This window comes from Nicotiana tabacum, chromosome 20 (assembly GCF_000715075.1).
Source record: "Nicotiana tabacum cultivar K326 chromosome 20, ASM71507v2, whole genome shotgun sequence".
Lineage (NCBI taxonomy): Eukaryota > Viridiplantae > Streptophyta > Magnoliopsida > Solanales > Solanaceae > Nicotiana > Nicotiana tabacum.
In genome coordinates, this window is record NC_134099.1 from 117,166,868 (window position 1) to 117,311,046 (window position 144,179).

The 144,179-nt window shown below is 39.3% G+C and overlaps 1 long non-coding RNA gene across 1 annotated transcript; it reads left to right on the forward strand.

Annotated features, from left to right (window-relative positions):
- Positions 1 to 37,408: 37,408 nt before the first annotated feature.
- LOC107770630 (uncharacterized) lies at positions 37,409 to 101,263 on the forward strand. The gene is made up of 3 exons (XR_012703599.1): positions 37,409 to 38,075; positions 61,436 to 94,107; positions 100,911 to 101,263. It is a non-coding gene; the product is annotated as an uncharacterized LOC107770630 (long non-coding RNA).
- The last annotated feature ends 42,916 nt before the right edge of the window (positions 101,264 to 144,179 follow it).

The following is a 144,179-nucleotide window of genomic DNA, read 5'->3' on the forward strand; positions in this document are numbered from 1 at the left end:
AAGTCGACCTCTCGTCTCTACTTCTTCGAGATTAGACGGGATACTCATTGGGTACACGTTGTTTTCATACTCATACTACACTTGTTGTGCATTTTTGTTGCACATGCACATGCATCTCTAGTGGCCTAGTGGGCGTAGCAGCATGGTTAATATGGAGACTTAGGTGAGTTGCATTTATCGAGACGTCCGTAGCCAGTAGAGTCTCCTTCAAAGTATTGTACTGTATTTTCATTTCTGTCCACTTGTATTCCGGACAATTACTGTATTTTATTTCATTCCCTAGAAATTGCTCATGTACTTGTGACACCGGGTTTTGGGATGATCACGGAATTTTTCAGTAGTTAAATTTTGTTAAGACACCCTCTTTTATCCAGCATAGTTTATTATTTATTATTTATTTGTTTAAAGGAAATGATTTCAAAATAATTTTAAATGAGAGATTACTAGTAAATTGTAGTTAGCTTGCCTGACAGAGGTGTCCGATACCATCACAACCCTTAGAGGAATTTGAGTCGTGACAACATGGTATCATAGCACTAGGTTCCCTTATATCTCACAAGTCATGAGCAAGTCTAGTAGAGTCTCGCGGATCGGTACAGAGACGTCTGTATTTATCTTCGGGAGGTTATGGGGTTGTTAGGAGTACTTCCCTTCTTGATTCCTCATCATGCGATTTGATTCCTCAAGGCTTATGCCCTTGCTCCTTCCTACTCAATCTTACGCGACACGAACCGATGGTTATAAATTGAGAATTGAAGAGTTGTAATGGCACTACGAATGTGGTGCGGGGTGTTTCTCTCTACGGGATTGCCTGAGCTATTATCATCGCCTTGTGGAAGGATATTCTGTCGTTTCAGCTTAGAAGTGGTACTTCTGAGAAATTTAAGGCTAGGCACAAGTTGGCATGATGCTATGAACGATTTTTCCGCAGTATTGATATGATGGTAGGATGTTTGCCTACATGTCAGGGGCAGTGAATGACTTGAAGGGAGGTTTACTCAATGCATGATTTATTGATTCGGTATTTTTTTCCCGGCAGGGGAAAGGCAATCAGAATAAGAATGTTTAGATTTGGGTGGATGAAGTAATGAGACTTGGTATTTGTGAGCATAAAGAATTTTTATCTACAATGTAATGTCATCGTCCTCGATTGTATGTGTTAAGTTCGCCGGTGTTATGGTCTTCTGTAATTCGCCCTTAGGGTAGGATATTGTGGAATAATATTCGAGAAATGACTGTTGGATATCGCGGGGTACAATTGTTTAGGATTGAGTCACTGTTTCTAATGCTGACGGCTCGAAAAAAAAAATTCGGAAAAGTTTAAGGTTAGTAGTGATTTGAGGGTTCAAGTGCTGTGAAGATAGATTTTATTTAAGGAAACAATTGAGCAGCGGAGGATGAGAAAAGTACATGTGGGGAGTGTCAGGCGGTGGTTAAAATTTCTAGAAAGCTAGTTATAAGAAGCGAAGGTCGAGTAGTCAACTAAAGGGGTGAGTTTCACCAAAGTGGGAGAGTAACGGAGTTGTATATGGGTCTGGTGGTAGGATAACTACAAACATTAAGGAGAGTTTGGAGTGATTTGGAAATTTTAGTGATTGTTGATTAGGGCCTACGGATTAATTTGAAGTGTGGACTATTATGCGGCATGAGATTTGATATAACAGAAAGGAGCTATTTGAAATGAAGAAGGATACACCATAACTTTGAATTGGAAGGATGTTGTCATTCATCTAATTGATGTCCACGAGGGGTGAATGGACTTGTGCAGCTAGAGAGTGAGCTCGTACTCACGATGGGTTATTGATGTCGTAAGTGATTGTAACCCATGCAGCAGCATTGGAAGATGTCGGAAAGTGATTTCCACATGTGGGTTATTCCCTGTGGGCAGGTTAGCGGTCGCATGGTTGACGATGCTTCTACAAAGAATTCTATGGGTTATACAGCAAAGAGATCGCTCGTGCGGATGTGGTTGATGATTCAGAGTATAAAAAGGGGTTTTACAGAAATATTCCGAGAATTTTGACGGTTGATTGCACAAGGCTATATCAATAAGAGATAAAGAATCCTGGTTAATTCCAGAGTTGTGCAATAGTGGCTTCAAGCTAAGTGGGAGAGTCCCACCGCCTATGATTGGGTTGCATGGTTAACTACTTGCGAGGTTTCTGGTTATCAGCATATTGATGGGCTATTTCGGCTATGGGAAAAGAACATAAGTGGTAAATTGAGCAAAGGAATTGTTAAAGGTGTGCTATGGTTGGCCTTATTGGCTCATGTTCAGACTTGGGGAAGGAGTCAGGATTTATGCCTTGTATAGATACGGCTTTCAAGGGAAGTGATTCTGCCAGGTGCTTTGTCGAGAGGGTATTTATGTTCTAGAATATTCATGGAGTTAATTATATTCGGGGCCAAGTCAGAGTGGGTGGCTCTCAACAACGGTCCTAGTAGATTCAAAGGGGTAAATTGTGGTGCCTAATGATTTCTAGCCTATAGTTATGGTTAAGAATCAAGCTTTTGTAGCAAGCTTATGAGAAGAGGCCCAAAATGTTCTATGATGTTTTGACTTGCAGGGTAACATTTGGGAGGTATGAAATAGTTCGTGGAATTGGAGACAACGTGGTTTCGTGATTCAAGGTCACTCGGGATGAGTGTGGATGGGGTGTTTTATGTGTTGAATGGAGTTATTATTATTTCTAAGGCAATCAAGGATAAATTGGAAGAAGACAGATTGATTAGCCATAGTTGAATTGGCATATTGGTGGTAGTAATCAGTTCCTTCAGCATGATCAAGTTATGCAAGTGATTTGTGGCGGTACATATGAGGCTTGTCGACCACCGTAATTGATATTATTCAGAAGTATTCCACCGTTATGGCATGTTATGTGTAGGCGGATCCCGGAAGGTCTAGGGTGGCTTAGACCACTACTTGAAGATTTGCATATTCCACGTTTATGGGAATTCACCTATGTGTTGCTATGGTTCTCCTAAAATGAGTTAAGTGAAAAGTTTTATATGATGAAGTGTTAACCAATTAGTGGTTATGGAGTTATGATGAAAATCGTGTTCTATCGCATATTGGCATGATGGGTGCAGTAAGTGGTATGAAAATTTAAGTAGGGATCAAGGCTGTAGTTCGGTGTTGATAAGGATGTCATGGGCTCGGATGAGCAGGAAGGGAGTTTTGATGTCTAAAGTAAGTTGGTATTGTCCTCAACGTCACATGAGATTGATGCTTTATGAAACAGGCTTTACATCCTGGTTAAGGATTCTTGATCGCTTTTCAGCGTTAGTGCGGCCGGTGGTTTGGATGTACAGACTTGTTATCTAATACGGAAGGGTTGTGGTAGCGTGCCCCACAGGAATGTTGTATAAGTGTGGCATGTAGTCACTTGATTGATTGAAGAGTTAAACCAAGTATGAAGATTGTGGTGATGACGTTAAATTGAGAATTGATGCCTGGAGGGCACTCGGTCTATTGGGTTGTGGACTGTGGAGGATTACTCATGTTAAGATGGTTGTTCTTGTGTGTTATGAGAAATAAGGGAGTTATTATGGACCTTTGAAAGGTTATTAGCCTAGTTCAGTGCGAGCAGAATCAGCTTGAGGTCTGTGGATGGTATTTAAATGTGAATATGGGCCTTATATCAGGTCGAATGTGTTCATTTCAGCATAGCGCTCCTTATGGAGGAGTATTCAGACGTGGGGTATTATTTCGTCGTCGGCTATTTCATGTAATGATATATTGTGCCGTGTGAGTTGTGAATGGATTGATAATTTTCTTATGTATTGAGGTACCGCGTAGCGATGGTGATATGTGAGCATGATGGCTCTTTAGCTTCAAAACATATATCGCACCTTAGTTGTGCTTGAGTTTGTTAGCTTATGGCGCTCTATGTCCCCTCAAGGATGGTATTATGCACTTAGCGTGCTTGGGACCTATATTCGATATTTTGTTGTAATGAGCAATTTAGCTCGGTGTGTATCTCCTTATGTGAAATTTATGTATGGATCGGGTGGCACGCCACTATGGATATGTTGTTTGGATCGAGTTGCACGCCGCAACAGTATGATGTTGCGTACAGTTTTCTGTATTCTAATTTTTGTGTGTCTTGTTTTCTATTTTCTAAGGAAAGTCCATATTAGCAGCGTGAGTTGAGTAGTCCCTTCCAGAGTTTGGTTTCCTTGTGTATCACGTTCGAGTTGGTAGCTTATTGGCACATTGTGCCATCATACGAGACTTTTGGTCATGTCTGGGGTGGCTTGTTCCTGAGCAGTTTGTACTGGGTGAGGCAAGGTTATTGGATCTAGGATCAGTGCAATCGGATTGTATGAAGTATATTAAAGAGCAAAGGGCATTATTTGGTTCAGAATGAAGTAATGTTCTTGTCAGGAGTGTAGCCTCAATGATTTGTTGACTTGGCAGTTGGTTATGAATTTCTACACATCTCTTCTGTTATGGCGGAATTGCGAGAGTTGGAACAAGACTTATATATATATATCTTGAGGTGTGTTGTGAGCATCAGATTCGGGGAATGCTGATTATTATGATTAGAGAATGCTATTATGGTCCTGTGAATAATGTGATACATAGTGAGAATTCAGCAAAGGCATGCAGTCATGTTCTTGTACCTCGTGTAGTGATTGATACGGTGGTCATTTATTGGAAGTAGGCCTGGCAGAGAATTTCGGATGTTGGAAATGGGCTCTAAGCTTATTTGCTTGAACAAAAGGGAATATCTTCAGAATTGATCGAGCTAATGTGCTCAACTGAGTTATGGTAGCATGTATAGGTGCACAAGGTGTTAAACAGTGATTTTGGGAAACTCCAGTGCAGTTCTTAGCATGTTCGAGGACGAACGTATGTTTAAGTGGGAGAGAATGTAACGACCCGACCGGTCGTTTTGAGCTCTAGCATGTCGTTCAGCAGTTTAAGGCCATGAGCAGCTTCACTTCAGGTATTATGACTTATACGCATGGTCGGAATTGAATTTCGGGAAGTTCGGAGTTGATTTGGAAAGAGAATTCTCATTTCAGAAGCTTTAAGTTGAAAGAATTAGCTAAGATTGGATTTTCGAGTAAACGACCTCGGAATCGGGATTCAAAGGTTCTAGCAGGTTTGTATGATGATTTCAGATTGGGCATATGTCCGGATCGAGTTTTGGAAGATTCGTGAACGTTTTGGCGCCTATTGTGGAAGTTAGCATTTTGAAGGAATTTCATAAGTTTGGTTTGAAGTGCATTTCAGTGTTATCAATGTCCGTTTGGGATTTCGAGTCTGGGAATAGCTCCTTATGGTGATTATGGTGTTGGGAGAGCGATCGGAAGTGAATTCGGAGGTCCGTGGGCCATTTTGGAGTCATTTGGCTAAAGATAGAAACTTGAAGGTTTTTGAGAAGTTTGACCGAAAGTGGACTTTTTGATATTGGGTTCGGATTCCAATTCCAGAAGTTGGACCAGGTCCGTAATGGAAAATATGACTTGTGCGCAAAATTTGAGGTCAATCGAATGTGATTTGATAGGTTTAAATATCGAAACTAGAAGTTTGAAATTCTAAAGTTCATAAAGCTTGGATTGGAGGCCGATTCGTGGTTTTGGCGTTGTTTGATATGATTTGAGGCCTCGAGCAAGTTTGTAATGTGTTTTGGGACCAGTTGATATGATTGGTTGGGGTCGCGGGGGCCTCGGGTGGATTCCGGGTGGTTAACGGATCGAAAATAGAATTTTGGAAAATGCTGAAGTTGCTGGTTGCTGGTGTAACCGCACCTGCGAGACTAGGGCCGCAGAAGCGGCCCTATGGTCGCAGATGCGAAATTGGTGGGGGAGATCTGGGACCGCAGATGCGATCATTTCGCCGCAGATGCGAGACCGCATCTACAGAGGAGAGGACACAGAAGAGGAATAGGCTGGGAGCCCTGGACCGCAGAAGCAGCGTTTGGTCCGCACCTGCGGAACCGCAGAAACTGTCAAGAGACCGTAGGTGCGGAAAGGGCTGGAGGCAGTGAGTGTTTTAAAAATCGGGATTTGGCCATTTTCTCTCATAATTTCTTAGCTTGGGCAATTCTTGGACGGTTTCAAGAGGGGATTTTCATCATCAAACGATAAGGTAAGCTACCCCACCTATCTTGAGTTAAATACATTGATTATGTACGGAGTTGAGCATGAAATTTGTAGAAACTTGGGACTAGAGGGAAAACCTAGAAAATTGATATTCTTGGACTTTGACCATGATTTTGGGCATGAAATTGAGAATAAATTATACATTTGGGTTCGTGAGGTTATGGGTAAACTTTATCTTCAAAAAATTTCGGAATCCGGGCACGTGGGCCCGAGGGCAATTTTGTCAACTTTTCGATCGGGGTTAGGAATTGCTATAAATTGGACTGTAATGAGTAATTGATCATATATTAATAGATTTGCATAATTATTGGCTAGCTTTGGAGCATTTAGCATCGATTCGGGTCTTCAGAAGGGCGTGGAAATGCCGGTTATGGATCTTCGGAGCGAGTTGAGTCTCCTTTATAACCTTGTAAGAGGGAATTGTCCCCATAGGTGAGTTAATTAGTTATGTGCTCCTATTTATGGGGGCTACGTACGCACAAGGTGACGAGAGTCCGTGCGTAGCTACTATTATGTATTGTCCGGGTAGTCTAAGACCCTAAAACATGTTGTACTTGGTAATATTTGTAATCCTATCGTTGGTTTGAATTGCTTAAATCACATCGGATTAGTAAGTGAATTTCTAAAAGATTGAGCTTCATTTTCTTGAATTCTAAAAAGAGAAATGGATTTTCCTTAGATAGTCGTTCCCTAATGAAGTCTTGATTAACTGTTTGAATATGTGATTCTATGTATACTTGCGTCGCATGTATGATTCACGAGCAGGGTATTTGTTTATTTTATGTTGACCGCGTCGCATGGATGATTCACGAGCGGGGTAATACATGCATCTATTGTTCGCGTCGTTCGACCCTCGGCAATGCACATTTTATATTTATGTTGGATCGGGGCGTACGACCTCGGCATGATATGCACATGATTGTATTGTTGCTTGGGATTTAAAAATGTTCTCATTTCTCCTTTCCTGGCCGGAGATAAATTGATAAAGATAATGAAAAGTAAATTCTTTGGAAATTCATTATTATTTGGGAAGTTATTTACCTGTTATCTGGCTTTATGAATTATAATTGTTGTTTTAATAAAATTTCATGATCTCCTCACATTTTACTCTATTATCGTTGGACCACTAGTAAGTATCAAAGTCGACCTCTCATCTCTACTTCTTCAAGATTAGACGGGATACTCATTAGGTACACGTTGTTTTCGTACTCATACTACACTTGCTGTGCATTTTTGTTGCACAGGTTCATATGTGCTAGTGGCTTAGTGGCATAGCGGCATGGTTAATACGGAGACTTATGTGAGTTGCATTTATCGAGACGTTCGTAGCCAGCAGAGTCTCCTTCAGAGTATTGTACTGTATTTTCATTTCTGTCCACTTGTATTCCGGACAGTTATTGTATTTTATTTCATTCCCTAGTAAATGCTCATGCACTTGTGACACCAGGTTCTGAGATGATCACGGGATTTTTTAGTAGTTAAATTTTGTAAAGATACCCTCTTTTAGACAGCGGAGTTTATTATTTATTATTTATTTGTTTAAAGGAAATAATTTCAAAATAATTTAAAATGAGAGATTGCTAGTAAATTGTAGTTGGCTTGCCTGACAGAGGTGTCCAGCGCCATCACGACCCTTAGTGGAATTTGAGTCGTGACAGTACCGTAGTGTGTCCCTAAGGACAAGCAAATAAGGGTCATCATATTGCTTCTCCCTAATGCGCTCAAAAAATGAAGACTGAGCAACGGTACAAGCTAGAACACGACTGGGCTCAGAAACATCCAACCTTACAAACTAATTGGCAAAAACCTAAACATCTAATGCAAGCGGTCTCTCACTAACTAGAATGAACGCAAGGCTGCCCATACTCACTGACTTTCTACTCAAAGAATCGGCCACCATATTGGCCTTCCCAGGATGATACAAGATGATGATATCATAGTCTTTCAATAGCTCTAACCACCTTCTCTGCCTCAAATTGAGCTCCTTTAGCTTGAACAAATATTGTAAACTCTGATGATCTGTGAATACCTCACATGACATGCCATAAAGATAGTTCCTCCAAATCTTTAGCACATGAACAATGGCTGCCAACTCTAAGTCATGAACATGGTAATAGTTCTCGTAAACCTTCAGCTGTCGTGAAGCATATGCAATTACCTTGCCATTATGCATCAATAACGCACCAAGTCCAATACGAGATGCATCACAATATATCGTATAAGATCTAGAAGCTGTGGCCAACACCAACACTGGCACCGTAGTGAAAGCAGTCTTGAGCTTCTGAAAGCTCTTCTCACACTCGTCTGACCATCTGAAGAGGGCACCCTTCTGGGTCAACCTAGTCAATGGGGCTACTATAGATTAAAACCCCTCCACTAAAAAACGGTAATAACCCGCCAATCTAAACAAACTCCGGATCTCTATAACTGATGTGGGTCTAGGCCAGTTCTGAACTGCCTCAATCTTCTTAGGATCCACCTGAATACCCTCTGTTGATACAACGTGCCCCAAGAAGGCAACTGATCTCAACCAAAACTCGCATTTGAAAACTTAGCATATAACTGGCTATCTCTCAGAGTCTGAAAAGCGATCCTAAGATATTGCTCGTGCTCCTCTCAACTGCAGGTGTAGATCAAAATATCATATATAAATATAATCACAAAGGAATCCAATTAGGAATTGAACACCTGATTCATCAAATCCATGAACGTTGTTGGGGCATTTGTCATCACTAGAAACTCATAATGCCTATACCGAGTCTGAAAAGCTATCTTAGTGATATCAAATGCCTTAATCTTCAACTGATGGCAGCCAGACCTCAAATTGATCTTTGGAAACATCTTAGCACCCTGAAGCTGATCAAATAAGTCACCAATCCTTGGCTATGGATACTTGTTCTTGATGGTAACTTTGTTCAACTGCCGATAATCTATGCACATCCTCATCGATCCATCCTTATTCTTCACAAACAACACGGGAGAACCCCATGGAGAGACACTAGGTCTAATGAAGCCCTTATTAAGCAAATCTTGCAATTGTTTCTTCAATTCTTTCAACTCTAGGGGGGCCATACGGTAAGGCAAAATAGAAATGGGTTGAGTGCCCGGGGCCAAATCAATGCAGAAATTAATATCTCTATCGGGTGGCATCCCTGGCAGATCTGTGGGAAACACCTCTGGAATCTCACGAACAACTGGTACCGAATCGATGGAAGGAACCTCCGCAGAAGAATCACGGATATAAGCCAAATAATCTAGACACCCCTTCTCGACTATATGTCGAGCCTTCACATAAGAGATAACCCTGCTGGTAGAATGGCCAGGAGTCTCTCTCCACTCTAATCGAGGCAACCTCGGCAAGGATAAGGTCACCGTATTGGCATGACATTCCAATATAGCATGATAAGTTGATAGTCAATCCATAACCAAAATGACATCAAAATCAACCATATCGAGAAGTAGAAGATCTACGATAGTCTCAAGACTCCCAATGGTAACCACACACGAATGATAAACACGATATACCACAATAGCATCTCCCACAAGTGTGGACACATACATAGAAGCACCCAAAGAATCACGAGGCATAACCAAATTTGAAGCAAAATAGGACGACGCGCATGAATAAGTATAACCCGGATCAAATAAAATTGAGGCATCTCTATTGCAATCTAAAACCATACTTGTGATAACCGTGTCAGATGACTCAGCCTCAGGCCTGGCTGGAGGCATAGCATCAGAGCTTGGCCCCACCACTCTATACTACATCTCTAAGACGGCCTCCTGTTGGATGGCCTCCACCTCTAGCGGCTTGACCTCTACCTCCAACAGCCTGGCCTCTACCTCTAGTAGTGTGACCTCTATCTCTAGCTCTCTAACCACTACCTCTAGCTGGCTGAGCGAGCGGTGATGCAACCGGTGCCGGAATAATGGCACGTGAACTTTGTTGTGACGTGCCGCCCAACAATCTCATACAAGTCCTCCTGATATGCCCAAAACCACCACACTCATAACATCTATCCTGATGTTGTGGCTGCTGAAACTGAGACTGGACCGAACGGGCTGAATAACCACGATAGTAACTCAGAATAGAAGATGAACTGATAGGAGCTGGCGGTACACTATAGGCTGCCTGCCCAGAATGAGGCACATAAGGACCACGAATCCCTGAAGCACTATGGGATGTCTGAAGTAATGACTGATATGGCCTGGGAGAATGGCCCCTACCAAAAGTACCCTTGCCTCCAAATGAGGCACCACTAAAACCGCCAGAATGACGAGGCCTCTTATCTGCCCCCTGCCCTCTCTCTTGTGAAAGAACATCCTCGATCCGCCTGGCGACATTGGCAACCATCTGAAAAGAAATCTCACTCCTGGTCTCTTTGGCCATCTGCACATTGATAGGATGAGCGAGTCCCTCAATAAACCTCCTCAACTCCCTTTCTCAGTAGGAAGCAGAAGAATATCATGACGAGCTAAATCCACAACGATGGTCTCATACTTGTTGACGGTTATACTGCCCCACTGTAGGCGCTCGAACTGCCTGCGGTAGCTCTCTTTGAGTAATAGGAATGAACTTCTCAATAAATAGCTAAGAGAGCTGGACCCAAGTAAGAGCAAGCGACCCAACAGGTCTGGTTAACATATAATCCCTCCACCATTTTTTGGTGGGACCTGACAACTGAAATGCAGTAAAATCGACCCATTAGTCTCCACTATTCCCATGTTCCATAGCATCTCATGACAGCTGTCAATATAGTCCTTGGGGACCCCTAAAGATGCACCACTGAAGTGAACTGGAAATAGCTTAGTAAACCTATCCAATCTCCATAAAGCCTCGGAAGACATAGCTAATCCATCACCGGCCTGTGCCGCAACACCCGACTGAACTACCCTAATTGGCTGGGCTGTCGGAGTCTGAAACTGGGGAGTCACCTCACATATACATCGCTCACATGGAATTCACATAACACATAGTCCGAGGGTTCCTAATTCTCTCAAGTCAAGGTTAGACACAACACTTACCTTACTCTAGAGGCAATTCAAAGTTCTACCGGGGCATTTCCCTTAGAATCCTCCTCCAAACAACTCGTATCTAGTCAGAATTAACTCAATAACATCAAATATTGCTAAAAGAATCAACTACAATGCATAAATTTAGATTTCCCAAACTTTTCCCCAAAAATTAAAAAATCGACCCCAGGTTCGCTAGGTTAAAATCCAAGGTTTGGACCAAAATCTATTTACCCATTCACCCCCGAGCCCGATTATATAATTTATTTTGAAATCTGACCTCAATTCGAGGTCTATATTCCAATTTTACAAAAATCCCTAATTCTATCTAAACCCCCAATTTTCACCATAAAAATTCAAGATTTTAGGTTCAAAAACTCAGGAAATATAATGGGTAATTGAAAGAAAGTAGGTTAGAATCACTTACCAATAAATTGGGAAAGAAAATATCTTGCAAAAATCCCGTAATGGGACTGTTTTATCACTGTCCACAGTGTTCATCGTGTTCGCGTAAACACTGCCGCATTCGCAAAGAGCAGTAACCCGAGTGGCTTACATAATCGCGAGTTGTCCTACGCGTTCGCGTAGGCTTATCCCCCAGCCTCCGCGTTCACGATACATGAATCGTGTTCGCACAGAACAACGATTGCGAAGGGTAGTCCATCCATTACTCCGCGTTCGCGTAAGGTATTTCTTCCCCAGTCCCAATTTACATTTCGCGATCACGGTTGGACATACGCGATCGCATAGAAGTTTACAACAAACACCAGCTGAAGCCAAAACACCAGATTTTTCTAAGTTCAAATTATCCCGTAGCCTATCTGAAACTCACCCGAGCCCTCGGGGCTCCAAACCGAACATTCACACAAGTCCTAAAACATCAAACGAACTTGCTCGCGCGATTAAATCGCCAAAATAACACCTAGAACAACGAATTAAACACCAAATCAAATGAAATTTTCACGAAAGCTTTAAAACCCCTATTTTCACAACCGGACGTCCAAATCACGTCAAACTAACTCCATTTCTCATAAAATTTCACAGACAAGTCATAAATATAATAATGAACCTATACCGGGCACCAAAATCAAAATACGGACCTGGTATCAACAAGTCCAAACATCAGTAAATTCTTAAAATCATAAAACTTTCAAACATTCAATTTTCAACAAAAAATCATATCTCGAGCTAGGGACCTTGGTATTCGATTCCGAGCATACGCTCAGGTCCCAAATTTACCATACGGATCCACCGGGACCGATGAAACACGAATCCGGGTCCGTTTATTCAAAATGTTGACCAAAGTTTACTCAATTTAACTTTTAAGGTAAAAATTCTTATTTTTATCAGTTTTTAACATATAAGCCTTTCGGATAAACACCATGTCACACCTCCTTTTTCGCCCGCGCCGCAAGGGCACAGAGGGAGTTTTTCCAATTAAAGGACAATCGAAATGGGATTTGTTTATTTAGTTCAGAGTCGCCACTTGGGAGATTTATGGTGTCCCAAGTCACCGATTTAATCCCGAATCGAGGAAAAGAATGACTCTGTTAACAGTCCGCGAACCAGAAATCCGGATAAGGAATTCTGTTAACCTAGGAGAAAGTGTTAGGCATTCCCAAGTTCCGTGGTTCTAGCACGGTCGCTCCACTGTCATATTTGGCTTAAATATCTGGTTTTTATACTATTATGAACTTATGTGCAAATTTTAACTTTTAGCCGCTTTTATTATTATTTTTTTTTAAGAATGTGAACATCGTTTAAAACATGTCTTTGGATTGCGTCACATGAAATGCACCCGCAATCCGGAACACATTTTATTCAATGTTTTGGGATTTGGATTTGGGTCGCATGAAATGCACACCCGAGTTTAAGAAGGTAAGATTATTAAAATGTGTGCCTAAAACGACTAGCGCATGGTTATTTTGGAAAAAGCCGTGAATTTCGCTAAGCGGCCGATCCCGAGTTCTAAGTAATTAATACATACATTTGTGAGGGCCCCGCAATCTATACGTTTTACTAGGCGAGGCTCATCTCATTTATTTTTTAAATGGACAATCCTAAAATGACTACATTTTTCTATTAAAATTAGTCTCTAAAATAAAGAAAGAAAATCCTAATTAATTAGGAGCTTTCAAAAAATTAAGAAAACGTAACATACTAATTGCTAGATTAAGACAAATATTAATGGAAAGGAATTTTACTAAAAAAAAAATTCGAAAATTATAAATAAAATAAGAAATTCGACAACTAATATTCAAAAGAAATCAAATATAGCTAGATTGAAGCTCGCATTGTTATATAAAAAAAACTATTGGAATTAATTATTCACAACCATTTGAAACTAGATTTAACCATAATTACTAAAGCTTATTAGAAAGTTTATTAAACTTAGACATTATCTAGTCTTGTTTGAACTCAAATCACGCCTTAAATAAATTTAGCTACCCGTTCACGATTAACCTACTGTTGACAATATTAAAACCTTCATAGCTAGTGAATTAACCCGTTTTGCCAAGCCGATTCACTAAAGACCAACTTATGTTATTTTCTTCTTATTCCAATTATTAAACAGTTTGACGGTAAGGAGCACGCTTAAACATATACTACCTAATAACCGAACCTAAAACAGAGTACTATTTAGTACATCACTATAAGATGCCTAGTTATGCAAAGCGATAGAAATTTATAAAATGATAATACCTGAAATAGCCTAAATACAATCAATAAAAGAAACAAGGAAAAAGCTAAACTAAAACTTCAAAGTTCCTTTCTTCATATGTATTCATGCTTTCACATTTTCAGCTTGCAATAGCTAGTATTACAGTCGTGTACCTGGTATTGGAAACAAGAGAAGATGAAGATGAGAATCAGCAGCAGTAGTAATAGCAACACAACCCAACAGCAGCAATTCAAACTAAATTCGAAACCCAGAAAGACTTGAGGAAAAACCAAACTCAAACAAACATGTATTAAACCCAGAAATGAACTCGTAGACCACTGAACCAATAAAGCAATCAAAAAGGAATCAGGTCCACTACCAAGACTCGAGTTACTCCTACAGATGCCATGAAACAGTATTTTTTCTTTTATTTTCTCTTTTTGAACTCTCTAACACTCTCTTAAGATTTTTAGAAAAAAAATGTTTTTACCCTTTTCCTTTTCAGAAATGTTCGCCCCCAAAAAAAAACCTCTATTAAAAATGTGTCCAATGACTCTATTTATAACAAGACTCTTGTCTTGAACCACTAACCCGAAATATTCCCATGATTGCATGCTTTGTTCCCCACTACCTTAAACAAATAAATTATTCCCCGCTATTTTGTGTCCTATCCCCCACTATATTAAACTAAAGAATTATTCCCCACTATCTTGTGTCTTGTCCCCCATTATATTAAACAAATATATCACCTCCCCACTAACTTATGTCTTGTCCCCCACCATGTACTATTTTAATATTGTTAATGCCTAGTGGATAGAGCACTCAAGATTAAGACTCGTTTCCCATATTGCCCCTGACACTATCGAAATTACCGTTCTACCCTCATCGGCTATAACCAATTCGGTATCAACACCATATCAGTTATATCCAAATCCTCCTAATTAATTATCTAATTACAGCAGCTATAACCAAATTCCTAATCAAATTCAACTAATAAATTTAAGCTAGAAACTCAGATTATGTCAAGTATCATCAAAACAAAGACTAAGGATTCAGGGAACCAAACCAAATGATGAACAATAAAGAAACAACTGAAATCATTTTGACTGAACAACATTTTTAACAAAACATACTTTCAGATTCAATAACAGTAACAAATTGAACATAACGAGCAAGTAGATTCAAATCACTAAACTCAATAATTAATTGAACTCAAACTAAATCAAACAACATTATAATGAAGATGAATGATTCAAACTAAAATAAACACTCGACATTTTAAACACACTTGAAAAACTCGAAAAGTAACAAACTTCAAACAGAAATGAACACAAATCTTCTCTAATACAAACAAAGAACCTGGGATCGAATGGTAACCTCGACGCACTGTAACTCGACAAAATCGACACTGATTCTCGCTCGAACTTTGCTGGTTTCGTACAATAGAAACGGGACGAAGAAGAACTGAAATCATTTTGACTGAACAACATTTTTAACAAAACATACTTTTGATTCAATAACAGTAACAAATTGAACATAACGAGCAAGTAGATTCAAATCACTAAACTCAATAATTAATTGAACTCAAACTAAATCAAACAACATTATAATGAAGATGAATGATTCAAACTAAAATAAACACTCGACATTATAAACACACTTGAAAAACTCGAAAAGTAACAAACTTCAAACAGAAATGAACACAAATCTTCTCTAATACAAACAAAGAACCTGGGATCGAATGGTAACCTCGACGCACTGTAACTCGACAAAATCGACACTGATTCTCGCTCGAACTTTGCTGGTTTCGTACAATAGAAACGGGACGAAGAAGAACTGAAATCATTTTGACTGAACAACATTTTTAACAAAACATACTTTTGATTCAATAACAGTAACAAATTGAACATAACGAGCAAGTAGATTCAAATCACTAAACTCAATAATTAATTGAACTCAAACTAAATCAAACAACATTATAATGAAGATGAATGATTCAAACTAAAATAAACACTCGACATTATAAACACACTTGAAAAACTCGAAAAGTAACAAACTTCAAACAGAAATGAACACAAATCTTCTCTAATACAAACAAAGAACCTGGGTTTGAATGGTAACCACGACGCACTGTAACTCGTCGACACTGATTCTCGCTCGAACTTTGATGGTTTTGTACAGCAAAAATGGGATGAAGAAGAAACTGGAAAATGGCTGCTTAGTAATGAAGAAAAAGGTCGTTCCTGGGCAACACGCCATGGAGGTGAAGGTGGAATGCTTCACGTCACTGCTGGAGCTGCTCGCTGATGGCGTCGTTGATGGCTGGAGCTTGCGACATGAGGTCGCTCATGGTGAAGCTCGTGACTGGCGTGAGGAGGAAGATGGCGGTGGCTGGAGCTGTTCGTGGTTGACGAAGCAGAAGCAGCAGCAACAAACGACTGGTGAAGGGTGGTCGTTTGGTGGTCGCCGCTGGTCGTCGAGAAAGAAAGCCTCCATGGGAGCTCGAGCTTGACGACGAAGACGAAGCTCGATGAAGGGGTGGTACTGGGGCCGTTTGAGGCGATATGGCTGGATTGGTGAAGGGTGTTCGATTGAAGGGGTCGTTTGGTCGTTTGGTGTCGCTGGTTGTTTGGATGGTTTCGACGATGGTGTTGGAGGTGCTGCGACTGGAGCTCGATGGATGAGGGCAGCTATGGAGCTGCTGGTGCATGTGTGTGTGTTTGAAGAAGGCGACAGAGGTGGTCGTTGGTTCGAAGGCAGCCATGGACGAGCTGCCATGGATGTGTGTGTTTTGGAGTTTTGGAGAAGAAGAGAGGGGGCGGATGTCTTTAGGTTTAGGGTTTTGAGGGGGATAAAAAATGAAAATGAAACAATGGGGTTGGGTCTTTGGGGTTATGGACTGGGTCAACCCGGTTTGAAATGGACCGGGTCGTAGGGGAAAACTTAAAATTTGAAGAAAAGGCCCAATCCGATTTCTTCTATTTTTGTTCTTTTCTATTTATTCAATTTCCTAATTAATAAAGTTAAAAATGCTAAGATTAAATTATAAAACCCAAAATTAAATCAAAATACTAATTAACTCCTAATAACAATTATCGCACATTTAAATAGCAATTAACTATAAAATCACATAATTTGGACGTTAAATGCTAAAAAGGCAACGTACATTATTTTTTATGATTTTTCATTTTGTAAAACAAACGTAATTAAATATTAAATGCAAATGCGACATATTTTTATATTTTTTATTAATTTAACACATCAACATGCACATGCAAAAATACAAATAATTATCCAAAAATGCCACGAAAATTCAAAAATTGCACACAAAGGAAAATTGTTTTATTTTGGATTTTATTTGGGAGTAATTCTCATATAGGGCAAAAATCACGTGCTCACAGCTGCCCCTCTTTGTCCGGAAACACGCAGGGTTTTCGTGCAAAGATAAAGTGAGCGGATACGAGCGATTTTTGCCCGTTGGAATACTCCGTGTGAAGCATGTTTTCAAAAGATTTGACCGAACCTTTGCTTCAGAGGTTTCCTACATATCCTTGGCTAAACAGGAATCAGGTCAATGTAATTCGGGAAGTTGTGGTAACTGGGACTAACATGACGCTGCGACTTTACTGTTACTGATGTTGCTGCTGCTGCTACTGCTCACTGATCTCCTTATTTCATTAAAAGAAAAATCAAAGCCAAGCTAGCTATGCCTATCAACTACTAGTTACAAGATTCCTATCTATAATTCTTTCGCAACTTGATCTTGAATCTTAGCTGATTCTGCTTGTAGACTTCAATCTAAATCTTGATGTTCGCAAGTTGTAGGCGCTTGTTTATTTCTGCGGCATTGAGTGAAGCGGGATTGGTGGAGCTCGTGACTTCAATCAGATTTTGAGCGATCAGCACTTTGTTTGCTCCAATATTTGGGAACATCTTCTTTTTGTTCTTTTCTTCCTTTCTTTATTCTGGATTGAGACACAACCCGTAGGTCATCTCCATCCCTGTGCCTCGAGGTCAAACTTGCTCAGACAACAAAACAAACAAACGAACGAAATTTTTCTGCCCCAGTTTCACTAGGAAAATTTCGTGAATTAATTGCCATAAAAATCTTCAGAATTGATGAGGGGATTGGAAACCTCAAGTCTAAAATCGCTCAATTCAGGGATTGGAGCCCTAATATTAGCTAAAGAAAACTTGCTCAACTCAGGTATTGGAGCCCTAATGTCGGCTAAAAGAGAATCGCTCAACTCAGGGATTGGAGCCCTAATGTCGGCTAAAAGAAAATTCGCTCAACTCAGGGATTGGAGCCCTAATGTCGGCTGAAGGAAAATTTGCTCAACTCAGGGATTGGAGCCCTAATGTTGGCTAAAGTAAACTTGCTCAATTCAGGGATTGGAGCCCTAATGTCGGCTAAAGGAAAATCGCTCAACTCAGGGATTGGAGCCCTAATGTCGGCTAAAGGAAACTTGCTCAACTCAGGGATTGGAGCCCTAATGTCGGCTAAAGGAAAATCGCTCAACTCAGGGATTGGAGCCCTAATGTCGGCTAAAAGAAAATTCGCTCAACTCAGGGATTGGAGCCCTAATGTCGGCTGAAGGAAAATCGCTCAATTCAGGGATTGGAGCCCTAATGTCGGCTAAAAGAAAATTGCTCAACTCAGGGATTGGAGCCCTAATGTTGGCTAAAGGAAAATCGCTCAACTCAGGGATTGGAGCCCTAATGTCGGCTAAAAGAGAATTGTTCAACTCAGGAATTGGAGCCCTAATGTCGGCTAAAGGAAAATTGCTCAACTCAGGGATTGGAGTCCTAATGTCGGCTAAAAGAAAAATCGCTCAACTCAGGGATTGGAGCTCTAATGTCGGCTAAAGGAAAATCGCTCAACTCAGGGATTGGAGCCCTAATGTCGGCTAAAGGAAAATCGCTCAACTCAGGGATTGGAGCCCTAATGTCGGCTAAAGAAAAATCGCTCAACTCAGGGATTGGAGCCCTAATGTCGGCTAAAGGAAAATTGCTCAACTCAGGGATTGGAGCCCTAATGTTGGCTAAAGGAAAATCGCTCAACTCAGGGATTGGGGCCCTAATGTCGGCTAAAAGAAAATTGCTTAACTCAGGGATTGGAGCCCTAATATTGGTAAAAGCGACTAGGGAATGGAGGCCCTATGTCTAAAATCTCAACTTAGGGATTGGAGCCCTAATATTGGCAAAGGTGACTAGGGAATGAAGGCCCTATGTCTAAAATCTCAACTTAGGGATTGGAGTCTTAATATTGGCAAAGGTGACTACGGAATGGAGGCCCTATGTCTAAAATCTCAACTCAGGGATTGGAGCCCTAATGTTGGCGAAAAATAGGTTGATATTGGTGATTCTAAACTAACCCCTTTTTTTAGAATTTTCTTCTTATTTCTCTTTTCGTTTTTTTTAAATTATTTTTGTTCAGTAAAATGCAGGAAAGAATTTGGAGGAAACTTCCCTTTTGGGTTGATTCCTTGCTGCAAAGCTGTTTCTTGCACTTGTGCATTTCTTTTCCCTTTTGGTTGCACATGCTTCTTGCACGGTTGCTTTGGATTGCACCTGTTTCAATTTTCCAAACAAAGAACAATTGTCAGTTTGGAAATGGTGGTTGGTTCGGTGGCCTTGATCATTCCAATTGCTTAGTCCCGGCCTCATTTCTGTTAAGAAGCTTCGCCATTGATTGGCTTCAAAGGCGACCCCCTTTCAAACTGATAAGACTCAGATTTTAGGATTTCATGATGACTCGCCCGTGTAAGTCTTTGGTTCTTATTCCGCTTTCCAGACCTTTGCCTTTGACTTTCTTCTCTTCCTTTTTTTTTCAATGCCTTTACTTTGGAGGTAATCAAACATCATGATCAGTCGGGATTGGACTGACGCACCATTGAGGCTGGATATTTTCTTCAACTTTTGCCAGACGAAGCTCTGTGAAACCGGTCCTGCTACCTTTTCCTTCTAACACATTTTGGAATTTAGGGTTAAGCCGAAAGGGATTCAAGGAAAGGTAAACAATGAGTGGAAAAACGAATTTAAAAGAGAAACGTCCCTTTCGGGGGAAAAGAAGGACTTATCTGAGATGCATGATGGCTTTAAACTGACATGACATGCTTTTTGGACTGGATGCCCGAATCCTCACGAACTTGCATTTCCTCATGAACCAAAACGGATCTATGTTTCCCAACCAGGGAACCTTGCCAGAACCTTCTGTGGTGAAATCATCTTTTCGGCCGACAGCGCCCTTTGCGGGTTTTCGCTAGTCGACCTCTCTCATTTCTTTTCTCACCATCGCCCGATAGTACGTTTTGCGGGTTTTCACTAAACGGACTCTCTCATTCTTGGTTTCTCTACTCTCGTCGCCTCATGGTGCCCGAAGGTTTTCACCGACAAGAATCTCTCATTTTATTTCTCTCAATTTAGAATGCATCAGCTTCCAACCACGATATTTCTTGGTTTCCCCCACCTTTGGCAATTGATCCGAAGGGCTTGTACTTGGTTTTTGGTAAAAAGAATTGTGGATGAAATTACAATTTCGGAACCATTTGGTGTGCCCGTGGTTGAACCATTATAACATCTGCCCCAGTTTCAACTTCAGGGAAAATTGGATTTTTGTTTTGGTGTGACTGAACCCCAGAGAGAGGCTGCCTACGTATCCTTTTAGAATCAAGTCGAACGTAGTTCAGACTAATCATTTTTTTTCAACGGTGCTTTTGGATTCTAAAGAGGGTAGCCAAAGAAATGTAACCGGCTCAAAGGGTTTGTAGAAAGAGTTGATAGTGTTTGGGTAGCGGGAATAAAAGCCTTCATCATCTTAAATGTGCCAGCACATCACCGAAGTAGACTCAGACATAGTACCTTTTGATTGCATCCGCGTTCACAGCTGTTTCAGGATCATTTCCTTCAATATCGCCCAGATACAACGCTCCTCTTGGCAATATCTTCCTGATGATGTACGGACCTTTCCAATTAGGAGAAAATTTTCCTTTCGCTTCCTGGTGATGTGGAAGAATGTGCCATAACACTAGTTGACCTACTTCAAAATTCTTAGGTCGCACTTTCTTGTTGTAAGCACGGGCCATTCTTTGTTGGTACAACAGCCCGTGACAGACCACAGCCATTGGTTTTTCGTCAATTAAGGTCAAATGCTCCAATCGAGTCTTAACCCACTCGCTATCTTCAATCTCTGCTTCGACAATGGTCCGGAGCGAAGGAATTTCTACCTCTGCCGGTATCACAGCCTCGGTCCCATAAACCAACAAGTATAGGGTTGCGCCTACTGATGTGTGCACTGTAGTGCGATATCCCAGCAAGGCAAAAGGTAACTGTTCATGCCATTGTCTGGAACTCTGGATTGTCTTCCTCAAAATCTTCTTGATGTTTTTGTTTCCTGCTTCAACAGCGCCATTGGCCTTGGGCCGATAAGGAGTGGAGTTCCTATGCATTATTTTGAACTGTTCGCATACATCTTCCATCAAGTGACTATTCAGGTTTGTCGCGTTATCTGTGATGATAGTTGCAGGAATACCGAAATGACAGATAAGATTTGAATGTACAAAATCCACCACGGATTTCTTAGTGACCGATTTGAGAGTGACAGCTTCGACCCATTTTGTGAAGTAATCAATAGCGACCAATATGAATCTGTGTCCATTTGAGGCTTTTGGCTCGATTGGCCCAATGACATCCATGCCCCAAGCAACAAATGGCCAAGGTGCAGACATGGGATGCAGTTCTGTGGGAGGTGCATGAATCAAATCACCGAGCACCTGACACTGATATCACTTTCGAACGAAACTAAAACAGTCTTTTTCCATGGTCATCCAGTAATAACCCGCTCGAAGGATTTTCTTTGCTAAAACATACCCATTCATATGAGGTACACACACTTCTGCATGTACTTCATGCATGATTCTTCCTGCTTCTTTGGCGTCAACACATCTTAACAAGTTGAGATCCGGGGTTATTTTATACAATACCTTGCCGCTCAAAAAGAATCCACTCGCATGCCGCCTAATAGTTCTCTTTTGATCTCCAGTAGCATGTTCGAGGTATTCTTGTGTTTTCAAGAACCTCTTAACATCATGGTACCATGGCTGGGTACTTGGTCCCGCCTCGATTACATTACAGTAACCGTGTCTTTGCCTGATTTGGATTTCCAAGGGATTAATGTGGGTATTGCCTGGATAAGGTAACATTGAAGCTAAGGTGGCAAGTGCATCGGCTAGTTCATTGTGACACCGCGGGATATACCTGAACTCTATTGATTTGAATCGCTTGTTGAGATCCTCCACGTGCTACCGGTAAGGAATAAGCTTGACATCTCGAGTTTCCCATTCACCCTGGGCTTGTCGGATAATCAGATCAGAATCCCCATAATCAACAAATCTTCAACATCTTGATCGATCGCCATATTCATGTCCATGATGCAGGCTTCATATTCAGCTATATTGTACGTGAAAAAGAAACGAAGCCTAGCTGTAGCCAGATAGTGTTAACGAGTGGGTGAGATCAAGATTGCCCCAATTCCTACACCTTTGGCATTTACAGCCCCATCAAAGAACATCTTCCAAGCATGAGCGTCTTCCGAGACTACTCCTATGGTGTTTATCTCTTCATCTTGAAAATAAGTACTCAATGGTTGGTACTCATCATCAATCGGGTTCTCAGCCAAATGATCTGCTAACGCCTGGGCTTTCATTGTCGTGCGAGTGACATAGACTATGTCGAATTTAGTAAGCAAGATTTGCCACTTTGCTAATCTCCCAATAGGCATCGGTTTCTGGAATATGTACTTCAAAGGATCCAACCTGGTTATGAGGTAAGTAGTATGGGCTTGGAGATAATGTCTCAATTTTTGAGCGACCCACGTCAAAGCACAACACGTTCTTTCCAACAAAGTGTACTTGACCTCATAACCGGTGAACTTCTTGCTTAAGTAATAGATCGCCTGCTCTTTCTTTCCAGTTATGTCATGTTGTCCGAGGACACAACCGAAAGAATTTTCCAAGACCGTCAGATACAAGAACAGGGGTCTCTCTGGCTCTAGCGGGACCAAAACTAGAGGATTTGAAATATATTCTTTGATCTTGTCAAAAGCCTCTTGACACTCAGCCGTCCATTTGATTGCTGCATCCTTCCTCAATAGCTTGAATATGGGCCCACATGTGCTAGTCAGTTGGACAATGAATCGACTGATATAGTTTAACCAGCCCAATAGACTCATCACGTCTTTCTTCATTCTCGGAGGAGGTAGATCTCGGATAGACTTTATCTTTGTTGGATCTAACTCGATACCTCTCCGGATTACTATGAAACCTAGAAGCTTGCCCGATGGGACTCCGAAGGCGCACTTAGCCGGATTCAGCTTCAGGTCGTACTTTCTCAGCCTCTCAAAAAATTTCCTCAAGTCTCGAACATGATCGTCCTGAGTCCTGGACTTGACTATCACGTCGTCTACATACACTTCTATCTCTTGATGCATCATATCATGAAAAATGGCAGTCATGGCTCTCATGTAAGTTGCCCCGGCATTCTTTAAACCGAACGGCATAACCCGATAATAGTAAGTACCCTAAGGTGTAGTGAAGTCGGTTTTCTCTGCATCTTCTTCATCTATCAACACCTGATGATATCCAGCGTAACAATCTACGAAAGACTGTATCTCATGTTTGACACAGTTATCAATAAGGATGTGGATGTTGGGCAATGGGAAATTGTCTTTGGGGCTTGTCCTATTCAAATCTCGATAATCCACACACACCCGAGTTTTCCCATCTTTCTTTGGTACAGGAACTACATTAGCCAACCACGTAGTATACTGGACTACTCGAATTACTCTTATTTTCAACTGCTTTGTGATTTCTTCTTTGATCTTATCACTGATATTAGTCTTGAACTTCCTCTGCTTCTGTTGAACTGGAGGACAATCAGGGTAAATTGGCAATTTATGCACCACTAGATCAACACCTAATCCTGGCATGTCATCGTATGACCAAGCAAACACATCTTTAAATTCAAAGAGGAGTTGAATTATTACATCTCGCATTTTCTCATCTGTGTGAATGCTTATTTTGGTTTCTCAGATTTCTTCAGGAGTTCCCAAATTAACCGGTTCGGTGTCATTCACATTCGGCTTAGGTTTATTCTCAAAGTGTTCCAATTCTTGATTTATTTCCCTAAAAGCCTCTTCTTCGTCATATTCCGGTTCTTGGTTCATTATTTCACAATTAGACAACTCGTTTGGATCTGGGCGTGAAGTCCGCAAGCATGTCATATTATTTAAAGCCGCATTATTATAACTAAAAGGAAAAGATAAAAGAAAAAATATCAAAAATCAGAAAGAATAAAGAAAACAAATGATGAAATACTGATTTTATTCCTTGGAATTGGGAAGATAACAGGGTTTATATTTCAGGAAATTAAAACAGGAAACTAAAGAAAAATATTTGAGTTACACCCTGGGATAACTCGTGATGCAGGAAAGGTGGCAGGACAAGTCTACCCGGACTCCTGCCTGACTGGGAACGGTGTAGCCTCCCAATTTTGAAGCTTAGCATTTGGCCCCATGTATAGCACCTCAGCGGTGCTTGTGCCTTCTCCCAGCTGAACCATGTGGGTTTTGTAAAGCATTTCTCTCATCACCCTATATATTTCCTCAATCTTTTCGGCCGTAAAGGCCTCATCATCTTCTTCTTCAGTGTACTTTGGTCTGACGAAAGTTTCGTACAAATGTGGCAATGGTTGAGGAAACTTCCATCCCTCATTTTTTCTCTTCTTTGCCCAATCTTCATCTTTTGGAGTAGGGTGGAAGCCTATCCCAAAGAGTTTCTTAGTGGAAGGCAAGGTGATAGGTTCAGTTATTCCTTGCAACGATTTTCCAAGTCCTTCTCCCGGTTTGAATCCCCGTCGGATCATTTCTTTAGCAACCATGATTGAAGCGTTGGACAAGAAAGGTTGGGGGCAAGGGCTCCCTTCTTCATACTGCTCCGCCAACACAGCTTCAAAAACCTGATAAACTGTGTGCTCGCTCCCTTCTCTTGCTTCAAGATATGGGATGGATGGGTCCCGATAAATAGACTGTTCGTCTTCTCCGTGGACCACAATTTCCCGATCTTCATATTCAAACTTCACCATTTGGTGGAGAGTGGAGGGTACAGCCCCTGCAACATGAATCCAAGGTCTTCCGAGGAGAAAGTTGTAAGATGTGTCCATATCCAGTACCTGGAAAGTTACTTCGAACTCCACCGACCCGATAGTCAATATCAGGTCTATTTCTCCGAGGGTGTCCCTCTTGATGCCATCAAAAGCTCTTACACAGACATTATTGGGGCGAATCCTTCCGGTCCCAATTTCCATTCTTTGCAGCGTGGAGAGCAGACAAATGTCAACACCCGAACCCCCATCCAACATTACTCGCTTGACGTAGTAGTCTTCACACTTGACTGTCAGATGTAAAGCCTTGTTGTGAGATGCTCCCTCCGGAGGCAAATCGTTCTTGCTAAAAGAAACTTGATTAACCGCAAAGAACCTTTCCGTCATTCTTTCAAGTTGTTCAACTGAAGTCTCAGCCGGCACATACGCTTCATTCAAGGTTTTGAGCAGGATCTTCTGATGTTCAGCGGACCTCATTAGAAAAGATAGCATAGACACTTGTTCAGGGTATTTGCGCAACTGATCCACCACTTCATAGTTAGGCATATTCATCTTCTGGAAGAAAGCCTCTACTTCTTCAGCACTTACAGGCTTCTTGGGTGGGAAGCGCTTTTGTGTGGCATTGTTCAACTCTTGAATGTCTGAATATTTTCCAATAGAAGTATTTTCTGGAAGTTCCCCCGTGATTTCTTTTCCTTTGTATGTAACCAATATTTGTTGATAATTCCACGGTACCGTAGACGGGTCTGTCATTGGCTTCTGTGGCATGCGTCCGATAACCGCTGGCTCATTCAGACGAGGCGGTTTAATCGTCCCCCGGATCACGTAGGCCCCCTTCAACACGTACATTGGTATTCCCCTTTTCATTTAGAATCTCTATGGCTTCTCTGATCGACCTTGTGGAACATAGAGAACCTCATTCTTCAAAGGCACCATCGTCTCTGTCTTTGTCTCAGCCTTCTTTTCGAGCTCAACCTTGACAGTATTAGTCTTCTTTTCCCCTTTCTCTTGCTTCGGGTCTGCTTTAAGCTTTTTCTCTGCATCGACAATGGCGATTATAGCTTTCAGGGCAGGATCAAACTCCTTGTCCTCACAGATCATCCCAATCAACGGCCCAATAGTGTGAGCGGGCAACGGATTGTTGGTCACATTTGGGACCTCCTCGTCCCTTAATACTATCTTTCCCTGTTCTATTAAGTTCTCTACCGCCCTTTTTAAAGTCCAACAATCATTGGTATCATGCCCTTCTGCTCCCGAATGATAAGCACACCTGACACCGGCTCTGTAAGCAGGTGATGCTGGATTTTGCCTTGTCTGAGGGACTGGTTGCAGGAAATCCATCTGGACCAATTTCGGGAATAAGGTAGAATACGGTTCACCAATGGGTGTGAAAGTTTGTCTTCTAGGTGGTTCTTGAGGACGGAAGTTATTTTGGGGTAGTTGTGGATTATAGTGGTTTCGGTGAGGAGGCTGATTTCTGGGAGGTGGAGCTTGATTTCTGTTGGCTTGTTGTTGTGGCCAGACATAAGGCTGAGTATTCATGACCGAGTATGGCTGAGGAGTATAGGCCAAATCTTGGTGAGGGTAATAGTGTTGCAGGGTCCTCTCTGAGAAAAGGGATCTGGGAGTATAGTTTCTCCTTGTACCCGATGCTGCCATGAATGCTTCTTCCCTTTTCTTTCCCTTTGCTATTCCTCCAGACCCACCCTGAATGGCTTGGGAGGTAGCTCTGATAGCAGATTGGCTTAGAATTCGACCCGTTTTTAGCCCATTTTCAACCATTTCTCCAATCTTGATAGCTTCAGCGAACGGTTTACCCATTGCGGACATCATATTCTGGAAGTAATCTGATTCTTGAGCCTGGAGGAAAGTAGTGACCATTTCTATTTCATCCATGGGAGGTTTTACCCTTGATGCTTGCTCGCGCCATTTAATAGCGTATTCTCTGAAGCTTTCTGAGGGTTTCTTCTTCAAGTTTGACAAAGAATTCCTGTCTGGTGTGATGTCAATATTATACTGAAACTGCCTTACAAAATCTCTGGCAATATCGTCCCAAATGTGCCATCGAGATATGTCCTGATCCATATACCACTCTGAGGCTATGCCCACCAAGATTTCTCCGAAGTATGCCATCAACAATTCTTCTTTGCCGCCAGCCCCACGCAATTGGTTGCAATATTTTTTGAGGTGAGCAATGGGATCGCCATGCCCATCATATTTCTCAAACTTCGGTGTCTTGAACCCTACGAGCAGGTGCACGTGAGGGAACATGCACAGATCAGTATAGGAGATACTTTTCTGCCCGCTTAAGTCTTGCATATTTTTTAAGCTCTGCTCGAGGCTCCTCATTCTTCTCACCATTTATCTTGTTCAGGAGCTTTGGGATTTCGGTCTTGCCCAGGTGTAAGCTCGTATTGAGGCTGCTGAGGGTGAGCGCTGGTGGTAAACCGAGTTGGTTCCAGCGAGAAGGATGGTGCTTGAAATTTCAATGAGGAAGAGTCAAAATTTGGCCTATGTATAGCGGGTTGTGCCGCAATTGGGAAGGGTGGTGCAGTGAATATATTTGTAGCCACATCTGTCGTTGATATCCGGGGGTAAGAATCGGAGGGTGATCCAGCGGAGTGGGCTGAAATGGTAGGATACCCGAATGGGGTAGTTGGATAACTTATGGGGACGTTGGAAGTCCAACTTGTCCTAGAGAACAGCTCGGGGAATCCAGGGATTACACTCAGCGGCTCTTTTCCATTGTTCCAGTCATCCAACATTTCCAACATGTGAAGCCGCAAGATTCTGTTTTATTCAGCAGTTGCTGATTCGGAAGTCGGGATGGCCGAGATTGAACTCTCTTCGGAAATAGGAATCGTTGGCAAAGGAATTTCTGAAGATATCTCTACACTTCCCTTTGATCTCGTGAAGTAAGTGTGAATACTTCCTCTCGACTTAGTGACGGGCAACTGAACACTTCCTTTCGACCTCGTAAAGTACGAATGAGAGGCCAGACCTCCACAAAACCAAACCACCTTTCTAAAAACCTGGACTTAGCAGCAAACAAACGGTTAGTTTGAAACAAATAACAGACAGGCAATCTCACGTTAGGGTGTGATGCACCTATACAGTTAAGTGAATTTCTACATGTTTGCATCGATGGCATGCGTCATTCCGGCTTCTCTTTATGCTCCCCTTTATATATATATTATTTTGGTTTTACAACCTTTCATCTTATTTAAGGTTCCGGTCAAATCTTACGAAGATTGCCTACGTATCACGACCCCGCGTGAATCAGACCAAGCGTAGTTCGGGACAGAATGAAAGGTAACGACAATAAAACATTTTTTTTGGAATTTTCAATTTTCATAATAAAACAAACTGGGTTTCAAAGGTTTAAAGATGACCTACAAACTCGAAAATCAAACAACCCACATATTCTAATCAAAAGATTTACAAACTCAAAAACAAACGACCAGTTCCTTTCCCCGTTTGACAAATGCAACCAAACGGTTATTTTTGCAAACGTGGCCCCTTCCAAATTTCACATGAATTTTGAGGCCGGGGAGGATAATTTTATGACACTTTATAAACTTGTCTGTTCTTTTACGAAAATAGCCTTTCGACAACTGAAAGATACTCTAAGGCTATCTCAGCAAGAACGGTTTAAGACACTGCCGAAGCTGGCTCGGCTTATTTTGACCAAAAATCCAAACGGTATTCACCTGATCGCTAACTCTTTGTTTTTTTAAAATTAAAATAAAAGACCTGGTGTTGCAAACACGGCCTTTCAGCATCTCGGGGACAAAGATTTTAAGGTTGCGTTAGCTAACCGGCCAAAATCCTAAAAAATGACCCAAGGTGGCTGTTTATACAAAGTCAGCCTTTCGGCGTCCCTTTCGAGAACATTCGGCTATTTTTGACAAAACAACATCACCCGACTTATTTATGACTCTCTTTTTTTCAAATTAGAATAAAAGACCCGGTATTGCAAACACGGCCTTTCTGCGCCTTAGGGACGAAAATTTTAAGGCTGTGAGGGTCAGAAATCAAAACATAACCAAAGGTGGTTGTTTATGCAAAATCAGCCTTCCGGCGTCCCGTTTGGGAACATTTGGCTAATTTTGACATGAGCGGCATTATCCGACTTATTTATGACAAAGATTCGACACATTTGTTTTGGCTATTTTTTGCAAAGGAGAGGTTGGACATCACCCGACTTATTTATGACAAAAATTAAAATTTTGACATGTTTTTTTTTAGCAAAAGGGGAGGTTGGACCTGATTAGGGCTGCCTACGTATCTCACATCCGGTGAGAATCAAACCAGCGTAGTTCGCCAGATAAACTAACTAATTTTTGAAAACAAACATATTTTTTCCTTTTTCTTTTATAGCAAAAGAAACTATTTTTCCTTTCCGTTTTTTTTTGTTTTTTTTGTTTAACACAAAGCAAACTAAAATAAAGGACTCTTTCCTACACACTTTCTGCTTTTTGGGTAAACAAACAATTTTTCAAAGTAAAATATTTTTTTTTTCAAAATTTCGGCAGAGTTCTGACAGTACTTGGACACTGGTTTTTTCTAAATTAATCATCTAACTCTCCACTTGCTATTTTTCTCTTTTTCTCAATTTTTCCAAAATTTTCTAACATTCCCTTAGATTCAGAAGTCGGTCAACATGCGGGTTCGAAACAAATAAATGCACAGAGCGTAAGTAGGATGCATCAAGATGGTCTTTTCTGTGTCAGGTTGCTATTCCTAGACGGACCCAACCCCTGTGTTGAGTCCCCTAAGTCAAAATGCACGTGATGCAGATAACCGTTCCTACTAGGGATCCGGCATGAAGTTGAGTTATTTTAGGTTCAGAACCTGGGTGTTTGTTTTAGACCTGGCTTACCCGAGAGGACAGCTCGAGCCGAGGGAGGGCAGCGTACCAGGGATACAGAAGCTCAACCCGACTTTGCAACTTATCCGAACCTCGTTCTAAAAATGGGATTGACTCTAAACAGAAAAGAAGTCACACGAAGTGCACCCTTCTTCATGATTTAGAAGGCTCATAGAAGAGATGGGTTTCGGCACAGCTTATATACAGTTCACGAAATATCAAAGCGGTAAAAGAAGTCAACTAGCATATTAAGCACCGATCACGTAACAAAACAGATAAAGCTCAACATAACAATTTATTCTAAGCTCGATTTCTAACCCTGAACTAGAGGTTCTGGTTTCTTCCCCAGCAGAGTCGCCAGAGCTGTCACACCTCCTTTTTCGCCCGCGCCGCAAGGGCGCAGAGGGAGTTTTTCCAATTAAAGGACAATCGAAATGGGATTTGTTTATTTAGTTCAGAGTCGCCACTTGGGAGATTTATGGTGTCCAAACTCACCCCCTGTTTCGGAAAAGAATGACTCTGTTAACAGTCAGCGAACCAGAAATTCGGATAAGGAATTCTATTAACCTGAGAGAATGTGTTAGGCATTCCCAAGTTCCGTGGTTCTAGCACGGTCGCTCCACTGTCATATTTGGCTTAAATATCTGGTTTTTATACGATTATGAACTTATGTGCAAATTTTAACTTTTAGCCGCTTTTATTATTATTATTATTTGTATTTTTTATTAAGAATGTGAACATCGTTTAAAACATGTCTTTGGATTGCTTGACTGTTTCATGTTGTTTCTTTCCCCATGGTGGAGCATTTTTTTTGAGCATCTATGTGAGTGGAGAAATGTATGTAGAGATATTTGGGATGAAATCTCTCACATAATTTACTATGCCCAAGAATTGTTGGATCTACTTTGTTGTCAGGTTGGTATCCGGAAATTTGAGTAATTCTTGACATATATGTGGTCCTGGACTGTATTCACCTTGGACAAAATGCATTCCAAGAAAATCAATCTCGTTTTGAGCAAGAACCATCTTTTTTGCTGAAAGCATGATTCCGTACTGTTTTACCAATGCCTCAAATTGTCGAAGCAAATTGATATGTTCCTCCAATGTATCACTAAATAACAGGATGTCATCTATATAAACTAAATAGGTATGGAGGATGGGTTGGAATATTTTTATCATGGCTTTTTGGAACAAGGAGGGTGCAGTTTTCAACCCGAAGGGCATGACTCTCTATTGGAAGTGATGATCGGGGATGCAAAATCCCGTTTTGGGTCTTTCTTCATTGTGGATTCCCAATTGCCAAAATCCGGATTTTAAATCAAACTTGGAAAAATATTTAGCCTTGGCTAAGTAGGAGAAAATGGTGAGTTTATTTGGGATAGAAAACTTATCATCTTGGAGGAAATGGTTAAGGGGCTGGTAGTTGATGACTAACCTGAGTTTTCCTCTTGTCTGTTCAGTTCTTTTGTTGACATAAAATGCTTCGCATGCCCATTGTGAATCTGATGGCTCTATCAGATCAAATTCCCAAAGTTCTTCACATTTTTTCTTTGCAAGCTGAAGATGGTCTGGATTTATCCCTGAATGGCTGGCTTTTGTTGGATTGATATTTTCATTCTTCTTCAAAGGGAGCTTAATAAAAAACTCTTCGTTTTTCCATAACGGGTATTTCCCTTTCTTCATGAAATCCTTGTTGGATTCAGCACATGAATGTTCCATGAGATTTTGCTCAATATCTTTGATTTGTTCGTCGTCTGTGATTTGGAATAGCCTTGGAATCTCAGAATAAGGTCTGAACTACTTTTTAAAAGCTATCCCATTAGCCTTGATCTGGAGTTGATCTCTAAGTTGTATGTAAATGTCGAATCCAATAATAAGATCCCTTTTTGGTACATCAGATCCTAGCAGCTTGGTTCTATACTTCAATCCTGGAAAGAACTCAATTGTGACCGAATGCTTTGTAACAACAGTTGTGGTCAAGATTGCATTTGATGTAGTGTTGAAATCTTTAAAATGCGGCACCCAATGATCTTCACGGAGAACAGCAGGATATATGAGTAAAGAAGCAGCTCCGGTGTCGATGAAAGCAATAACTCGAGTTGGTTTATCCCATTTGGATGAATTGACTTTGAGTTCTACTTGAGGAATGACTGCGAGAGCGTTGATCTCCTCTCGGGCTTCGATCATTGGTTCTGAAATTTGGTAGTGATCATTGCCTTGATCTTCATAGATATCAAGAGAGAATAAAGTTTCTTCATTGGGTTCATCATCCACAAAGAATATGGATTCAAGGTCCTCCTCTTTTCAAAGATGTAAGCCAGTGTAATCTTCAATCTCTTCAAGGAGTTTGACAGATCTTCTTGATTGGGGATATTTTTTTGCGAAATGTCCAATCTTATGGCAAACAAAGCATCTATTCTTCTTGTGAAAATTTCCTGTCCTTCTGTGTCTGAAATATTTTGTGCGTCTCTTGGACCTTGATTTCCCGTCTAGAATTCTTGGCCATCTGAACCTCCTGAATTCTCTCCTTCGCCTGGATGTGTGGCAGGAACATCCTGATCCGATGATTAGATTAGATTTACGGCATGCTTTGTCAAGCGCTGGATTGTGATGGATAATTTGTCTTAGGGCAAAGCGCTTCATACAAATGTCATCCAATGCGACAAAAATAGCTTGCCTGATGTAACCAATTTGTGAGATTGTTATAGACTGAAACTTTTCTTCAATGATGGTCATTGTTCGGCTTGCCAACAACTTTTGAAGGGAAGAGACAAAGGCTTGCTTTAGATTGATGGCTCCGCCTATTTCAAAGTATATCTTTGCCATTTTTTGAAAATGCCTGTCAATGTCATTTCTGTCGAATGACACACACTTCATCTCAAAGAGTTGTCTTCACATTTTCTCTTGTCTCTGGCTAGTATCTCCGCAGAAAACTTCATGTAGTATTCTGATGTTGAAGGCAAATCTTGGGAAGTAAGAAAAGTATTTTTGTCTTGAATTCCAAGTTAGTTCCACCAATCTATGAGGATTCTTGAGAACCATGAAGTGAGTTCTGACAGGATGATATACTTTCTTGTTCCACCAAATTTTAGGTCACCATCCAAGTATAGAAGTCTTGGATCCTTTGAGGCCATTTTGAAACCTTGACGTCATCTAAGGTGGAAGTGTGGAAGCCAGTTCCAACTGGTTTTGATGCCATGGGCTCATATTTTTTTTCTAGGATAGGCTCATCTGTCATGCCTTCTTGTTCCTCATCTACTTCAGATTCTTCTGGGTCTCTTAGCTGGTTTACAAATATTGAGGGATTGTCGTCTTCGGAAGAGTTTGTTGTGGATTCATTGCTTGATTGAGAGTTATCTTCCATTGTTTCATTGTCTGATGAATTTTTAGGTTCCGACCATGGAGTATCTTCTTCTGATATATATCTTGGCTTGAAGACATAGGGATTTGTAGCCTTCTAGTAAGAAATCAACAAATTTTCGGGGTTGGACCCTCTTGAACTTTCTCCTTGGTCTCGCCTTTTCTTGGTTTGTTTCTGTGCTGCAAGGGCATCTTTCTATTCCCAAATCATTTTTTTGATATCAAAATCTTATTCTTCTTTTAAGGGTTGGGTGAAAGAGATTAGATTTTGTGAGGTAGATGGAAAAGTAGAAAAGGTGTAGTCTAATTTAGGTGGGGAATATGCTTGTGGAGACATAGGGAAGAAGGTAGGTATTGAGGGGAAAACTGGGGTTTTTTGTGGCTCAAAGTGGTCATTTCTCAGAAGTTGAATTTGTTCTTTGATGGAAATCGTCTCCTTTTGTTGTTGTTGGAAGAATTGGAAAAGTGAAGTTCTTGGTGGACAAATCTCATATTGTAAATCTGCCAATCTTAGTTCCAAGGCTTTGATTAGTCCGGCATGGTGAGACGATGTCTGCTCTATCTTTTTCTCAATTGTTTCCACTTTGCTCATCATTTTGTTTTGTATATGGGCCACGTTCTTTATGGTGTTGCCAATGTTGTTCAGCACCTCGTTTTGGCAGATGGAGTTTTCTGATTGCCAGTTCATTGTTGCTTCGATGTCAGTTGTTGGGAGGTATTTCTCCAGTAGGTAGCACTATATTTTTCTAGGGAATTTTCGGAGCATGGCTTATACCCTCTTTTTCAAAAGGTTAAAGTGAAGAAAAATCTTGGGTATGACTGGAGCTTGAAGGACTTAGCATGAATATCTGTGGTTGTGTGGGATTTATGGTTTTTTGAGTCGATGAAGTTTCAGGTTCAGGTGGCTTTTTGGATTCTGGGGTATGAGCTGATGGTGATTTGGGTTTGGGTGTGATTTCACTATCCTCCCAACATAGAGTGAATTTTGCTGGTAATTTTGGCCATTCCCGGGGTTTGTAACTGACAAGAAATTTATATTTACTTGGACGGCTTAATGAGCCAATTGAAGGATCTTTATTCTCATATTTGGCTCGAAATTGTTTTTCAGTGGTTTTCCTCTTTTTCTTGAATTTTGGTTTGGTTTTGTTGAGACCGAACCTTTCCCAATGACGCTAGTGGTGTTCATCATATTCTCCAATTGGATCTTCCAAACAGTCTTGACAGTTGCAATCAAGATCCCAAGGGCAGTGTCCCGTAAAGGGGCATTTGAATGACCAAGCTCTTTTTCCTTCTTTGTTAAAATTTTGACACCAGTCGTGTTCATCCATGATGCTTTGTATATTCCAAAAGAATTCTCCATCAGGTTCAGGGTATATATCTGTTGTATCTTTGGTTTGAATCATTTGACAAGAGAAGATGGTTTTATTGGGTTTTTTGAGATGGGAATGGTCAAAGCTTATGCAAACAGTTTTGTCATTTCTTTTGGTAAAAGTTGGTTCACTAGATTGTAGAGATTAATCTAGTTCTCTTAACTTTTCATAATTTGTGATCCAGGAATCAGGAAGAATTTTGATAAGTTTATCTCTTGAAATTTGTCTGGGTATTTGGGTGCACATGGTGTTTCCTTTGGTAGCATCAATATTTAGGAGTAAAGCATTTTCTCCTCTGGGAAAGCAAAGATCCATGACATGATTTTGGACTCGCCATGTCATTTGGTGATGAAGAGTGGCTTGGATGGAACCTTTGGCTTGAGGGGCTCCTTGGATTTAGACTTAGATTTTATCGAATCTATCCAAACTCAGAATCACGGCGTCAAAATATGCTAAGGGAATGAAGCCCAAGCAAAAATAATCAATTTAAAACATAAATCCCGAAATTACCAAAACCCGACCCACGGGCCCACATCTTGGAATTAGATGAAATTTACATTAATAGATTTCTTTTCTCCCCACGAGTCCAAACATATCAAAAGTACCAAAATCCGACCACAATAGGTCCCTCAAATCCTCAAGTCTAGGTCTCCAATAACAAGCCCTAGTTTCTCCAATTTTAATCCTTAAATTCCATTTGTTATAGATCTAATCCGTGAAATAATACCATAGGAACGAGTTTGAGGTCCAAAATCCTTATCTTAATGAAGTTCCCTTGAAATCCTTCTTCAAAATCGTCCAAAAAGCTCCAAAGCCGACTTAAAAATGGTGAAAATAGCTCAAAAATCGTGATGGAAACAATTTATACCTTCTGGCCCAGGGATTTCGCATATGAGGCAAATTTTCCATTTCTACGGTACCACATTTGCGCTCAACGAACCGCTTCTGCATTTTCACTTAAACTACCCAACTCCGCATCTGCGATGCAATATCCGCACCTGCGCCATTGCAGGTGTGGATCCTTAACCGCTTCTGCGGTTTCTGATTTTCTAGCCCCTTTTCGCTTCTGCGACCAATCGTCCGCATATGCGGCGTCGCACCTACGGTCCCTAATCCGCAGGTGTGGAAACAACAAAAGCAGCAAAAATCTGCAGCTCACCAAAATTTCAAACTTCTCCATCAACCATCCGAAATCACCCCGAGGCCTCCGGGACCTCAACCAAAAGCACAAACATATCCCATAACATTAATTAAGCTTATACCAATCTTCAAAACACCTCAAACAACATCTAATAAACCAAAACACATCGGATTCAAGCCCAAGTTTCCAAAATCTTTCGAATTCCGCTTTTGATAAAAAAATCCAACCAAACCACGTCTGAATGACCTGAAATTTTGCACACACATCACAAATGACACAACAGAACTACTGAAACTCTCAAAATTCCATTCCAACCTCTATATCAAAATCTCACCCATCAATCGGAAATCGCTAAAATACTAACTTCGCCAATTCAAGCCTAAATCTACTCCGAACCTCCAAAATACATTCTGATCACGCTCCTAAGTCCCAAATCACCTCCCGAAGCTATCCAAACCATCGAAACTCACATCTGAGCCCTCTAACACATAAGTCAACATCTGGTTGACTTTTCCAACTTAAGCTTCCTCAAAAGAGACTAAGTGCCTCAAACCTCACCAAATCCTCTCCGAACCCAAGACAACCAGTCTGATCACATATAGAACTGATAGACAAAGTAATAAGAAGCAAAAATGGGGGAAATGTAGCAGTAACTCATGAGACGACTGACCGGGTTGTCACAATTTCGTCTCTCTAACACTTGAAAATCCAAACATCATATTCTCTCAAGTGCTAGCCACCATCTCTCTCAAGAACAAAAGTTGGTGCAACCTCAAGGACCAAATCCAAAGATTGAAGATATCTTAAGTCCTTATGTTTGTTGAGTATTTGTTATTTTGTTCTTTGTTTGTAATCCTATATTACATTCAAGAAGTGTCTTTGTAGGACAGATTTAAACTACTGCTTGGTTTAGTTTCTTGACTAAAGTTAGTCAAGGTTTGTTGCTTTGTAATAGAGTTATTGCAAAGGGCTTACAATAGAGTTATTATAAGGGGTGAGGGATTAAGAGTTTAATTCCTAGATTGCAATAGGTTGTAATCTAAAGTTTGCTTGGTTTAGTGGAGTTGAAATCCTACTAGGGTAGGCCGTAGTTTTTAATCCCTTAAGCAAGGAGTTTTCACATAAATATCGCGTGTTCTTTATTTACTGTGGGAATAGATAGAGAACCTAGTTCCTTATACTATTTGATTTTACAATCTGTTGCTTACTATGAGAACTGGTGTAGACATGTAATTTTTGACTCTCCCCAAGATTTTACACATTTTAGCGTAAAATAATTAGTTTAGAGCTAATATCGTTATTTCAACTATTTTATTTTATAACAAAAACAAAAATTACAAAAATATTTTATCTAGTTACTTTTAGTTTATGTACCTTTCATAAAATTAAAAAAAAATACAAAAATAGTACCTTATTTTTATCTTTATATAATCTTGAAAATATAAAAAAAATAGTTTCATGATTTAATATAGTTTAGTTTAATTAATTAGAATTAATTTTTACATTGTGTAGTATTTTTATCTTAGATTAAAGGGAGTTAACTAAGGTGTTGGACCACAATTTCAAGACCCTTAGAGCCCAAATTTAGCACCCAATTCAGACTTAGCCCATAAATTCAAGCCCAATACCCAATACCTATCAAGCTAGCTCTAGGGACCCTTCTAGACTCTTCTTCTTAAAAACCAAAACAAAAAAAACCCCAAAAGACCTAAAAAAGAGGCTTCAACCATTTTTGATAAAACACACAACACAAAAGGAAAACAGCGAACCAAAACTCCAAAAAAGAGACTGAAGAACGATCTTCCACACCTTCACGGCAACCACCCCTTCTTCAAAATCGGCAACCGCAGTAGGCACCACCCCCCTCGCCGATATTCCAGAATTCTGGCATTCACCTCATCTCCCTCATCCCTTTTCCTCGCCATCGTTGCTATATGATGAAGTCTCTAGAGGTGACTGACTTCCATTGAATCCGGCGACTCTCCATTAGATCTGGCGAATGCTACTGCAATCATGTCGCTCTCATCTCTCGCCCTTTCTCTCTCATTTTTCATTGCTATGTTGCCGGAAGTGGCGAGATCTGGCAACCTCGATTGTCTCTACAAATTTTCTATTTGTGTGTTCATTTGGTTGGGTCAACCGGATTTCGTCACCGGAGAGCCTTCATTATTTCCTAAAAATAGTCCGTTCCTGCCTTTGTTAAACCCATTTGAAGTTCAATTTTTTTCTATGAAATCCGAGGTTGTCGTTCGTTGATCCCGATCGAAGTGTCGTCCATAGTTTCCGGTCAAGTTCGAGTTGCCAAATCTCTGTGGTTGTTTGAATCCAAGCATTCATTTTCTTGTATACACATTCTAAACAGAGACATAATATTGAAAGCTTATCAAGGTCCAATTCTAACTCTTGTTCATTCTTTAATTTTCAACTTATATTGTCGTCCATGTTTAACCGAAATATTTGTTTGCACTTTGTGTTTTCTCTTGTCTTCTTAAGAATTTGATGTTGCTTAGATTAAGGAAGTCAGCTGACCATATTATTTAATTACTCTTCTTATTAAAAATTAATTATCCTAAAATACCAAGTTGTTGTGATCTATTGGTGTAGTTAAAAGCAGTAATTGAGTCGTGGGGAGGTTAATCGAGGTTAATTGAGGTTTGGGTCCTGATGGGTTATGATATTTGGCTTTAAAAGCATACTTGGAGTGTTTAACATATTTTTATGATACTGTATCTTAGAAAACACTTCATGCTCTCATTTTGTTTGTATAACACATGAACCCTCGTAGTTTGCTTTAGGCGCGCTATAATAAAATAATCATAGCTATGGGTACGGTTCCCGTGACGTAGTTGTGATGCATAAATTTCAAATTCGGGGATATATTTATGTGACCCGGCTACAACTTCTAATTTTTTAATAAATTAAACATGTTGTAGATCATGGGTACGGTTTCCGTGACACGATTCGCAACGTGTACCAAACAAATAGGTGTATGACAATTCGTGATTTGTTAAAAGCAGTTAAAAGGAATAAAATCCAAATAGGTTTCAAAAAAATGTTTTTTAAATTAGATAATTAGGCCAATAGTAATAGTTGAGCGACCGTGCTAAAACCACAGAACTCGGAATGCCTAATAACTTCTCCCGGGTTAACAAAATTTCTTACCCGGATTTCTATGTTTCGCAGACTACAAATAGAGTCAAACTTCCTCGACTCAAAATTTTTGTCACGGTCCTAAAATCGACCCGGTCGTGATGGCACCAATCATGAAACTAGGCCAGCTGACACAATTCCTGAATTAACCATTTTTCAATAAAAGTCATTTGTAAGCCTTTAATTAATCAATATCGCATAATGTAAGTCTAAATGAATAGTGCGGAATAAATACACAAGCCCGACATCGGGGTGTCACAAGTCACAAGAATCTATGTCACGACCCCAAACCCGGACCAGGTCATGATGGCGCCTCTCGAGAAGACAAGTCCAGCCGACACATTCCTGATTCAGTTTTAAGCAATTAACCAGTAAGAATTTAGTCTTAAACATGATATAAATCCAAAAGTAAGCAGTGACCATACAAAACAATATGCGGAATACAACCCAACACAGCCCGATGTCGGGGTGTCACTAGTCATGAGCATCTATCAATACACTACAAGTCTGAAATTCCTACTAAACTATTACAGAGTAACTGATAAAGAGATAGAAATGAGATAAAGGGGGAGAAACACGGGACTGCAGATGCCAAGAAGCTACCTCGCGGACTCCAAAGTCTGCCGGAAGCTCTCAACTCGCGCTAGCAGGATAAGCAATGCCTGAATCTGCCCACGAGGTGCAGAGAGTAAAGTGAGTTCTCCAACTCAGTGAGTAATAATCATAAATAAACGACTGAGAGATATGAAAACACGTAAGGCACATTATAGGCTATAATGAAGCAGTAAAGCCAGTAGAAATAGTGAAGATATGAAAAATCACTTAAGTTCAGGTAAAACTTCATGAAATACCTTTTCAACAATTAAACAGGTAAATGACAGACAATAAGAAAGATAAACACATAAAGGTTTGCCCCTCGGGCATAATGTCAACCAATCCGCCCCTCGGGCAATATCTTAGAACAATACCAGCCCCTCGGGCTCTATCTCACATCACAATGGGTACCCGCAGTCACTAGGGCTGTGCAGACTCCTGAAAGGGCCCCTTACGTCCCAAGAGTAATATCAAGCGATCTTGTGGCATCATCACTAGGCTCTCAGCCTCATATCAACAAGCCACCTCATAGCGTACATATCTCAGGCCCTCGGCCTCATAATCATAGTCAATGTTTCCTCACAATATAGTCCCTCGGCCTTACTCAGTCAAAATCCACACAAGCCATTCGGGCAATAGTAAAATATGATTCTCAGCCCAAAATATCATTTACGTATTAAAACAGAGTAAACATGGTTGAGTTATGAAAACAGTGGAATATAACATGACTGAGTTCAAGTATAAATTCAAAACAGTGAGGAAATATCAATAAAAATCCCCTAAGGGTTAAAATAGTTGACACGAGGCCCAAATATGGCGTTCATACCAAAACATGATGTTAACAAATAGATTTCAGTCAAATACGTGGTAAAATAGTCATTTGGGATTGACTAGGTCACAATCCCCAACAATGCACGACCTCACGCTCGTCATCAAGCGTGTGTGTCACTTTAATATAGCACAACGATGTGAAATCCGGGGTTTCATACCCTCAGGACATCATTTACAATCATTACACACCTCAATCCGGTCAAATCTCTAGTCTGTGACGCCTTTTCCCCTCAAATCGGCCTCCACTCGCGTCGAATCTATCCAAAATTAGAATCACGGCATCAAAATATTCTAAAGGAACGAAGCCCAAGGGAAAATAATCAATTTACAACACAAATCCCAAATTACCAAAACCCGACCCCTGATCCCATGTCTCAAATTTCGGTAAAAAGGACATCAATGGATTCATTATCACTCCCCGAGTTCATACATACCAAAAGCATCAAAATTCAACCACAAATGACCCCTCGAATCCCAATTTCCAGGTCTCTAATTTCAAGCCGTTGTTCTTCTATTTAAGGCTTAATTTCCATGATTAATTAGGTAGATTTCATATTAGAATCGAGTTTTAAGTCCATGAATCTTACCTCGAAGTGATTCCCTTAAATCCCTTTTCAATCCTCTTCAAAAAGCTCCAAAAAACGCTCAATAATGGTGAAAATAAACCCCAAAATCGCGGACAAGACGACTATTTAAAAATTCTGCCCAAGTCTGAAATCCTTCTTCACGAACACGGTCAAAACCTCGCGTTCGCGAAGCACAAAATAATTTTGACCAGAATTTTCTCTTCACGATCGCGACCTGCCTATCGCGAACGTGATGCTTCCTCAGACTAACCCTTCTCGATAGTGTTGCCTCTCTCGGGAACGCGATGAATGAAATCCCCTGAAGCTCAGCTGCCCCTTTTCTTCTATGCGAATGCGACAACACCTTGTGAACGTGATGCACAACAACTCAGCCCTTCACGAATGTGGAGCTTTCCTTGCAAACGCAAAGGCTTTAATCCCAACCTTCACCAACTGACTCTTCGCGAACGCGAAGGCCATTTTCTCTGCAACACTGATCAGCAATTTCTGCAATTCCAAACATCATGAAATGGTCCGATTGACCACCCGAAACTCACCCGAGTCCCCCGAGACCTCAACCAAACATGTCAACATATCCCATAACCTCATTCAAACTTGTTCCAACCTTTGGAATGCTCAAAACAACATCAAAATACCAAATTTGCATCGGATTCAAGCCTAAGAATTCTAAAATCATCTAAATTACGCTTTTGATAATAAAACCAACAAAATCACGTCCGAATGACCAGAAATATTGCACGCACATCTCAAATGACAACGGAACTACTGCAACTCTCGGAATTCCATTCCGACCCCTATATCAAAATCTCATCTATCAACCAGAAAACGCCAAAAGTCCAATTTCGTCAATTCAAGGCTAAATCTACTCCGGACCTCCAAAACACATTATGATCACGCTCCTAAGTCCCAAATCACCTCCCGAAGCTATCCGAACGATTGAAACTCATATCCGAGCCCTCTAACACATAAGTCAATAGCTGGTTGACTTTTCCAACTTAAGCTTCCCCAAAAGAGACTAAGTGTATCAAACTTTACCAAATCCTCTTCGAACCCAAGCCAACCAACCCGATCACATGTAGAACCAATAGACAAAGCAATAAGAAGCATAAATGGGGGAAAATAGAGCGGTAACTCATGAGACGACTGGCCGAGTCGTTACATCCTCCCCAACTTAAACAAATGTTCGTCCTCGAACGAGTCAAGAAACATACCTGAAGCCTCAAACAGGTGAAGATATCTGCTTCGCATCTCTCGTTCGGTCTCCCAAGTAGCTTCCTCTACGGGCCGACCTCTCCACTTCACTTTCACTGAAGCTATATCCTTTGGCCTCAACATGCAAACCTGATGCTCCAAAATAGCTACTGGCTCCATATCATAAGTCAAATCACTATCCAACTGAACCGTGATGAAATCCAAAACATGAGACAGATCCGCAATATACTTACAGAGCATGGAAACATGAAATACCGGATGCACACTCGACAACCTGGGTGGCAAAGCAAGCTCATAAGCCAGCTCCCCAATCCTCCAAAGTACCTCAAAAAGGCCCAATAAATCGAGGACTCAATTTACCTTTATTCCCAAATCTCATAACACCCTTCATGGGCGAAACCTTCAATAGAACCTTCTCGCCAACCATGTAGGACACATCCCGAACCTTCCTGTCAGCATAACTCTTTTTCCTCGACTGCGCTGTACGAAGCCTCTCCTGAATTACCTTCACCTTTTTTAAAGCATCCTGCACCAAGTTTGTCACAAATAGCCTAGCCTCACCGGGCTCGAACCAACCAATTGGAGACCTACACCGCCTCCTATACAAAGCCTCATATGAGCCATCTGAATACTCGACTGGTAGTTGTTGTTATAAGAAAACTCCATAAGCAGTAGAAACTGATCCTATGATCATCCAAAATCAATGACACAAGCACGCAACATATTTTCCAATATTTAAATAGTGTGCTCGGACTGCCCGTCCGTCTGAGGGTGAAAAGATGTGCTCAACTCAACCTGAGTACCAAACTCTCGCTGCACAAACCTCCAAAACTGCAAAGTAAACCGAGTGCCCCTATCTGAAATGATGGAAACTGGGACACCATGCAAACGAACAATCTCCCGGATATAGGTCTCTACCAACCTCTCTCAAGGATAGATAGTACACACAGGAATGAAGTGCGGGAACTTGGTCAACCGATCCACAATCATCCAAATAACATCGAACTTCTTCAAAGTCCGTGGAAGACCAACTACAAAGTCCATAGTTATCTGCTCCCACTTCCACTTAGAAATATCCATTTGCTAAAGCAAGTCACCCGGTCTCTAATGCTCATATTTCACATGGTAACAATTGATACACCCAGCTACAAATTCCACAATATATTTCTTCATTCTCCACTATCAATAGTGCTGCCTCAAATCTTGATACATCTTCGCAGCACCCGAATGAATGGAATATCGTGAGCTATGGGCCTCCTCCAGAATAAACTCTCGAAGCCCATCCACATTGGGTACACATATATCTGGCCCTGCATCCTCAACACCCCATCATCACTAATGGTCACATCTCTAGCATCATCATTCTGAACTCTATCCTTAAGGACAAGCAAATGCGGATCATCATCCTAGCGCTCTCTGATTCGATCATATAATGAAGACCGAGAAACAACACAAGCCAATACCCGACTGGGCTCAAAAATATCCAACCTCATGAACCAATTGGCCAAGGCCTGAACATCAACTGCAAGAGGTCTCTCCCAACCTGGAATATATACCAAACTCCCCATACTCATTACCCTTCGGCTCAAAGCATCGACCACCACATTGGCCTTTTCCGGATGGTAAAATACAATGATATCGTAATTCTTTAGCAACTCCAACCAACTTCGCTGCCTCAAATTAAGATCCTTCTGCTTGAACAAGTACTGGAGGCTACAATGATCAGTAAACACCTCACAAGACACACCATATAAGTAATGCCTCCAAATCTTCAACGCATGAACTATGGCAACTAACTCCAAATCATGAATGGGGTAGTTCTTCTCATGGGGGTTCAACTGACGAGAGACATAAGCAATAACTCTACCCTCCTGCATCAAAACATAACCAATACCAACTCTCGAAGCATCACAATACATGGTATATGAAACCAAAGCTAATGGCAAAACTAACACTGGAGCTGTGGTCAAGGCTGTCTTTAGCTTATGAAAGCTCTCTTCACACTCATCCGACTACACAAATGGAGCACTTTTCTGAGTCAACTTGGTCAAGGGCAATGCGATAGATTAGAACTCCGGAACAAATCGGCAATAATAGCCTGCCAAACTAAGAAAGCTGCAAATCTCTATGGCTGAGGACGGTCTGGGCCAACTCTGAATCGCCTCTATCTTCTTCGGATCAACCTTAATACCCTCGTTGGACACCACGTTCCCCAAGAAAGCCACTAAATTGAGCCAAAACTCACATTTGGAGAATTTTGCATAAAGCTTCTCCTCCCTCAATCTCTGCAACATAACTTTCAAATGCTCCACGTGCTCCTCCTAACTATGCAAATACACCAGAATATCATCAATAAAGACTATGAAAAACGTTGTTCATCAAATGCATAAACGTTGTTGGGACATTGGTCACCCCAAAAGACATCACCAAGAACTCATAATGACCATATCGGGTCCTAACATTCGTCTTAAGAATATCTGAGTCCCTGATCTTCAACTAGTGATAACCTGAACGGAGATCAATCTTGGAGAACACTCTCGCTCCCTGAAACTGGTCGAATTAATTATCAATGTGAGGCAAGGGATACTTGTTCTTAACTGTTACTTTGTTCAATTGCATATAATCAAAGCACATCCTCATAGTGCCATCCCTCTTCTTTACAAATAGAACCGCTGAATCCAAGGTGACACACTAGGCCGAGTGAATCCCTTATCAAGGAGTTCCTGATGCTGCTCCTTTAACTCCTTCAACTTCGCTGGTGCCATACGAAACGGTGGAACGGAAATGGGCTGAGTGACCGACACTAGGTCAATACCAAAATCAATATCCCTGTCTGGTGGCATGCCCGATAGGTCTGTAGGAAACACATTGGAAAAATCCCTTACAACTGGAACAGAATCAATACTAGGAGTCTCTACACTGACATCCCTCACAAAGGCTAGATACGAAAGGCAACCTTTCCCAACCATACGCTGGGCCTTCAAGAATGAGATCACTCTACTGGGAACATAATCAGTCACACCTCGCCACTCAATTTGTGGCACACCCGGTATAGCCAATGTGAATGTCTTGGCATGACAGTCCAGAATAGCACAACACGGTGATAGCCAATCCATGCCCAAAATGACATCAAAATCCACTAAACACAATAATAGAAGATCCACACGAGTATCCAGACCCCCAATAGTCACCACATACGACCGGTACAAATGGTCTACAACAATAGTATCACCCACCGGGGAAGATACATGAATAGGTGAAACAAGAGACTCACGGGGCGTACCCAAATAATGCGCAAAGTATAATGACACATAAGAAAAGGTGGAACATGGATCAAATAATACAGAGAATTCTCTGTGGCAGACTAAAACAATACCTGTAATAACAGCATTGAAAGCAATAACATCGGGTCTGCCTGAAGTGCATAGAAATCGGCCTGACCACCACCTGATCGACCTCCCCCTCTAGGGCGACCTCTAGCTGACTGACCTCCACTGCTAGCTGGCTGGGTGGGTGATGATAAAGTAATTAGCATTGAAGCCGATAACTGACCCCTCTACTAAGATTAACCCGCGAGGCGACGGGGATACTGCCTCCATATATGGCCCATATCTCCACACTCATAAAAACTCCCAGGTGCTGGAGAAGGGGACTAAAGCAAACCCCTAGCACCGGAATGACTAGCAAATGCACTCAGCATAAAAGAGCCCTGAACTGATGGAGCACGGGATGAACTCTGAGCTGGAAGGGCACTAAGTGATGACTGGCCCTGATGAGAACTGTGAGAACCATGACCCGGAGACGCCCCACGATAACCTAGGCGAGCTAGCTGAGCATGTCTGAATGGATGGCCTCTGCCATGCTGAAACTGACCTCTCGAAGGAGCACCACTATAACTACCAGATCCTCGAGGCCTTTTGGCCTCCCTCTCCTTTCGCTCCTGGCGACGAACAGACTCAATCTCACGGGCAATGTCCACAACCTCCTCGAAAGTAGCACCAAACACCCTCTCCCTGGTCATAAGAATACGAAGCTGAATGAGGCCATCAATAAACCTCCTAATCCTCTCTCTCTCTATTTGTCGGATCCAACCAAATAGCATGACGAGCTAACTCAGAGAACCTCGTCTCATACTACATCACAGTCATCTCTCCTTGATGAAACCACTCAAACTGCCTGCACATCTTCTCTCTGCGAGACTGCAGCACATACTTCTCCAGAAAGAGAACGAAGAACTGGTGCCAGGTAAGGGGTGCTGCACCAACAGGTCTACACCTCTCAAAAGCCTCCCACCAAGTGAAGGCAGCTCCAGAAAACTGATAAGTAGTGAAAGCGACCCCGCTGGTCTCCAGAATACCCGCTGTACGAAGCATCCTCTGACACTTATCCAAGAAACCCTGGGCATCCTCGCCCTCTGCACCACTGAAGGACGGAGGCTGAAGTCTACCAAACCTCTCTAACCTACGCTGCTCATCCTTTGGCATGGCAGGAACTACATAGTCCTGAGCAACTGCAACCAGGTGGGCTGGATGTGCCCCCGATGTCTGAAGTCCCTGCACGACCTGCTTAGGTGTGCAAGTGGCGGGAGTCTTATTGCCTCCCCCAGCCTGAGAAGTAGCTACGGCTGTAGTAGCTGAGATCGCGTGAGCTAGGCCAGTGCAAACTGATAGAATCTGAGCCAAGGCCTCTTGAAGACCTAGAATCATAATGGGCATAGTTGGTGCCTGAGCTGGTGCTATTGGAGTGTCCATAACTGGGACCTAATCCTGAACTAGGGCGGTTGGTGGATCTTCAAGTGCTGCCCTAGCTGCTAGGCAGGCCACACCTCTGCCCTTACTGCAACCACGACTACGTCCTCGGCCTCTAGTGGCCATAGCTGGTGGTACTGATTGTCATCCATCCTGAACGGTAGCGCGTGTCCTCACCATCTATGAGAGAATAGAATCACAGAAGTTTAGTACTCGGATCCACAAATTCGCACGACAAGCACTTCAAGAATATAAGGTTTTTCCTAAAGGTTCTGCAACCTCTCGAGGATAAATACAAACATCTCTGTACCGATCCGCGAGACTCTACTAAACCTGCTCATGACTCGTGAGACCTATGTTACCTAGGCTCTGATACCAACTTGTCATGACCCCAAACTCGGACCCGGTCGTGATGGCGCCTCTCGTAAAAACAAGGCCAGCCAACACATTCCCGATTCAGATTTAAGCAATTAAACAATAAGCATTTAGTCCTAAACATGATATAAATCCAAAAGTAAGTAGTGACCATACAAAACAATGTGCAGAAAACAACCCAACACAGCCCGATGCCTGGGTATCACTAGTCATGAGCATCTATCAATACACTACAAGTTTGAAATGCCTACTAAACTATTACAGAGTAACTGATGAAGAGATAGAAATGAGATAAAGGGGGAGAAACACGGGATTGTGCACGCCAAGCAGCTACCTCGTGGACTTCGAAGTCTGTCGGGAGCTCTCAACTCGCGCTGGCAGGATCAGCAATGCCTGAATCTGCACAAGGTATGTACGGAGTAAAGTGAGTACTTTAACTCAGTGAGTAAAAATCATAAGTAAACGACTGAGAGATATGAAAACATGTAAGGCACATTATAGGCTATAAATGAAGCAGTAAAACCAGTAGAAATAGTGAATCAGTGAAGATACGAAAAATCATTTAAGCACAGTTTAAACTTCATGAAATGCCTTTTCAACAATTAAACAGGTAAATGACAGATAATAAGAAAGATAAACACATAAAAGATTCGCCCCTCGGGCACAATTTCAACCAATCCGCCCCTCGGGCAATATCTCAGAACAATACCAGCCCCTCGGGCTATATCTCATATCACAATGGGTACCTGCGCTCACTAGGGGTTTGCAGTCTCCTGGAGGGTCCCCTTACGGCCCAAGAGCAATATCAAGCCGTCTCGTGGCATCATCACTAGGCTCTCGGTCTCATATCAACAAGCCACCTCGTGGCGTATATATCTCAGGCCCTCGGCCTCATAATCATAGTCAATGTTTCCTCACAACATAGGCCCTCGGCCTTACTCAGTCAAAATCCTTACAAGCCACTCGGACAATAGTAAAACATGATTTTCAGCCCAAAATATCATTAAAAAGATCATTTAAGTGTTAAAATAGAATAAACATGGATGAGTTATGAAAATAGTGGAATATAGCATGACTGAGTTCAAGTATAAAGTCAAAACAATGAGAAAAATATCAATAAAAATCCCCTAAGGGTTCAAATAGTTGGCACGAGGCCCAAATATGGCATTCAACCCAAAACATGATGTTAACAAATAGATTTCAGCCAAATACGCGGTAAAATGGTCATTCGGGACGGACTAGGTCACAATCCCAATAGTGCACGACCCCACGCTTGTCATCAAGTGTGTGTGTCACTTCAATATAGCACAACGATATGCAATCCGGGGTTTCATACCCTCAGGACATCATTTACGATCATTACTCACCTCAATCCGGTCAAATCTCTAGCCCGCGATGCCTTTGCCCCTCGAATCAGCCTCCACTCACGTCGAATCTATCTAAAATCAGAATCACGACGTCAAAATATGCTAAGGGAACGAAGCCCAAGCAAAAATAATCAATTTACAACACAAATCTCGAAAATACCAAAACTCAACCCCCGGGCCCACATCTCGAATTCTGATAAAAATCACATCAATGGATTCCTGATCACTCCCTGAATTCATACGTACCAAAAACATCAAAATCCAACCACAAATGACCCCTCGAATCGCAATTTCTAGCCCTAGTTCTTCCATTTTAGGCTTAATTTCCTTGATTGATTAGGTAGATTTCACATTAGAATCGCGTTTTAAGTCCATAAATCTTACCTCCAAGTGATTCCCCTAGAATCCCTCATCAATTCTCTTCAAAAAGCTCCAAAACCGCTCAACAATGCTGAAAATAAACCCAAAATCATGGACAAGATGACTATTTAAACATTCTGCCTAGGTCTGAAATCCTTATTCGCGAATGCGGTCAAAGCCTTGCGTTCGCGAAGCACAAAATAACTTTGACCAGAATTTCCTCTTCGCGATCACGATCTGCTCATCGTGAACGCGATGCTTCCTCAGACTAATCGCGTTGCCTCTCTCGCGAATGCGATGAATAAAATTCCCTGAAGCTCAGCTGCCCGTTCTCTTCTATGCGAATGTGACAGCACCCCGCGAATGCGATGCACAACCACTCAGCCCTTCGCCAACGCAGAGCTTTCCTCGCGAATGCGAAGGCTTAAATCCTAGCCTTCACTAACTGACCCTTCGCGAATGCGAAGGCCATTTTCTCTGCAACACTTATCAGCAATTTCTACAATTCCAAACATCATGAAATGGTTCGATTGACCACGGGAAACTCACCCGAGGCCCTCGAGACCTCAACTAAACATGGCAACATATCCCATAACCTCATTCAAACTTGTTCCAACCTTCGGAACGCTCAAAACAACATCAAAACACCAAATTTGCATCGGATTCAAGCCTAAGAATTCTAAAATCTTCTAAATTATGTTTTGATCAAAAACCCAACCAAACCACGTCCGAATGACCTAAAAGTTTGCACACACATCCCAAATGACAAAACGGAACTACTGAAACTCTCAGAATTCCATTCCAACCCCTATATGAAAATCCCACCTATCAACCGGAAAATAACAAAAGTTCAATCTTGCCAATTCAAGCCTAAATCCAGTTGACTTTTCCAACATAAGCTTCCTCAAAAGAGACTAAGTATCTCAAACCTTACATAATCCTCTCCGAACCCGGGCCAACCAACCTGATCACATATAGAACCGATAGACAAACTAATAAGAAGCAGAAATGGGGGAAAACAGAGCGGTAACTCATGAGACGATTGCTAGGTTGTCACAATCTACTAAGGTCTAAAATCAACAAAAGTCTAAGAATGTACTAAATATAGTCTAAGGAAGACAAGAGGGAGAAAAGTAGTGTTGCGAACATCAGGCAGCTACCTTGCTAACTCCAATGACTCTGCCACTGAGCAATCAACACCCGCTACCAGGTTCAGAACTATCTGAATCTGCACACAAGATGTAGGGAGTAATGTGAGTACGCCAACTCAGTAAGTAATAAAAGTAAATGAAAGTTGCGTAGTAAGAAAACACCTAAGCCACGTCATAACACTACAACAAATGTAGATCATTTTCAAAGTTGTACATAAAATCATTTACCTCGTAAATCAAACTAAGTTTCAGTAAAAATCTGTTTAAAAAAACTTTCAGCGTTTTCAAACGAGTGATAAAATAGTTAGTATCAATGATTGAAATGTAAATAGCCCCTCGGGCAAAACATGTACGATAAACCGCCCCTCGAGCATAATCTCAGCAGAACCAGCCCCTCGGGCTACCTTACAATCACTCGTAATCAGTCCCTCGGGCATAACATGAATTAAGAAATGCCCCTCAGGTAAAATATAAATCAAGAATAGACCCTTGGGCAACAATACAAAATGACAACAGCCCCTCGGGCTACATCATATCAATCACACTGGGTACCCGCGCTCACTGGGGGTGTGCAGACTTAGGGAGGCACCCCTTACGGTCCAAGCGCAATAATAAGTCATCGTGTGGAATAATCAATATATCACTCACTCATGGTACCGGGGCTCAATAGGGGTGTACATACTTCGGGAGGGGCCCCTTACAGCCCAAGCACAATAACAAGCCATCTCGTGGCATAATCAAATGGGCTCTCAGCCTCATATCTAGCCACTCATGGCGTAGCAAATCAGGCCCTTGGCCTCATAATCATAAATCAGTACCACACTACTGCGGCGTGCAGCCCGATCCCATTCTATCCTCATAACACAGGCCCTCGACCTCACTCAGTCAGAAATCTCTCATGCCACTCGGGCAGCAGTAAAACATGATGCTCAACCCAAAAATATCGCTTAAAATATCAAAAATGGAATAAATATGACTGAGTTATGAAAATTGTAGAAAACAGTATGACTGAGTACAAATATGAAGCATTGAAGAATAGTAGTAAAAATCCCCTAAGGGTCATAAATAGTTGGCATGAGACCCAAATGTGGCATTCAACCCAAAACATGATAACACTTTCCAAAACACAATGATAGCAAAGAATTTTCAATCAAATATGCAGTTTAACAGTCATAAGGGACGGACTAAGTCATAATCCCCAATGGTGCATGACCCCACGCTCATCATCTAGCGTGTGCGTCACCTCAAAATAGCACAACGATGTGAAATCTGAAGTTTCATACACTAAGGACAAATATTTACAATCATTACTTACCTCAAATCGGTCTAAACTCTATCCCGCGATGCCTTTGCCTCTCAAATCGGCCTTCAAATGATCCAAATCTAACCAAAATCAATATATTATCATCAATATACGCTAAAGGAACAAAGCCCAAGCGAAAATAATCAAATTAACTCCAAAATCCCGAAATTGGCTCAAATCGGCCTAGGGCCCACGTCTCGGAATCCGATAAAAATCATAAAACTGGAAAACCTATTCGCTCATAAATCTACCCATATCAAATTCACCAAAATTCGACATCGAATGGCCATCCAAATCCCTAAAATTAACTCTCCAAACCTTCCTCCATTTTTCCCAATTTTCACCCTAAATTCCCAAATTAAATGATAAGAATCAAGACATAATCATGAGATTTAACCAAATTTTACTGAAGAACACTTACCCCAATCAATCCTCTAAACATCCCTTCAAAAATAGCCTAAATTCGAGCTTCATAGCTCCAAAAATGCAAAAATGGCTGAAATCCTCGAAATAGAGTACTTTATAATTTGTCCAGGCATTTACCCTATGCTATTGCGGACAAACTAATGTGATAGCGAAGTACAAAATTTTCCAGCCCTTATTATACCCTATGCGATCGCGGCCATTCCTCTGCGATCGCGTAGAACAATTTTTTTCAACAGCTTTCTCCAACTCTTTCGGATAGCCTCTAGTATAATGGTTATAACTTTTTTTATTAAACTCCAAATTACAATTGATTCTGAAAACTAGACATTAAGGGCTACAACTTTTTTTTTTGAATCATCTTCAAATTCCTTATAGATTGTGAGATATAAGCTTCCAAAGTCGGGCCAGTGCAATAGAGATTTTACTCTATGCGATCGTGGGATGACTTACGCGATCGCATAGCACAACTCTATTTTTCCAAATTTTCTCTACGCTAAAGTGGTCAGATCTATGCTAACGCACTGTATACCCTTGTAGCCAAAAACCAGCAACTAAAAAGGGCCTAGAAATGACCCGAAACCACCCCGAAACTCACGCGAGGCCCTCGGAACCTCAACCAAACATGTCAACACATCCCATGACATCATTCAAACTTGTTCTAACCTTCGGAACGCTCAAAATAACATCAAAACATCAAACCACCCTTGGATTCAAGCCTAAGAATTCCAAAACTTCTGAATTCCAAATTCGATCAAAAAGTCTATCAAACCTCATCCGAATGACCTGAAATTTTGCACACACGTCACAAATAACACAAAGGACCTACTCCAACTTCTGGGATTCCATTCTGACCCCTATATCAAAATCTCACCTATCAACCGGAAAACGCCAAAATTCCAATTTCGCCAATTCAAGTCTAAACCTTCCACGGACCTCTAAAATACATTCCGATTATGCTCCTAAGTCCCAAATTACCTGACAGAGCTAACCAAATAAAACAATTCCAATCCGAGATCATATACTAACAAGTCAAAACTTGGTCAACCCTTTCAAATTTTAAGCTTCAAACTGAGAACTGTTCTTCCAAATTCATTCCGATTACCCGAAAAACCAATACCGGTGATATACATAAGTCATAACACATCATACGGGGCTAGTCATGACCGAGAGCTGGCGAGCGAAGTGCAAAAGCTCAAAATGATCGGTCGGGTCGTTACATCCTCCCCTACTTAAACATACGCTCGTCCTTGAACGTGTCTAGAGTTGTTCCAAAAACTATCAATAGCTGTGTAATCTTACCATGCTCATACCTGGGGGTGATATCACATCACCCTATCTCATATAGGTCCGATAACATAATGCAACTAAAATTTCACAACTCAACCTAGCTCATAAACCTTAGAACCATAGTTCCACTTCTGAATTCATCCACAAGATCAGAATCTCACATCTATACTCTGAATAAGCCTGAACAAGCTGTAACAAACCATACCCGCAGACTCAAATGCCATTACATGATATACCACATAACTCCAACACTCGTAGCGATAGCTTCTAGTCACAGCAGTTGCCCAAAATAGCCAAATACCGATAATACTTCTTATCAAATAAAGCCTCATTAAACACTTCTGTATACTGTCAATGATAAACGAAACAAGTAGTAAGTCATAACCATTCCTCAGATCAACTATTCATGAAGCCACTTCTCCCCTGGCAAGGACCATAGCAAATTTCTGAGCCGAACCTCGATATTATCCTTCCCACATGCTGAAATCAAATCCATTTGTATTCATTATAGATCCCAACGGTCTCATCTAATCCAACACAACTACTCTGGTGACATGACACATCAATACAAACTAAATCCACAACTCGTGCAATCCGCGCACCAATAAGAAACAATCCGAACATACTTGAATCATGAAAATGACTCAAATAAAAGATCTTTCCCGCAAGCTCACCAGTACCTCCACACACAATAATGAGAACCCGTCACGCATCGTGGAACTAGAACACATGAATCTAACCCGAAGGATCATACCTCCACATAGCTTCGCTCCAACGCGCGACCTCATCCAAACACTGGTCCAACATGAAACACCTCAAGTCATTATGCTCAAATCGACAACCACGTGCAATTAGATGTCTAGAACCAAAGCAATCATCATAACCATTCTGAAGCAATTGACATAAGATTACACAAACCTGAAAGGACACAACCGATACGCCAACCACCGAGCAATACCCAATACTCCTTACGCTCGAATTCCACTGAAAGACCCCAATAAAACCGCACCACATGTGCCTATAACCAACAAATCCCAATGCCTCGCAACATGGAAAGGTAACTCATAGATCTCCCCAGATCACTAATAAGCTCAATAACAATTGAATCAACAGATCCCTCAACAATACAACTCGGAGTCAACCAAGCCGACTCGATGCAGAACCACATCCATATTGGCCTACCAATGAACCCCTTATCAAGGAGTTCCTGAAGCTTCTCCTTCAATCCCTTTAACTACGCCAGTGCCATACGATACGGTGCCTGTTGACACCCAATTTTGTCCCTCCTCCTATTGAATTTATTCCTTTGATTCTATTTTTTTTTTTTACATATTTTATCACAATACAAAGTTTATATTGCTATCATTTATTATTACTGATTACTATAATTATTATGTTTTTTAGTTAAAATAGTAGCCCAAATACTCCCCTATTTATCTAGCCCAACATGTGCTCTCTGTCCAAATGGAGCCCACTTCACCCAGCAATATCCTAAGCTCAACCACTTTAAACCAAATCTCAACGAGACTATCCCCAAACCAATTCTCCGATCTTATACCTTTCTCGCCAGCAACAAACATCCATTTTTCCCTTCTTTAGTCCATTATCATATTTATTCTCTTACTTTCCTTCCTTTTTCTATTTAGTTATTCCTTAATTATTTTACTACTTTATTACCAAATATCATAGCATAGTTTCTTCACAAATCACGCAAAATCAGAAATTATATCTCTTCTTGTAAAGAAAAAATTTTGGTGGAAGATTTGGGTACGAATTTCATTGAATAATCTGTCCAAGTTCATAGGAGTCCCCAAATAGGTAAAGATTTTGAATTTATCGCGGGTTCCGCTTTCTCTGATTTGATATAATAATTTTTAGAGAAACTCAATCCCGTAAGCTTCTTTCCTTCTTGACATAATTTATTATTGCTCTAATTATATTGTAGTTGAATTTCATAAATATTCATATACTTTTTATATATAGAAAGAATCAATTTTTTTCCAAAGTTGTGGCCTCTGATTTCTGCTAATTGATTCTGTCAAGTACTAATTGTTAGCCTTAATTTATATCCTTTTTACTTAGAGCATTAGTAATTTTTAGCTATAAATACTACTACTGTTAAGGCAAAAAAAGGAGGGGAGGAGGACTTTTGATCATTGCTCCTCATCACTTCCATAACTTTTTTTTACTGTGATATACTCTTCATTCACTGCTCTTCGGCTACTTCTTTGCTTATTGCAAGCCAAAGCAAAATTTGTTTTATTTTATTTCACTCGATACGAGTGTTGCTCGAAATTCTTAGATGTTTTTGTGATCTCGGAGCGTCGAGATTTGAGTATTGGTTTCGAGTCGCTATTATTCGAGTTTTCTCATTGCAATCACTACGTATTTCTGGAGTTTGTTTGGCATATTTACTGCTGTTGAAGCTCTGTCCGTGAATCATTATTTGGATTTCTAGTTTTCTTATGAATTTGATACACCATAAACCAGTTAGTTTCCTGAACGACGCATTATGATTCCTTTACATGTTAGTTGTTGTTAGAATAGAGTAGTCCTTCTCTTTAGTTTTGTATTCGGTACACTCTTGGCCATGCTGAGATATCGAGTGCCATACGGCACTCTATTGAAATTATGCCAATATAATAACCAGGTACATCTCTTAAATTCAGGTGTGTTTTTGATCTTTTGATTTTATGTGTGAGTTTTTGAATATGAGACGACCTGGCCATAAATGTCTTTAGGATTTGTTTTGGGACCCTAGTAACTACGCAATCATTTCTTTTATTTAGGACTAAAGATTGCATAAACAAGAGTAGCACCAACTTATTTGCTATGTTCAATGATTTAGTTTAGAAATACTACCTAAAAGATTTCGAATGATATTTGTAAGTTCCATGATCTTCATTCTTTGAATATAACTGAATTCATGTTGCATAGGTATAATTTCAGCGAGTATTTCTTAGTTAATAAAAAGTGGCAGTGGATTGTTCAAACTTCATTCCTTAAACCTTAAGGTTATTTGGCGGTCTTATGTGGTTAAAACTACCTTGCCTAAATCAGTGCACTTGTTTTGTCACTTAGACACCATGTTTAGGATTAACTGGCCTAATATACTGCTTGTCCAGTTGTGGATAGTATGTCGGAAGCTAAGAGTTATATTTGTTTGATTTGTTGGCTATAACATTACTGCCATGATGTTCTCAAATACGAATACCATGTCCTTAGGATTTTAATTCATCTAGATATTCAGTCTATGGATAAAGCATCTAGATAACTTGCTATCCCATAATGCTTGTACTTTATTTTGTTTGAGTAATTATTTATTTGATTTGAACACTAGGTGCTCTATTTAGGAACTAATAGTAAGAGAAGTCAACAACTTCGTTGGTGTTAAAGGCTAGCGAGTTGTATTTCTCAGCATGTTCTTTATCTTTACATGACTAAATTGCAAATAGTTTGAACCAAATACTTGAAGTCATATTATTTGGAAGTAACGAGTTAAATCTATTTTTGTGATAATTCGATCTCCATGTGCGCTGCATATGTGTTCTGGTTGGGCTATGATGTTATAGGATGATCTAATTCGAGCATTGAGGAATGAATTGGAGTCGCCTGGGAAGGGGAAGGTTTAAGAATTATTGTGTTGGAATTTACTTTGCGCCTGAAGCTCATTAGTTTAGCTTGTGTTGTAATGTTGGCCTTATAATGCTACAAATAATCTGTACTTGTGTAAAAGGGATGATTGGGGCTGAAACTTGTTTGTCACTTGTTGCTGCTATGTGCTATTTGCTATTGTGGTTTGTTTCTATTTTTACTAATCATTGAAGTCATGCTTTCATTTTCAATATTATTACCATGCTTATAGAATTTACGTAACAGGGAGACGTGCTTTTCTGTTTCTGTTATTCTGCTAATAATAATAATAATTTTTAATGCACTCAATTTCCTTTTAACAGTGGAGATTGCTAATTGTTTTAAACCTGACGTCATACTAGTTTTACAAAAAGTACCTTTGATTTATTTCAGGGAAACAAGACCTGTTAAGTAAGTATAGTCTTCCTATAATATTTTTATTTAATTATTTATTTATTAAAGGCTTGGGGGCTAGTAACAATCTTTGTATACAAATAAGTTTTCTGGCATACGAATTTCAAATCAGGTATCTTATTTCAATTTCTCTTTCTTATCTACCTTTACACAAAAGAGTACGTAGCTTTATACTTTAATCAAAACTACTTTGTCTTCTACTCGATATTTTTACTAATTTTATAATTATGTTTATTCTAGTATGCTTATACTTGAATTCCATAGTACCAATTCAAGAAATTTATTATATTATAAGAGTTCATTTCACTACTTCAATTATCATCTCTCAATTTAATTAATTTGGAGGCTAACATGAGCCCTTACATGCCTTCTGTGTTATTTGTTTAAGTCCCGATGTGCTCCCTTTTATGTGACGCTAATAGGAATGTAAATAGAAACTTGAGATTTTCTTTATGTCTAGAACCATCATTTTAGAATAGTGTCCAAAGTTTTCTGGACTATAAGAAGGGACGGGTAGTTTTAAATTAAGACGCGCTTTAGAATTAACTAGTACGTTCTTAGGTTAATAACTCGAAGATAGTAATGAGGGTAGTTGGACATGATACAAAAATTGTCCGAATAGCCGTTGCACTTTTGGCTATAAAAGTCTTAGCAGGCTTTGCACGGGAGTTGATCCATTAGGCTTAAAAATTTAGGTCCCCCTTTACATAATTAGTTCCTTTAGGCTATCAATTCTTTCCTTATGCACTTGATTGTTTAAGTAATTATTTTTTTTACATCTCTAATTGTTTGCATATTTCATCGCCTAGTAATAACAAACTAGTCTAACTTTAGATTAGTAATCCAATAATCCCACATAGCATAAATTTCGACCAGGACCCACAGTTGTGGACTTCGAAGAGTGCCTAACACCTTCTCTTTAAGGTAATTTGAGCCATTACTCGATCTTTGGTGACGTTGACTAGTCAAACAGAGTTATTTGTAAATAGGTACCATAACGCACCTTACAATCGTTAGGTGACGACTCTTCTCTTTTTATACCATTTTAAAAGAGTTGTCACATGTCTAAACCCGTCTTCGTGAGAAAAATGGGGCGTGACAGCATGGCAACTCTGTTGAGGATACTTAGGTTCTTACCATAACGGATTCAGCTTATGTGGGATTTCTAATTCATTAAGTTGCTTTACATGACCGCTTCCAGGTACCTCCCCTTCCCGTTCCTTTATTTGCTCAAAGTTGTTATATCATGAACCTCCCTTCCCTGTCTCCTTTATTCGTTTCATTTAATTATGTTTTGAATTTTTTGTGAACAATGCTAACCTATTTCCTTTGTATTTTTTCCCCTTTCTCTTTTGCTTATTTTATCGTATTATTTAATACTGCCTTTATATGTCTTCACCATGTGAATTACTTGACTATATGTTATCACTTTTGCATAAGCATGTTTTCAACTCATGTTCCACTCGTGCCAAATATCAACATAGCAGCACTTGTGAGTGTCTGCGCTCTTTCCAAAATCACCCTTTGAATTTGGAAAGGCTTATTTGCAGTAAAATGAGTCGATCAGCGGTGCATTCGATGGTTCCGCGCCTTTCTCTCCCAAGTTGTCCGCTTGAGGGTACCAGTCTAGACTCTTCTAGAAACCCCATTCTAAAATCGACATTGCATGCATCATGTCTAAACCTAGTATGACTTAGAACGCTACCCATGCAATAACTCGCTAAGACAAGCCTTGTCCAAAGTCCGGCGGAATTTCCATAAACCCAATGGACACAATCACCTTATGTGCATTACTTGGAGAAAGATGTGTTAATATGTTGACTGTTGTCTTAAATTTTTAAATTTAGGAGTGGTAGGGCTAAATCAACCTTATCTCTTTTGCCATCCCCATAAAGGCTTATTTGCACATTATTATGTGTATCTATATTCCCTCTTGCATGTCTCTATTTATTTGTTTGCTATTTATTTCAAAGTACTCATGACATATTCTTTCAAAATTACTCCATGCCTAAAACAATCAATTTTTGGGCATTTTTTAGACTTCTATCCTTAGACTCAAATCATTTGAATCTTGGGTATGAACAAACTATCTTTCCGTCCCAGGGGCATAATCTCTGATTTTGCCTAACGGAAGTATTTCATCCATTGATTACATAACATGACTGACCATCATTATCATCAGTTTAATGACACAATTTCATTTTCAAATGATGTTGCATCTCAATTTTGCTCATATGGGTATAACTTTTTCAAAATGAGATGTTTTACCCTTCAATTGCTGCTATCCTCTATTCAACTCAGTCCAGATCATACTTAGGGCTATTGTCCGAGTAATATTATTTTTGGGTTTTTATTTTGTATCCCAACTTATACAATACTAGAGTCTTCTAGTAACTTACGCCAAACTTGCATAATATTCTATTTATAAAAGATAGGACATTTTCCACGTTAGTACAATCAATCTTTCCTCTATCTGATTAGTTCCATTCTATCTTAGCGGCCCAATGTTACCTAATCTTGTTCCGACATTATGGTCTTGTATCTTGCTCATCTTGCACCTTTTACATCCAAGCCATAAGACTTGAAATCCAAGTATGTTAGACACTTATGTTTGCTTCTGGTACTTTATTTGCTCAATTCTAAAATACTCTCACAAGTGTTGGTAATAATCTCCACGTACATGTTGAATCATAAAGACCTTCTCAAGAACTGCAGTCTCAATGGTCAATACGACCGAAGCGATACGTGTTACTCTACCAATCTCCACCCACCCACCCGTGATACTCTTCTAAAAGTATTTATTTCTAAGCTCGTTCTTCCAGTCACACTCTATTCTTTTGAGCATCCACCTGAACTTTCAACAGGGGGCTACTCGATTACATAAATCTTGCATTCTCTAGCTATTCTATAAGCTTCAAATACGATCTATGTTTTTATCTGATTTCTGTTTAAAAGAGATACGTATGTAACCCATTATTTGGTTTAGTCTTATTATTATAAAAATTCTATTTCCCTCCAAAAATGAAACTGGGGCAAAATTTTGAGATTGTATCATCAAAGTCTTCGAAAAGGGATGATAGGTAGAACATTGTCAACAATATTCTCACCAGGCATACGCTGCAAAGCACGAAGACCACCACCTGCATAGAGATATACACAACACAGCACAAAGTATTCATATTCATAAGGCTAAGAATTGCTTTCTCTCATTTACATAACTATCTTCCTCTACCTGTATAACGCTAAACAATGCATTTATCCTTGCATGAGGTTAAGCTCTACCTCCATATTTGCATGAGGCTAATCCCTGCCTCCATATCTGTATGAGGCTAATACTTGCCTCCATATCTACATGAGACTAATCCCTACATCCATAATTGCATGAGACTAATCCCTGCCTCTATATCTGCAGGAGGCTAATCCCTCCCTCCCTACTTGCACGAGGCTAATCCCTACCTCCATATTTGCATGAGGATAATCACTGCCTCCATATCTAAATGAGGCTAATCCTTGCCTCCATAACTACATGAGGCTAATACCTACCTTCCTATTTGCATGAGACTAATCCTTGCCTCCCTGTTTGCATGAGGCTAATACCTGCCTCCTATCTTCATGAGGTTAATCCCTGCCTCCCTATCTGCATGAGGCTAATCCCTGCCTCCCTAATTGCACGAGACTAATCCCTGCCTCCATATTTGCATGAGGCTAATCCGTGCCTCCGTACGTGCATGAGGCTAATCTCTGCCTCCATACTCGCATGAGGCTAATACTTGCCTCTATATCTGCATGAAGCTAATCTCTGCCTCCATATTCGCATGGGACTAAGCATTGTCCCTCCTTGCACATATATTGCTCTATTCCGGTACTATCTATTTGATTTTCGATTGGGCTAAGCTCTGCCCTTCATTTCACAAGACTAAGACTTGTCTTGTTAACATCATATTATTGCATCTCATGGGCTAAAACATCGCCAACTTGTCCAAAGGCGTTATTGTCTAAAGACATCATCATCATAGCCAAAAGACACCATGTCATGGCCTGAGGATCTCTCGAAACTGCACATCATTATTCAAAGGCATCATAGTCTAGAGGCACCATCCTCATGGCCCGAGGACATCATTTCATGGCCTGCGAATACATTATCATACGCTTCATAGCCCAGGACGTCATGGTCTAAGGACATCATCCTCATCGTCCTAGGACAACTTTCATGATCTAAAGGGAATTTGCATCATATTTAAACATTTTTAGTAGATTACATTCATCATATTAATGCTTACATGTGCTTACATACTAATTATCTTTTGTAGAAATACTTGAAGTTTGCAAGTACAAGATGCAAAATATCACAACAAGTTCTTATTATCAAACTGGGGCAATTTTCGCATCCAATATCTCTCTATTTTTGATTTCTACTCAATTCCAACGTCATCGCCACTTGAGACCGGAATAATTTCTAGAATTAACATCTCCTTGAAGTAGTAAGTGTGCCTTTATTCTCTTTATAATATTAGTTTTCACTACCTACTTTTCTCTCCTCAATTTTCGCAACAATCTCTACCTTACTCAGAATCACATTACTTCCCAATCCTATTTTTCCTCATACACCCTTCTATTTTTTTCGATCACAATATCCAATATGATCATAATTCAATACTGGTAAAATTTTTTAGGGATTCATGTCCTTCCCTAATCTAGAACTACACACGACCTGATTCTCGTAAAGCCCAGGATATGTAGGCAACTCAGAAACTGGAGTTCGGCCACAATATTTTTCAGGACTCTTATTCCCATTTATTCTTACACAACTATATCACCAGTCGGACAAAATTGGCTACTACATCAATTTCTTTGCCCAAAAAACTCTTTCATCGTTCTCGGGCAAAGAGGGGCAACTGTTGAAACCCAATTTTGTCCCTCCTCTTATTGAATTTATTCCTTTGAGCTTCTATTTTTTGTAAATGTTAAAGATTCTAAAATTTTACTTATTTTATCACAATACAATGTTTATATTGCTATCATTTATTATTAATATTATTGTTGTTATTATTATTATTATTATTGATTACTATAATTATTATGTTTTTTAGTTAAAATAGTAGCCCAAATACTCCCCTATTTATCTAGCCCAACATGTGCTCTCTGTCCAAATGGAGCCCACTTCACCCAGCAATATCCTAAGCCCAACCACTTTAAACCAAATCTCAACGAGACTAACCCCAAACCAATTCTCCGATCTTATACCTTCCTCGCCAGCAACAAACATCCATTTTTCCCTTCTTTAGCCCATTATCATATTTATTCTCTTACTTTCCTTCCTTTTTCTATTTAGTTATTTCCTTAATTATTTTACTACTTTATTACCAAATGTCATAGCATAGTTTCTTCACAAATCACTCAAAATCAGAAATTATAGCTCTTCCTATAAAGAACGAATTTTGGTGGAAGATTTGGGTACGAATTTAATTGAAGAATTTGTCCAAGTTCATAGGAGTCCCCAAAAAGGTAAATTTTTTTTATTTATTGCGGGTTCTGCTTTCTTTGATTTGATATAATAATTTTGAGAAAAACTCAATCCCGTAAGTTTTTTTCATTCTTGACGTGATTTCTTGTTGCTCTAATTATATTGTAGTTGAATTTGATAAATATTCATATATTTTTTATATATAGAAAGAATCATTTTTTTTCTCAAAGTTGTGGACTCCGATTTCTGCTAATTGATTCTGTCAAGTACTAACTGTTAGCCTTAATTTATTTCCTTTTTATTTAGAGCATTAATAATTTTTAGCTATAAATACTACTACTACTGTTAAGGCAAAAAAGGGAGGGGAGAAGGACTTTTGATCATTGCTCTTCATCACTTCCATAACTTTTCTTTTACTGTGATATACTCTTCATTCAGTACTCTTCGGCTACTTCTTTGCTTATTGCAAGCCAAAGCAAAATTTGTTTTCTTTTATTTCACTCGACACGAGTGTTGCTCAAAATTCTTAGAAGTTTTAGTGATCTCGAAGCGTCGAAATTTGAGTATTGCTTTCTTGTCGCTATCATTCGAGTTTTCTTATTGCAATCATTGCGTATTTCTGGAGTTTGTTTGTCATATTTACTGTTGTTGAAGATCTGTCCGTGAATCATTATGTGGATTTCTGGTTTTCTTATGAATTCGGTACTCCACAAACTGGTTAGTTTCCTGAATGACGCATTACGATTCCTTTATATGTTGGTTGTTGTTAGAATAGACTAGTCCTTCTCTTTAGTTTTGTATTATGTACACTCTTGTCCATGCTGAGATATCGAGTGCCATGCAACACTATTGAAATTATGCCAATATAATAACACGGTACGTCTCTTAAATTCATTTGTGTTTTTAATCTTTTGATTTTACGTGTGAGTTTTTAAATATGAGACGACCTGACCAGAAATGTCTTTAGGATTTGTTCTGGCACCCTAGTAATTAGGAAATCATTTCCTTTATTTAGGACTAAAGATTGCATAAATAAGAGTAGCACCAACTTATTTGCTATGTTCAACGATTTAGTTTAGGAATTCTGCCTAAAAGATTTCGAATGATATTTGTAAGTTCCATGATCTTCATTCTTTGTATAGCTGAATTCATGTTGCATTGGTATCATTTCAGCGAGTATTTCTAAGTTAATAAAAGGCGGCATTGGATTGTTAAAACTTCATCCCTTAAACCTTAAGGATGTTTGCCGGTCTTATGTGGTTAAAACTACCTTGCCTAAATCGGTGTACTTGTTTTGTCACTTAGATATCATGTTTAGGATTAACTGGCCTAATATACTGCATGTCCAGTTGTGGATAGTATGTCAGAAGCTAAGAGTATTTATTTGCTTTGTTGGCTATTTTTTTCCGAATAACCTAAAAGTTTGCACACACATCCCAAATGACAAAACGGGACTACTGAAACTCTCAGAATTCCATTCCAACCCCTATATCAAAATCTCACCTATCAACCGGAAAATAACAAAAGTTCAATCTTGCCAATTCAAGCCTAAATTCGGTTGAATTTTCCAACATAAGCTTCCTCAAAAGAGACTAAGTATCTCAAACCTTACACAATCTTCTCCGAACCCGGGCTAACCAACCCGATCACATATAGAACCGATAGGCAAACTAATAAGAAGCAGAACTGGGGAAAAACAGAGCGGTAACTCATGAGACGACTATTGGGTTGTCACAATCTACAAAGGTCTAAAATCAACAAAAGTCTAAGAATGTACTAAATACAGTCTAAGGAAGACAAGAGGGAGAAAAGTAGTGCTGCGAACATCAGGAAGCTACCTTGCTAACTCCAATGACTCTGCCACTGAGCAATCAACACCCTCTACCGGGTTCAGAACTATCTGAATCTGCACACAAGATATAGGGAGTAATGTGAGTATGCCAACTCAGTAAGTAATAAAAGTAAATGAAAGTTGCGTAGTAAGAAAACACGTAAGCCACATTATAACACTACAAAAAATGTAGATCATTTTCAAAGCTGTACATAAAATCATTTACCTCGTAAATCAAGCTCAGTTTCAGTAAAAATCTTTTTAAAAAAACTTTCAACGTTTTGAAACGAGTGATAAAATAGTGAGTATCAATGATTGAAACTGAAATAGCCCCTCGGGCAAAACATGTACGATAAACCGCCCCTCGAGCATAATCTCAGCAGAACCGGCCCCTCGGGCTACCTTATAATCACTCGTAAACAGTCCCTCGGGCATAACATGAATCAAGAACCGCCCCTCGGATAAAATATAGATCAAGAATAGACCCTCGGGCAACAATACAAAATGACAACAGCCCCTCGGGCTACATCATATCAATCACACTGGGTACCCGCGCTCACTGGGAGTGTGCAGACTCAGGGAGGCACCCCTTATGGTCCAAGCGCAATAATAAGCCATCGTGTGGAATAATCAATATATCACTCACTCATGGTACCCGGGCTCACTAGGGGTGTACAGACTTCGGGAGGGGCCCCTTACAGCCCAAGCACAATAACAAGCCATCTCGTGGCATAATCAAATGGACTCTCAGCCTCATATCAAGCCACCTCATGGTGTAGCAAATCAGGCCCTCGGCCTCATAATCATAAATCAGTACCACACTGCTGCGGCGCGCAGCCCGATCCCATAATATCCACACAACACAGGCCCTCGGCCTCACTCAGTCAGAAATCTCTCATGCCACTCGGGCAGCAGTAAAACATGATGCTCAGCCCAAAAATATCGCTTAAAATATCAAAAATGGAATAAATATGACTGAGTTATGAAAATTGTAGAAAACAGTATGACTGAGTACAAATATGAAGCATTGAAGAATAGTAGTAAAAATCCCTTAAGGGTCATAAATAGTTGGCATACGACCCAAATGTGGCATTCAACCCAAAACATGATAACACTTTCCAAAACACAATGATAGCAAACAATTTTCAATCAAATATGCGGTTTAACAGTCATACGGGACGGACTAAGTCATAATCCCCAATGGTGCATGACCCCACGTTCATCATCTAGCATGTGCGTCACCTCAAAATAGCACAACGATGTGAAATCTGAAGTTTCATACACTAAGGACAAATATTTACAATCATTACTTACCTCAAATCGGTCTAAACTCTATCCCGCGATGCCTTTGCCTCTCAAATCGGCCTCCAAATGCTCCAAATCTTACCAAAATCAGTATATTATCATCAATATACGCTAAAGGAACAAAGCCCAAGCGAAAATAATCAAATTAACTCAAAAATCCCGAAATTGGCTCAAATCGGCCTAGGGCCCACGTCTCGGAATCCGATAAAAATCATAAAACTGGAAAACCTATTTGCTCATAAATCTACCCATATCAAATTCACCAAAATTCGACATCGAATGGCCATCCAAATTCCTAAAATTAACTATCCAAACCTTCCTCCATTTTTCCCAATTTTCACCCTAAATTCCCAAATTAAATGATAAGAATCAAGACATAATCATGAGATTTAACCAAATTTTAGTGAAAAACACTTACCCCAATCAATCCTCTAAACATCCCTTCAAAATAGCCTAAATTCGAGCTCCATAGCTCCAAAAATGCAAAAATGGCTGAAATCTTCGAAATAGAGTACTTTATAATCTGCCCAGGTATTTATCCTATGCTATCGCGGACAAACTAATGTGATAGCGAAGTACAAAATTTTCCAGTCCTTATTATACCCTATACGATCGCGGCCATTCCCCTGCGATCGCGTAGAATAAATTTTTTCAACAGCTTTCTCCAACTCTTTCGGATAGCCTCTAGTATAATGGTTATAACTTTTATTTTATAAAACTCCAAATTACAATTGATTCTGAAAACTAGACATTAAGGGCTACAACTTTTGTTTTTGAATCATCTTCAAATTCCTTATAGATTGTGAGATATAAGCTTCCAAAGTCGGGCCAGTGCAATAGAGATTTTACTCTATGCGATCGTGGGATGACTTACGCGATAGCATAGCACAACTCTATTTTTCCAAATTTTCTCTACGCTAACGAGGTCAGATCTATGCTAACGCACTGTATACCCCTGTAGCCAAAAACCAGCAACTAAAAAGAGCTTAGAAATGACCCGAAACCACCCCGAAACTCACTCGAGGCCCTCGGAACCTCAACCAAACATGTCAACACATCCCATGACATCATTCAAACTTGTTCTAACCTTCGAAACGCTCAAAACAACATCAAAACATCAAACCACCCTCGGATTCAAGCCTAAGAATTCCAAAACTTCCGAATTCCAAATTCGATAAAAAAGTCTATCAAACCTCATCCGAATGACCTGAAATTTTGCACACACGTCACAAATAACACAAAGGACCTACTCCAACTTCTGGGATTCCATTCCGACCCCTATATCAAAATCTCACCTATCAACCGGAAAACGCCAAAATCCCAATTTCACCAATTCAAGTCTAAACCTTCCACGGACCTCCAAAGTACATTCCGATTATTCTCCTAAGTCCCAAATTACCTAATAGCGCTAACCAAATAAAAAAAATTCCAATCCGAGATCATATACTAATAAGTCAAAACTTGGTCAACCCTTTCAAATTTTAAGCTTCAAACTGAGAACTGTTCTTCCAAATTCATTCCGATTACATAAGTCATAACACATCACACGGGGCTAGTCATGACCGAGAGCTGGCGAGCGAAGTGCAAAAGCTCAAAATGATCGGTCGGGTCGTTACATCCTCCCCTACTTAAACATACGTTCGTCCTTGAACGTGCGTAGAGTTGTTCCGAAAACCATCAATAGTTGTGTAATCTTACCATGCTCATACCTGGGGGTGATATCATATCACCCTATCTCATATAGGTCCGATAACACAATGCAACTGAAATTTCACAACTCAACCTAGCCCATAAACCTTAGAACCATAGTTCCACTTCTGAATTCATCCACAAGATCAGAATCTCACATCTATACTCTGAATAAGCCTGAACAAGCTGTAACAAACCATACCCACAGACTCAAATGCCATTACATGATATACCACATAACTCTAACACTCGTAGCGATAGCTTCTAGTCACAGCAGTTGCCCAAAATAGCCAAATACCGATAATACTTCTTATCAAATAAAGCCTCATTAAAACACTTCCGTATACTGTCAATGATAAACGAAACAAGTAGTAAGTCATAACCATTCCTCAGATCAACTATTCATGAAGCCACTTCTCCCCTGGCAAGGACCATAGCAAATTTCTGAGCCGAACCTCGATATTATCCTTCCCACATGCTGAAATCAAATCCATTTGTATTCATTATAGATCCCAACGGTCTCATCTAATCCAACACAACTACTCTGGTGACATGACCATCAATACAAACTAAAGTCATAACTCGTGCAATCCGCGCACCAATAAGAAACAATCTGAACATACTCGAATCATGAAAATGACTCAAATAAAAGAGCTTTCCCGCAAGCTCACCAGTACCACCACACACAATAATGAGAACCCGTCACACATCGTGGAACTAGAACACACGAATCTAACCCGAAAGATCATACCTCCACATAGCTTCGCTCCAACGCGCGACCTCATCCAAACACTGGTCCAACATGAAACACCTAAAGTCACTATGCTCAAATCGACAACCATGTGCAATTAGATGTCTAGAACCAAAGCAATCATCATAACCATTGTGAAGCAATTGACATAACATTACACAAACCTGAAAGGACACAACGGATACGCCAACCGCCGAGCAATACCCAATACTCCTCCCGCTCGAATTCCACTGAAAGACCCCAATAAAACCGCACCACATGTGCCTATAACCAACAAATCCCAATGCCTCGCAACATGTAAAGGTAACTCATAGATCTCCCCAGATCACTAATAAGCTCAATAACAATTGAATCAACAGATCCCTCAACAATACAACTCGGAGTCAACCAAGCCGACTCGATGCAGAACCACATCCATATTGGCCTAACAATGAACCCCTTATCAAGGAGTTCCTGAAGCTTCTCCTTCAATCCCTTTAACTACGCCAGTGCCATACGATATGGTGCCTGTTAACACCCAATTTTGTCCCTCCTCCTATTGAATTTATTCCTTTGATTCTATTTTTTTTTACATATTTTATCACAATACAAAGTTTATATTGCTATCATTTATTATTATTGATTATTGATTACTATAATTATTATGTTTTTTAGTTAAAATAGTAGCCCAAATACTCCCCTATTTATCTAGCCCAACATGTGCTCTCTGTCCAAATGGAGCCCATTTCACCCAGCAATATCCTAAGCTCAACCACTTTAAACCAAATCTCAACGAGACTAACCCCAAACCAATTCTCCGATCTTATACCTTCCTCGCCAGCAACAAACATCCAGTTTTCCCTTCTTTAGTCCATTATCATATTTATTCTCTTACTTTCCTTCCTTTTTCTATTTAGTTATTCCTTAATTATTTTACTACTTTATTACCAAATATCATAGCATAGTTTCTTCACAAATCACGCAAAATCAGAAATTATATCTCTTCTTGTAAAGAAAAAATTTTGGTGGAAGATTTGGGTATGAATTTCATTGAATAATCTGTCCAAGTTCATAGGAGTCCCCAAATAGGTAAAGATTTTGAATTTATCGCGGGTTCCGCTTTCTCTGATTTGATATAATAATTTTTAGAGAAACTCAATCCCGTAAGCTTCTTTCCTTCTTGATATAATTTATTATTGCTCTAATTATATTGTAGTTGAATTTGATAAATATTCGTATACTTTTTATATATAGAAAGAATCAATTTTTTTCCAAAGTTGTGGCCTCCGATTTCTGCTAATTGATTCTGTCAAGTACTAATTGTAAGCCTTAATTTATATCCTTTTTACTTAGAGAATTAGTAATTTTTAGCTATAAATACTACTACTGTTAAGGCAAAAAAAGGAGGGGAGGAGGACTTTTGATCATTGCTCCTCATCAATTCCATAATTTTTTTTTTACTGTGATATACTCTTCATTCACTGCTCTTCGGCTACTTCTTTGCTTATTGCAAGCCAAAGCAAAATTTGTTTTATTTTATTTCACTCGATACGAGTGTTTCTCGAAATTCTTAGATGTTTTTGTTATCTCGGAGCGTCGAGATTTGAGTATTGGTTTCTTGTCGCTATTATTCGAGTTTTCTCATTGCAATCACTGTGTATTTCTGGAGTTTGTTTGGCATATTTACTGCTGTTGAAGCTCTGTCCGTGAATCATTATTTGGATTTCTAGTTTTCTTATGAATTTGATACACCATAAACCAGTTAGTTTCCTGAACGACGCATTATGATTCCTTTACATGTTAGTTGTTGTTAGAATAGAGTAGTCCTTCTCTTTAGCTTTTTATTCGGTACACTCTTGGCCATGCTGAGATATCGAGTGTCATGCGGCACTCTATTGAAATTATGCCAATATAATAACCAGGTACATCTCTTAAATTCAGGTGTGTTTTTGATCTTTTGATTTTATGTGTGAGTTTTTGAATATGAGACGACCTGGTCATAAATATCTTTAGGATTTGTTTTGGCACCCTAGTAACTACGCAATCATTTCTTTTATTTAGGACTAAAGATTGCATAAACAAGAGTAACACCAACTTATTTGCTATGTTCAATGATTTAGTTTAGAAATACTACCTAAAAGATTTCGAATGATATTTGTAAGTTCCATGATCTTCATTCTTTGAATATAGCTGAATTCTTGTTGCATAGGTATAATTTCAGCGAGTATTTCTTAGTTAATAAAAAGCGGCCGTGGATTGTTCAAACTTCATTCCTTAAACCTTAAGGTTGTTTGGCGGTCTTATGTGGTTAAAACTAACTTGCCTAAATCAGTGCACTTGTTTTGTCACTTAGACACCATGTTTAAGATTAACTGGCCTAATATACTGCTTGTCCAGTTGTGGATAGTATGTCGGAAGCAAAGAGTTATATTTGTTTTCTTTGTTGGCTATAACATTACTGCCATGATGTTCTCAAATACGGATACCATGTCCTTAGGATTTTAATTCATCTAGATATTCAGTCTATGGATAAAGCATCTAGATAACTTGTTATCCCATAATGCTTGTACTTTATTTTGTTTGAGTAATTACTTATTTGATTTGAACACTAGGCGCTCTATTTAGGAACTAATAGTAAGAGAAGTCAACAACTTCGTTGGTGTTAAAGGCTAGCGAGTTGTATTTCTCAGCATGTTCTTTATCTTTACATGACTAAATTTCAAATAGTTTGAACCAAATACTTGAAGTTATATTATTTGGAAGTAACGAGTTAAATCTATTTTTGCGATAATTCGATCTCCATGTGCGCTGCATATGTGTTCTGGTTGGGGTATGATGTTATAGGATGATCTAATTCGAGCATTGAGCGAGGAATTGGAGTCGCCTGGGAAGGGGAAGGTTTAAGAATTATTGTGTTGGAATTTACTTTGCGCCTGAAGCTCATTAGTTTAGCTTGTGTTGTAATGTTGGCCTTATAATGCTACAAATAATCTGTATTTGTGTAAAATGGATGATTGGGGCTGAAACTTGTTTGTCACTTGTTGCTGCTATGTGCTATTTGCTATTGTAGTTTGTTTCTATTTTTACTAATCACTGAAGTCATGCTTTCATTTTCAATATTATTACCATGCTTATAGAATTTACGTAACAGGGAGACGTGATTTTCTGTTTCTGTTATTCTGCAAATAATAATAATGATTTTTAATGCACTCAATTTCCTTTTAACAGTGGAGATTGCTAATTGTTTTAAACCTGACGTCATACTAGTTTTACAAAAAGTACCTTTGATTTATTTCACGGAAACAAGACCTGTTAAGTAAGTATTGTCTTCCTATAATATTTTTATTTATTTATTTATTAAAGGCTTGGGGGCTAGTAACAATCTTTGTATACAAATAAGTTTTCTGGCATACGAATTTCAAATCAGGTATCTTATTTCAATTCCTCTTTCTTATCTACCTTTACACAAAAGAGTACGTAGCTTTATACTTTAATCAAAACTACTTTGTCTTCTACTCGATATTTTTACTAATTTTATAATTATGTTTATTCTAGTATGCTTATACTTGAATTCCATAGTACCAATTCAAGAAATTTATTATATTATAAGAGTTCATTTCACTACTTCAATTATCATCTCTCAATTTAATTAATTTGGAGGCCAACATGAGCCCTTACATGCCATGTGTTATTTGTTTAAGTCCCAATGTGCTCCCTTTTATGTGACGCTAATAAGAATGTAAATAGAAACTTGAGATTTTCTTTATGTCTAGAACCATCCTTTTAGAATAGTGTCCAAAGTCTTTTGGACTATAAGAAGGGACGGGTAGTTTTAAATTAAGACGCGCTTTAGAATTAACTAGTACGTTCTTAGGTTAATTACTCGAAGATAGTAATGAGGGTAGTTGGACATGATACACAAATTGCCCGAATAGCCGTTGCACTTTTGGCTATAAAAGTCTTAGCAGGCTTTGCACGGGAGTTGATCCATTAGGCTTAAAAATTTAGGTCCCCCTTTACATAATTAGTTCCTTTAGGCTATCAATTCTTTCCTTATGCACTTGATTGTTTAAGTAATTATTTTTTTTACATCTCTAATTGTTTGCATATTTCATCGCCTAGTAATAACAAACTAGTCTAACTTTAGATTAGTCATCCAATAATCCCACATAGCATAAATTTCGACCAGGACCCACAGTTGTGGACTTCGAAGAGTGCCTAACACCTTCTCTTTGAGGTAATTTGAGCCATTACTCGATCTTTAGTGACGTTGACTAGTCAAACAGAGTTATCTGCAAATAGGTACCATAACGCACCTTACAATCGTTAGGTGGCGACTCTTCTCTTTTTATACCATTTTAAAAGAGTTGTCACATGTCTAAACCCGTCTTCGTGAGAAAAATGGGGTGTGACAGCATGGCAACTCTGCTGGGGATACTTAGGTTCTTACCATAACGGATTTAGCTTATGTGGGATTTCTAATTCATTAAGTTGTTTTACATGACCGCTTCCAGGTACCTCCCTTTCCCGTTCCTTTATTTGCTCAAAGTTGCTATATCATGAACCTCCCTTCCCTATCTCCTTTATTCGCTTCATTTAATTATGTTTTGAATTTTTTGTGAACAATGCTAACCTATTTCCTTTGTATTTTTTCCCCTTTCTCTTTTGCTTATTTTATCGTATTATTTAATACTGCCTTTATATGTCTTCACCATGTGAATTACTTGACTATATGTTATCACTTTTGCATAAGCATGTTTTCAACTCATGTTCCACTCGTGCCAAATATCAACGTAGCAGCACTTGATGAGTGTCCGCGCTCTTCCCAAAATCACCCTTTGAATTTGGAAAGGCTTATTTGCAGTAAAACGAGTCGATCAGCGGTGCATTCGATGGTTCCGTGCCTTTCTCTCCCAAGTTGTCCGCTTGAGGGTACCAGTCTAGACTCTTCTAGAAACCCCATTCTAAAATCGACGGTGCATGCATCATGTCTAAACCTAGTATGACTTAGAACGCTACCCATGCAATAACTCTCTAAGACAAGCCTTGTCCAAAGTCCGACGGAATTTCCATAATCCCAATGGACACAATCACCTTATGTGCATTACTTGGAGAAAGATGTGTTAATATGTTGACTGTTGTCTTAAATTTTCAAATTTAGGAGTGGTAGGGCTAAATCAACCTTATCTCTTTTGCCATCCCCATAAAGGCTTATTTGCACATTATTATGTGTATCTATATTCCCTCTTGCATGTCTCTATTTATTTGTTTGCTATTTATTTCAAAGTACTCATGACATATTCTTTCAAAATTACTCCATGCCTAAAACAATCAATTTTTGGGCATTTCTTAGACTTCTATCCTTAGACTCAAATCATTTGAATCTTGGGTCTGAACAAACTATCTTTCCGTCCCAGGGGCATAATCTCTGATTTTTCCTAAAGGAAGTATTTCATCCATTGATTACATAACATGACTGGCCATCATTATCATCAGATGTAGTTAATGACGCAATTTCATTTTCAAATGATGTTGCATCTCAATTTTGCTCATATGGGTATAACTTTTTCAAAATGAGATGTTTTACCCTTCAATTGTTGCTATCCTCTATTCAACTCAGTCCAGATCATACTTAGGGCTATTATCCGAGTAATATTATTTTTGGGTTTTTATTTTGTATCCCAACTTATGCAATACTAGAGTCTTCTAGTAACTTTCGCCAAACTGGCATAATATTCTATTTATAAAAGATAGGACATTTTCCACGTTAGTACAATCAATCTTACCTCTATCTGATTAGTTCCATTCTATCTTAGCGGCCCAATGTGACCTAATCTTGTTCCGACATTATGGTCTTGTATCTTGCTCATCTTGCACCTTTTACATCCAAGCCATAAGACTTGAAATCCAAGTATGTTAGACCCTTATGTTTGCTTCTGGTACTTTATTTGCTCAATTCTAAAATACTCTCACAAGTGTTGGTAATAATCTCCACGTACATGTTGAATCATAAAGACCTTCTCAAGAACTGCAGTCTCAATGGTCAATACGACCGAAGCGATACGTGTTACTCTACCAATCTCCACCCACCCACCCGTGATACTCTTCTAAAAATATTTATTTCTCGATCTTCCAGTCACACTCTATTCTTTTGAGCATCCACCTGAACTTTTAACAGGGGGCTACTCGATTACATAAATCTTGCATTCTCTAGCGATTCTATAAGCTTCAAATACGATCTATGTTTTTATCTGATTTCTGTTTAAAAGAGATATGTATGTAACTCATTATTTGGTTTAGTCTTATTATTATAAAAATTCTATTTCCCTCCAAAAATGAAACTGGGGCAAAATTTTGAGATTGTATCATCAAAGTCTTCGAAAAGGGATGATAGGTACAACATTGTCAACAATATTCTCACCAGGCATACTCTGCAAAGCATGAAGACCTCCACCTGCATAGAGATATACACAACAAAGCACAAAGTATTCATATTCATAAGGCTAAGAATTGCTTTCTCTTATTTACATAACTATCTTCCTCTACCTGTATAACGCTAAACAATGCATTTATCCTTGCATGAGGTTAAGCTCTACCTCCATATTTGCATGAGGCTAATCCCTGCCTCCATATCTGTATGAGGCTAATACTTGCCTCCATATCTACATGAGACTAATCCTTGCATCCATATTTGCATGAGGCTAATCCCTGCCTCTATATCTGCAGGAGGCTAATCCCTCCCTCCCTACTTGCACGAGGCTAATCCCTGCCTCCACATTTGCATGAGGCTAATCCCTGCCTCCATATCTACATGAGGCTAATCCCTGCCTCCATAACTATATGAGGCTAATCCCTACATTCCTATTTGTATGAGACTAATCCTTGCCTCCCTGTTTGCATGAGGCTAATCCCTGTCCCCTATCTTCATGAGGCTAATCTCTGCCTCCCTATCTGCATGAGGCTAATCCCTGCCTCCCTATTTGCACGAGGCTAATCCCTGCCTCCATATTTGCATGAGGCTAATCCGTGCCTCCGTACGTGCATGAGGCTAATCCCTTCCTCCATACTCGCATGAGGCTAATACTTGTCTCTATATCTGTATGAAGCTAATCTCTGCCTCTATATTCGCATGGTACTAAGCATTGTCCCTCCTTGCACATATATTGCTCTATTTCGGTACTATCAGAAGCTAAGAGTATTTATTTGCTTTGTTGGCTATTTTTTTCCGAATAACCTAAAAGTTTGCACACACATCCCAAATGACAAAACGGGATTACTGAAACTCTCAGAATTCCATTCCAACCCCTATATCAAAATCTCACCTATCAACCGGAAAATAACAAAAGTTCAATCTTGCCAATTCAAGCCTAAATTCGGTTGAATTTTCCAACATAAGCTTCCTCAAAAGAGACTAAGTATCTCAAACCTTACACAATCTTCTCCGAACCCGGGCCAACCAACCCGATCACATATAGAACCGATAGGCAAACTAATAAGAAGCAGAACTGGGGAAAAACAGAGCGGTAACTCATGAGACGACTATTGGGTTGTCACAATCTACAAAGGTCTAAAATCAACAAAAATCTAAGAATGTACTAAATATAGTCTAAGGAAGACAAGAGGGAGAAAAGTAGTGTTGCGAACATCAGGCAGCTACCTTGCTAACTCCAATGACTCTGCCACTGAGCAATCAACACCCGCTACCAGGTTCAGAACTATCTGAATCTGCACACAAGATGTAGGGAGTAATGTGAGTACGCCAACTCAGTAAGTAATAAAAGTAAATGAAAGTTGCGTAGTAAGAAAACACGTAAGCCACGTCATAACACTACAACAAATGTAGATCATTTTCAAAGTTGTACATAAAATCATTTACCTCGTAACTCAAGCTCAGTTTCAGTAAAAATCTTTTTAAAAAAACTTTCAACGTTTTCAAACGAGTGATAAAATAGTGAGTATCAATGATTGAAACGTAAATAGCCCCTCGGGAAAAACATGTACGATAAACCGCCCCTCGAGCATAATCTCAGCAGAACCAGTCCCTCGGGCTACCTTACAATCACTCGTAATCAGTCCCTCAGGCATAACATGAATCAAGAACCACCCCTCGGGTAAAATATAGATCAAGAATAGACCATCGGGCAACAATACAAAATAACAACAGCCCCTCGGGCTACATCATATCAATCACACTGGGTACCCGCGCTCACTGGGGGTGTGCAGACTCAGGGAGGCACCCCTTACGGTCCAAGCGAAATAATAAGCCATCGTGTGGAATAATCAATATATCACTCACTCAAAAGGTACCCGAGCTCACTGGGGGTGTACAGACTTCGGGAGGGGCCCCTTACAGCCCAAGCACAATAACAAGCCATCTCGTGGCATAATCAAATGGTCTCTCAGCCTCATATCAAGCCACCTCATGGCGTAGCAAATCAGGCTCTCGGCCTCATAATCATAAATCAGTACCACACTGCTGCGGCGCACTGTCGCAACCCAAATCCCGGTCGTGATGGCGCCCAGCACACTACTAGGCAAGCCCGACTATTATTCAACACTTAACCCAATTTATCAAAAATAGCGGAAAGAAATATCAATTAAGCAAGATTAAAGTACTGAAGAATTTAATAAAATACACAATATAATCTCACTAGGACCCGGTGACACGAATCTTAGCCTCTACAATACAGAATATCATCCTAATACATGGTATATCCAAAGTCTGATAATGCAGAAATAAAGAGATAGGATAGGAGGGAGAAGATCAATGGTTGCGAACGCCGTGCAGCTACCTCGATACTCCTAGAAGCTGGATCTACTGAGCCTGAGACCGCCCTGGATCTGCACACAAGGTGCAGGGAGTAAAGTGAGTACTCCGACCCAGTGAGTAATAAAAGTAACTACAGTCTGAAGATAAGAAAATCCAGTAAATACACAAAGTAAGCAAAAATCTAAATATACAGCAACATATGGAACTGAGCAGCTAAACAACAGTATAAATAGAAATACATGAATGCAATGCAATGCATATGATGGTACATTCCAGTACCCACTGCGGCTTGCAGCCCGGGCCATCCATATTTATTTATTGTCGACAGCGCTCACTAGGGGTGTGTACAGACTCCGGAGGGGCTCCTACAGCCCAAACGCAATATCTTGGTCAGTCATTGTTACCTGACCGGTCAGCCATTGTTACCTGACCAATTTATATCATACAGTGCTATTGTTACCACTGTTCAAGTATGTCATCCAGTGTCATTGTTACCACTATTTCAAGTATATAACACATTGTCATTGTTACCACTGTTTCAAGTATATCACACAGTGTCATTGTTACCACTGTTTCAAGTATATCACACAGTGTCATTGTTACCACTGTTTCAAGTCACTTTATAATCAGTCCAGAAAATAATATAATAAGCCCCTTGGGCACTTACAAAATAGAATTTCAAAGCCCGGGATACATTTAAAAATATCATTTAAGTTTTCAACACTTAGAATTATGGCTGAGTTTGCAAAACAGCATTTAAAACCTTGGACTGAAATTAAATAATATGCAAATCATGCTAAGCAGTAATATCAATCCTCGAAGGATTTTACAAATCGGCACAAGGCCCCAAACATGGCATCAAGCCCCGTAATATCAATGAAGTATATGTATCAATCACCAGTATAGTATAAACATCACACGGGATGGACCAAATCACAATCCCTAATAGTATCTGACCCCGCACTCGCCATGGAGTGCATGTCACGCCTCAATATAGCGTTACGATGTGAAAGTCCGGGGTTTCAAACCCTCAGAACAACATTTAAATCTATTACTCACCTCAAGACGGCCAAAAGTCTACTCCGCGATGCCCTTTCCTTTCGAATCGACCTCCTCGCGCGTCGAATCTTGCCAAAACCACAAGGAATATATTACAATAGGCTAAGGGAATATAACTCAATCAAAAAGACTCGAAAAATATCGAAAATCACGAAATTTGCAAAACCCGAGCCCCCGGCCTACTTCTCGAAAAATTACTAAGTCACATCACCGGATTCCTCGTCTCGCCACGGGTCCGTACATATAAAATTTACCAAAATCGGAGTTCAAATGACCCCTCAAATCTTCATTTTAGAATTTCAATCTCAAGCCCTAATTTCTTATAATTTGGCTATGTTTTCATGGATTCCAAGGATGATTCTTCAATAAAATCATGTATTTAACTCATAAAACTTACCTCCAATCGATCTCGGTTGAAACTCCCTTCAATCCCCATCCAAAAGCTCTCAAAATGACTGAAAATGGTGAAAAAATGACCCAAAATCGAATATAAACTCACTGCCCAAATTTTTCGCAATTACTGTTCACCCGCGCGGCACTGTTCACGCGCGGGTTACTGTTCATTGCTGCTAAAAAAATGCACCAACAGCCAATTTAAATTGCAGCACAACTATTTTTCACTAAAATGGCTCTAACTTCATCATACGAACTCGGAATTAGACGATTCTTGTTCCTATGAGTCACAAATAATAATACAAACACAACCCTTCAATCGAAACTCAATTCGGAGCTCATTTGCCCAGTGCGATATCCATTTCGCTCGTTAAACAATTACTTATGTTTCGCGTCAAAAACCTAATCGCGACTTGATGAAATTAGACCAAAATTTTCAGATCAATCCTATAATTCATTATCAAAATTCCGAAAGTCTCAGAATCAAATTTGGATCTCTAGAACTAAAAATAAACCTTTAAATCATTACATTTATGCTCAAAACGGCAAAAATCTTCCAAAAACTCTTCCAAAATTTGTCCGAACCTCATGGGATCCCAACAAAGTATACTAACAAGTCCCATAATATGACACAAACTTAGTTGTTCCTTCGAATCACCAAAAACAACGCAAAAATACTAAATTCACCACGGATTCAAGCCTATGAACTTTGAAACTTCAAATTTTCACATCCGATGTCGAAACACGTCAAAACTAGTCCGAATGATCTCAAATTTTGCAGACAAGTCCAAAATAACATAACGAAGCTACAACAACTCTAGGAATTCCATTCCGAGCCTCGGATCAAAATCTTACCTATCAACCGGAATTCGCCAAAATACTAACTTTGCCGATTCAAGCTTAATTCTACACCGGTCATCACAAAAATATTCCGGACACACTCCTAAGTCTCAAATCACCTAACAAAGCTATCCGAACCATAAAATTCGCATTTCGAGCGCTCTAACACATAAGTCAATATCCGGTTGACTTTTCCAACTTAAGCTTCCTTAAAAGAGACTAAGTATCTCAAACCTTACCAAAATCATTCAAGAATGACTTCAAATTTTGCACACAAGTCACATTCGACATTACGGACTTGCCCCAACTTTCGGAATCTCATTCCGACCCCGATATCAAAATTTCCACTTTCGGTCGAATTTTCTCAAAAACCTTCAAATTTCTATAATGAACATATGAGTTCAAAACACTTGATCAAAAAATCAGCACCTCGGTGCTCAAGCCATTGGCAAAGATTTGGCCTCAAGTCCTCCAGGCTGGTCTAACTTCAAACTCACAGAGATTACAACTCGACCCTCGATTAGGGAATCAAAGCCATCGAGACACATCTGATACAGAGCGCCCGTTGGTGCATACGATCACGCGGAAGGAATTTCAAAAGTTTCTTTTCAAGCTGAATCAAGGACGCACGATAAGAATTCAAGAATGTGAAGTTTTCCTAAAGGTTCGGCAACCTCTCGAGGATAAGTACAGACGTCTCCGTACCGATCCGCGAGACTCTACTAAACCGGCTCATGACTCGCGAGACCAAGTAACCTAGGCTCTGATACCAACTTGTCACGACCCAAATCCCGGTCGTGTTGGCGCCCAGCACATTACTAGGCAAGCCCGACCATTATTCAACACTTAACCCAATTTATCAAAAATAGCGGAAAGAAATATCAATTAAACAAGATTAAAGTACTGGAGAATTTAACAAAATACACAATATAATCTCACTAGGACCCGGTGTCACGAATCTGAGCCTCTAGAATACAGAATATCATCCTAATACATGGTATATCCAAAGTTTGATAATGCGGAAATAAAGAGATAGGATAGGAGGGAGAAGATCAATGGCTGCGAACGCCGTGCAGCTACCTCGATACTCCTAGAAGCTGGATCTGCTGATCAACTGGATCTACTGAGCCTGAGACTGCCCTGGATCTGCACACAAGGTGCAGGGAGTAAAGTGAGTACTCCGACCCAGTGAGTAATAAAAGTAACTACGGTCCGAAGATAAGAAAATCCAGTAAATACACAAAGTAAGGTAAAATCCAAATATACAGCAACATATGGAACTGAGCAGCTAAACAACAGTATAAATAGAAATACATGAATGCAATGCAATGCATATGATGGTACATTCCAGTACCCACTGCGGCGTGTAGTCCGAGCCATCCATATTTATTTATCGTCGATGGCGCTCACTAGGGGTGTGTACTGACTCCGGAGAGGCTCCTACAGCCCAAGCGCAATATCTTGGTCAGTCATTGTTACTTGACCGGTCAGCCATTGTTACCTGACCAATTTATATCATACAGTGTCATTGTTACCATTGTTCAAGTATATCATCCAGTGTCATTGTTACCACTATTTCAAGTATATCACACAGTGTCATTGTTACCACTGTTTCAAGTATATCACACAGTGTCATTGTTACCACTGTTTCAAGTATATCACACAGTGTCATTGTTACCACTATTTCAAGTCACTTTATAATCAGTCCAGAAAATAATATAATAAGCCCCTTGGGCATTTACAAAACAGAAGTTCCCAGCCCGGAATACATTTAAAATTATAATTTAAGTTTTCAACACCTAGAATTATGGCTGAGTTTGCAAAACATCATTTAAAACCTTGGACTGAAATTAAATGATATGCAAATCATGCTAAGCAGTAATATCAATCCTCGAAGGATTTTACAAATCGGCACAAGGCCCCAAACATGGCATCAAGCCCCATAATATGAATGAAGTATGTGTATCAATCACCAGTATAGTATAAACATTACACGAGATGGACCAAGTCACAATCCCCAATAGTATCCGACCCCGCACTCGCCATGGAGTGTGTGTCACGCCTCAATATAGCGTTACGATGTGAAAGTCCGGGGTTTCAAACCCTCAGAATAACATTTACATCTATTACTCACCTCAAGACGGCCAAAAGTCTACTCCGCGATGCCCTTTCCTTTCGAATCGACCTCCTCGCGCGTCGAATCTTGCCAAAACCACAAGGAATATATTACAATAGGCTAAGGGAATATAACTCAATCGAAAAGACTCGAAAAATATCGAAAATCACGAAATTTGCAAAACCCAAGCCTCGTGCCCACTTCTCGAAAAATTATGAATGTTACATCACCGGATTCCTCGTCTCGCCACGAGTCCGTACATATAAAATTTACCAAAATCGGAGTTCAAATGACCCCTCAAATCTTCATTTTAGAATTTCAATCTCAAGCCCTAATTTCTTATAATTTGGCTATGTTTTCATAGATTTCAAGGACGATTCTTCAATAAAATCATGTATTTAACTCATAAAACTTACCTCCAATCGATCTCAGTTGAAACTCCCTTCAATCCCCGTCCAAAAGCTCTCAAAATGACTGAAAATGGTGAAAAAATGACCCAAAATCGAATATAAACTCACTGCCCAAATTTTTCGCAATTACTGTTCACCCGCGCGGCACTGTTCACGCGCGGGTTACTGTTCACTGCTGCTAAAAAATGCACCAGCAGCCAATTTAAATTGCAGCACAGCCATTTTTCACTAAAATGGCTCTAACTTCATCATACGAACTTGGAATTAGACGATTCTTGTTCCTATGAGTCACAAATAATAATACGAACACAACTCTTTAATCGAAACTCAATTCGGAGCTCATTTGCCCAGTGCGATATCCATTTCGCTCGTTAAACAATTACTCATGTTTCGCGTCAAAACCCTAATCGCGACTTGATGAAATTAGACCAAAATTTCCAGATCAGTCCTATAATTCATTATCAAAATTCCGGAAGTCTCGGAATCAAATTTGGATCTCTAGAACTAAAAATGAATCTTTAGATCATTACATTTATGCTCAAAACGACAAAAATCTTCCAAAAACTCTTCCAAAATTTGTCCGAGCCTCATGGGATCCTAACAAAGTATACTAACAAGTCCCATAATATGACACAAACTTAGTTGATCCTTCGAATCACCAAAAACAACGCAAAAATACTAAATTCACCACGGATTCAAGCCTATGAACTTTGAAACTTCAAATTTTCACATCCGATGTCGAAACACGTCAAAACTAGTCCGAATGATCTCAAATTTTGCAGACAAGTCCAAAATGACATAACGAAGCTACAGCAGCTCTCGGAATTCCATTCCGAGCCTCGAATTAAAATCTTACCTATCAACCGGAATTCGCCAAAATACTAACTTTGCCGATTCAAGCTTAATTCTACACCGGTCATCACAAAAATATTCCGGACACACTCCTAAGTCCCAAATCACCTAACAAAGCTATCCGAACCATAAAATTTACATTTCGAGCGCTCTAACACATAAGTCAATATCCGGTTGACTTTTCCAACTTAAGCTTCCTTAAAAGAGACTAAGTGTCTCAAACCTTACCAAAATCATTCAGGAATGACTTCAAATTTTGCACACAAGTCACATTCGACATTACGGACTTGCCCCAACTTTCGGAATCGCATTCCAACCCTGATATCAAAATTTCCACTTCCGGTCGAATTTTCTCAAAAACCTTCAAATTTCTATATATAGCCAAACGACTCCAAAATGACCTACGGACCTCCGAATTCACTTCCGATCGCGCTCCCAAATCCAGAATCACCATACGGAGCTACTCCCAGTCTCGGAATTCCAAACGGACATCAGTAACACTGAACTGCATTTTAAGCCAAACTGATGCAATTTCTTCTAAAATGCTATCTTCCACAATAGGAGCCAAAACGCTCCCGGGTTATCCAAAACCAGATCCGGGCATACGCCCAAGTACGAAATCATCATACGAACATGCTGGAACCTTCGGATCCCAATTCCGAGGTCTTTTACTCAAAATTCCAATCCTAGTTCATTTCTTCAATTTTAATCTTTCAAAATGAGAATTTCCATTTAGATTTGACTCCAAACTTTTTGAATTTTAATTCTGACCATACACACAAGTCAATATACCTGAGATGAAGCTGCTCATGGCCTAAAACTGCTGAATCACGCGCCGGAGCTCAAAACGACCGATTGGGTCGTTACACGCGCAGCGCGATCCCATAATATGCTCACAACACAGGCCCTCGGCCTCACTCAGTCAGAAATCTTTCATGCCACTCGGGCAGCAGTAACATGATGCTCAGCCCAAAAATATCGCTTAAAATATCAAAAATGGAATAAATATGACTGAATTATGAAAATTGTAGAAAACAGTATGACTGAGTACAAATATGAAGCATTGAAGAATAGTAGTAAAAATCCCCTAAAGGTCATAAATAGTTGGCATGAGACCCAAATGTGGCATTCAACCCAAAACATGATAACACTTTCCAAAACATAATGATAGCAAACAATTTTCAATCAAATATGTGGTTTAACAGTCATACGGGACGGACTAAGTCATAATCCCCAATGGTGCATGACCCCACGCTCATCATCTAGCGTGTGCGTCACCTCAAAATAGCACAACGATGTGAAATCTGAAGTTTCATACACTAAGGACAAATATTTACAATCATTACTTACCTCAAATCGGTCTAAACTCTATCCCGTGATGCCGTTGTCTCTCAAATCGGCCTCCAAATGCTCTAAATCTAACCAAAATCAGTATATTATCATCAATATACGCTAAAGGAACAATGCCCAAGCGAAAATAATCAAATTAACTCAAAAATCCCGAAATTGGCTCAAATCGGCCTAGGGCCCACGTCTCGAAATCCGATAAAAATCATAAAACTGGAAAACCTATTCGCTCATAAATATACCCATATCAAATTCACCAAAATTCGACATCGAATGGCCATCCAAATCCCTAAAATTAACTCTCCAAAGCTTCCTCCATTTTTCCCATTTTCACCCTAAATTCCCAAATTAAATGATAAGAATCAAGACAATCATGAGATTTAACCAAATTTGACAGAAGAACACTTACCCCAATCAATCCACTAAACATCCCTTCAAAAATAGCCTAAATTTGAGCTCCATAGCTCCAAAAATGCAAAAATGGCTGAAATCCTCAAAATAGAGTACTTTATAATCTGCCCAGGCATTTACCCTATGCTATCGCAGACAAACTAATGCGATAGCGAAGTACAAAATTTTCCAGCCCTTATTATACCCTATGCGATCGCGGCCATTCCCCTGCGATCGCGTAGAACAAATTTTTTCAACAGCTTTCTCCAACTCTTTCGGATAGCCTCTAGTATAATGGTTATAACTTTTTTTAAAAAACTCCAAATTACAATTGATTCTGAAAACTAGACATTAAGGGCTACAACTTTTGTTTTTGAATCATCTTCAAATTACTTATAGATTTTGAGATATAAGCTTCCAAAGTCGGGCTAGTGCAATAGAGATTTTACTCTATGCGATCGTGGGATGACTTACGCGATCGCATAGCACAACTCTATTTTTCCAAATTTTCTCTACGCTAATGCGGTTAGATCTATGCTAACGCACTGTATACCCATATAGCCAAAAACCAGCAACTAAAAAGGGCCTAGAAATGACCCGAAACCACCCCAAAACTCACCCGAGGCCCTCGGAACCTCAACCAAACATGTCAACACATCCCATGACATCATTCAAACTTGTTCTAACCTTCAGAATGCTCAAAACAACATCAAAACATCAAACCACCCTCGGATTCAAGCCTAAGAATTCCAAAACTTCCGAATTCCAAATTCGATCAAAAAGTCTATCAAACCTCATCCGAATGACCTGAAATTTTGCACACACGTCACAAATAACACAAAGGACCTACTCCAACTTCTGGGATTCCATTCCGACCCCTATATCAAAATCTCACCTATCAACCGGAAAACGCCAAAATCCCAATTTCACCAATTTTAAGTCTAAACCTTCCACGGACCTCCAAAATACATTCCGATTATGCTCCTAAGTCCCAAATTACCTAACAGAGCTAACCAAATAAAAAAATTCCAATCCGAGATCATATACTAATAAGTCAAAACTTGGTCAACCCTTTCAAATTTTAAGCTTCAAACTGAGAACTGTTCTTCCAAATTCATTCCGATTACCCGAAAAACCAAAACCGGTGATATACATAAGTCATAACACATCACACGGGGCTAGTCTTGACCGAGAGCTGGCGAGCGAAGTGCAAAAGCTCAAAATGATCGGTCGGGTCGTTACATCCTCCCCTACTTAAACATACGTTCGTCCTTGAACGTGCCTAGAGTTGTTCCGAAAACCATCAATAGCTGTGTAATCATACCATGCTCATACCTGGGGGTGATATCACATCACCCTATCTCATATAGGTCCGATAACACAATGCAACTGAAATTTCACAACTCAACCTAACCCATAAACCTTAGAACCATAGTTCCACTTCTGAATTCATCCACAAGATCAGAATCTCACATCTATACTCTGAATAAGCCTGAACAAGCTGTAACAAACCATACCCGTAGACTCAAATGCCATTACATGATATACCACATAACTCCAACACTCATAGCGATAGCTTCTAGTCACAGCAGTTGCCCAAAATAGCCAAATACCGATAATACCTCTTATCAAATAAAGCCTCATTCCAACACTTCCGTATACTGTCAATGATAAATGAAACACGCAGTAAGTCATAACCATTCCTCAGATCAACTATTCATGAAGTCACTTCTCCCTTGGCAAGGACCATAGCAAATTTCTGAGCCGAACCTCGATATTATCCTTCCCACATGCTGAAATCAAATCCATTTGTATTCATTATAGATCCCAACGGTCTCATCTAATCCAACACAACTACTTTGGTGACATGACACATCAATACAAACTAAAGCCACAACTCGTGCAATCCGCGCACCAATAAGAAACAATCCGAACATACTCGAATCATGAAAATGACTCAAATAAAAGAGCTTTCCCGCAAGCTCACCAGTACCACCACACACAATAATGAGAACCCGTCACACATCGTGGAACTAGAACACACGAATCTAACCCGAAGGATCATACCTCCACACAGCTTCGCTCCAACGCGCGACCTCATCCAAACACTGGTCCAACATGAAACACCTCAAGTCACTATGCTCAAATCGACAACCACGTGCAATTATATGTCTAGAACCAAAGCAATCATCATAACCATTGTGAAACAATTGACATAACATTACACAAACCTGAAAGGACACAATGGATACGCCAATCGCCGAGCAATACTCAATACTCCTCCCACTCGAATTCCACTGAAAGACCCCAATAAAACCGCACCACATGTGCCTATAACCAACAAATCCCAATGCCTCGCAACATGGAAAGGTAACTCATAGATCTCCCCAGATCACTAATAAGCTCAAAAACAATTGAATCAACAGATCCCTCAACAATACAACTCGGAGTCAACCAAGCCGACTCGATGCAGAACCACATCCATATTGGCCTACCAATGAACCCCTTATCAAGGAGTTCCTGAAGCTTCTCCTTCAATCCTTTTAACTACGCCAGTGCCATATGATACGGTTCCTGTTGACACCCAATTTTGTCCCTCCTCCTATTGAATTTATTCCTTTGATTCTATTTTTTTTTACATATTTTATCACAATACAAAGTTTATATTGCTATCATTTATTATTATTGATTATTGATTACTATAATTATTATGTTTTTTAGTTAAAATAGTAGCTCAAATACTCCCCTATTTATCTAGCCCAACATGTGCTCTCTGTCCAAATGGAGCCCACTTCACCCAGCAATATCCTAAGCTCAACCACTTTAAACCAAATCTCAACGAGACTAACCCCAAACCAATTCTCCGATCTTATACCTTCCTCGCCAGCAATAAACATCCATTTTTCCCTTCTTTAGTCCATTATCATATTTATTCTCTTACTTTCCTTCCTTTTTCTATTTAGTTATTCCTTAATTATTTTACTACTTTATTACCAAATGCCATAGCATAGTTTCTTCACAAATCACGCAAAATCAGAAATCATATCTCTTCTTGTAAAGAAAAAATTTTGGTGGAAGATTTGGGTACGAATTTCATTGAATAATCTGTCCAAGTTCATAGGGGTCCCAAAATAGGTAAAGATTTTGAATTTATCGCGGGTTCCGCTTTCTCTGATTTGATATAATAATTTTTAGAGAAACTCAATCCCGTAAGCTTCTTTCCTTCTTGACATAATTTATTATTGCTCTAATTATATTGTAGTTGAATTTCATAAATATTCATATACTTTTTATATATAGAAAGAATCAATTTTTTTTCCAAAGTTGTGGCATCCGATTTCTGCTAATTGATTCTGTCAAATACTAATTGTTAGCCTTAATTTATGTCCTTTTTGCTTAGAGCATTAGTAATTTTTAGCTATAAATACTACTACTGTTAAGGCAAAAAAAGGAGGGGAGGAGGACTTTTGATCATTGCTCCTCATCACTTCCATAACTTTTTTTTACCATGATATACTCTTCATTCACTGCTCTTCGGCTACTTCTTTGCTTATTGCAAGCAAAAGCAAAATTTGTTTTATTTTATTTCACTCGATACGAGTGTTGCTCGAAATTCTTAGATGTTTTTGTGATCTCGGAGCGTCGAGATTTGAGTATTGGTTTCGAGTCGCTATTATTCGAGTTTTCTCATTGCAATCACTACGTATTTCTGGAGTTTGTTTGGCATATTTACTGCTGTTGAAGCTCTGTCCGTGAATCATTATTTGGATTTCTAGTTTTCTTATGAATTTGATACACCATAAACCAGTTAGTTTCCTGAACGGCGCATTATGATTCCTTTACATGTTAGTTGTTGTTAGAATAGAGTAGTCCTTCTCTTTAGTTTTGTATTCGGTATACTCTTGGCCATGCTGAGATATCGAGTGCCATGAAGCACTCTATTAAAATTATGCCAATATAATAACCAGGTACATCTCTTAAATTCAGGTGTGTTTTCGATCTTTTGATTTTATGTGTGAGTTTTTGAATATGAGACGACCTGGCCATAAATGTCTTTAGGATTTGTTTTGGCACCCTAGTAACTACGCAATCATTTCTTTTATTTAGTACTAAAGATTGCATAAACAAGAGTAGCACCAACTTATTTGCTATGTTCAATGATTTAGTTTGGAAATACTACCTAAAAGATTTCGAATGATATTTGTAAGTTCCATGATCTTCATTCTTTGAATATAGATGAATTCATGTTGCATTGGTATAATTTCAGCGAGTATTTCTTAGTTAATAAAAAAGCGGCAGTGGATTGCTCAAACTTCATTCCTTAAACCTTAAGGTTGTTTGGCGGTCTTATGTGGTTAAAACTACCTTGCCTAAATCAATGCACTTGTTTTGTCACTTAGACACCATGTTTAGGATTAACTGGCCTAATATACTGCTTGTCCAGTTGTGGATAGTATGTCGGAAGCTAAGAGTTATAATTGTTTGCTTTGTTGGCTATAACATTACTGCCATGATGTTCTCAAATACGGATACCATGTCCATAGAATTTTAATTCATCTAGATATTCAGTCTATGGATAAAGCATCTAGATAACTTTCTATCACATAATGCTTGTACTTTATTTTGTTTGAGTAATTATTTATTTGATTAGAACACTAGGTGCTCTATTTAGGAACTAATAGTAAGAGAAGTCAACAACTTCATTGGTGTTAAAGGCTAGCGAGTTGTATTTCTCAGCATGTTCTTTATCTTTACATGACTAAATTGCAAATAGTTTGAACCAAATACTTGAAGTTATATTATTTGGAAGTAACGAGTTAAATCTATTTTTGCGATAATTCGATCTCCATGTGCGCTGCATATGACGCTAATAAGAATGTAAATAGAAACTTGAGATTTTCTTTATGTCTAGAACCATCCTTTTAGAATAGTGTCCAAAGTCTTATGGACTATAAGAAGGGACGGGTAGTTTTAAATTAAGATGCGCTTTAGAATTAACTAGTACGTTCTTAGGTTAATAACTCGAAGATAGTAATGAGGGTAGTTGGACATGATACACAAATTGCCCGAATAGTTGTTGCACTTTTGGCTATAAAAGTCTTAGCAGGCTTTGCACGGGAGTTGATCCATTAGGCATAAAAATTTAGGTCCCCCTTTACATAATTAGTTCTTTTAGGCTATCAATTCTTTCCTTATGCACTTGTCTGTTTAAGTAATTATTTTTTTACATCTCTTATTGTTTGCATATTTCATCGCCTAGTAATAACAAACTAGTCTAACTTTAGATTAGTAATCCAATAATCCCACATAGCATAAATTTCAACTAGGACCCACAGTTGTGGACTTCGAAGAGTGCCTAACACCTTCACTTTGAGGTAATTTGAGCCATTACTCGATCTTTAGTGATGACGTCCTGGGCCATGAAGCGTATGATAATGTATTCGCATGCCATGAAATGATGTCCTCGGGCCATGAGGATGGTGCCTCTAGACTATGATGCCTTTGAATAATGATGTGCAGTTTCGAGAGATCCTCAGGCCATGGCATGGTGTCTTTTGGCTTTGAGGATGATGTCTTTAGACAATAACGCCTTTGGACAAGTTGGCGATGTTTTAGCCCATGAGATGCAATAATATGATGTTAACAAGACAAGGCTTAGTCTTGTGAAATGAAGGGCAGAGCTTATCCCAATCGAAAATCAAATAGATAGTACCGGAATAGAGTAATATATGTGCAAGGAGGAACAATACTTAGTCACATGCGAATATGGAGGCAGAGATTAGCTTCATGCAGATATAGAGGCAAGTATTAGCCTCATGCGAGTATGGATGCATGGATTAGCCTCATGCACGTACGGAGGCACGGATTAGCCTCATGCAAATATGGAGGCAGGGATTAGCCTCGTGCAAATAGGGAGGCAGAGATTAGCCTCATGAAGATAGGAGGCAGGGATTAGCCTCATGCAAACAGGGAGGCAATGATTAGTCTCATGCAAATAGGAAGGTAGGGATTAGCCTCATGTAGTTATGGAGGCAAGGATTAGCCTCTTTTAGATATGGAGGCAGGGATTAGCCTCATACAAATATGGAGGCAAATATGGAGGCAGGGATTAGCCTCGTGCAAGTAGGGAGGGAGGGATTAGCCTCCTGCAGATATGGAGGCAGGGATTAGCCTCATGCAAATATGGATGCAGGGATTAGTCTCATGTAGATATGGAGGCAAGTATTAGCCTCATACAGATATGGAGGCAGGGATTAGCCTCATGCAAATATGGAGGTAGAGCTTAACCTTATGCAAGGGTAAATGCATTGTTTAGCGTTATACAGGTAGAGGAAGATAGTTACGTAAATGAGAGAAAGCAATTCTTAGCCTTATGAATATGAATACTTTGTGCTTTGTTGTGTATATCTCTATGCAGGTGGTGGTCTTTGTGCTTTGCAGCGTATGCCTGGTGAGAATATTGTTGACAATGTTGTACCTATCATCCCTTTTCGAAGACTTTGATGATACAATCTCAAAATTTTGCCCCAGTTTCATTTTTGGAGGGAAATAGAATTTTTATAATAATAAGACTAAACCAAATAATGGGTTACATACGTATCTCTTTTAAACAGAAATCAGATAAAAATATAGATCGTATTTGAAGCTTATAGAATCGCTAGAGATGCAAGATTTATGTAATCGAGTAGCCCCCTGTTGAAAGTTCAGGTGGATGCTCAAAAGAATAAAGTGTGACTGGAAGATCGAGAAATAAATATTTTTAGAAGAGTATCACGGGTGGGTGGGTGGAGATTGGTAGAGTAACACGTATCGCTTCGGTCGTATTGACCATTGAGACTGCAGTTCTTGAGAAGGTCTTTATGATTCAACATGTACGTGGAGATTATTACCAACACTTGTGAGAGTATTTTAGAATTGAGCAAATAAAGTACCAGAAGCAAACATAAGGTTCTAACATACTTGGATTTCAAGTCTTATGGCTTGGATGTAAAAGGTGCAAGATGAGCAAGATACAAGACCATAATGTCGGAACAAGATTAGGTCACATTGGGCCGCTAAGATAGAATGGAACTAATCAGATAGAGGAAAGATTGATTGTACTAACGTGGAAAATGTCCTATCTTTTATAAATAGAATATTATGCCAGTTTGGCGAAAGTTACTAGAAGACTCTAGTATTGCATAAGTTGGGATACAAAATAAAAACCCAAAAATAATATTACTCGGACAATAGCCCTAAGTATGATCTGGACTGAATTGAATAGAGGATAGCAGCAATTGAAGGGTAAAACATCTCATTTTGAAAAAGTTATACCCATATGAGCAAAATTGAGATGCAACATCATTTGAAAATGAAATTGCGTCATTAAGTACAACTGATGATAATGATGGTCAGTCATGTTATGTAATCAATGGATGAAATACTTCCGTTAGGCAAAATCAGAGATTATGCCCCTGGGACGGAAAGATAGTTTGTTCAGACCCAAGATTCAAATGATTTGAGTCTAAGGATAGAAGTCTAAGAAATGCCCAAAAATTGATTGTTTTAGGCATGGAGTGATTTTGAAAGAATATGTCATGAGTACTTTGAAATAAATAGCAAAAACATAAATAGAGACATGCAAGAGGGAATATAGATACACATAATAATGTGCAAATAAGCCTTTATGGGGATGGCAAAAGAGATAAGGTTGATTTAGCCCTACCACTCCTAAATTTAAAAATTTAAGACAACAGTCAACATATTACCACATCTTTCTCCAAGTAATGCACATAAGGTGATTGTGTCCATTGGGATTATGGAAATTCCGACGGACTTTGGACAAGGCTTGTCTTAGCGAGTTATTGCATGGGCAGCGTTCTAAGTCATACTAGATTTAGACATAATGCATGCACTGTCGATTTTAGAATGAGGTTTCTAGAAGAGTCTAGACTGGTACCCTCAAGCGGACAACTTGGGAGAGAAAGGCACGGAACCATCGAATGCACCGCTGATCGACTAGTTTTACTGCAAATAAGCCTTTCCAAATTCAAAGGGTGATTTTGGGAAGAGCGCGGACACTCATCAAGTGCCGCTATATTGATATTTGGCACAAGTGGAACATGAGTTGAAAACATGCTTATGTGAAAGTGATAACATATAGTCAAGTAATTCACATGGTGAAAGCATATAAAGGCAGTATTAAATAATACGATAAAATAAGCAAAAGAGAAAGGGGAAAAAATACAAAGGAAATAGGTTAGCATTGTTCACAAAAAATTCAAAACATAATTAAATGAAGCGAATAAAGGAGACAGGGAAGGGAGGTTCATGATATAGAAACTTTGAGCAAATAACGGAACGGGAAAGGGAGGTACCTAGAAACGGTCATGTAAAGCAACTTAATGAATTAGAAATCCCACATAAGCTGAATCTGCTATGGTAAGAACCTAAATATCCCCAGCAGAGTTGCCATGCTGTCGCACCCCATTTTTCTCATGAAGACGGGTTTAGACATGTGACAACTCTTTTAAAATGGTATAAAAAGAGAAGAGTCGCCACCTAACGATTGTAAGGTGCGTTATGGTACCTATTTGCAAATAACTATGTTTGACTAGTCAAGTTTGCAAGTACAAGATGCAAAATATCACAACAAGTTCTTATTATCAAACTGGGGCAATTTTCGCATCCAATATCTCTCTATTTTTGATTTCTACTCAATTCCAACGTCATCGCCACTTGAGACCGGAATAATTTCTAGAATTAACATCTCCTTGAAGTAGTAAGTGCGGCTTTATTCTCTTTATAATATTAGTTTTCACTACCTACTTTTCTTTCCTCAATTTTCGCAACAATCTCTACCTTACTCAGAATCACATTACTTCCCAATCCTATTTTTCCTCATACACCCTTCTATTTTTTTCGATCACAATATCCAATATGATCATAATTCAATACTGGTAAATTTTTTTAGGGTATTCATGTCCTTCCCTAATCTAGAACTACACACGACCTGATTCTCGTAAAGCCCAGGATATGTAGGCAACTCAAAAACTGGTGTTCGGCCACAATATTTTTCAGGACTCTTATTCCCATTTATTCTTACACAACTATATCACCAGTCGGACAAAATTGGCTACTACCTCAATTTCTTTGCCCAAAAAATTCTTTCATCGTTCTCGGGCAAAGAGGGGCAACTGTTGAAACCCAATTTTGTCCCTCCTCCTATTGAATTTATTCCTTTGAGCTTCTATTTTTTGTAAATGTTAAAGATTCTAATTTTTTACTTATTTTATCAAAATACAATGTTTATATTGCTATCATTTATTATTAATATTATTGTTGTTATTATTATTATTATTATTGATTACTATAATTATTATGTTTTTTAGTTAAAATAGTAGCCCAAATACTCCCCTATTTATCTAGCCCAACATGTGCTCTCTGTCCAAATGGAGCCCACTTCACCCAGCAATATCCTAAGCCCAACCACTTTAAACCAAATCTCAACGAGACTAACCCCAAACCAATTCTCCGATCTTATACCTTCCTCGCCAGCAACAAACATCCATTTTTCCCTTCTTTAGCCCATTATCATATTTATTCTCTTGCTTTCCTTCCTTTTTTTATTTAGTTATTTCCTTAATTATTTTACTACTTTATTACCAAATGTCATAGCATAGTTTCTTCACAAATCACTCAAAATCAAAAATTATAGCTCTTCCTATAAAGAAAGAATTTTGGTGGAAGATTTGGGTACGAATTTAATTGAAGAATTTGTCCAAGTTCATAGGAGTCCCCAAAAAGGTAAATTTTTTTATTTATTGTGGGTTCTGCTTTCTTTGATTTGATATAATAATTTTCAGAAAAACTCAATCCCGTAAGTTTTTTTCCTTCTTGACATGATTTCTTATTGCTCTAATTATATTGTAGTTGAATTTGATAAATATTCATATACTTTTTATATATAGAAATAATCATTTTTTTCTCAAAGTTGTGGGCTCCGATTTTTGCTAATTGATTCTGTCAAGTACTAATTGTTAGCCTTAATTTATGTCCTTTTTACTTAGAGCATTAATAATTTTTAGCTATAAATACTACTACTACTACTATTAAGGCAAAAAAAGGAGGGGAGAAGGACTTTTGATCATTGCTCTTCATCACTTCCATAACTTTTCTTTTACTGTTATATACTCTTCATTCACTGCTCTTCGGCTACTTCTTTGCTTATTGCAAGCCAAAGCAAAATTTGTTTTCTTTTATTTCACTCGACACGAGTGTTGCTCAAAATTCGTAGAAGTTTTAGTGATCTCGGAGCGTCGAAATTTGAGTATTGCTTTCTTGTCACTATCATTCGAGTTTTCTTATTGCAATCACTGCGTATTTCTGGAGTTTGTTTGGCATATTTACTGTTGTTGAAGATCTGTCCGTGAATCATTATTTGGATTTCTGGTTTTCTTATGAATTTGGTACTCCACAAACTGGTTAGTTTCCTGAATGATGCATTACGATTCCTTTACATGTTGGTTGTTGTTAGAATAGACTAGTCCTTCTCTTTAGTTTTGTATTATGTACACTCTTGTCCATGCTGAGATATCGAGTGCCATGCAACACTCTATTGAAATTATGCCAATATAATAACACGGTACGTCTCTTAAATTCATTTGTGTTTTTAATCTTTTGATTTTACGTGTGAGTTTTTAAATATGAAACGACCTGACCATAAATGTCTTTAGGATTTGTTCTGGCACCCTAGTAATTAGGAAATCATTTCCTTTATTTAGGACTAAAGATTGCATAAATAAGAGTAGCACCAACTTATTTGCTATGTTCAACGATTTAGTTTAGGAATTCTGCCTAAAAGATTTCGAATGATATTTGTAAGTTCCATGATCTTCATTCTTTGTATAGCTGAATTCATGTTGCATTGGTATCATTTCAGCGAGTATTTCTAAGTTAATAAAAGGCGGTATTGGATTGTTAAAACTTCATCCCTTAAACCTTAAGAATGTTTGCCGGTCTTATTTTGTCACTTAGACATCATGTTTAGGATTAACTGGCCTAATATACTGCATGTCCAGTTGTGGATAGTATGTCAGAAGCTAAGAGTATTTTTTGCTTTGTTGGCTATAATGCATCCAGATAACTTGCTATCCCATAATGCTTGTACTTTATTTTGTTTGAGTAATTATTTATTTGATTTGAACACTAGAGGTGCTCTATTTAGGAACTAATAGTAAGAGAAGTCAACAACTTCGTTGGTGTTAAAGGCTAGCGAGTTGTATTTCTCAGCATGTTCTTTATCTTTACAGGACTAAATTGCAAATAGTTTGAATAAAATACTTGAAGTTATATTACTTGGAAGTAACGAGTTAAATCTATTTTCGCGATAATTCGATCTCCATGTGCGCTGCATGTGTCCTGGTTGGGCTATGACCTTACAGGATGACGTAATTCGAGCATTGAGCGAGTGTTTGGAGTCGCCTGGGAAGGGGAAGGTTTAAGAATTATTGTGTTGGAATTTACTTTGCGCCTAAAGCTCATTAGTTTAGCTTGTATTGTAATGTTGGCCGCTACAAATAATCTGTAATTGTGTAAAAGGGATGATGGGGCTGAAACTTATTTGTCACTTGTTGCTGCTATGTGCTATTTGCTCTTGTGGTTTGTTTCTATTTTTACTAATCACTGAAGTCATGCTTTCATTTTCAATATTATTACCATGCTTATAGAATTCAAGTAACAGGGAGAAGTGATTTTCTGTTTGTGTTATTCTCCTAATAATAATGATTTTTAATGCATTCAATTTCCTTTTAACAGTGGAGATTGCTACTTGTTTTAAACCTGTCGTCAAACTAGTTTTACAAAAAATACCCTTGATTCATTTCATGGAAACAAGTACTGTTAAGTAAGTATAGTCTTCTTATAATATTTTTATTTATTTATTAAAGGCTTGGGGGCTAGTAACAATCTTTGTATACAAGTAAGTTTTCTAGCATACGATTTTCAAATCAGGTATCTTATTTCAATTCCTCTTTCTTATCTACCTTTACACAAAAGAGTACGTAGCTAAATACTTTAATCCAAACTACTTTATCTTCTACTCGACATTTTTAGTAATTTTATAATTATGTTTATTCTAGTATGCTTATACTTGAGTTGCGTAGTATCAGTTCAAGAAAGTTATTATATTATAAGAGTTCATTTCACTACTTCAATTATCAACTCTCAATTTAATTAATTCGGAGGCCAACATGAGCCCTTACATGCCTTATGTGTTACTTGTTTAAGTCCCAATGTGCTCCATTTTATGTGACGCTAATAAGAATATAAATAGAAACCTGAGATTTTCTTTATGTATAGAACCATCCTTTTAGAATAGTGTCCAAAGCCTCCTGGGACTATAAGAAGGGATGGGTAGTTTTAAATTAAGACGCGCTTTAGAATTAACTAGTACGTTCTTAGGTTAATAACTCAAAGATATTAATGAGGGTAGTTGGACATGATACACAAATTGCCCGAATAGCCATTGCACTTTTGGTTATAAAAGTCGTAGCAGGCTTTGCACAGGAGTTGATGCATTAGGCATAAAAATTTAGGTCCTCCTTTACATAATTAGTTCCTTTAGACTATCAATTCTTTCCTTATGCACTTGACTGTTTAAGTAATTATTTTTATTACATCTCTAACTATTTGCATATTTCATCGCCTAGTAATAACAAACTAGTCTAACTTTGGATTAGTAATCCAATAATCCCACATAGCATAAATTTCGGCCGGGACCCACAGTTGTGGACCTCTAAGAGTGCCTAACACCTTTTCTTAGAGGTAATTTGAGCCCTTGCTCGATCTTTGGTGACGTTGACTAGTCAAACAGAGTTATTTACAAATAGGCGCCTTAACACACCTTAAAATCATTAGATGTCGACTCTTCTTTTTTAATACCCTTTTAAAAGAGTTGTCACATGTCTAAGCCCGTCTTCGTGAGAAAAATGGGGCACGATAGTGCCCGGCACCAAATAAATACCGAAATCAACAACCCTGTCCGACGACATACCCGGCAGTAGGAAACGCATCTGGAAAATCTCTCACCACCGGAACTGAATCAATGGTAGGAGTCTCTGCACTGACATCCATCACGAAGGCCAAATAAGAAAGACAACCCTTCCCAGCCATCCGTTGCGTCTTTAAAATTGAAACCACCCCATAATCCGTCGAACCTCGTCACCCAATCCGTGGCATTCCTGGCATAGCCAACATCGTCGTCCTAGAGCAACACCCTAGAATAAAATGACACGGAGACAACCAGTCCATACCCAATATAACACCAAAATCTAGCATATTAAGAAACAAGGATCCACTAGGGTCTCCAAACCTCCAATAGTTACCACACAAAACTGATATACGCGATCCACAACCACGACCTAACCTGTTTATGAGAACTCCCAGTCTTCAAATCCATACAACACGCGAATCACCATAGCCGATTCTAACTCCACCGTCCGAATATACAACACACCTCTAATACCCCATCATCCCATGAGAGGTACTCCTATAATTCTTCTGTGCCACCAATCAAAGTCGAATATCAGCAGTCAATCCAACAATAGAGTGCCGCAATACTAATGGAATATCCTCAACTCAAACACATCACCCTTTCTAAAATGTATACCATCATCAAGCCACACCTATCAATGATGTCATTTATCTAGTCATCTGAAACTGTCCATGCTACCTAAGAATTTGTGACCTTCCTTTCAAAACTCAACCGTGACCTTACACATGCAAATCTCAATCCTACACAATATAGCGCATATACCATACCATCCTAGGATAAACATGAGAACTTCATATCCATTCCGAGCCACAAGCAACTACGTAGTCAACTAACCAAGAACTTTCCATTGATCCTGTCTAGAAGAAAATTACTATACATCCCATGCTCCTCATGCTCATAGAAAATATACATCTCTAACCGAGGTGGAAACCATCAAGAACTCTCCGAATTCCATTTGCACACACTACAATAAAAAGCCTTATTTATGACCAACTTTTAGGGATGAGTTAATAATCTCGTCGCAAAAAATATATTTATTGGGACGAGATAATATTGAGGTCCTTAATACTATATTTTATTACTAATGTAGTAAATCCGGTCCCTAAAGAAAGTAGTAACTGGTCCCAAATTATAATTGAGGGACATTGAGTGTGACACAGTGCTGCCAAATCCAATACCAAAATATTAAAAAACTATTATTTTGTGAAAAATCAGGCGCCAAAACTATTATATTGTAATAAAAAATTTTAAAATGTCAAGAAACTCTCTGTATTCTAAAACACAAGTCGCGAACATAAGCTCTGCCCTAGTTTCCGCATGCCAAGCTCCACCCAGTTTCAGCCAAGCTCTACCCATCGCCTTTACTGTGTTTTCTCAAAACACAAAATGTGAATCTGATGGTGTGTGAATTTTCCCAAGTTTCCATCTCACTCGTTGAGAATCCGTGAAACTCTCTATATTATGAAACACAAGTTGCGCCATAAGCTCAGCCCTAGTTTCCGCCAAGCTCTGCCCGTCGCCTTTACTGTGTTTTCTCAAAACACAAGTTGTAAATCTGGTGGTGTGTGAATTTTCCCAAGTTTCCATCTCGCTCGTTGAGAATCCGTGGTATGCCCCCTCTTTCAAGTTGCTTTTTTTCGTTGATTGCTTCGCTTATTCGAGTTCTTCGATCTTCTTTTTCTTCTCTAACATAAACAATTTGGTAAGGTTTCATATTTTGGTATTTTTTTCTTTTACAAAATCAGTGAAAAGATTATTGGGTTGGGATTCCTAGTTTGATAATTTAATTTCTGAAGTTTATATAAAATTGCGATTCGGTATCCTCAGCGGCAAATTTTAATTGCCTTCTTTTGCTTCGTTGATGTATTTTTCTTCCTTCACCATGAGTTAACTAATCCCTGCAACTAGTAGTCTTGTTTGTGTGCTATAGAAGAATGCCGAAAGCACCTTCTTGAATTGCTAATTGTGTTTAGTGAAAAGCTGGTACATAAGTTGAGATGAAAAGCTCAGACAGAGAACTCTTATTAATCACAATGAATGAGATGAAAACCTGGTACATAAGTTGAACATTAGGCGTTTAGTTATATAGGTGGCTTGTAGAAAATATTGTGTAAAACATCTTTGTTCATTACTTGGGTTGAGTGGCAATTTCAAATTACTGCAATTTTGGTGTTCTGGACTAGTGGATTCCATACGCATTTGTTGTGATCAACTAGCTATTAGATATCTGACTCCTATGTTTTGTTTTCGAGTTTGGTACTTTGTTTGCTTGGACGTTGCAATCCTAGTTGTATATCTCAATGTTTTATGTTGCACTTTTGTTTGTTTGGATGTATTCTAATTTGCTATGACGTTGCTGAGCACAATGGTCAGGACACTTTATCCATATTGGTCCAAAATATATGATCTTTTTTCTTAAATGGAAAAATTGTTTTTGCTCAGGCAATATTGTATTGTTGTGATATCTCAAGTTTGATTTTACATGTATTCTTCTAATTGTTTCACTTTAGAATGTTTAATTGTGTCATCAGATGTTTTTATATCAAACGTTGGAGTACAAATAACATTAGGCCAAGGTAGGCTAATCTTAAAAAGACAACGAGAAAGAATTTAGCTTAAGATATGTTGGGTTTCATGAATGAGAATATGTAATAGCTTATTAATTGACCTACAATTGAGAAGTAGGTGATGTTTTAATGTCAAGAGTGATTTCATGTATTATACTATATGATATTGAATGGTTGTTTTAGATTGTCTATTTGTCTCTGGTGTGATGTGAATAACCGTGTAAAAGTATTCAACAGTTTAGTATCAAGACATGAACATTCCTTAGCATGTTGAGTATATTGTAAGGATCTCTACCCTCCCTTAAATGCATTCTGATCAACTAAATTAGAAAGACAAGGTCTATCGATTAGTAGAGTCTAATTACATCGACCTGGATTTTGATCTGAGCACACTAATTTGATGTGGAATGAATCAGATTCAGGTCCTGTATTTGTACACTACTCAAATGAATGAAGAGAGGATGTGCCTTCATAAAATCTTGACATTGGAACACACTTTCTAGAAATAGTTGGAGAGCTCTAAGAACATTGTTACCTTTATGGTGAAAATGGAGTAATTTGTAGTGACCATTTATCTGGCATCACCACTATTTGTCCCTGGTGTGTAGTGAATAATTGTGTAAAGATATTCAACAGTTTAGTATCAAGCCATTAAAAATAACTACTCTAGGGATATTGCTTAGCATCTTGAGACTATTCTTTCTCCATTTCATACCAACTCTTGAGAATCCAGTTGTGTGCATTTGATCGTAACAAGTAGTGTGCATCGTAGTATTTTTCTTATCTATTATCTTTATTTAATTTAACTTTTATAAGCAAGAGCGTGCTTCATTTTGCACTGGAACAGAAGCATACCATGTTGTTGTTTGTTCATAATAGTTGATCTTTTGAATGGTAAATCTCGAATTGTCGTACCGAGATTTATCGAACCAAAGTAAGAATAACCATCCTAAAGATTTTCTAATTAATTTTTTTTAATATTGTTGTAGTCTTGTTGATGTTGCTGGATAACACCTTGTGAATTTAGACTACTTTTGGGTAAGCGATTTAACTATTGCTCATATAAAATTACATATGTTATTTTATCAATAGTTATTTGTTATTTTAAAAACTTTTGTACTTACGGGTTTTTAAAGATTGAAGCTACAAGTCAAGATGCAAGTTTAGAAGATGCACAAGCTATTATTATTTTACTAAAAATGTTATGCAAAACTTGATATCATAGTCTAGCTCAGGATGTTAGCTAAGTTTTTTTTTTGAGGTGTTGAGAAAACATAGAAAGTAACATCATCATGGGATTTGAACTTGATATATTATCTTTTTATATCTGGATTTTTCAATACCAATTTGATATTTATTGATAAAAATTACTTTTTGTTGCATTGAGTTTTTAGGACTACTCATGGTTATTAATAGACCATGAATATGATCGCTAAATTACAAAATTATTTTAAATAGGGACATCGTCTCTAAACATAATCTAGGACCAGTTAAAGGTTGGTCGCGAAAATGGTTTAACGACCGGATTTTTTATTGGTCTTTAAGAGATAATTTAGGACCGGTTGTAGTTGCTCGCTAAAACGATTTAACGAAGGGAATATATATATTTTTCATCGTCTATTAGGGATGAGAAATGTAGTCTCTAAAAGTTATTCCCGTCCAAGTTTACTGTCCGTCTCTAAAAGATAATTTAGGACCAGATACAGTTAGTCACTACAAAGATTTCACGACGGTAATAAATATTTCACGACTGGTTTTTTTCTCCGTCTCTAAAGTAATTTAACGACCAGGTATTAAGACCCGTCGTTATTGACATTTAGCGACGGAGGCTATTATGACGGGTTACGACAAGATTTTTTCCTTTGTAATTTACCTTTTTAGGACCAGATTTTAACTTTTAGGGACCAGATTTCCCTTCCTTAAAGGCCATTTTTCTTGTAGTGACAAAACTACACTGTCAGGACTGAATCCTTCTAACTCAACCAAGATACGTAGGCCACTAAAACCCAAGAGCATTGCTGCGAAATACCGGTAGAAACTCATTTCCTCGTAACCGCCCAAAGAACTAGTCATATCCTTATCATGTCGATCCGGCCTACTACAAAGGTATCCCATCTATCCAAGTTCCTTTTGATTTACCTTCAGCTTCATACTTTTTCTTGCTATAACACCACAATCCTCGACCCATACTCGCCACACGAGATCCAAGCATAAAGCCACACCGTCCTACAGTTCATAAGCTGCTGACAACTCTCTCAAATATCCTCAAAAACACCACATTCAAAATATTTTCCCTGAAGAGACTTCCTGCGAATTTAAAGACGTTACCTTCACCTTCCTGATGCAGATGCGTAGAATCCATAATGATATAGAAATACCACGAGTCTTGATACCCTCCAATGCATACCTCAGTTTGTAGCCAAATATACAACATGAAAATCTCTAATTATTACATGTAAAATCTTGAACACATTAGAACCATTCTCGAAAGTCATCCACTCTACTCAAACTGCAATTAGACTGATCAAACAGACCGAATGACCTATGCTCCATTAGCACTCCGACACCGCAGAATGTAACCTCACCTTAATGCATCCAAGCAACTTCCTGTTTTATGCACCGTACATCCTTTACCAATAACAACTCAAGTCATTTCGTGATTCTCACATGCCCATAAAGCATAACATAATCTTTATTGAAATTTCCTTTACTCGAGCCATCCTCGATCTCAATCTTCATAAGCCATAAGTGATTCACCAAATAGTTCTTGCTACCCCTAAGCAAACCCTTCTCGCCTCATTCAATTCATATGAACACATCTCGCAGTCACATCACACTCATCACGTAACTATCCAGCCATCACTTCCCTTAATAGGGACACTATCGAACGTATAAATCCAGAAACATGTGCTTGTTTAATCAATAGCTCAGGGCTCAAGCAACAGGCAAGGCCCGGCCTCAGGTCCTCCAGACTGGCCCAACATCAACACACATAGATCACAACTCGCCCCTCGCTTAGAAAATCACAAGCCATCGACGCACAGCCGATACCGTGCGCTCATGCACGCATACGAATGCGTGGAAGGAATTCAAGGAGTTACATTTCAAGCTGAATCAAGGACGCACGATAAGAATTCAAGAATGTCAAGTTTTTCCTAAAGGTTCTACAGCCTCCCAAGGATAAATACAAATGTCTCCGTACCGATCCGCGAGACTCTACTAAACCGGCTCATGACTCGCGAGACCTATGTAACCTAGGCTCTGATACCAATTTGTCACGACCCTAAAACCGACTCGGTCATGATGGCGCCTATTGTGAAACTCGGCTAGCCGACACAATTTCAGAATTAAGCATTATCAATAAAAGTCATTTTTAAGCCTTTAATTAATCAATATCTCATAATTTAAGTCTAAATGAACAGTGAGCGGTAACTCATGAGACGACTATTGGGTTGTCACAATCTACAAAGGTCTAAAATCAACAAAAGTCTAAGAATGTACTAAATACAGTCTAAGGAAGACAAGAGGGAGAAAAGTAGTGCTGCGAACATCAGGAAGCTACCTTGCTAACTCCAATGACTCTGCCACTAAGCAATCAACACCTGCTACAGGTTTTAGAACTACCTGAATCTGCACATAAGGTGAAGAGAGTAATGTGAGTATGCCAACTCAGTAAGTAATAAAAGTAAATACACAAAATCATTTACCTCGTAAATCAAGCTTAGTTTCAGTAAAAGTCTTTTTAAAATAACTTTCAACATTTTCAAACGAGTGATAAAATAGTGAGTATCAATGATAGAAACGTAAACAACCTCTCGGGCAAAACATGTACCATAAATCGCCCCTCGGGCAAAACATGGATCAAGAACAGCCCCTCGAACAACAATACGACATGATAACAGTCCCTTGGGCTACATCATATCAATCACACTGGGTACCTGCGCTCACTAGGGGTGTACAAACTTCGGGAAGGGCCCCTTACGGTCCAAGCGCAATAACAAGACATCTCGTGGCATAATCAATATATCACTCACTCAGGGTACCCGCGCTCACTGGGGTGTACAGACTCCGGGAAGGGCCCCTTACGGCCCAAGCGCAATAACGAGCCATCTCGTGGCATAATCAAACAGACTCTCGGCCTCATATCAATATACCTCGTGGCGTAACAAATCAGGTCCTCGACCTCATAATCATAAATCAGTACCATACTGCTGTGGCGCGCAGCCCGATCCCTAATATCTTCACAATACAAGCCCTAGGCCTCACTTAGTCAGAAATCTCTGATGCCACTCGGGCAACCGTAAAACATGATTATCAGCCCAAAAATATCACTTAAAATATAAAAAACGGAGTATATATGACTGAGTTATGAAAACAGTAGAAAACAGCATAACTGAGTACAAATATGAAGTCAAAACAATGAGGAATAGTAGCAAAAATCCCCTAAGGGTCCAAAACTGTTGGCACGAGGCCCAAATATGGAATTCAACACAAAACATGATAATACTTTCCAAAACACAATGATTGCAAACAATTTTCAATAAAATACGCAGTTTAACAATCATATGAGATGGACTAAGTCACAATCCCCAATGGTGCACGACCCCACGATCGTCATCTAGCGTGTGCGTCACCTCAAAATAGCACAACGATGTGAAATCCGGGATTTCACAACCTCACGACAAACATTTACAATCATTACTTACCTCAAATTGGTCCAAACTCTAGCCCGCGATGCCTTTGCCTCTCGAATCGGCCTCCAAATGCTCCAAATCTAACCAAAATCAGTATATTATCATCAATATACACTAAAGGAACAAAGCCCAAGTGAAAATAATCAAATTAAGTCAAAAATCCCAAAATTGGCTAAAACCCGGCCTCCGGCCCACGTCTCGAATCCGAAAAAAATAACAAAATTAGAAAACCCATTCGCTCACGAGTCTACCCTTATCAAATTCACCAAAATCCGACATCGAATGGCCATCCAAATCATCAAAATCAACTCTCCAAACCTTCCTCCATTTTTTCCAATTTTCACCCCAAAATTAAATGATAAGAATCAAGACATAATCATGAGATTTAACCAAATTTGAGTGAAGAACACTTACCCCAATCAATTCTCTAAAAATCCCTTCAAGAATCGCCTCAATCCGAGTTCCATAGCTCCAAAAATGCAAAAATGACCGAAATCCTCGAAATAGAGTACTTTATAATATGTCCAGGTATTTACCCTATGCTATCGTGGACAAACTAATGCGATAGCGAAGCACAAAATTTCCCAGCCTTTCTTTTACCCTATGCGATCGCGGCCATTCCCCCGCGATCGCATAAAACAAATTTTTCCAACAGCTTTCTCCAACTCTTTCAGATAGCCTCTAGTATAATAGTCATAGCTTTTTGTACAAAACTCCAAATTCTAATTGGTTTAACTTTCTGAAAACTAGACATAAGGGCTACAACTTTCATTTTCGGATCATTTTCAAATTCCTTATAGATTGTGAGATATAAGCTTCCAAAGTCGGGTCAGTACATCAGAGATTTTACTATATGTGATCGCCGGAAGACTTACGCGATCGCATAGCACAACTCCATTTTTCCAAATTTTCTCTATGCTAACGCGGTCAGATCTATGCTAACGCACTGTACACCCCTGAAGCGAAAAACCAGCAACTAAAAATGGCCTAGAAATGGCCCGAAATCACCCCAAAACTCACCCGAGCCCTCAGGACCTCAACCAAACACGCCAACACATCCCATAACATCATTCAAACTTGTTCCAACCTTCGAAACACTCAAAATAATATCAAAACATCGAATCACCCTCGGATACAAGCCTATGAATTTCAAAACATCCAAATTTCGAATTCACTCAAAAAGTCTATCAAACCTTGTCCGAATGGCCTAAAATTTTGCATACATATCACAAATGATACAACGGACCTACTCCAACTTTCAGGATTCCATTCCGGCGCCTATATCAAAATCTCACCTATCAACCGGAAAATGCCAAAATCCCAATATCGCCAATTCAAGCCTAAACCTTCCACGGACTTCCAAAATACATTCCGATCACGCTCCTAAGTCCCAAATCACCTAGTGGAGCTAACCAAATCATAAAAATTCAAATCCGAGATCATATATTAACAAGTCAAAACTTGATCAAACCTTTCAAATTATAAGCTTCAAATTGAGAACTGTTCTTCCAAATTCATTCCGATTATCTTGAAAACCAAAATTGATGATTAACATAAGTCATAACATATCATATGGGGCTAGTCATGCCCAAGAACTGGCGAGCGAAGTGCAAAGCTCAAATGACCGGTCGAGTCATTATAATTTTTAACCGGTGACTTGGAACACCATAAATTATCCCAAGTGGCGACTCTGAATTTGAAATAAATAATCTCGTTTCAATTATTGTCACTTTAATTGAAAAAACTCCTTTATACCCCTTTCCTGGTAGAAAAAAGAGGTGTGATAGCTCTGGTGACTCTGTTGGGGATCGAACCCAGAATCTCTAGTTCAAGGTTCAAGAATTCGAGCTTAGAATAATTGTTATATTTGGCTTTTATTTATTATCTGATTTTTATTACATGTCTAGGCCTAATGAGCTAAATGCCTCTTTTTACTGCTTTGATATTATTTGAACTGTATATAAACTATTGTGAAACCCTACTCTTCTAATCTTCTAGGAAGTGCACGCTGGTATGACTTCTTTTCTGTTAGTGTCATACCCTAATTTAGAACGAGGTTAGGACAAGCTACAAAGCCGGATGACCTTTTGGTTCCCGATATATTGCCTCCCTTGCCCGAGTTGTCCGCTTGGGTAAGTCATGTCTAGAATAATACACCCAGGATTTAAACCTAGAATAATATAGCCTCATGTCGGATCCCTAGTAGGAGCACTTGTTTGCATCACGTGCATCTGACTTTGGGGATTCAACACAGGGGTTGGGTCTGTCTAGGACAGGTGTACCCAAAAAGAAAAGACCATCCTGATGCATATTATTTGCTACATGTTGCAATCTTCAAGGGTAAAAGAGGTCGTTTGACCGAACAATGAGGGTTGAAGATAAATGACAAAGAAAAAAGGGTGAAGTATAAAAATGAAGCAAGTAGGGCCCAGTTATATTTTTTTCACATTTTTTTTCTTTTCCAAGAAAAAGATATAAAAATGGAACTGAAAAAATCAAAAAAGACTTTGCACTTTTCCATCATTTTTCGAAAAAAAATCAAATGAAAAAAGGGGAAAAAATAAAATCCAAAAAGAGTTTACATGTTTCATCATTTTTCAAAAAAAAAAGACAAAAAAATATATTTTCTCTAAAGTATTTGTTAATTTTTAATTCTCGCCCGTATCCAATCTTCCCGAACTACGCGAACCTGATTCTTGTCTCTCGGGGCGGGATACGTAGGCAACTCACATAGGGTCCGGTCTTCTTAGTGAATCTTAGGTTCTTGGCTTCGAGGGTCGTAGACGAATTTTGCATCTCTAGCCACCTTTGGCCACATCGGCCGTTTTGCAAAATAGGGCTATTTCTGCAAAGTGGTTTGTTTAATTGTGTTTGGATTGTCTTCAGTCCAAAATTAGGTATCTCTTTACTTTAAGGTCCGTCCTTGTCAAATTTGCATGTCTAGCCGCTTTTGGCCACATAGGCCGTTTTGCAAAATAGGGTTATTTTCGCAAAAGTGGTTCAATTAGCCATGTTTTAGATTTCTAAGTCCACAACAAGATGTTCTCTCTGTTTAAGGTCCATTGTGTTGAATTTGCATGCTTAGCCATTTTTGTCGACATAGACCATTTCTATAAAATGGGACATTTCTGCAACGTAATTTTCCATGTCTTAGAGGTCACTTTTGTCGAGTTTACACTTCTAGCCACCTTTTGACCACATAAACCGTTTTGCAGAAATAGCCTCAATCATGTCTTGCATGTGTCCAATAGGTAATGTTATTGTCTCACATAGTGTTGGTTTTAGTTTTCTCATACAGGTGTGGATCTACTTACCGGAGTTTGAGCATGACAGACACCCCGGGACCATCCAGTCAGGACACTCATTCAAAAGTTGCTTAAGGAGGTTTTTTTTATGTTTTAAGTATGTTTTTCTTTTTATGTCGTCTTTTACCTTCTAGTTCTGTATAGTAATGTCGAGTCTTTTGTTATTGTACTTCCTATTTTGTATTTGAAAAAAGTATGTTATAACTCAAAAATCCAAAAACAAAAGATGAGATTTTGCGCTTTATATTTCCATTAGGAGTTTTCTTTCGAATACTAATTCTAGAAATTAAAAAAAAAAGTTTCTTTTGAGGTGGTTTTCCTTAGGAAGTTAATATCTAGAACTCAAAATAAAAATTGCTTTTATATTTCCTTTAGTAATTAAGACTAAAAATTCAAAAAAAAAAGAAGATAATTTTCTTTAATACCCCTTTAGAAGTTTTCTTAAGATATTAATTCCAAAAATTAAAAAAAAAAGACTTTCTTTTGAGGTTCTTCTTTGGGAAATATATATAAAACAAAAAAAAATATATTCTTTTTAGTTTCACTAGAACTTTAGGACATTGTACATAGAAGAAAAAAAATATACTTTATCTTTAGAGTTTCTCCTTTAGGTAATCAAAAACTGAAATCCAAAAATATTTTTTTATCTTTTTCATTGCTTGTTTCGAAATCTCTCTTTTGGATATCAAGTAAAAATTCAAAATATTTTCCTTTGATTCATTCTTTAGGTTTCCTTACTAAAAAAAGGAAGGAATCAAAAAATATTTTTCTCTTCTAGATTTTTTCCTTAATAATTTCTCAGAGTATCTGTTTAAAAAAAACAACGAAAAGAGAATGTTAAATTGTTTACTTTTTTCCCGATCTTCCTGAACTACGTAATGATCTGATTCATGCAGCGTCATATTACGTAGACAATCCCCATAGGATTCAAACATAAACATAAAATGAAAAGGAGAATAAAAGAGAGAAAATAAAATAAAAAAAATTGAGTGGAAAGAAAGAATGGCAAAACAAGGGAACAAAAGCGAGTGCAAAAAATAAAAGGGGGCGACAAGAACCAAGTGGGAAAGGTCAATAGTGACTAAAAATGGTAGTAGTGGAAAAAAAAGAGAGAAGAGAAAGTGCAAAGCGAAAAGAGTTGGTTAAGGCCGAGATGAAACATGTAACCGTTCAGATACGTAGTAGAAATCTTTAATTGTTCGGGTGCATTTGCATCCAACGTGTGATTTCCTATCTGTTTAAATCTTAAACACTAACATGTTTGATGTTGTTATTGAGAACAGGAAGGTGGTTAGTTTGTTTGGCATTTTGGCAACCCACCCATATAATACCAGGTCTAAACACAAGTTGATCATGGCTGGCAAAGAACTGGACGCGAGTGTTATTGACCCGCCGAGAGAGGAGGACGAATCTGAGCCTGGTCTGAAAGAGGAGTTACATAAGCTGAAGCACCTAATGGCTAAAATGTACCAGGCATGGATGAAAGGGCATCACCCACCATCATACCCCGCCAACCCTGCTTTCGTCCCAACACTGGCTCAATCTCAAGAGCCCTCCATTGTTGATCTATCCCCACAACGCGCACCACACTTCACCCCTTACCACCACTATCATGACACCACTTCCCAAACCATCCAAGCTCCACCAGCCAAAACAACCACATACCCTTCACCGCCAGCCATCCCTGTCTTCGTAGCACCCTCACTAGCTACACTCCATCAATATTCCAGTGAGCCGGTATTCTAGGCCCAAGATAACCAGTACTATGCCCCAGAGCCCACCTTCAAGGTCCCAGATCACTACTCCTACACTCCCCGCTTTGAACTTCCTGTGGAAACTGAGAAGCCACCAAAAAACACGGAGCAAGAGGAGATATTTAGGAAGTTAAAAAGCTTGGAGTAGTCGCTGAGAAATATGCAAGGGTTAGGAGGCCAATTGAGTGTGGCTTATAAGGATCTGTGCTTGTTTCCTGATGTCCAGCTGCCTGTCAGATTCAAAATGCCCAAGTTTGACTTGTGTGACGGGTACAGAGAACCCATGACCCACTTGAGAAGATTTTGCAGCAAAATGAGGGGAGCCGCTGGGAAAGATGAATTGTTGATGGCCTATTTTATCCAAAGTCTGAGTGGTGAAACATTGGAGTGGTACACCTGCCAGGACAACAACAGGTGGTACATGATCTGGCCCCGGATTTCGCTCGACATTTCCAGTACAACGTAGACAATGTCCCAGATCGTTTGTCTTTGACTAAGATAGAGAAAAGCCCAGTGAGAGTTTCAAGGAGTATGGTTTCTGATGGAGAGAATAGGCGGCACGAGTCAACCCCCCAATGGAGGAAGATGAAATGGTAGAATACTTTTTCCAAGCCTTGGAGCCTACTTACTTTGGTCATCTAATTTCGGCCATAGGTAAGTCTTTCAATGAAGTGGTAAAAATGGGAGGAATGGTAGAGGAAGGACTCAAATCAAGAAGGATCATGAGTTACTCTGCCATCAAAGAAACTACACAAGCGATCCAGAATGGCACCAGGGGTGAGTTAGGGAAAAAGAAGAAAGAAGATGTTGCTATAATCGTCTCAGGATCGTGGCATAGCCCATGGGGCTTCCCTCACCATGACACACAGCCTCGACCCCAGCCTCAAACCTACACCCAAACGCCATATAATCCACCCCAACACTACTTCCCACCACCAGAACATCAGTATTCAGTCAAGCCACCCCAATACCATGTCCATCACGCACAGTCGTATCCTCAACCCCTTCCTTACCTGCAATGACATGCCCCAGCTCCACAAAAATCTTACCCCCTCCACAAACATACCGAAACCCTACTGGTCCAAGCTTTCGATCTAGGCCATAGTATATAAATGAAAGGCTGCAGCAGAAGAAAACTTTCACCCCGCTTGGGGAGTCTTATACCAGCTTATTTCAGAGGTTGAGGTAGTTGGATGTTCTGAGGCCAATTTAGTAAAAATTACCAACCCCCCTCCAAAGAACCTGAATTATTTCCTCAGATGCGCATATTGTTCTGATTCTTCGGCGCACGACACAGAAAAATGTTGGCATTTGAAGAACGCCATCCAGGAGCTCATCGATACAAACCAAATTGTGGTCCAACGTATGGAAACTCCGAATATCAATAAAAATCCATTGCCAGACCACACACATGATTAAGATAGTGCATAAGGATGGGGAGCCCAAGAAGCCTTCAAAGTCTGTTATGATGATCCCTATCAGTGAAAGTAAGTCAGTCAAAATTTTAAATGTTACAAAGGCAACATATTCGATAGTTGAAGGGTTGACAAACAAGCCAAGGACGCCCAATCATAAGCCGCCTATGGTAGTCACAAAGGGGTTCCCATATGATGTTGAAACAAAGTAAGGAAAACTGAAAATGGTCATGCTGGGGGTAGCAAGTAAGCCTGTCATTATCGTAGAAGGGGCCCGCATTGCCCCTGTTATTATTAAACATGTGACCCAGTTACCGATAGATAACACCAAGGTTGTTCCATGGAATTACAAGCGAGTGATAATAACTTATAAAGGGAAATAAGTGCAAGAGGAAGTTAATGAAACCCTAGGTTTTACTTGTTCAGGGAGATGCTTTGCCCTAGAGGAATTAAAGAAAGCTAAGCCATTGAAAGATAGCCCAATTCTAGTGAAGAAACCAGTCACTGAAGAAGAGGTAGAAGAATTTTTGAGAAAAATAAAGGTGCAGGATTACTCCATAGTGGAACAATTGAGAAAGACCCCCGCTCAGATTTCTCTTCTGTCATTGTTGATACATTCAGACGAGCACCGCCGAGCCCTCATGAAGATTCTGAATGAAGCTCATGTCCCTGACAAGATCACAGTGAACGATTCAGAGAAGATTGCCAATAAGATATTTGAGGTGAACAGGATCACCTTCTCGGATGATGAGCTGCCTCTGGAGGGTATGGAACACAATCGGGCTCTTTATCTCTCAGTGAAATGCGAAGATTCTGTGGTTTCAAGGGTGTTAGTTGACAATGGTTCCAGCACAAATATTTTCCCTCTTTCCACTCTACATAAGTTGAAAATTGATGCTGATAGGATCCACAAGAACAATATATGTGTCCGAGGTTTTGACAGAGGGGGAAAAGATTCTATTGGCGATATCATGCTCGAACTAACAATAGGACCAGTTGAATTTACCATGGAGTTCCAGGTACTGGATGTGGCCGTCTCTTATAATTTGTTGTTGGGTAGGCTCTAGATACATCTTTCTAAATCAGTTCTATCTTCTTTGCACCAGATGATAAAGTTCAAGTGGGACAGACATGAAATCATTGTGCATAGTGATGAGAACTTATGTGCTTACAATGATAAATCCGTCCCGTTTATTGAGGTTGAAGATGATAAGGAGCCTTGGGTTTACCAAGTTTTCAAAATAGTGTCAGTTGAGAAGGTTCCGGAAGGGGAATACATTCCAGGTCCAAAGCTAGCTTCTGCGACTGTAGCAAACGAAATGCTAAAGAATGGTTTTGTGCCGGGCAAAGGTCTGGGCAAGGTATCGTGCAGCCAGTGTCTCTACATGAAAATCTAGGTACATTTGGTATGTGGTTCAAGCCCATAGGGGATGATGTAAAGAAGTCTAAAAAGTTGAAAAAGAAGGCATGGTCGCTCCCTAAGCCTATCCCACTCCTCTCCAAGTCTTTCATCAAGCGTAGTGAAACATCCGGTGTCCGTGGTTCCAAAGCATGTGGTTGACTTCGATGAAGAGTTGATTGAATAGTTCCAGAGTCTATTTGATGAGGTGAACATGGTAGAAACTGGGGAAGGTTCCAGCAAAGCAGACGTGCAGTTTATTGGGCCAAAAGTGAAGCTTAACAATTGGAATGCTACTCTTCTGCCTACTCAGAAAGAGTTTTGGTAGTTTGCTTTGTTTTCCTTTCTATTATCTGGATTATTCCAAGGTTGTAATCTAAATTTTTATTTTTCGCTTATTTTGATGTACAAGCCCTCCTATCCTTTAATTTAAATGAAATGTAATTTCCTTTTTTCCATTACTCCTGATAATGTCATTTTTGTCTTTCTTTGTACGGTTCTTTTTATGCTGGTTTCGATGACATGACATGTTGGAGGAATCTTCAGGCAAGTCTTAAAAGTCAATCTAACTCTGAAATAATAATCCAAGAAATAGAGTGTGATGATGTAATAGAATTTGATGAAGAGGAGGCATTTGAGGAAATTAGTAAAGAACTAAATCATTTTGAAAAGAAACCCAAGCCTAATTTGAATGAAACGGAAGCAATCAATTTAAGGGATCCAGATAATATCAGGGAAACCAAGATAAGCGTACACTTGGAACCACAAAGCAAGGAAGAAATAATCAAAGCACTGTTTGAATATAAAGACATTTTTGCATGGTCATATGACAACATACCAGGTTTGAGTACTGACTTGGTAGTTCACAAATTGCCAACCGATCCGACATTCCCTCCTGTCAAGCAGAAGTAAAGGAAGTTTAAGACTGACATGAGTGTGAAGATTAGGGAAGATATCACAAAACAGTTGGATGCAAAGGTCATTTGAGTCACGCGATACACCACTTGGTTAGCTAATGTTGTGCCAGTACCAAAGAAGGATGGTAAGACCAGGGTGTCTATTGATTACCGCGATCTGAACAAAACAAGTCCAAAGGATAATTTTTCATTTCCAAATATCCACATTTTGATTGACAACTATGCCAAGTATGAGATCAGGTCTTTTGTGGATTGCTATGTGAGGTACCATCAGATCTTGAAGGATGAGGAAGATGCAGAAAAGATAGCGTTCATCATACCATGGGGAACATACTGCTATCGGGTAATGCCATTTGGTTTGAAAACGCTGGGGAAACTTACCTGAGGGCAATGACTACCATATTTCTTGACATGATACACAAGGAGATTGAGGTTTATGTAGATGATGTGATCATAAAGTCAAAGCAGCAGTCCGACCATGTCGGAGACTTGAGGAAGTTTTCTAGAGGCTCCGCAGGTACAATCTTAAGCTCAACCCTGCAAAGTATGCAATTGATGTTCCATCTGGGAAACTGTTGGGGTCCATAGTTAGTCGGTAAGGCATTGAGTTAGATCCGTCAAATATCAAAGCTATCCAAGAATTACCACCGCCAAGGAATAAGACTGATGTGATGAGTTTGCTTGGGCGTTTAAACAATATCAGCAGGTTTATCGCTCAAATCACGACAACTTGTGAGCCCATCTTTAAGTTGCTGAAAAAGGATATTGCGGTCAAATGGAATGATGAGTGCCAGGAGGCATTTGATAAGATCAAGGGGTACTTGTCAAACCCACATGTGTTGGTCACGCCGGAACCCGGGAGACCTTTAATTCTCTATTTGATAGTCCTGGATAATTCATTCGGTTGTATGTTGGGTTAACATGACATCACTGTCAGGAAGGAGCAAGCCATCTATTATCTCAGCAAGAAGTTTACATCCTATGAGGTTAAGTATACTCCCCTTGAAAGGACATGTTACGCACTGAATTGGGTAGCACAAAAGTTGAAGCATTATCTGTCGTCCTACACTACTTACCTCATTTCTCACCTGGATCCTCTAAAGAATATCTTTTAGAAGCCTATGCCCATAGGAAGACTTGCAGTGTGGCAGATTTTGCTCATAGAATTTGACATAATTTATGTGACTACCGCAATCAAAGCCCAAGCATTGGCCGATCATTTGGCCAAGAACCTGATGGATGAAGAGTATGAGCCATTGAGAACTTATTTTCCTGATGAAGTGGTAATGCATATTGACAAAGTGGAGCAGGATGAGAAGCCAGGTTGGAAACTTTTCTTTGATGGAGCTGCTAACATGAAAGGTGTCGGAATAGGTCCTGTGCTTATTTCTGAAACAGGGCATCACTACCTTGTTACGGCCCAACTTCGTTTTTATTGTACTAACAACATGGCTGAGTACAAGGCATATATTTTGGGTTTGAGGCTAGCTGTAGACATGGGAGTCTAGGAAGTATTGGTTTTGGGATATTCGGATTTGTTGGTGCACCAGATTTAGGGAGAATGGGAGACTTGGGATTTAAAGCTCATACCGTATCGACAATGTTTGCATGATCTTTGTCAATGATTTAGATCAGTAGAGTTAAGGAATATTCTTAGGATCCATAATGAGGTTGTCGATGCCTTGGCTACCTTGGCGTCAATATTACACCATACAGATAAGGCTTATATTGACCCTATGCATATTCAAGTTCGTGATCAGCATGCTTACTGTAATTCGGCTAAGGAGGAACTTGATGGTGAACCGTGGTTCCATGATATCCGGGAATAAATTAAGATGGATGTGTATCCGGTACAGGCCACAGGTGATCAAAAGGGAACAATTCGATGTTTGGCTAGTGGAATTTTCTTGAGCGGGGGAATTTTGTACAAGATGCATAGATGCTAAACAAGCCATGACTATCATGACCGAAGTGCATTCTGGAGTTTGCGGATTGCATATGAGTGGGTATGTTTTGGCAAAGAAAATTCTTCGAGCAGGGTATTGGCTCACCATGGAACGAGATTCCATCAGCTTTGTGCGTAAGTGTCATCAATGCCAGGTACATGGTGATTTGATTCATTCTCTGCTGTCTGAGTTGCATACAATGTCCACACCTTGGCCTTTCATTGCTTGGGGCATGGATGTCATTCGACCAATTGAGCCAGCGACGTCAAATGGGCACAGGTTTATTCTGGTGGCCATCGACTATTTTACTAAGTGTGTTGAAGTTATGACTTTCAAATCTGTGACCAAGAAGGTAGTGGTAAATTTTGTTCATTCAAATATCATTTGTCAGTTTGGAATCCCCAAGGTAATCATCACGGACAATGGTGCTAATCTTAATAGCCATTTGATGAAAGAAGTATGCCAACAATTCAAGATTACGTATCGAAATTCCAAACCGTATCGCCCCAAGGCAAATGGATCTGTTAAGACGGCTAACAAGAACATAGAGAAGACACTTCGGAAGATGGTGCAAGGTTCTAGGCAATGACATGAATAGTTGCCTTTTGCTTTGCTGGGTTATCGCACTACAGTTCGTACTTCAGTAGGTGCAACTCCTTATTTGTTGGTATATGGTACTAAAACAGTTATACCCACGGAGGTCGAAATTACATCCTTTCGAATTGTTGCTGAAGCTGAAATTGATGATGATGAATGGGTCAAAACCCAATTGGAGCAATTAAGTCTAATTGACGAAAAAAGACTGGAAGTAGTGTGTCATGGTCAATTGTATCAGAAGAGAATGGAAAGAGCATACAACAAGAAGGTGCGTCCCCGGAAATTTGAAGTGGGTCAGCAAGTACTAAAACGTATCCTTCAACATCAGGCTGAAGCTAAAGGTAAGTTTGCCCCAAATTGGCAGGGGTCGTTCGTTGTAACAAGAATGTTGTCCAATGGTTCTTTGTATTTAATAGATATAGAAGGCAAATGTGTACACATACCTATCAATTCTCATGCAGTCAAAAGATATATGTATGATTTCTTTGGTTTATCTAATTGTGTTGTTTGTACTTGGCATGTTTTGAAGATTGGAATGACAAAGGCATTTTATTCTTCTATCTAAACACGTTATCCTTTGTTACCCCTTTTGAGCCTTATTTATTTTCTTTCATACCCTCTTTTGGAATCAGAAGCAGAGTTTAGAAATAAAGATACATAAAATATGAATAAAAAGAGAAAAGAAAAAAAAAGAAGGGAAAAAAGAGAAAAAAGAAAAAAAAAGTTAGAGAAAAAGAAAGAAAAGAAAAAGAAAAGAAAAGAAAAGAAAAGAAAAGAAAAGAAAAGAAAGAAAATTAACAAAAACAAAGCAATTCCTATGTCTTGAACTACGTTCGACATGATTCATTTTAAGGATACGTAGGCAGCCTCACGGTTCGGTCCCAACAAAATAAAATTCAAAGTTCCCAAGGAAAAGAAACTGGGGCAGAAGTTGTATTTTTCGTAAGAGATCTGATTCCAAAATTATAATTCTGATCCCTTTCAAGCTTTTTTGAACCTTTATAACCCAAAAGTTATATTCTACTACCAAAAGTTTCTAACCCTTTGGATAGGGTTAGAAAGAAAGGGATAACTTTCTCTCTCTAAAATTCCCTCTCTGTCTTTATTTCTCGAAGTCACTTTGCTTCATTTTCTTTTGGGTTTACTTCTCCGAGTTTTTTTCAATGTTAGCCTTGTTTAAGCAAGTAAGAAAGGATTTCAAAGCTTATTACCAACTTTCAATAGCATAAAGCAAAGTGCGGCCGAAGCATACCAGAAATAGCATGCTTCAAAATGAGAAATAAGGTGTTAGTGGTAGTTCAAGTGGTCAAGTGGTTTAATGAACATTGAAGAGATACAGAGGTTCAAATTGAAAGGATAGAAATGTAAAACAACAAGATGAGTGTGGGGCACTCGGGCCATTTAGGGTTCTATGGTTGAGATTCGATCAGAAGGTCAAACAATTCTTTGCCAGCCAAAGGCAGCTAATCGTAACAAAGCATGGCAGTGGAAAGGTCACCCTCAACAAGAATACCACAAATTAACCACCATATTTTCAAACTGATAAGTTTTTCTTTGATTGAAATAGGGCAGGAAATTTTGTGTTCTGGAAGAACACTCCGTGAGGAAACCGTGCGCCAGACAGGTTCGACCGTAAATTATCAGGACCCTCCTAGATAATGGAATTTAATTTCAAGTTTTCAAAACTCTCTTGGATAATGTGATATAGTTTTAGGTTATCAGAACCCTCCTGGATAATGGGATTTAGTTTAAGTGTTAAGACCTTCATAGATCATGAGATTCAACATAAGTTTTACCTTTAGGTAGTAGAATCTAGCTTTGAAATTTTCACTCTTAAGATGAGATTTAATTTCAAGTTTTCAGGACCCTCCTGGATAATGGGATGTAGTTTAAAGTTTCACGGGACCCTCCTAGATAATGAGATTTAGTTTTAAGTTTTTAATTAAGACCTGCATAGATAATAAGGTTTAGCGTAAGTTTTACCTCTAGGAAATAGAATTTAGCATTGAAGTTTTTACTCTTAAGATGAGATTTAATTTTTAAAATTTTCAGGGCTCTCCTGGATAATGAGATTTAGCTTTTAAATTCTTAGTGTTCTTTTGGATAACATGATTTGATTAACATTCACAGATGTTCCTAGTACCAAAGTGGGGCAGATAATTTTCTTTTGTTTTGTCTGTTTTGTTGTAATGGCATGCACCCACCTGGAGAATAAGGAAATACATTTCAAGTTTTGACATCAGGCGCCCACCTGGAAAACAAGGGAATACATTTCAAGTTTTGAAATCAGGCGCCCACCTGGAAAATAAAGGAATACATTTCAAGTTTTGGCATCAGGCGCCCACCTTGAGAACAAGGGAATACATTTCAAGTTTTGGCATTAGGCGCCCACCTGGAAAACAAGGGAATACATTTCAAGTTTTGGCATCAGGAGCCCACCTAGAAAATAAGGGAATACATTTCAAGTTTGGGCATAAGGCACCCACCTGGAAAATAAGGGAATACATTTCTAGTTTCGGCATCAGGCACCCTCCTGGAAAACAAGGGAATACATTTCAAATTTTGGCATCAGGAGCCCACCTGGAAAACAAGGGAATACATTTCAAAGTTTCAACATCAGGCGCCCACCCGGATAACAAGGGAATTCATTTCAAGTTTAAGTTGCAGGCGCCCACCTGGATAACAATGGAATTCATTTCATGTTTTGGAATCAGGCGCCCACCTGGAAAATAAGGGAATTTAGTTCATGTTTTGGCATCAAGCGCCCACCTAGATAACAACGGAATACATTTCAAGTTTTTGAATCAGTCACCCACCTGGAAAACAAGAGAATTCATTTCAAGTTTAAGTTGCAGGCGCCCACCTGGAAAACGAGGGAATTCATTTCAAGTTTAAGTTGCAGGCGCCCACCTGAAAAACGAAGGAATTCATCTCAAAGTATAAGTTGAAAGTGCCCACCTGAAAAACAAGGAAATTCATTTCAAGTATAAGCTGCAGGCGCCCACCTAGAAAACGAGGGAATTCATCTCAAAATTTAAGCATCAGGCACCCACCTGGAAAATAAGAGAATTTATTTCAAGTTTCTAGTTAGTAGCAGGCACCCACCTGGAGAATGGGGGAAGTCATTTCAGAACTCGTTTGAAGTTTCAAATCGGAAGTAGCACGAGTTGCTTGAAGAATAAGGTTTTTATCTCGAGGCACGGGGGTTTGAGATGACCAAAGAAGAAGTCTCAATCTAAGAAAAAAGAAAGAAAAGGAAAAAAGAGGGAAGTGAATCCAAATGTAGAAGCAGATGAAAGATGTGAGCTGCTCAAGACATGGCTGAAGTCACGAGCACTGCGTGTCTGGTCTTGATCCGAAGAAGCCGTGGAAGAACGAAACAGCACCTTCAACTAGCAAGCATCAAGGTTCAAATCAAAAGCTTGCATGAAGAACCATTCAAGACTCAAGGTCAAGCTTCAGAAGATTTATAGATAGGCTTGTAACTCATAACTTACAGGCTTAGTTAGTCTTTTTCATTTTTGATGTAATAACAGGATGGCAGACCGGAACCTCGACGGAATGGCACCCCAATCGGCTCTCCACCTCGGTATACTCCATCATTGTTCCTACTTTTGAACTACACTTGACCTGATTCCTTTATAGCCAAGGATATGTAGGCAGCTTAGATACCAAGGCTCGGTCGCATTCTCCTTTCTCTTAGTTTTTGGTCTCTCTAAATAAGGGTCGGTAAAAAAATCTGTCTCATCGTTCTTTGTCAGAAAACTCTTCACGTTTTCAGTCAAATAGGGGCAGCTGTAGACATGTAATATTTGACCCTCCCCAAGATTTTACACATTTTAGCGTAAAATATTTAATTTAGGGCTAATATCGCTATTTCAACTATTTTATTTTATTTTATAACAAAAATAAAAATTACAAAATATTTTATCTAGTTAATTTTAGTTTATGTACCTTTCATAAAATTTAAAAAAATACAAAAATAATACCTTATTTTTATCTTTATATAATATTGAAAATACAAAAAAAATAGTTTCATGATTTAATATAGTTTAGTTTAATTAATTAGAATTAGTTTATGCATTGTATTATAGTATTTTTTATCTTATATTAAAAAGAGTTAACTAAGGTGTTGGACCACAATTTCAAGAGTCTTAGAGCCCAAATTTAGGACACAATTCGGACTTAGCCCATAAATCCAAGTCCAATACCCAATGATCATTAAGCTAACCCTATGGACCCTTCTAGACTCTTCTTCTTAAAAAACAAGATAAAAAAAACCAAAAGACCTAAAAAAGAAGCTTCAGCCATTTTTGATAAAACACACAACACAAAAGGAAAACAGCGAGCCAAAACTCCAAAAAAGAGACTGAAGAACGACCTTCCACACCTTCACGGCAGCCACCCCTTCTTCAAAACTGGCAACTGCAGCAAGCACCACCTTCCTCACCAGAATTTCGGCATTCACCCCATCTCCCTCATCCCTTTTCCTAGCCGTTGTTACTATATGACGAAGTCGCCGGAGGTGACTGACTTCCATTGAATCCGACGACTCTCCATTGAATCTGGCGAATGCTACTGCTATCATGTCGCTCTCATCTCTCGCCATTTCACTCTTATTTTTCACTACTATGTTGCCGGAATTGACGATATCCGGCAACCTCGATTGTCTCTACTAATTTTCTGCTTATGTGTTTATTTGGTTGGCTCAGCCGGATTTCATCACCGGAGAGCCTTCATTTTTGCCTAAAAACAGTCTGTTCCTGCCTTTGTTAAACTCATTTGAAGTTCAAATTTTTTCTGCAAAATCGGAGGTTGTCGTTCGTTGATCCCGATGGAAGTGTCGTCCATTATTTCCGGTCAAGTTCGAGTTGCTGAATCTCTATGGTTGTTTGAATCTCAGTGTTCATATGCTTGTATACAAATTTGAAACAGAGACACAATATTGAAAGCTTATCAAGGTCCAATTCTAACTCTTGTTCATTCTTTAGTTTTCAACTTATGTTGTCGTCCATGTTTAACCGAAATATTTGTTTGCACTTTGTGTTTGCTCTTGTCTTCTTAAGAATTTGATGTTGCTTAGATTAAGGAAGTCAGCTGACCATATTATTTAATTACTCTTCTTATTAAAATTAATTATCCTAAAATGCCATGTTGTTGTGATCTATTGGTGTAGTTAAAAGCAGCAATTGAGTTGTGGAGAGGTTAATGGAGGTTAATTAAGGTTTGGGTCCTGCTGGGTTATGATATTTGGCTTGAAAAGCATACTTGGACTGTTAACATATTTTTATGCTATTGTAGCTTAGAAAACTCTTCATGCTCTCATTTTGTTTGTATAACACATGAACCCTCGTAGTTTGCTTTAGGCGTGCTATAATAAAATTATCATAGCTACGGGTACGGTTCCCGTGACGTAGTTGTGATGCATAAATTTCAAATACAGGGATACATTTATGTGACCCGACTACAACTTCTAATTTTTTTAATAAATTAAATATGTTGTAGATCGTGGGTACGGTTCCCCTGACATGATTCGCAACATATACCAAACAAATAGGTGTATGACAATTCGTGATTTGTTAAAAGCGGTTAAAAGGAATAAAATACACATAGGTTTCAAAAAAATATTTTTTAAATCAGATAATTAGGCCAATAATAATAGCTTAGCGACCATGCTAAAACCACGAAACTCGGGAATGCCTAACACCTTCTCACGGGTTAACAGAATTCCTTAACCGGATTTTTATTTTTCGCAGACTACAAAACAAAGTCAAACTTTCTCGACTCGGGATTTTAAACCGGTGATTTGGGACACCATAAATTATACCAAGTTGCGACTCCGAATTTGAAATTAATAATTCCGTTTCGATTATTGTCACTTTAATTAGAAAAACTCCCTTTATACCCCTTTCCGGGTAGAAAAAGGAGGTATGACAGTTGGTAAAGAACCTGATTCTCTATATAGTTTTGTGGACTATTAGTTTCTATAAAAAATGAACAGGAAAGGGCTTGGTAAACTTATCCAACCTCAACAAACCCTTAAAAGACATAGTTGGCCTATCACCAGACTGTGTCGCAACATCTTGTTGAACCACCCCAACTGGGGGGCTGCTGGAGTCTGATACTGGGGAGCCGCCTACTCTGGGGTGTGAGTAGGGGGAGTTTGTACTCTTCTCCAGGCCCGAGAGACGGCTGGTGCCACCGGGAATGTACCAGTCTAGGCCACACTCTCTATAAGGCCCACCAAACGGACTAGAGCATCCTGAAGCGCTGAAATGGCTATAAACCCCTCCAGGACCTAAGCTGGGCCGATGGGTACATCCTGAGATGGAACCTTCTCCACGCGATCAACCTGAGGCTCAACTACGGGTGCTGCTGCTCGAGCTCTAGGCCAAGCTCTACCTCTGCCTCTGCCCCTGGTAGTAGCTTCCACATGCGGATCCGGCTCTTTCCTGCTGTAGATGCAGTGCGTGTTCTCACCATCTGCAAGAGAACAAGAGTAGAATGTTTCAATCATCAATGATAGAATAATATCGCATGACAGAAAAAGAAATAAGTGTAATTTTTCCTAAACTCCATAGACTTTGGAAGATAAGTAAAGACGTCTTTGTATCAATGTTCCAGACTCTACTAAGCTTGCTCGTGACTCGTAAGACCTAGGCAATCTAGTGCTCTGATACCAACTTATCACGACCCGTAATTTCCACCCTCGGGACCGCGATGACACCTAACATTTCACTTGCTAGGAAAGCCAACATTAGAATAGTTTTTAGACAATTTTAACAATTCAAATTAAATAATAAACTAGAAATTAAATAAACTGAAATAGAGTAAGAAATCACAACAACAATGATGTCTAGATACAATCCTAGAACTTGTGTCACAAGGACACGAGCGACTAGAGTAATACAAATATTGGTCTGAACGAAAACATGACTGTCTGAAATGAAATAAACTGTTAGGATAAGGTAGAAAAGGATTTCAGGGCTGCGAACGCGGTGCAGCTGTATCTCAAGTCTCTGTCTGGCAATCAGTCCGAGCAATCTACTGACTGTCGCTAGGACCTACTCCAAAATCTCCTCAAGAAGTGCAGAGTGTAGTATAGGTACAACTGACCACATGTACTCTATAAGTGCGAGCTTAACCTCGACGAATTAGTGACGAGGCTAAGGCGAGTCACTTACAATAACCTGTATGCATTATAATAATAACAATAGGAAAGGAATATAGAAAAAGTAAGGCAGTTAACTTGTGAAATAAACTCAATCCTCAGAATCTCGTATGAAAACACTGAAAGCTAACACAATGCAACAATGAATACAAAACACACAATCTGTTACGATGCGTAACCCGATCCCACCGTACAAATACAATCCTTCCTTATTTCACCATATCAATATCAAGAATAACATGTAAAATTCGTTTCGACACGCAACCTAATCCCACCATGTAATTACAATCAATATCATAATCCTCCCTTATTTCACCATATCAAAATCACATATAAAATCTGTTGCGGCGTGCAACCCGATCCCACCGTATAATCGCATTCCTCTCTTATTCTGATTGTTGCGGCGTGCAATCCCATCCATAAATAAAATCAATAAATGTAATCAATTTACAAGAATCTCTACGGTTAAAGAATATTAAAGCACACTCATAAAGGAACCTCGTACCAAATCAAGGAACATTATAATTAATACAAAGCAACGTAATAAGCCAAATATATGACAATTAAAGTGTGCAAGTAAATCAAGTAAGGCAAGAAGCCATTAATTGTGGATCATGGAAGAAACAAGAATTTCAATACAAGAGTAAATAGATGACAAGTAACAAATTATGGCATAGAATGCAATTAAAACATGTGTCACACCTCCTTTTTGCGCACATACCCCGAAGGATAAATGTGTGAGGGATTTTTTCCATTTTAAGTGACATTATTCAAAAATGGGATTATTTATTTATTTCAGAGTCACCACTTGGGAAAAGGTTTGGCTTTTGGTGTTCCAAGTCACCAGTTTATCTTGAATCCCAAATCGAGGAAATTTTCGACATTCCAAATGAAGTCTGCGAACCAGAAATTCTAAGTAAGGAATTCTATTGACCCGAGTGGAAGGTGTTAGGCACCCACGGATACCGTGGTTCTAGCACGGTCGCTTAAATTGCTATAATGGCTAAATATCTGATTTTAATACATGTTATAACTTGTATGCTTTTATTAAGTTTGAAACGCTTTTATTATTATTTTTAATAGAATTGCAACGTCGTGAAAATGCATCTCGAACCACGTCACAATCAATGCACCCGTGGTTGTTAATACATTCCGACTCCGTTGAGATTTGGATTTGGGTCACATAAATGCGCACCCGAATTTAAGAATGTAATTTATTAAGAATGCTCCTAAATGGCCATTCCGAATTCTAAGTAATTTTATTATGACCAATTATTGAGGGCCCCGCAATTTGCATTTTTTATTTGGCGAGGCTCGTCTCATCATCTTTATTTAAAGACCAATCTTGAAATGACTATGATTTTTTTTATTTATTTGTCTTTAATAATAAAAGAAGAAAACCTAATTATTCAGCCTATTTGAAAGAACCAAATCCTTATAAATCCATTTCAGGTCAGCCAGGCCCAATAACTAAATAAATAAAAATGTATCCTTTTAGCAACTCGTTCAAGACAGCCCCTATTGTGTTCATAAGTGGGTTGGACGGTCTGGGCCCATAGTGAACCCAGAAACATGACAACGGTTTCAATTTCGAAGCCTGCCAGGGTTTATATGCCCCAATAAGCTTTTTTGATTCAAATTGCACGCTAGTCCTCAATCACTGGACACTCAGAACATTCAATTCATATAACGGTGCACATATATGGTGAACGTGAACATTAATTTCCTTTATAAGGGGTGGGGACGAGATGGCCTTTCAACATGCAAATGCAGCGTGTATTCTTTCAGATAGGAGATGTATCTAGTGCTTTTGAATCCAAAACGTATATAGTTGTATAAACCCGGCAATCCAAATTAAAACTCAACTTCATGCTATTAAACTAAACTACGTGAGTCATTGATGGATTCCCTTAAGCATAGATTAAATTATGACTCACTGCCTATGAATAAGGTATCTAATGCTGAATGAACTTGAATCATACTAAACTATACTAAGCAATTGTATTAACACAAAGGTGTTACTACAACCCAAGACAATCCAAAACTAAATACAAATTAATTGAAATTAGTCCACTACTCGACTGTTTGATGATTAATTGTAAAATGCAGATCTAGAACCAGTTAATTTTGTTGCTGACTTTCGGTTAAACTAATGACGTTATTAAGGTTATTAACTAAACAAAATTCCAGCAACTAGATAGTCCGTTAACAGTCCAAAGCAAATCAAATTATACAGTAGTTGTCCCAACCAATACCAACCAAAACTAAGCTATATTAAGTAATTACACATCAACTAATATCTATTTTTTTGAAACACAGGTGCAGGGTAAACTACATGAGCACAGATGTGGGGGCTAAAGCATGAATATTTCCATTTTTTCATCTTTCAAGTCAAAGCTACATCAAAGTTTAATTCGAGCGTGTACCTGAATTGGAAAGTGAGAAGAAGGAGAAGTAAATCAGCAACAATAGATAGCAAATAATAGCAGTAGCACCGACAAACAGCAATATGGGACAATAAGAACCAGCCCACTGAAACTCAGAGATCCAGAAATGTTTCAGAAAAACCAAAGAGCTAAACAGATCGACTCAAACCAATTGGAAATAAACCAAACACCAACTCGAAATCAAGCTGGGACAAATCTGAAACCAAGCAGCTCAAACAACCAGCCTAGAGTAACTTTGATTGGGCCTAAATCTCACACTGAATGTGAATTTGACCATGGGACAATGCCTTTCTGGAATTTTAGAGTTTTTTTTTAGGTTTTTCTTTTGCTTTTTGGTTGTTATCTATCTAGAACTGAAGTCCCAATGAATTCTCCCCCTCCTCCTTCAAAAATAGACTCTCCCCTTTCATATATCACAACAGGCCTCCTCCTCCAGCTCTTAGAGCACTTAGTCCATTAAAAAACTGATTTTCTGCCATGTTATTCCTTCTGTTTTTCCACTCAAAGCTCAAAAAGAAATGTATTCCCCATCAGATTCCCCTGACAGCCCTCTTTTCCATTATTAAAATGGTTTTCCTTTTATTAAACTAAACAAGTATAGGCAGCATGAATATGCCCTGACAGCACATGCTGTCAAGTTACTTTTAATGCATTAAAGAACTACAATTCACATGCTTTCTGATGTCCAAAATTTAAAATGAATAAACAGGGCCAGTAATTCTATCTAAAGTGCATAAAACAGGGCTATCAATTCAATATTAATCCAAACTAAATGCTTGATTAATTGTAATTCAATTCGAAACTAGTATGAATTCAAATGCCAATGGATTCAGGCAGCAAAATTGAAATAAATTGAAACTCTGAAAAGGGAATGTCAAACAAACCAAACTGGCACCAAACATTTCAAAGGAACAAACAAACTACCAACACTTAATTGATGAAACTTAATTAATCGACTACGTAGTTTATAACATACAATTAACAGTCAGAAAAATTCGGACCAAAGAAAGGATCCGTAAAAGGAGGAGAAGAAAATAAATGACAAAAATAACCAAAACTGATACAACAAACTAAACACAAAAATAAAATAAAGCAAAAGAGAAAGGAAAAATACCTCACAAAAGTCAGAAACCAAACGGGCTAAGGCTTGAACCGACTCCAATATTTTTGAGGTCAAATGGACCTTAATCGAGTGTTCTCGACTGAGAACACTCGACTAAGGTCGATTATGAACCCCAAATTTCTTCTAATTTGGACTAATTCCGGTTTGGTCTTCGTTAGGGTTCCCTGGTTCAATTTTGGGATTCGAAACGTTCTAGCACGATTCGAGCAAAACCCAGAGGGTTCTAGAGATGGGGGAGGTCCGAGGGTCTCGTGGTGTGAGTTTGGGACTGGTTGGGGTGGCTTTAGGGTTCCGATCGAATCTTCAAACGAAGATTCAAGACGGTGGGGGATGATTCGAGGTACAAGGTTCATGGATTCGTGTTGTGGATAGGGAGATGGCTCAGGGATGTTAATTTGGTGGTCACCGGCGTTGTTGCCGCCGGGTTTATGGTGAGGGGGTGGAAGGGCGGCGCTAGGGTTCCGAGGTCATTTGGTTTGTCTCTTTTAGAGACGAATGTGGGACGAAGGGGGGTGTTTGGGAATGAAACGGGTAAAAGGGGTTTGGGGGGTCTTTTGACACATTAAGAATTGACCTCTTAATCTGGGCCGTTGTATGATGGGATCCAACGGCTCTAATTTAAGACAAATGGTGGGGCGGTCCGGTTTAATAACGGGTCAGGGTCGGATAAATGGATGTGGGTGAGGGTTGGACGATCTGGACCGTTGATCAAATGAGATCAACGGTCAGGATGGGGCATGACGGAACGACAACTTTTGGGATGTCTGTGAGGCTTGGGCCAATTGGAACGGGTAAAGGGATGTTTGAATTGGGCCTGGAGTTTTCTTTTAAAATTGTCCCAAATCCGAACTCTTTCTATTTTTGCTCTCTTTTTCCCTTTTTTTTACTATATTTTCTCCTTTAAAATTCCTAATTTATAAATACTAATACTAATTGACTCTTAATAATTAAAATCTAATTTGCTTTTAATAATTAAAATCTAATTGGCTCTTAAAATCTAAAATTAAACACTAATTAAAACAAAATCACACAATCGGATATTAAATGATAAAAAATACAAAAATACGTGCTCACAGCTGTATTAGATTTGCAAAAATACCAAATATGATTTAATTGATTCCTAATAGAAGAATAAAATCCTAAATTCACACGTAACATAAAAAAAATAAACATTCACATACAAAACTATAAATAATTTTCCAAAATGCCACGCAAATTCTCAAAAATTGTACACAAAGGAAATTTGTTTTATTTTTTTTGATTTATTTTGGGGTAATTTCTCGTGAAGCCAAAAATAACGTGCTCACAACATTTAGCAGTTAAGACATAGAATGAGATAATTAATGAAATACGGGAAAGCATGAAAACAACTATTTTACGGCGTATATACACTCGTCACCTCACATATACGCCTCTACACATGTAATTCACATAGCACATAGATCAAGGGTTCCTAATTCCCTCAAATCAAAGTTAGACCCAACACTTACCTCGCTCCGCAAGCATATCAAAGCTCAACCGGGGCCTTTCTTAAAATTCGCCTCTAAACCAATTGAATCTAACCAAAATCAACTTAATATATACAAACAATTTTAGGATAATTACTTACAATACAAAAAGTATCTTTACACTTTTCCAAAAAAGTCAAAAAAACGTAAACCTCGGGTCTGCTTGGTCAAAACCTGAGATTCGGACAAAAATCCAAAAACCCATTCACCCTCGAGCCTGATTATGTTATTAGTTTCGAAATCCGACATTAATTTGAGGTCTAAATCTCAATTTTACAAAAATCTCCAAATTCTACCCAAATCCCTAATTTCTACCTTGAAAATCCTAGATTTAATGTTTGAAATACTTGGAAATTAATGGGTAACTGAAAATATTTCTAGATTTCTACCCAGGAACACGCTAAGTCGCAAACGCGACTCTGCCTTCGCAAAAGCAGCAGCTGCAAGTTTGCAAATGCAAACATTCACCTCATAAATGCGAGACTCCCCCAATCCATCCCATGCTCGTAAATGTGACGCCTTGTTTGCAAAAGCGAGGCTCGCAAATGCCAGCCAGATCTCACGAGATCTGTAGAAGAGCACCAGCAACAGTGAAGGCATCAACTATTCTTCTAAGTCCAAAATCACTTAGCAGCGTATCTGAAATTCACCCGAGCCCCTCGAGCTCCAAACCAAACATGCACACAAGTGTAATAACATCATACAAACTCGCTCGAACATGTCAATTTTCAAAGAAACTCAAGAACATGCAATTTTACAACCGGTCGTCCGAATCACGTCAAATCAACTCCTCTTTGCACCAAACTTCGCAGACAAGTCATAAATACCTAAACGATCCTATACCAAGATTCAGAATTCTAATCCGAACCCGGTAGCAATAAAGTCAACCTACGGTCAAACTTTAGAATTCTTTAAACCTTTAAATTGCTAATTTTCAACAAATTACATTAAATCAAGTTAGGGACTTCCAAATTTGATTTTGGGCATATGCCCAAGTCCTAAATCACAAACGAGTCCATCGGGACCGTTAAAATACTGATCCGGGTGTGTTTACACAAAATATTGACTGTGATTAACTCAAATGAGTTTTAAGGCAAAATTTCACATTTTCTTTAGATTTTCACATAAAACATTTTCAAAAAAAGATACAGACTGTGCATGCAAATTGGGAAAGACTAAATGGAGCTATTCAAGTTCTTGGATTACAGAAATGAAGACTAAAATTGAAATTGACCGATCAGGACATCACAAAGACTCTGTGGGTTGTGATACGCAGCATGGAATGCAGCTCACCATAAAGTCTTCTCGGCAGTTGCGCCTACGTGCCAAGATGACCACCAAATGAACATGTCGGATCCTACACATTTACTGCAGAAGTGTAGCATGAGTACATAAATCAACGTGTATCGAGTAAGTTTCTAGCCTAACCCCGGAGAAGTAGTGACGAGGGATCGACATAGACACTTACTAGTGGTCCAATAAATCAAATACAAATCGTAAACAGATATGAAGCATAACGATAATAATGAGGTGAAACGATAACAAACATAATCCTCCAACATTTCTTTTGGCAATATAAATCTCTCAAATGTCATATGTTATCACAACAAATTAGATATATCAAATGTAGTCTCAAACCGGTAAGGAATACCATATAAATGCTAGGTCTCACTAAAAGGGGAGGGGGTGATCTCATGAATATCCGGATTGCTAGCGGTATCATGCATAATTATGCCAAGTTCGTACGACCCGATCCAGAGTGGTGTGTACACTGCCGAGGATCGACCGACGTGAACCAGAGATGCATCTCAAATATATTGTCGAGGCATTCAGCCTGATCCACATGAAAGGAAGGAACTTATTGAATTACGAAGCACGTACTTACAACACAGTACATGAGCATAAAGTGAATATTGCCTTTATCGTTTATCAAATATCTTGCAACCAACTCAAGGTGATAAGACTCGGCCTAATAAATATTCCTAAATCGATTCCAATTATGAATTCAATTAATCAAGCTAGTAGATTGGGTTCAAATAACTCAAATATTACATGATAGAGTCCTAAGTCTACCGGGACATAAACATGCTTTAGTTACGTACGAACTCTCGTCACCTCGTGCATACGCAACACCCACAACTAATAGCACATAATAATTTTAACACCTACGGAGTAGTTTCCCCTCACAAAAATAGAAAGGAGACTTACTTCGCTCCGAAGTTCCAATAACCGGCTTCAAAGCCTCTCTAACTCCTAAATTTAAAGCCAAACGATCCGAAACTAGTCAAACAACATACCAATAAAAGTATACTCCAACGCTCATAATTAATCAATTTATAACAATTTTCAACTCCGCTCAGAAAGTCAACAAAGTCAACCCTCGGTCTCACATGCCCAGATTCCAAAAATTTCCAAGATAAACGTTACCCATAACACCACGAACTCAATTATACTCTCTCCATTTCAATTTATGTGAACCAATTTTCTTTTTAGTCCGTGCCATAAAGAATGATCACTTTCCCTATATGGAAATAATTCACTTTTATTCAATAATTTAGAACCACAATATATGTGTCTCATTTTACACCACGAGTGCAAAAGTCTCCAAAATTACCGAGTTATGGGTATTCTCCTAAAATCCCACAATTTCCATAAATATTTCTATTTAAATCCACATATAAATCATGTATTTAACTCACATGGTGTAGAAATCACTTACCTCAAGATTGATGATGAAAATGGTGCTCCAAAATCACCCTAAAGTCGGCTCCCATGGAAGAAATGAGGTGAAAATGAGCCAAACCCCTGATTTAAAACAAGTCTGTCCAGAATTCCCTTCTTCGCGATCGGGGAAACACCCTCGCAATCAAGAAGGCCAAAAGTCCAACTGTCCAAAATTCCTCCTCGCGTTCGCGGTCACCATCCTGCGTTCGTGATGCCTCAACGTCCCACTTCTTCGTGTTCGCGATCCTCCAGCCGCGTTCGCGAAGGCTTAGCGCCTCCAGGCCCCAACTCCCCTTCCTCCATCGCGTTCGTTGTGCCCAGTCACGTTCGAGTGGAGCACCTCAACCCCATCTACGCTTTCACGACTCCTTTCTCGCATTCGCGATGTACAAATTCCTCCTAGCTCCAGTTTCTCTCATCGCGTCCCTTCAACCGCGATCGTGATGCTTACTAGGGACACCAGAAACCAGCAATCACAAAACAAAGGAAAATGGTCTGAAACCATCCCGAAACACACCCGAGACCTCCGGGACCCCGTCCAATCACACCAACAAGTCCAGAAATATAACACGAACCCGCTCGAGGCCTCAAATCACATCAACAACAACAACAACAACCCAGTGTAATCCCACAAGTGGGGTCTGGGGAGGGTAATATGTACGTAGACCTTACCTCTACCCGAGAGGCAGAGAGGCTATTTCCAGGAGACCCTCGGCTCAAAGAGGCAACAAGAGAAACTATATTAGTACTATCAATAGACTCATAATAAAACAACATAAAATACCATTAAATCCATAACATAACATAAATACCATAAAAACAAAGTAACAACAATATAAGAGATATAGGGAATACGAGAAATATGTAAGGTATTAATACACAGCAGATAAAGCCCATCATCAGTAGTTGATCAATAGCATCTTAAGACTAACTCCTAACTGGCTAGTCTCACTCTAGTACGCTGTAAAAAAAGACATCACAATTTCCCCTAACCTACAACCTTAATGCTCGATCTCCACAATTCCCTGTTTAGGGCCATGTCCTCAGTAACCCTAAGTCGCGCCATATCCTGCCTGATCACCTCTCCCCAATACTTCTTAGGTCTCCCTCTACCTCTCCTCGTACCCACCACCGCCAGTCGTTCACACCTTCTCACCGGTGCATCAGTGTTCCTCCTCTGAATGTGCCCGAACCATCTGAGTCTTGCTTCCCGCATCTTGTCCTCCATGGGGGCCACACCCACCTTCTCTCGAATATCTTCATTTCTAATCTTATCCTTCCTTGTATGCCCGCACATCCACCTCAACATCCTCATCTCTGCAACTTTCATCCTCTGGATGTGTGAGATCTTCACCGGCCAACACTCAGTCCCATACAACATAGCAGGCCTAACCACTGCCCTATAAAATTTACCTTTCAGTAACAGTGGCACTTTTTTGTCACACAGGACTCCCGACGCTAACCTCCATTTCATCCACCCTACCCCTATACGGTGTGTGACTTCCTCGTCGATCTCCCCGGACCCCTGAATAAACGACCCCAGGTACTTGAAACTACCCCTCTTAGGGATGACTTGAGAACCAAGCCTCACTTCCACTCCCGCTTCCGTCGACTCTACCTCAAATTTGCACTCAAGGTATTCCGTCTTCGTCCTGCTCAACCTGAAACCTTTGGACTCAAGGGTATGTCTCCAAACCTCTAACCTCTCGCTGACACCGCGTCGTGTCTCGTCGATTAGGACTATGTCATCAGCAAATAGCATGCACCATGGCACCTCCCCTTGAATATGATGCGTTATAGCATCCATCACTATGGCAAACAGGAAAGGGCTGAACGTAGACCCTTGGTGCAACCCCGTAATAACCGGAAAATAATCGGAATTGCCTCCTGCTGTCCTAACCCGAGTCTTAGCTCCATCATACATGTCCTTAATCGCCCTAATGTAGGCAACCGGGACCCCTTTAGCCTCTAAGCATCTCCATAAGACCTCTCTAGGAACCCTGTCGTACGCTTTCTCTAGATCGATAAACACCATGTAGAGATCCTTCTTCTTATCCCTGTATTGTTCCACCATCCTCCTAATAAGGTGGATAGCTTCTGTGGTAGATCGCCCCGGCATGAACCCGAAATGGTTGTCTGAAATAGACACCGTCCTTCGCACTCTCATTTCTACCAATCTCTCCCAAACTTTCATGGTATGACTTAGTAATTTAATACCCCTATAGTTGTTACAGATCTGGACCTCAAATCACATCAAACAATATCAAAACTACGAATCGACGATCGAAACCTTTCTTTTAACTTTCAAACTTCGACGAACGCGTTCGAATCGTACTTAAATATTTCGGAATGACACCAAACTTTTCGTACAAGTCACAAATCACGATATGAACCTATTCCAAGGCTCGAAACCCCAAATGGACATCCATAACACCAACAAATCAAACTTAGAAAACTCTAAAACTTTCAAAATACCAACTTTTCATAATAAGTGCCGAAATGCTCCCGGACCACCCAGTACTCAACCCGAACATATGCCCAAATCTGAAATTATAATACGAACCTATTGAAACTTTTAAATTCCGATTCTGAGATCGTTTACTCAAAAGTCAAACCTTAATCAACTCTTTCAACTTAAAGTTTTCGAATTGAGAATATTAAATTATGATAATGTAACCTGCAGGTGAGGATGCAACATTGGGGTCGTGGCGCAGTGGGCTAGCGCGTAGGTCTCATAGCTTCTGAGAAATCTTGAGGTCGAGAGTTCGAGCCTCTCTCACCCCATACCATTCTTCTTTATCAACAGTTCTGTGCTCCATAACAGCTCCAAGTGTATTTCTCAAGTATAACAGATGAGAGATGAAATGATTGGATGGGATAAGGTCCAACCGAGTAAAGAATCTATACATAATATAATTTCTCACACGCCAATCTTCCATAGTGATTTAAAGTAGTTTAGTGAACCAAACAGCAAATGTGTAATTCATGATCTACCAAATTATAAAAAAGTTGAGATATTAACTCCAAGAAAAAAAAAACACCAAGAATGGGAAGACCATTCTTTTACATTAATTTGCCTGTAAGTACAACAGTTCATGGAGGTTCAAAACACCACCCGCAATACAATTAGAATCAGTTCGGCTATCTATTCCGCCACCTTTACGAGTTAGAGTAAAATACAGTGGGCAGAGTATCTAATATAAATATTTTGTGGCAACATTTGTTTCTGATGTGAGTGAACTGAGTAGACCGGTGTACTCTTGATCGTCCAAAAGATCGCTCAACCCAGACAATGTCTTTTCCCCCGATGGAACACAAGCCTTGGCACGTTCGAAATGTTCTTGGTCTTCCGGTAATTGAAAGTACTGATCATCACTTGATGTATTAGGAATATTTCTAGTTGACTAATAATCACGATTACTAGACCGCTCGAAAATGGGGTTGGCAATAATATTACTAGGTGACCAATAATAAGAACCTGTGATCTCTTGATCTCGTGGGACGACGTAGTCGTGATCATGATTTCTAGGTGATCATGATTTTAAATTTCCTGACACTCTACCATAGTCTGCACGAAAATGGGGTCAACTGTAAAATTATCTACGTTGTTGTACTCATGATCGTGCAAAAGATTCAGGCAACTGAAAGTTCTGATCATCACAAGAATTAAGAATATTACTAGGTGACCAACAATAAGAACACGTCTTGATCTCTTCTTGTGGGACGATACAGGCGATATCTTGATTTTAATTGTTCTGATACTCTACCATAGGCTGCTCAAAAACAGGGTCAACAACAACATTCTCTACGCTGCTGGTTATCTCCATTGGAATCTCATAAAAATTTGAACAATATTTTCATTTGCGTTAGAAGTAGCACAAAACCTTTTATTCTAATTGCATACGGTCGAAATCAGGTTCGTTTATTGTATGACCAGTCGAGACTGACACGTAACAGGTCAAAGCTTGAGCCCGGGTTATATCGAACCAACGCGCGAAGTTAAATCGTTGAGCTCGTGACTCTGGGACCGAACAAGATCAAGGGAACTTTGTCGAGTCAAATGACGGAAGGCTGAAATATCCGCAATCGGTTGGAGATCACGGCGGAAATCTCGGCACGTATCAAGGAGGGGCTGTTTAATTAGAAAATTATGAGATTTTTTACCTTTTATAGAATTCTATCAAGAGTAGGACTCCCCTGCTATATAAAAAGATGTTTGATCATTTGTAAAACACATTGTAATACGCACCAAAAAGCAATACACTGTTATTTCTAGTTTTTATCATCTTGTTATTCTGTTCTAACATCGGTTGAGGTATTTCTTGGCTCGAGGGTGATCAAACTCAAGGCTCAGGCTGTCCAATTTGTGTGGTTTACGTTTATTTTCTTATCATTAATTTTCAATATTAATCTGTTTTATCGCTTTGTATTAAGTTAATCCGCATATCATTTAACCCACTAACAAATTCAATTGTTATCCGATTTTGAGGGTAAATAGTTTGGTGCCCACCGTGGGGCTAAGGATAATAGTGATTATTTGATACAAATCTCCATAATACACACTACTTTACACTTGTTCTTTGAAGTGTCTTTGATTTCAGGCTAAAAATGACAAACTCTCAATTAGCACCCTTGCATATCGACAACGAGTCTGGTCATCAAGGTGAGAATAACAACATGGCGCCCGGTAACGTAGGGTCTCCAGTCGATCGACGGAGTACGTGTTGTAGATCTAATAGATGTTAATTCACATGTAGCCATCAATGCAAAGTTGGACGCTGATCCCGAGGACAACATCTGTAGGGATGTTCGATCAGCAGCTCAAAGCACACATGGCAGTTAAGATGGAGAAATCAACATGCGGGTGATCTTCAAAATGTTGCAGGCTCAACAGGCAATGATAGCCCAGCTCTAGAACTAGAATCGCTCGCCGAGTAGGATTGAGCCCGAGTCGTCCCAGGAAGTGGTTCACAGATGCTCGAGGAACTAAGAAAATGAATTGACTCGAGGGAAAAGAAGATTGAGGCAAACAACAAGAAGGTGAAAAATTAAAACTCTAGGTCCGATCAAATCTCGGGAGCACCACCGATATTGAAGGTCCTGGATTCCAAAAAGTTAATGCAAAAACCTTTTCCTATGAGCGCAGCTCCCAAGCCGATCCCCTTGAAGTTCCTCATGCCCGAGATTCCTATGTACAATGGAACGACCGATCCAAATGAACATGTCACCTATTACACATGTGCTATCAAAGAGAATGATCTAGAGGATGAAGAGATCAAATTTGTCTTGCTAAAGAAATTCAGAGAGACCCTGTCAAAGGGAGCTATGATATGGTATCACAATTTACGACCTAATTCTTTTAACTCATTTGCTATACTTGCAGATTCATTTATAAAGGCACACGCCGGGGCCATCAAGGTTGAGACCAGGAAGTCGGACCTTTTCTAGGTAAGGCAAAAGGATAAGGAAATACTCAGAGAATTCGTGTCTCGATTCCAAATTGAATTGATGGACCTACTACCAGTCGTTGATGATTGGGATGTTCAAGCTTTAACCCAAGGAATCAATGTTCGAAGCTCGGTGGCTTTGTAGCAGTTGAAGCAGAATCTGATAGAATACCCGATTTTTACTTGGGATGATGTGCATAATCGGTACCAATCGAAGATCAGAGTTGAAGACGATCAAGTTAGGGCTCCTTCTAGGTCCGTTTATCCTATCAGACCCTTTGATAAATCAAGAGAGCTATTGACCGAGAACCGAGGTTGAACAGAGATCGATACCATCTATATAATAGAGATCGTAGAAACAGCAGACCTTGGCGAAGTTCTATATGAAATGAAAGGAGAAGTGATAGAGGTCAGAGAACTCGAGGGATCATGAGCAAAAATGGCTTCGACAAGCCTATCGGACCTAGAGAAGCACCACGATTATCAGAATACAACTTTAGTGTTGATGCAGCTGCCATCGTATCGTCTATCGGACGCATCGAAGATACAAAATGGCCTCGACCTTTACAAACCGATCCGTCCCAAAGAGATCCCAACCAAATGTGCAAATATCATGGCGCTCATAGCCGCAGAACGGAGTATTATCAACAATTGAGAAAAGAAGTAGCCCGACTATTCAACAACGGGCACCTTCGGGAATTTCTAAGCGACCGAACCGAGAATCATTTTAGAAGCAAGGACTCCAACAAACAAACAGAGCAAGAAGAACCTCAACACGTCATTCATATGATCATCAGAGGGGTCGATGTTCCTAAAGGTTCGATGTTAAAATGCACCAAAGTATCCATCACGAGGGAGAAACGGACTCGAGATTACATAAAGAAAGAAATCTATCTTTCAACGATGAGGACACATAAGGTATCATGGACCCCCATAATGATGCACTGGTAATATATGTACTCATGAATAAATCTCGAGTTAAACGTGTGTTAATTGATCCAAGAAACTCAACCAACATCATTCGATCAAGGATTGTAGAACAGCTCGATCTACAGGACCAAATTGTGCCTGCAGCCCGAGTGCTAAATGAATTTAACATGCCTTTCAAAACTACTAAGGGAGAAATAACATTACCAGTAAACGCAGCCAGAACAGTCTAGGAGACCAAGTTTTATGTGATCGAAGGGAACATGAGGTACGATGCCCTATTCGGGAGACCATAGATCCACAAGATGAAGGCTATGCCCTCGACCCTTCACCAGGTGTTAACATCCCCAACACCAGAGGGGGTTAAAATGATCTAAGGGGAGTAGCCTACCACAAAGGAGATGTTTTCCATCGATAAAGTAATTCCACTATCAACACTCCCATCGACAAAGGAGCCAGGTTCGAAAGCAAAACAGGAAGCCAAATAGCAATCACCGATGCCGGCCTCGACCCAATCGGACAAGAAAGGGTTCCTCGATCCTTTATAGTCCCAGATGATTTCGATACTACCAAATCAATAGTCAAAGAGCTAGACTAGGTCATACTGATCGAACACCGGCCCGATCGAAAGGTATACCTGAGCACAGGATTAACTCTCGAGCTCAGGAAAAAACTCATTCAATTTCTTATAGCTAACATGGAATGTCTTGCTTGGTCCTATATCGACATGACATGGATCTTACTAGAGATCACCACTCACAATTTGAGCCTGGACCCAAAATTCCATCCGATCAAGCAGAAAAGGAGACCTCAGTCCGGGATCAAGATGTTTTCATCAAGGACAAGGTAACTAAACTCCTTAAAATAGGGTCCATTTGGGAGGTTAAATATCTGTAATGGTTAGAAAACGTAGTAGTAGTCCCTAAAAAAGGGAACAAACTAAGAATGTATGTGGACTATAAATATTTAAATAAGTCATGCCCCCAAAGACTCTTTCCCTTTGCCTAACATCAATCGCATGATCGATGCCACGGCCGGCTACGAGATCCTCAGTTTTCTTGATGCCTACTCCGTGTACAACCAAATATGAATGACCCGGATGATTAAGAAAAGACCTCATTCATCACTAAGTATGACACATACTACTATAACATCATGCTATTAGGATTAAAAAATGCTGGTGCCACTTACCAACGCCTAGTAAACCGAATGTTCGAAGAAAAAATAGGGAAATCCATGGAAGTTTACATTAAGGATATGTTAGTTAAGTCCCTGCAAGCAGAAGACCATTTAAAGCATTTGCAGGAAACCTTCTGTATATTGAAGAAGTACAACATGAAGATGAATTCGAAAAAATGCGCGTTCGGAATCGGATCAAGTAAGTTTCTCAGGTTTTTGGTATCTAACCGAGGAATCGAGATCAGCCCCGACAAGATCAAAGCTATTGCGGATATCACGGTAGTGGATAATGTGAAGGTGGTACAAAGGCTAACTGGGCGCATTGCCACCCTAGGGCGATTCATCTCGAGGTCCTCCGATAAGAGCCATCAATTTTTCTCATTACTGAAGTAGAAAAACAACTTCATATGGACCCCGAAAAACCAACGGGCCTTGGAAGAACTTAAGTGATATCTATCGAGCCCGCCACTTCTTCACACACCGAAGGCAAATGAACAACAATACTTGTATTTGGTAGTATCAAAAATAGCGGAAAATGGAATCCTAGTTCGCGAAGAACAAGGTACGCAATTTCCAATCTATTATGTTAGTAGAACCTTAGGTGAGGCCGAAACTAAATATCCTCACCTAGAAAAATTTGCGCTCGCTTTAGTAAGTGCCTCTAGGAAACTGAAACCATATTTTCAGTGCCATCCTATATGTGTTGTGACAACTTACCCATTACAAAATATAATGCATAAACCCGAACTCTCGGGATGATTGGCCAAATGGGCCGTATAAATCAGTAGGTACGATATCGAATATCGACCCTAAACAACCATTAAGTCTCAAATTTTAGCAGATTTCGTGGTTGACTTTACGCCGGCCCTAATAACCGAGGTCTAAAGAGAATTTTTGGTAAACTTGGGGATGTCTTTAGGAATCTGAACCCTCTTTATGGACGGTGTCTCGAATGCAAAGAGGTCTGAACTGGCATCGTACTGAAGCCACCCACAGGCAATATAGTTAGACAATCCATTAGAACCGTGAAATTGACTAACAACAAGGTCAAATATGAAGCCATGATTGCAGGTCTTGAACTGGCCAAAAGCTTAGGGGCGGAGGTGATCGAAGCTAAGTGTGACTTCCTCATTATGGCGAACTAAGTTAATGGAACATTTGAAATCAGATAAGAACGAATGCAAAGGTACCTAGATAAGTTACAGGTAACAATACATCGGTTCAAAGAGTGGACTTTGTAGCACGTACCTCGAGATCAAAATAGTGAGGCCGATGTTCTTGCAAACTTAAGGTCGTCGGTCGAAGACGACGAGCTCAATTCGGGAGCAGTCCTACAACTCATGAGATAGATAGTGGAAAAATGTCACATCGAAATAAATTCTACAAGCTTAACTTGGGATTGGAGAAATAAATACATAGAGTATTTGAAGACCAAGAAACTTCCCTTAGATCGAAAAGAATCGAGGGCCCTGCACACAAAGTCAGCCCAATTAAGCTTGGCCAGGAAAGAAACCTTGTTCAAAAGAATGTTCAATGGCCCGTTAGCAATATGTCTGGGACTAGGAGATACCAAGTATATTCTGAGGGAAGTTCATGAGGGCACTTGCGGAAATCATTCAGGCACCGAATCATTGGTTTGATTAGAGCCAACTATTACTGGATCGACATGGAAAAAGATGCGAAGGAGTTCGTATGAAAATGTGACAAATGACAAATATATGCTCTGATGATTCACTAACTTGTGGAACTGCTGCATTCGATCTTGTCACCATGGCCATTCAGGAAGTGGGGAATGGACATCGTCGGCCCTCTTCCATGGGCACCGGGTAAGGCTCAATTTATCTTATTTATGACTGAATATTTTTCTAAATGGGTTGAAGCACAGGCTTACGAGAAGGTCAGGGAGAACGAAGTCATCGATTTCATTTGGTACCACATCATATGTCGGTTCAAGATGCCAGCCGAAATTGTATGTCATAACAGGAAACAATTTATCGACAGTAAAGTGACCAAGTTTCTCGAAGATCATAAGATCAAAAGAATCTTACCGACACCTTATCACCCTAGTGGGAACTGACAAGCCAAATCAAGAAAAAAAACCATAATCCAAAACCTTAAGAAAAGGTTAACCAAAGCCAAAGGAAAATGGAAGGAGATCCTGCCCGAAGTCCTTTGGACATATCGCATGACCTCAAAGTCCAGTACCAGGGCTACTCCATTTTCTTTGGTTTATGGCACCAAAACTCTAATATCAGTCAAAGTTGGGGAGCTAAGTATCAAATTCTGATATGCAACAAAGGAATCAAATGACGAGCACATGAATACAAGCCTGGAGCTATTTCATGAAAGGCGAGAAACCGCCCTTGTTCAATTGGCTGCCCAAAAGCAATGGATTGAGAGGTATTACAATCAAAGGGCCAACCTTCGATACTTCAATATCGGGGACTTAGTACTAATGAAGGTCACACTAAATACCCAAAATCCAAATGAAGGGAATTTGCATCCGAACAAGGAAGGACCGTACCAGATTCTCGAGGTCACCGGGAAAGGATCCTATAAGCTCGGAACGATGAACAGAGAATAACTACCGAGCAATTGGAATGTAACTTACCTAAAACGATATTACTGATAAGGTACTATCCCATTCATTTTCTTTTATTTTGGACTAACACTTGCAGGTGATCGACAAGAAGCAGCACAAAGTTTTTAGGTATGAAAGCACGTGTTGCACTCTTTTTCCTTTGAATCGATTTTAACCCAAATGGGTTTTTTGGCAAGGTTTTTAACGATGCAACAACAGATCGTGCTAAATTAGAATCAAGGACCGATCACAAATCAGTGCCAAAGCTAGCATTAATAGTATCCGAGGATCCTCTACAATCAACTTCAAATATTGGTGGCATTACCCTCAGATATGGACTTTAGCAAGGAAAGAAGCTTCGAAGCTGAAGAGTATCGATTGGTAGGATTTATTGTAAGGGAAAAACATTCAAACGAACTGTGTGTCACACCCCCTTTTTTCCTCCGCAGAGAAAGTCCGGGTTTCGACGTTCATGGGGGTAATAACTCATATCTTTTGGGAATTTGGGTATTTGAAGAGTTGCCACCTAACGAATTATGGTGCGTTAGGGCACATAGCGTAGTCATCATATCCTTTCTACCCAATTCCCTCACCTTGGTCATAGCCTAAAATGTTCTAGTAATCTTGACAATGTCCTATGTGTGCACTACTCTTCCCTTCCTCGTGGCCTTGGAGGTATTTTAGGACCTCTTTTCTTGGAGGTATTTTAGGACACTATTTGACTCAAATAACAATAAGACAAGAAATTTGAGTAAGTTGCATACAGAAGAGTAAAGTTTAAACATTGGGAATAGGAAAAGGGGTCCTAGGTTGGTTAGCCTACAAGATCATCCCACAAAATGCCCGGTAAACACTCCTCAATGAGGGGCTACACGTGACATTAGCGCGTAGTCATCATATCCTTTCTACCCAATTCCCTCACCTTGGTCATAGCCTAAAATGTTCTAGTAATCTTGACAATGTCCTATGTGTGCACTACTCTTCCCTTCCTCGTGGCCTTGGAGGTATTTTAGGACCTCTTTTCTTGGAGGTATTTTAGGACACTATTTGACTCAAATAACAATAAGACAAGAAATTTGAGTAAGTTGCATACAGAAGAGTAAAGTTTAAACATTGGGAATAGGAAAAGGGGTCCTAGGTTGGTTAGCCTACAAGATCATCCCACAAAATGCCCGGTAAACACTCCTTAATGAGGGGCTACACGTGACATTAGCGCGTAGTCATCATATCCTTTCTACCCAATTCCCTCACCTTGGTCATAGCCTAAAATGTTCTAGTAATCTTGACAATGTCCTATGTGTGCACTACTCGTCCCTTCCTCGTGGACTTGGAGGTATTTTAGGACCTCTTTTCTTTGGACAGTTCTAGACTTTCCTAAGGTTTTAAAGGATAAAATCTAGGCGTCAATCAAGAACAACTAGGAATACATATAAAGAAACAAGCTATAGGCTCACAGTTACCTTCTCAAACATAGCAAGTAAATGCATGTCTTCAAACAATATTTCAATGCTTAAGAGAAAATCCTAGAGCATGATATCTAGGTGAGCAGGGGTTATACAACCTTGAATTAGGACAAAGTGTGAGAAATCCTATTTAGCTTGCCTACTAATTTAGACCTATTAAATCTGGACAGCTTAAGTAGCAAAAAAAATAGTTTTAGAGTTGTAGAATTTAAAACGCCTTATAGGATTGCCTAAACGCAGAACAGTGATGTCCTAAGAGCGTGATAACTACGTTGATGTAGTAAAACAGTGAACAGTTTTTAAACGGACTTTTGAGATCCTATATGCATGCTTTCTAGCAGTAGTGAATTAAGACAGTGTTTTTAAAAACTCAATTAAAGAAGTGGATAGTTGATTATGCTAATTTCATAGTGAACTAACATAAATTAGACCGACTTGTTTAAACTAAGCTGATTTTAAGTTCTATAAGTAAAATTTCTTACTTTAATTCTTATGAGCATGGTATCTAATTGTATAAAGATGATATTGGAACCTATAGGCATGATTTTAGTGAGACAAATGTAAACACATGCAGTAGCAGGAATTGAACTCAATCACTTTATACTCTATAGGCATGGTATCTAATTATGAAGTTGATTTTAAACCTTAGACATAGTTTCTATTTAAATCCTATAGACATGATTTGTAATATGGGAACTTTAAAACCCTATAGGCATGGTTTCTAGTGTGGTAAATCAAACATAGCAAGTATATTAATATAATCCTATAAATATGGTATCTACCCGAATTGACCCACGGATATGTAACTACCCACCCCTTTTCACTAATCATCCCAATGTTGTGTACAAATAATTATTACAGACCAGATGAACAAATTACATAAACAAATAAAGAAGGAAAAGAAGAAGTTAACAATAGGGAGCCTGAAGTACGACCAAATGACTTCTCAAGCCTCCAATAGCCTCAAGTGCCAAAGTACCATAGACAATATCATGTCTAGGTATGTCAAAGTTCCTTAAGGACCTCAAGGATCCTGGACAGTGCTCACACCTAGATCCTTTCTCAATAATAACTGATTTAAGTACAGTGTGGAAAGGCCAGCTATGACATGCTAGAGTTCAGAGAAATCTCATGGATCTCAAGGCAGTACACATGCTAAAGGGGCAAGACCTAAATATTCTAGGAGTAGTGGAGAGTGATTGACATGGAAAGAGTTTGACAGACATGGAAAGAGTTTGACAGACAGAGAAAGAAGGTCTTAGTAGCAGAAAGAAATTTTATGAAAGTCATAACAGAGTTTTAAGAGTAGGAATAGTTTAAGAAGACATTTAAAACAGTCAGAAATCAGGTTAGAGAACATACAGCTTCAGAAGGGATAGAGGTAGGGGAACACCTAGTATATACCTTAATTATGTCAATCAAGTACAGAGATTGTAGTTACAAAGTCAAGTTGGGAACACAAAGGTTTAAGACACAAGTAGAATTACATTAGAACAAACTGTACCAGACAAACATTTCATGAAAAACATTCAATATATTAGAACAAGCAAGGTTTGGTCATGCTAAACAATATGAAATCATGAGCTTGAAACATGCTTTTTGATGCAGTAATCTAGGCATGCTGATTGCATCTAAGTAAAATAGCTTATAAAACTGGAAAT